General features: G+C 36.7%; 1 protein-coding gene across 4 annotated transcripts; it reads right to left on the bottom strand.

The window, feature by feature from the left end:
• Positions 1-12,650: 12,650 nt before the first annotated feature.
• LOC131164181 (enhancer of polycomb-like protein 1) lies at positions 12,651-90,623 on the bottom strand. 4 transcript variants are annotated; one of them, XM_058121179.1, is made up of 15 exons: positions 90,359-90,611; positions 89,705-89,778; positions 88,619-88,805; positions 88,047-88,176; positions 87,850-87,952; positions 75,065-75,188; positions 51,591-51,656; positions 51,197-51,235; positions 42,731-42,811; positions 42,439-42,486; positions 29,142-29,192; positions 28,960-29,028; positions 13,532-13,774; positions 13,131-13,332; positions 12,651-13,050 (listed from the first exon to the last, which is right to left on the bottom strand). In XM_058121179.1, exons 3-15 carry the CDS (start codon positions 88,778-88,780, stop codon positions 13,016-13,018), a joined length of 1,353 nt encoding a protein of 450 aa, XP_057977162.1. In that variant the 5' UTR covers positions 88,781-88,805; positions 89,705-89,778; positions 90,359-90,611; the 3' UTR covers positions 12,651-13,015. The 4 variants fall into 4 exon arrangements, with proteins under 4 accessions (XP_057977162.1, XP_057977160.1, XP_057977163.1 ...); XM_058121177.1 differs by having other exon boundaries at positions 12,651-13,332; positions 90,359-90,623; XM_058121180.1 differs by having other exon boundaries at positions 89,705-90,623.
• Between the last annotated feature and the right edge of the window lie 53,556 nt (positions 90,624-144,179).

Genomic DNA, 144,179 nt, shown 5'->3' on the forward strand with positions numbered 1-144,179 from the left:
GTTTTTGATCGAGATACATAATGGGGGAAGGAGGCAAAAGAGGAGCAATCATGGAGGGACACCTTTTAAGATAGGATGGTGATCTGGTCTTAAGTGGGAATGATGCCAGTTGTTGTGAATGTGGTATGGGTTTGGTAGAATTGAGATCATATGCCTACCTCCAAAGGAGTAGGGTTATTGCCTTGCTTAGTAGGAGTGCCTAATGTGAATAAAACTTGTTGAAAGTATGGAATTGTAGAAAAAATTATAAATTGTAGAAAAGGGGGAAGTAGGAAGGTGATTGGACTCAAATTAGAAAGAGAGATCGATCTAGGCATCACTTATTACCTAGTTATTATATCCATACTAAGTCAACTTTCAAACTAACTCCAGAGATTATAGTATTGTCTTGATTGATCGCCCTTGTCTAATCGACATAGATCCTAATATAACTTTCCTAAATGATTGGATTGGATCCATGACTTCTACCATTTATTTCGCTTGACCTTTCTAACTTGTTTTCTATTTGAGTCATTCTTCCATTTCAGGAATATTTGCACAGTCAAGTGTCTAATTGATCCTTTATGTTGAATTCGACATTACTAAATCATTTGACCGATCTCATGCTTTACTAGAAATTTTATGTGATTTCTTTAGCTAACCTCTTTGGAAGCCTTCATATTATGCACCCAATATATGGGCAATCTAGTGTAGGAGTGTAGGTCGACAATTGAGCCTCGCTCGGTACTTGGCTGGGCAACTTCAACATAGGAGTGAGTGACTTTTCCTCTCAACTTTGTTGTTGACCCATCAAGGACCAAGCTTCCTCATCCTCATCAACTCACTTTGCAATGTACTATAAGTCTAAAAACACTCCCAATCAACCAATCAAAGTGATCCTTTTTTGAGTATCTTTATCATTAAATACGCATTTCCTTACAAATTCTTAATTCCCAATTTATGAAAATTTAATTAAAAATATGTTTATGAGACATTCTATCGTGAATTGTTGGAAGATTTAAATCAGAATATTTAAATTTAAGCTTCCAAATGTAGGGACAATAGACCTTATTGTATATAGCATACTATTAAATTATGGGTTGCATCATATTTATGTTTATTGTGATTTATTTCTACCCATGTATTAGAATTCACACGCATGCAAAGGCATGTATTCTTGCTCTGGTGCTGGAATCTGGACTCATTAAGTTGTGCAATGGACATCTTTATGTTTTATTAAGGTAAAAGAGGGAAAAATTTGACGGTTGAGTGATTTTGAAATTAGGGTCAATGGAAGTCAACATTAAAATCTCTTAATTTAAATCAGGGATTGAATGGATTACATAAAATCACTGATTGAGTTAGAGATTAATGGAGGTTGTGATTAGAATTTAATGATTGAAATCAAAAATAAAATGATGCTTGGGTGGAAATTTTTTTTGATTGAAATCAAGAATTTAATGGGAAAAGAGATTTAAATTCAAGATTAGAATCGAAAATTTTGTGATAGTTGGGTTGAAAAATCTTACCACTAGAATCAATAATTTAATGGAGATGAAAATTTAAATCTAAGATTAAAATCAAGAATTTAATGATGATTGGGTTGAAAGAAAACTTTTGATTTATATTAGGAATTAAATGGGGATTGAGATTTAAATCCATGATTAAAATTGAGAATTTAATGTTGATTGAATTGAAAAGTCACTTGAATGAAATCTTGAATTTATTGGGAATGGAGATTTAAATCCAAGATTAGGATTGAGAATTTAATGATGATGGAGTTGAGAACCTCCTAATTGCAATCAAGAATTTAAGGGGGATGGACATATAAATTTGAGATTAAAATTGAGAATTTAATGTTGATTGAGTTCAAAAATCACCTAATTGAAATCAAGAATTTAATGGGGATGGAAATTTAAATCTAAGATTAGAATCGAGAATTAAATAATGATGGAATTGAAAATCTCTTGAATGCAATCAGGAATTTAATGGGGATGGAAATTTAAATCCAATATTAGAATCAATAATTGAATGATGATTGGGTTGAAAAATATCCTAATTGAGTTGAGGAATTTAATGGAGATATGGACATTTAAATCTAATATTGAAATCAAGAGTTTAATGTTGATTGATTTGAAAAATCGCCTTATTAAAATAAAAAAATTTAATGGAGATGAGGAAGCTTTCATTTTTCATATAATTATTGTGATAGATTTTAAAAGTACAAGATACTCAAGATTCAAAATGGAAAGTTCTCTTTTGAAAAGAGTTTTTTACAAAATTGAAGAGGTTTTAAAAAAGCATTACTGCGTTTCATCATTGGCCTAAAAGGAAATGATCAAAAGATCTTATTTTGAAACGAAGGGCATTTACAAAAAAAAAAAGGAATTTCAAGTTCCATACTTTGATCTCGTGGTCTAAGTACTTGCTTCTAATCACCCATACGAGCTTAAGGGAGAGTGCTCACACCTACCTTAGGATGAAGAAGAAAAAGGCATCATATGGTCGAATTCCTTTTTTCATCCCATCACAAGCCGAGTTAAAAGTCAATATGAGCAACTTGGTAGCAACTATTTCTAAGAATAAACCTCGGAAAAACCCCGTAGCCTACCAAGCTCCAATAAACAAAACTAATTGATAAAAAACTGGTCAGTCCAATAGATCGCCTAAGTAGTTCAAATTACTTAACAAGTCACATGGGGAGCACGCCCCCTTATTGTTTCATTGTACTCTCCACTTAGGTTTCAAGGGTTTCACTTAAAACCCTAGTTGCTACTCCTATGACTTTGTCTCTCGTCATCACCCTTCGTTCCAATGGGCCATCGATCCCTTGGCTGGTGTGTGCCAGCTCCTGGCAACTCTCTAGTGATCGCCGCCGGCCGAAAACAAAGGCGGACCTCCCTTTTTCTCAACTTACCAGCCGTAACGATAGCACTGCAGCCACCACAGTTGCTCTGCCCAGTTACAACCAAAGCTGCAACCAAAAAGTGCTCTGGGCACACCAGTGTACGTAGAGATTCTAATTAGCCCCATTATAGTTTGCCTGTCAATCACATATTCCAGCACTCACCCCTTATATCCCATTAATCTTATGTTGATATTATCATACATTTACAACTCCATGCTGCTAAACAGGGCTCCTCTTGGACCCTCATCGATATCTGACAGCAAAGGGTCTGCCGAGGGTAGATTAGTGCAATGGTTAGTCTTAAAACAAAATGTTATTCTAACCAAGGTTACAGGATCCATACATGCTCATAAAACTAAAAAATTATGCCATAAAAAGACAATGAATCGAGCAAAGGGAAAAAGTATGTTGTTGGCCCTAGAGTCGAGTTTAGAGGGGGAGTGAATGGACTCTTGCGTTTTTTCACTTTTCTCTACAAGATGTAAAATCTTTACAAGATACAAATGATTATATCACAATATATAAAATATAAATCATGCACAAGACATAAATTAAAGATAATGGAAGAAAAGCTCAACATTGATATTAGCGTGGTTCGGCCCTTTGCCTACGTCCATGCCTTGAGTCACATTCAAGGTTTCCACAATCCACTAAACAACCTCCTTGTTAGAATTGATGTATTCCCAAGAGAGGGGGGTGAATTGGAATTTTAAAAACTTTTTCTAGGTTATGTTCAAATCTACAAGCAGTATACCGCAACCTAGGGTCTTTCTAAACATATGTCAATTACCGAACAATATAAAATTGAGCAGATAAATAAAATAGTTATAGTAGACTCAGTATCTCACAACCATTCAAAGCATGTATGTAAAATAATCAATATAATAAATAAAACCATACATGTACGGAAATTAATGTGCAAAGATAAGGGAACACACGATATGATATTGGGGTTTTGCCAATACTGCCTACGTCCCTGTTTCAAGCTAGCAAGTAAAAGAATTCCACTAATCTTGCTCACTTGCGGGTGGAGTGGCACTGATTACAACATCTCTCTCCTTACTGGGCAAGGGAAACCCCATGTCAGATTAACAAGACTGACCCTAACTTTTACAGCCACACCTTACGGTGAAACAGGTCCTCCTAACCGAGTATGAACCATCCAGTGCTCTCCTCATCCAATCTGAGCAATTTGGGACATTTCACAGGGTTAGTCTCCCTCTTTCGACCACACGTCGGAAATACAATAGATAATCAATATAATTTTTGTGTACAATATCAATGTTTCTCCAATGTGCAAGTATGTACCGACATGCACAATGCAATCAATTGCACTTCAGTATGATAAGGATTTATAAGCTCAATGAAGTTTATACGACTACTCTCAATATAATGCAAATATAGCAATCAGTATGTGAGAGTGTTTGTGTAGGGATCTTTGAGTCAAGATAAATATGTCAATCACAAAGCGTAATTTCAAAGTTCTTAAACACACAAGCAAATATCTCAAAAATATTTTTCAAATATCAAGAATAAGAGATATTAAAATTTCTAACTTGTCAAAATTATTTTGCTAAAATCACAAGATAGCTCTTGAATCTTGCAACAAGTATGCAAAGACTCACTAGTTCAATAAAGTTTTCCCAAAAGAAATTAATGAATTAAATTATAAGGGAAAACTCTAACTTACTCTCAATAAAATCAATATCAACCAAGTATGTGCAATGAGAGTGTAAGCTTCAAGAAGGATGTATAGATATTTGCACAACAATATGAAATCAAACTCCTTTTTCAAGTTGCAATTAATTTGCAAACTAGGAGTATAAACAATGATTCTCCTCAAAGAAAAATTTTCAAATGTGAGAGTAAGGGGAATGAGCAATATGCTGGAAAGATTTGAAAGAATATAAACAATAGGAGTATAAAAAATTTCAGAGGATTTTTGCTAATCAAATATACTAATTTTTTTTTTTAAATCTTAGCAAATGAAGAGGTATATATAGATTTTGCTCAAAATATAGTCATTGGGGGATATAAGAGGTATTTTTAGAAAAGATTTAATTAGGTTTAATTAAAATTAACCTCGGTTTACCGCAGTAAAAACTTGGCAACCCGAGAGGTTCGGTCGACCAAAGGCAAGGGTCGGTCAACCAACCTGTGTAAATTTTGAATTTCCAAGCAAAACTTGGTTGACCACGGAAGCATGATGGTCCACCATTGTTTTGGCGATTCTGAACCCTTCGTGGGTTTGATCGACCAAGGTAAAAGGCCGGTTGACCATCTATGAGGTTCGGTCGACTAAGGTGATTTTGAACTATGAGTTCAGTCTGCTAAGGACGGTGGAAGATGTCACTATCACGGTTCGGTCGACTGTGGATGGTTAGTTCAAAATAGGTCGATTGATAGACAAGTCAAACATTTGACTTTCTCCCTATTCAGTCGACCGAGGCATTTTTAAAGCCAAAGGGTTGGTTGATCGATGCTCTTTAAAAAATGGAATTTCATCTTTAAACCTTTGAAAAATTTATCCCTATTTGTATAAGTTTGCAAATTTGGCTTAAGGGACTCTTTCATAATGTGTCCTAAGGTCGATCTATGGCCTTGAGCTTATTCACCCTATCATGCATGCAATGCAATTATTACAGACCAAAACAAAAAACGCATTTACAATAGAAATATGTGTCTTCTTCTTCTTCTTCTTTAGCTCTTAACTGTTCTTGGAATTTGCCATATGATGTGAGCTTTAAGTCCTGTATGGCCTCCATTTCCCTTTGTCTTATGTGTATACCAGATATAAACCTATTCACATACTAAATACACACATAAGTAACTTGTGCTTTTTCAGCATCAAAATAGGGATCGGACTCAAAAAGTTAACAATCTCCTTTTTTTTGATGATGACAAATGCACAAGAGCAAAATGGGATAAGTTTGAAAAAGGCTCCCCCCAAGAGTATACATAACTTAAAAAAAAAAAAAAACATCAATATAGCTCAAACATATTTCAAAAGAAGACATTTCAATTAAATCATGCATTTAGTTTTGAAATTAATGCGCATACATGTAGCATGCAATATAACTCAAACTTTTATCATTTTGCTCACTCTCCCCCCTTTTTGGCATGAGCAAAAGGGTTAAGTTAAGAAAAATATTTGATTATTTTAAAAACGTCTTAGCTTAAGAAAGCACTCCCCCTTTCTAAAATAATTTTTGTTTTACTTAGAAAATTTTTTCTTTTTCTTTAAAAAATACTCCCCCCCTTTTTTTTAATATAAAATTTGGGCATAACAATTTTGCAACTATTTAAAAAATATAGCAATTGAGCACACAACATTGTAACTGGTCTTTAAAAAAAAAAAGGCATGTTAAACATAGTCAGACCAACATTATCCACAAACCTTCGCAATTAAAATATTTCATATGACCCGTGAAAGATTTGAGTTCAACGCACACGAAGTATGACAACAAATGTAGGTTTAAGCATAAAATCAGTCTAACTAGTTTGTATGCATTTTCATGTTTAATCACCGAACCAGTTATGTAATGAAAATATAGATATAAATAATAAGGCAAGAGATAAAAAATTTTAAGTTAAAAAAAAAAAAATCTTGCCAACAAAAAATATCCCCTTTGAGATTTTCAAAGAGTACCGGGGATGATCCTTGCTGAAAAAGAAATTTTAATTTAAAAACTCAAGTAAGCAACAATATTTTAGTTTGAGAATTTGATCCCAATTCATAAAATAACCAGAAACACAACCATATAGATCCAAAGAAAATATTAACAGTCAAATGCAGGATCATATGGTAGAGAATAACCATTGTGGCTAAGTAATAAATTTCAAATCATGATTTTGAATAACAACAATACATTCAAGCACACGCCACAATGAATTCAAGGCAAATCTAAGCTAAACATGTTGGTGAGCAGGTGAGCAGAATATGATAGAAATTTAATTTTAGTATGCTCCCTGAAAGTTAAGGTGTAGTCCTAAGAGGGGGGAGGGGTGAATTGTGTTATTAAAATTTTCTTTTAACTCTTTTTAAGAATTCTCAACCTTTTGTTAATTTAGCAAATACACATCAAAAGCTTAATCGAATATTCAATCCACAAACCAATACTTAACCACAACACAAGTAAACAATACTCAACCAAACAACAAAAGTAATCAACCACAAAATACCCAATCAAGATATGATATGCAACTCTTCAACAACTTTCAGCTTTTTCTAGAACTCAAGGTAGAGTTCATTTGTAGCCCTGTGAATATATGTTTGTTTCAAGACCTATAGTGAATGAAATTTGTTTGCACTCTCTCAACTAAGATTTTCGCAAACGATTAAAGAACGTACTTCCTTTTGAGTTTTCGCAAAAAGTTTAATCAAACGTACTTTCTTAAGTTAAGAGTCTTCTTGATCTCAGTTTTTGTTTTTCAGCAATCTGCACTTTGCATACATACCACACAATATATATTTGCTAAAAGTAAAGAGAAGGGTAAGAGAGAGACCAAGATTTTTACGAGATTCAGCTTATTCCCAGCCTATGTCCTCGCCTTAGGCCAATGCCACCTAAGGATTCCACTATAGCACTCATTTCTGGGCAGAGCAAACCTTTACAAATCCCTCCTTAAGGGTAGAGCCCCCTCTCCAAGCAATACCCCATGCTTGGTCCAACGATCCAAACAATCCTTGAATCGTCAACACTACAAGAGAAACAAAAAACAATTCCTGTGTACAATAACACTCTCAAAATAGCACATTAGTACAATTGAAAGCACTATATACTTCAATATCAAATATCAAAAGAAATAAGATTGAAGCTCAAGAGTAATTTCACCAAAATTTCTTCTCTAGATGAGGACCAGCAATTCAGGAGTTAAGAAACTCAGGGAAGAATGATCAACACTTCAAATTTTCTCAGCAATTTAGATTTGCAAGAGTGAGCAAGAGGGATTTTTGAGAGAGAAAGAGAGCTTTCGACCTTTTAGAAGATTTTCAATTTATGGGTATGTTTGATTTGCTAAAAGCATGTATTTATAGGCTCATAAAGGTATTTTCGTGTTACCCAAGATTACTTGAAGTATTTCCCAAGTTTTTATAAAATTTGGGGCACAAGAAACTTAAGTTTGAATTTTAAAACATTTAAAAATTATAGTCATTAACAGTGTTCAGTAGACTGAAATATCAGGTTCAGTCTTCTGAAGTTCTTTAAAACACTAAAAATTTAACTGGAAATAGGGTCAGTCGACTGAGGTATCACACTTAAGTCTTCTGACGCTATACCGCCTCTTCAAAATTTCAATAAGAAATTCTTTAGTAGGCTGAACTTAATCTTTAGACGTCTAAGAAAATTCTTTTGTAGGCTAAACTTAATCTTTAGCCTTCTAAGAAAATTCTTTAGTCTTCTGAAGTTACACTTCAGTCATCTGGGCAGCTAAAAAACTGATTTTTCAGTTTGGTTTTCAAAAATTCTTTACTCTCTTGCTTTGATTACTTATAAAAACTTTTTCCTAGGTTTTTAAAATAAAGTCTCTAAGTCACAATAACCCCTAAAGAGCTTCAACATATTTCCATGTTATATTTCAATATGAAGTACTTACCTCATTTGTCTTAAAGCCTAAAACTCTAAGCTTGAATCCCCTTTGACTTGAGCTTGAGTTAGCTTTAGATTTCCACATACTTTAATCACTTTGGTGTTGCTTGAGCTTCCTTTGAGTCACTTCAAATATGAATATGGCTTTTTAGTCCTTAGTGATCTTTGAACTTTCATTGCTATACTTTCATTTGAACTTTGTCTTTAAGTATTCCTAAAACATCATCACTTTAATAACACATGTTAAAGACTCGTCGACAAGTATGCCTCACTCCTCGACGAGTAGATACCAAGAGCCCTAAAATTGCAGAAGTTCTGAGATACCGAAAGGAGGAAAAATAGAAATTCAAAGACTCGTCGACGAGTGCCCTGCTCTAGTTGACGAGTGGCCTTCTCTCTCTCATCAACGAGTGCCCTGCTTGGTCGACTAGTGTTCTGCGCTGCGAGAAAGAATTCAAATTTTGAATAGGAACGTTGAGACGGTTGGGTATTTGGAGGGAAGCCTTTGCGTGCTTGTTAAATATGTTGTTCTAGGCATATTTTTGACAAAAGAGAGATCATTGTGTCAAGTGTATTGTGTACTTTTATTTTCATAGTGAAATTCTTGTGCCGATTGCACCCATGAATTTAGGCTTTACCGAACCACGTATATTCTCGTGTTGTTTTCTTTATTTGCTTTCATATACATTGGTTGTGCATATATTGTGTCTTGGTGCTTTATCGTTTGCTACAATTTACATATTCCGATGTGCATCCTATACTCGATTTCCACGAAACTTTTTTTTTTTTTTCAAATATTTGTGCAAATTAAATGCCAAATTAAGTGTGAAAACAAAAACGAAACTAACCTTAGTCTCCAACTCCTTCGATCTTTAGGCTTAATGTCAGTCTTGCAGCTTTTCTTTGATTTTGTCTACATTCCTTAAACCTCAAGTTCTAACTTTTTAAATCTCAACTAGCTTCTTTCTTTCACAATATCTCAAACTCCCAAGCTCTATAGCTCACCCTCGATCAGAAGTCTCTGATTTTCTCACAACTGTCTGTGGTCTTTTTGTGATTGTGTGTTTTGTGAATATGTGTATGTGTCTCTTAGAAAGCCTCTATTTATAGGCTTGGGCGCATTGATTAGCATTAAATTTGATTGATAAATCAAAATTCAAATTTGATCAATCAAATTAAAAAAATAAAATAAATCAATCAATCTTTATTTCTGATTTCCTAATAGTTTATTCTTCTATGTTTGTCACATCCCTCTCACAAAGCTTCCATCCATAGACTTGGGAGTATTGATTAGCATAAATTAACATTTAAACTTGATCAATAAATTTTAAAAAACGAATCAATCAAATTTAAAAATGGATCAATCAATCTTCATTGTTCATTTCCTAACAGCTTATTCTTTCACGTGTGCGTGCAGGTGTCAGTGTGGAGAATTGAAGAACATGGACCCCCACTTTTATTTGACCTTTTATTTTTCTTTTCTTTTTTTCATTTTTCACGTAAAGTTTTATTTCCATGTATTTTCCATTTTTATGAAATAAAATTTTGTTACATAAACCCCGGACAAATTGGGGTGTCTACACCAGCTATTAAGGTATCAAGTAATGAGTATGAACTTTCAGCGACGGAAATTTTGTTTGCCGAAGGAATTACTCAAGGCAATGGTCCTGCCTTCATGGAATTCTCATTCAAAGTATCATGCGTGACACATACAATCAAAACTTTGATTGCCCACCTCCCTTGACCAAGTAAAATTTTATGTCGTCAGCCTACTCTTTACCACCTGATCATATCATCCAAAATCCTCTGCATCTGTGAAAACATTAATGTTTTTGCTATTCTTCTTCACCTCACGTAAATACCAGTTGATTCGCACAAATTCCAAGGGAATTCATGATGGCTGCAAATGGTTGGAAATGTTTGAAGATGCGAGGGTGGTGATCTTCTGTGTCCCTAGCTAATTGTGTGTCAATGGTACAGATTCTCTCTGTAACAAATGCTTGCGCACGGACATCCCTTCTGTTCTTCTCCTCAACAAATATAATGCTTTTGAAGACGAGATCAATTAGGTACCTTTGACAGTTTGTGAGCAGCTGTAAAGAATGCTTGTATTTGTGCCTCAACTATGGAATCACTTGTAGATGACAACTTCGTTGCCTAGGAATTGGATTAAGAAGACTTATGTTGTTAAAGCACCAAGCTGGTTTGGGAGAGTTGTAATCATTTTTTATGGTGTCACACTTGGGAAGATTAACTATTATCTTATCCTCACATGGAACCCTTGTGTCCTTCCTTTTACGCATCACTTCTTAACTGATGTGGTGCCCTAACGAAACAACAATTTTGCATACAAATTATTGTTGTCTACTATTTTTTTCTACTACTTGACCTTGTTTTCATCACGGTTATAAGCACGAGCTTCGTTCCCAATGCCAAGTGTCTCACTAGAGCACCACCAGGCCTTTTTGCATAATTGCCTTGTGCATGTGCACGATGCTGCTCTCCTTCTCTCAAAATTGCAATAATCAATTTGGTGCCATTAGATGTTAAGAGGATTTGTCTAGAGAAAATTCTAGACTAGCATAATAATAATAATAATAATGACAAAAATCATTAGCCTCTCTTGAAGTTTGGTAAAAAGACAATGATCTTTCTTGAAGTTTCAAAAATTTCACGGACTTCCCTTTAGGTTTAAAAAATACCACGAACCTCTCAAAGCAAAAAGACAAGTTTTTTTAGGGGAGATCTGCAGCATTTTTGAAACCTCAATGGAGATTTGTGGCATTTTTAAAACATTGAGGGAGATGTCTGTCTTTTTGTCAAATCTCATGAGAGGTGAGTGTCTTTTGTCCTAATAATAATAATAATAATAATAATAATAATAATATAAAAATATATAGTATTGTTATGTCTTTTTGTGGTTTGGTACTGCCCAAGAGGTTCAAAAGTTTCAAATTATCAAGGAAAAAAGATAAATCACAAACTATAAACCTTTTTATTTATTTATTAAGATTGTCAAAATCAGGCAGGAGAACAAAAAACTACATATGATCTGGAGCTTCGTTTGCAGAAACATCAGAAAGCATAGCATAGGAGTCACTACTAAAATTTCACATATTGGAAAAGGGAATTAGAATTAAGGTTTTGATTCTAGAGGTCACCTAGAATTGTTCCTTGGATTGTATATATATATATATATGGCCAAATATAGAATTTTTGAGTTTAGAAATATTAGCCAGGATGTGCTTTTCTAACTAAAGAATATTCTTTAATTTCAAGGATTGAGATGTGCTAGTTACCCAATTCGTTATTAGAGTAGCCAGTTTCATGCTTTCACTGGAAAATCCCAAGGTAGTATCTGGAATGGGCCAGTACTGCCTCCCAATTTGTCTACCAGAATCACCCACATTTGGAGGAGGCTAGGACTCAACTCAATTCTACTGGACTTTGATTTGAGCTGAAATTTATCCAGTTTAGTGAGTTTAAGTTCGAATTTTGTATTATCAGTCATCTAATTAAATTTTTGCAATTTATTTTTATATAATATTCAAGTTATATAATATATATTTTTCATACATAAATTTTTAAATATATTTATTTTTTATAATTAAATCAAACTAAATCAAGCTGTTCTTGAGTTTTAAGGACTTGCATTTGAGTTAAACTTCAATTCAACAATTTTCATATAAATTGTCTATTTGAGTATCCTACCATGTTTACTTGACTTACCTCCAAATAAGCCCGGACCTATGTTAGTTATCTCTAACTCAATGGGGGTATATCTTTTTTTTTTTTTATTGCCCAGACGAGGTTAGATTTACAAGTCGTTTGGGTTCCAAGAAAATGATGGTAAATGAGGGTAAATTTGGGCAATTATGGCAAAAAAATAAAAAAAAAATCAAAAACAACAAGGGGGAAAAAAAAAAAAAAAAAAAGAAGAAAAACGGGGCTTAGGCTACCAACTTGGTCAATAAACATCATACAATGTGGTGCATCCTTACAATCACACTGGAAAAATCCACGAATGCAAGGGAGAATTGGCAAGACTCTAAACATTAAAATGTGAAATTATTTTATTCCAAAAAAAAAAAAAAAACATATAGGAACCCAACAACTTGCTTCAATTCTTCAAAAGTTGGGAAAAAAACACCCACACAAATGGAGCACACAAATGGAGCGCATTGGAGCTTCTTCATTAACAAATGTGAAAGCACTTCTATCAACAAATTAGGTTCAATATTTTACAATAGAGCAGTGACTGCAGAAGTAAATAAATCCTAATGGTGGTGGAGCTTCCATACGTGCAGCCAAGGATTTACATTTTAGTAGGCAAGGAACCATCAGCGCATCCATTTCATAGTGTGCTGCAAGGTTCTTGATGTTTTAAGCAAAAGACAACATAAATAATTGTACAATGGGCAGGGATAAGATATACGTATTATACTTGAAGTGAAGCTAGTAAAATACAAGCATTTCCATCCGCCAATTAGCCTTGCGCCTTCTTCCTGCTTACCAATATATTCACAAACTTGTACCCTCACTCCCCTCTTTTGGGGGATTCACTCAACTGAACTGAAGCATGGGAATTATGCAAATAACTTAAAGCAATTGAGTTGATGATGGGGGTTTTGGGGGTACATAAAATGAGTTACCTGTGTCAATTGGAGTATGCATAAGTGGATTCCACCTGTCAAACACAATCCTTCCTCCCCGGCCAATCCTCCCATGAAATTTAAAGGGTGGTGGGGATGTAACATTTTTAATTGAAGAATTTAGTGGGGGTACAATGCCTGCTGCTGCCAACTTCTCTGGATCTAGAGGTCTCGCGAACAACAAGACTGGCTCAGTTGGATCCTGCAGTAAATCCCAATAATCAATTTGCATCCAGGTTGCATTGTTATGCCACAAGGAAAAGCAAACAAAAGCATGTCCATTAAATACAGTTTTCCCTTGGGCAGAAATTACGAAGCAATACAAAGATATTGCAGTTGATTAAATTTGTCTGTCAAGATGCTACCATAACAATATGATTTAGCAGGGAGTTTGACTTTACCATTTTATGAAGCCATCCATGCAGCACATGTTGCCGCCTGAACTCTCGCTTCATGCTTCCTGTAGAAGCCATCATCAGCTGGGAGTATGGGTGCGAAATATTTGGAGCTGCAGCTGGTCGTGTACGTGGACGACTGTTAACATCATCAGAGTCCACAAATTCCTCCTCACTTGAACCAAATTTGCAAGGAAACGTGGTGAACCCAGTCAATGCCAAGCTATCTTCAAGAAGCTCAGTTTCATGCTGAGACAGACAAAAGACAATTAGTAACATAGCAGGCTTTCACATACTACAAAATAACAAATCATTCATTCCAAAAATGCCTAGGATCTATTTTCTTCTATTTTTAATATGCATGCTTGTGAGCATGAACCACATAACGCCCACCCAACTGCCCAACCCCTTCCACATGGACAAAATGATAGTTGAGCAAATGAGCCCTGGCCTCCGTTATATGGGCCAATAGAAGAGCAAATTAGGTAACAACATAATATGGGCGGAACCGAGCAATGCTCGCAAGACAGCTAACTATGATACAATAGGATACTTCCCACTCACCTAGGAGGTTAGGAGCAATAAGATAGCAAGATGTTTTAACGTATGTTCATAAGGCAAAAATAAAGAATCAAAAAAATTATTATAGGCCAATAACAATGACAGAAAAAACTATCAAAAACCTGCTGATAGGACTTTAAAAAATCCCCAACACAATGAGAAAAAATCCCTGACTTAGTGCTCAACTAGATTTACTGCACTAATTTTACATATTTTCAGCAACACAAGAGCGGGAGGGAAAAAAGAAAGAAAAGGAAAATATAATTTTTCAAATTTTTTTTTTAAAAAAAAAGATGTATTAGATAGAGAAAAGAAAAGCTACAATGTAAAGGGGCAGGAAGTCCAATTGAAAAAAACATGCCAAAGAGTGAACCAAAAAAAAAGCACTACAACAACAACAACAACAAAGTAAAAACTAAACAACATTAACCAAGAAAACCCTTTTTCAAACCCTTTCCATCATAATTGGCCGAGCCCTTTAAATTTTCTAATTCCCTTTTGGCCCTTCACATCCTTTTGAGTTTTACCACCATCCATACACAGTTCATTTCCTCCAGAATCACACATCTTCAATTTCACGTTGTCCAATAGATCTCGAACTTCTCCATCCCCTCCTTAGGAATCTCCTCCACGAGTATAGGCAGAACTCATCCTTACATTGCAAATTAGTGACAAACCCATCATTATAAAAAATAGAAACTCCTTTCAACCCTTAGAATGGGGCTGGATGAACATTAGATAAATCCCTTAGGTCATCACAATAATCAGAAATGTGCTCATATAACTCTCGAATCTCATCCAACAACACCCCCCCCCCCCCCCCCGCGGCCCCTTTTTTTACCTCCTTTTCTTTACTAGTCGCATCACTAACTACAACATTAACCAAGGAAACCCCTTTTCAATACCTTTCCATCATAATTGACCGAGCTCTTCAAATTTACTGATTCCCTTTTGACCCTTCATACTATGATTTTTACCACCATCCATACACACTTTATTTCCTCTAGAATCACACATTTTAATTTCACATTGTCCAATAGATCTCGAACTTCTTTAACCCCTCAGGAATCTCCTCCACCTTCTTCTTAGCATGTAGGTCTTCCACAATACTTTAAACTCTTTTTGAATCTCTCCTTGACAAATTTGGCACTAACTCACCAAAATTCTCTCTTATCTTCACATACCTTCCTGATCTCTGCACCCATATGTGCCACCTTTTGATGAGCATAAATTTTATTACCCTTAACTTTATCAGAATAAAAACCTAAAAAATCATATTCCTCCCCCCCCCCCCCCTCCCCTCCCACAAAAAAATAAGTAATGAAAATAAAATAAAACCAACATATTCTCTTTTACTCTTTCCCAAACCACCTTATAGTCCCTCCTTAAAACTAGTAACATTTTTAACGGCATGATCCTATGTTGAAACCAGGCTGCTAGCATCCTAAACTTGCTCTGAAGCTCGTCAGTTTGATACTTGTCTTGGACAACTGGAGAAGGGACTTGGACTCCATTAATGGAGGGTTGAAAGTCCACCTTCCCTTTACTCTACTTCTGAGAAAGGAATGGAAATTTGGGGGCTTGCCCATCAACAGGGTCCAGCAAGGAAAAGCCCAGGTCACCATTTCCTGAAGAATGGAGCTGATTACAACCATGGCCCTTCAGCAAAAACCCCAAATGAGAAGCAACTTACCGAAAAACCGATTCAAAGAAAAACCATGGCCCTTCACCACCCTTCAGATTCAAAGAAAAACCTGAATCATTCTTACCGAAAATAGGAACCTATTCAATTAGTGGCCCAACTTAGTAAAAAGCTCCTCTTTTTTCAATTATTTGGGCCAGGTCCAAAATGAGAAGCAAACATCCCGACCCAATTCTCCTCCCCGAATGCAACCCTAGCCGCCTTTGCTAGAATTGCAACTCCTTCTAGATACCTAGCTACCTTCATATTATGATCTCAACTCCGATCAATTTGCAATAGTTTTTGTCATTGAAGTCCCAAATTCCTTCAATTGCAAACACCCCCACATTATAACACAGCTTTTCTTTCCCAACCACCATACCCGAATTATCAAATTGGACTTGACTGCTGCAACCTTCATGTTCACCTTTCTTCCTTTCCAGCACCATCCGTCTCCACTATTTGTGATCTGAAGAGCAATCTTCACGTACACTTCTGGAGTCCTTACAAAAATTTCTTAGCTAATCGTTTGCATATTCATCCATAGGTCAAAAAATCAGACATGTAATTATTGGAGTAATTGTTCACAGAAATCATTTGCAAAACTTTGCCACCCATTGTCTTTTGCACCACCACGATAAACATGAAAAAATTTCTTACCTTTCCACCCCAGACATAACTCCAAATACTTCCCCACCTTCGTCCACCTAATCAACTTCTAATACTGCATAATACCCAGTTGAACACTTTGGTAACCCCCTTCCATCTGACTGAAAAATGATAATCCATCACAAACCAGATTAAAGCCTCTTTAGAAAACCTAACCCGCCTATAACCAGAAATATTATTCTCAATCATGAACATAAAATAAATGTCCTTGACCTTGTCCAATCTTAGATCGAAGGATTTCAATCAGAATAGATCGCTTCAATATAGCCTACAACAGAATATGCCATAGCACTCTTTGCTTGAGATAGAGAATATTTTTTAGAGAGAGACATCATCCCTCTTATAGCTGAAAAAGGGAAACTATAATTTAAGTTAGAATGATAAAGGTTGAGATTCAAGGAGGGATTGATGGAATAGTCACCAAAAGTTTGTTAAGCTGAAATGGAAACGAAGAAAATATGGAAACGGAGAAAATGGAAACACCTAATAAAGGATGAGCTACAGCCGCGTACCAAATTCATTCCATCAAAAACACAATTATCATGTGCTACAATAATCCATTAAATACCATGTGCTCATTATCCCATTAGAATGCAACAACTCCTTTCCTTCTATATCTATCCTATGTATATATAAATAAGAACATTCGTGTTATGCGAAGTGTGTACGTGAAGTGAGCGAGCGAGGAGTGCGAGTGTTGAAGGTGAGAGAGAGAAAAGTGTGAGAAGAGTTGAGTTGAGTGTGTGTTTCCTCCTCTTGTTTTTTTTCCAAGTTATAGTATATTCGGTGTGCTCCGTGGACGTAGGTCAAATTAGACCGAATCACATAAATCTGGTGTTCTTATTTTGAGTGCTTATTTTACTTGTGTGTGTGATTATTGTTCCTAGATCCTTAGCAAGTGGTATCAAAGCCGGGCTGGAGCAAATTCACTAGATTAGAGAAAATTTCCAAATCTGAGCAGAGCAGAGGTCTTAGGAGCTATATTGTGCTAATTACGTGTCTAAGGAAAATTCTGTCTAGGAAAGTGGGACTTAAGCGGTCTATTGTGACCCCCCACTTGCCTGAGAATTTACCTGGTGTAATTTAGCACAATCATCACTGGGCTCCACGGCCACATCAGTAGACACGCCAACACTAGGCCCCACTACCACATTAGCGCCACGTCATCATTGGGCCCCCACTTGCCACGTTAGCACCACATCATCATCGGGTTCCACTTGTCACATTGACAGTTAGTTAATGGCATTAATTAACGTCGTCAGTAACGACGTCAGAATATTCTATTAAGTGGGAGTATATTCCGTTAAGTTTAACGGAAAATTGACCGATTTTGACCAGAATGTTTGACCAGATTTTCGGAGTCATTTCAAGTCCATTTTTGAACGACTTGAACCATTTCTAAGGTTTTCAGCCGTTCCAAACCGTGATGTCCATTTGAGCTGAATCCATCCCTAGATCGATGAATCGAGATGTCGAACGAAAATAGCTCAAAGATCGAGATGTTCAATGGCACCAACTTCGATTTCTGGAAGATGCTGATCAAGGACCATTTGTTTGGTAAGGAGTTGCACTTACCATTGAAGGGAAAGCCAGATTCCATGAAGGAGGACGAGTGGGAGTTGCTTGATTGAAAAGTTCTCTGAGCTATCAGGATGACATTGGTAAAGTCTGTTGCCTTTAATATCAAGCACATGACAACCACCAAGTCCCTTATGGATGCGCTCTCCAACATGTATGAGCAGCCATCAGCTGCCAATAAGGTAAACTTAATGAAGAAGTCATTTACCATGAACATGTCCGCAGGTGAAAGTTTTAGTAGACATCTACATAATTTCAACGAGTTGTCGGATCAACTCGCCTTAGTTGAAATCAAGTTTGATAGTGAGATCCGTGCCTTACTGATTCTTAGTCGGTAAGGTATACCTTGGCAATGATCAACCTTGTAGCATAACTGGCAAGGGAATTGTGAAGATCAAGATGAAATGGTTAGTATGGAAGCTGAAGGATGTCAAATATATTTCAGGCTTGAGAAAGAACTTGATCTCAGTTGGTCAACTGGCAGATGAGGGATACATCACAACATTCATTGGCGATGAATGGAAGATTTCAAATGGTGTACTATCAATTGCAAGAGGTAAGAAAAGTGGAACGCTTTATGTGACTTCTAATGCATGTATGTCTATTTCAGTTGCTACAGGAAATGTCGATAGCAACATTTGGCATCAACGACTTGCATCAGTGAGAAGGGAGTCGGGATGATGCATTCAAAGGGAAAGTTAAGTGATTTACGGTCAGTAGAGATTGATATGTGCGATGATTGTATACTCAGGAAACATAAGAGAGCCAATTTCTAGACATACGCCGGTACCCCAAAGAAGGAGAGACTTGAACTAGTCCACTCAAATATATGGGGACCAACGACCGTCTCATCCTCAGGTGGAAGGAATTATTTCATAACCTTTATTGATGATCATTCTCGGAAGGTATGGGTTTACTTCCAAAAATACAAATCTGATGTCTTTGATGCTTTTAAGATTTGGAAAGCAATGGTTGAAAATGAAACTGGTTTGGAAATCAAGAAGCTACGAACCGATAATGGTGGTGAGTATCATGACACCAAGTTCAAGAAATTCTATTATGAGCATGGTATCAAGATGGAAAGAAATGTTTCAAGTACACCTTAGCACAACGACGTAGCCGAGCGGATGAACCGATGATTGACTAAAAGAGCCAGAAGCATGCGTATGCAGTCAGGCTTACCAAAACAGTTCTGGGCAGAAGCAGACAATATAACAACGTACTTAATTAACAGGAGTCCATCAACACCATTAGACAACAATCTACCAGAAGAGGTATGGAACGGAAAAGAGGTGAGACTTTCACATTTGAAAGTTTTTGGTTGTGTAACATGTGTGCATGTTAATAATCATGTTAGAAACAAGCTTGATCCAAAGTCTCGGAAATGCACCTTCGTCAGTTACAAGGAGGTGATCAAAAGCAGAGATGTGATCTTTAATGAAAAGGTGATATACAAAGACAGACACACGACAGAACAAACAGAACCAGTTCAAAATGAAACAACCTATGTAGACTTGGATGATGTCCTAGAAGGTGTCAGGACACAACAGCGAAACACCAAAATCCTCAAGCAAAGGAGACACAACAGCAAAATTCCAAGATTCCTCAGGTAAAGGAACCTCTGGAGTAGATTGTCGCACCACCGTCTCTTTCTCCAGCTCCAAAGCTTAGGAGATCTTCTCGGCATCATGTACCAAATAAGAGGTATATGAATTATTTACTTCTTACAGATGGAGAAGAACTTGAATGCTATGATGAAGCATGTCAAGCAAAAGATTTAAGCAAATGGAAGCTTGCAATGAAGGATGAGATGCAGTCCCTCAACTTCAACAAATGTGGGAACTAGCTAAGTTAACCAAAGGTAAGAAGACTCTTCACAACAAGTGGGTGTACAAGATCAAAGAGGAGCATGACGGATCCAGGAGATACAAAGCCCGATTGTTAGTCGAAAGCTTAGAGCAGAAGGAAGGAATTGACTACACTGACATTTTTTGCACTGGTTGTGAAGTTAACAACCATCAGATCAGTATTGAGCATTGTTGCCTCAGAGGGTCTACATCTCGAGCAGTTGGATGTGAAGACAACATTTCTTCACGGTGATCTTGATGAGGAAATTTACACGCACCAAGCAGAAGGATTCTCAGTAAAAGGTAAAGAGGATCTTGTGTGCAGATTGAAAAAGAGCTCGTATGGTCTCAAACAAGCTCCCAGATAATGGTACATAAAATTTGATAGCTTTATGCGCAGAAAAAATTTTCAGAAGTGCAATGTCAACCACTATTGCTACTTCAAGAGGTATCATTCTAGCGCTATATCATACTATTACTATATGTCGATGACATGTTAGTTGCAGGACCAGATATAGGAGAAATTAGGAAATTGAAGCAGCAAATGTCAGAGGAGGTTGACATGAAGGACTCGGGTTAAGCCCAAGCAGATACTTGGGATGCGGATCTCTAGAAATAAGCAATAGAGAACGCTACGGTTATCTCAATCGGAGTATACTAGCCGTATTTTACAGAGATTCAACATGAGCAGCGCCAAGGTAGTAAACACGCCATTTACCGGTCCTTTTCGTCTCTCCAAGGATCAAGCTCCCTAGACAGATGATGAGAAGGACTTCATGGCTAAGGTATCTTACGCCTTAGCCATTGGAAGTCTCATGTACGTCATGCTTGGTACCAGATCGGACATTAGTTAAGCAATGGGAGCTGTCAGCAGATTTATGTCAAATCCAGGGAAGACTCACTGAGAAGCAGTGAAGTAGATTTTGAGATATCTACGTGGCACTATTGATAAGTGTCTATGTTTCGACAAAGGAGATTTGAAAATTCGAGGATGTGTTGATGCCAAATTTGCAGGTGAAATTGATATGTGCTCACTGTTGGCACAACAACTGTTAGTCGGATGTCACAGATACAAAAAATTGTTGTTTTATCCACTATAGAAGCTGAGTATGTAGCAGTGACAGAAGCTAGTAAAGAGATGATTTGGCTTCAAGGTTTGTTAACAGAGCTCGGAATAAAGCAGGAAAGAAATGTTTTGCACAACGAAAGTCAGAGTGTGATACATCTAGCAAAGAGCTCTGCATTTCATTCCAGAACCAAACACATTGGATTACATTATTATTTCGTCAGATCTCCGTTAGAGGATGGAGTGTTGACACTGAAAAAAAATCCAAGGCAACAAGAATCTGGTAGATATGTTGACAAAGGTGGGGACTGAAGTTGTGCTCAACTTCAGTTGGTCTTCATGCTTGAAGACGGATTTGAGCACACCATTATCTATATAATGGTTGAGATAGTATCTCTGTCTCCAAGTTGGAGATTGTTAAGCTGAAATGGAAACGGAGAAAAGAGAAACGCCTTAAAGAGGGTGAGCTGCAGCCACATACCAAATTCATTCCATCAAAAACACAATTATCATGTGCTAAAATAATCCATTAAGTAGCACGTGCTCATTATTCCATTAGAATGCAATAACTCTTTTCCTTCTATATCTATCCTATGTATCTATAAATAAGAACATTTGTGTTGTGTGAAGTGTGTAAATGAAGCGAGTGAGTGAGTGTGAGTGCTGAAGGTGAGAGAGAGAAAAGTCTGAGAAGAGTTAAGTTGAGTGTGTGTCTCCTCCTCTTGTTTTTTTTCCCAAGTTATAGTATATTTGGTGTGCTCTATGGGCGAAAGTCAGATTAGACCGAACCACGTAAATTTGGTGTTCTTATTTTGAGCACTTATTTTGCTTGTGTGTGTGATTATTGTTCCTAGATCCCTAACAAAGTTGATGTCGAAGCAACATCCAACAACTTATTAAATTCTCAATTCCAACCTCCATAAAACCTAATACATATGTGCCTTTATAGGTTTACAATACTTGAAAGATAAAGAAAACTAAATTAAAACCTAATTAAGCCAAAATACCATTTTCCTGAATAAAATTAACCAAGAATCTTGAAGATATAATATAACCCTACTAAAGAAACCATAAATAAAAAATAAATAAATAAAATAAAAGCCTCCAACTGCATCAATCTCCCCTAGAGGCAAAAAGAACTTTGACCTCGAGTTCGGATGAACACATGCTCTAGCTAACACTACCCTCATCACCTTCATCACCTAAATACCATGTGCATAAACAATCTGATCATTACTGGACTTATCGCGAGGCACAGGCTCTGTATCTGGATCTTTAGCAGTCTCTACTACAGCAACATGAGTCTTTGTAGGACAATGGCAATTAGAGTCCCTTTTACGACAGCTATTGCAATCATTTAGGAAATGTTCATCCCACTTAGAATCAGGGATTCAGGAGGTTTGATAGGAGCAGGAGGCGACTCATGTGGAAGCTCGGAAAGACTATCACTAGTGGAAGCTTGAACTATTGGTATCTGACACCAGTTGACACACCCCGACACAAGTCGAAAATTAATCAATTTATTTTTTATTTTCAGAGACCCTTAAGACACTTCCAGACATGGCAAGGACACATGAGCGAAACTTTTTGTGGCAAAACGCTGTGTTTTGTTGCCCCTTTTAATAATATTGACAAAATAAATGAGAAGCCAAGAGACCGACCGTCAAGAGGTTCTTTGACATTATAGTAGTTGAACTTTGGAGCCCTAATGTCATTGCTCCAACCCTATTTGGAATCCCCCATACCCCAAAATTCTCCCCTCTAAAGCCATCCCCAGTTAGCTATTCAAATTTATTTTTTTTTTTAATTTCTTGATGAGCCATGCCTATCATCTATCATCATCCATGTCTTCAATATAATTTTTTTTTTTCTTTGTTCAACCAATATTCTTTAAAATGAATGTAGTTGATGATTGTATAACTATAGTTTGTAAAATGTGCAGATGATAATTGTGAATGAATGATGCATACATTTCACGTTAAATAAAATTACCTCAATTTTTGTCATGTAAAAGGAAAAACATGCCAGGACATATATACACACACGCACGCACACACACACACACACACACACACACACATATATATATATATATATATATATTTATATACCTTTTATATTATTAATTAATATATCCCAGACATGTCACTATCCTCATTTTTTCAAAATTATCATATCGTCATGCTGGTATTGTGTCGTATCCACATCCCATGTCAATAGTGATGTTTCCTAGTGCTGAAGAGACATTTTTTTGCAAGTAACCCTCCAAAACTTGCTCTTTTCCTCAGCATTATGAGTGAAGGCAGCAGCTTGATCCACATAATGGAAGTTGTAGGATTGTAGCTCAATGCATAGGCCATAATGAAGTTCCCCCAAGGTACTCAATAATGACTGCTATTCATCTTCACCAAAAGAACATCAAGTCACTAATTTCTGAAACTCAAGTGTGTATGCATCAACCTTTTTATCTTCTTGGGTCAAGGCACACAACTTGAAGTACATCTCTCGCTCATGAATCATGATTGATCAAAATGAATTTTTCCTTCATAATATTCTGCATTAGATTCTACTCGGTAGTTAGTGCTTGCCTCCAAATTCGATGCTAATGAATAAGACTATGCCACCAAGTATTTGCAAAGCCCTTGAGACAAAGAACTACCATATCAATCTTTTTATTCCAACTGGACGCCACAATAAGAGAAGATATTTTCTATTTGGTTGAACAAATCAAAGTGTATCTTCAGGTCGCCCTCTCTGGTGACCTTAGGAAAAGCATCCTTGATTACATAATCCAACTTCCTAAGAGCATGTGTTGGAGGCAAAGTGTTATGGACACAAACAACATTTGGATTGCAACCCGATTCGATGACTTGCTTTTGTTTTTGAGAACAAGAGAATAGAAATTGTGAACTCAAGATGCTTGATTAGAGAGACAAATTGATTTTGGAAAGTAACAACTTGAGAATTGAAAAAAGCTACTTGAGTGATCAATTCCTGGATTTGCTTTTCTCCCTGCTCTTTCCTCTCACATCTTATTTACTTAGTGAATGACCTGATCAAATTGGTCCTTTGTCACCATCTTCCTTCTTCCTCCTCTTCTTTATTGCTGACTCGATATGGTCTGGCTAAACCAGTTTGGTTTTGTTCTGGTCCAGTCTGCCTGAACTGATTTGGTTCTGTCGAATTTGGACCAGTTCTGGATGAACTAATTAGATACTTGTGCTTATCTAAATGACCTGGCTTCTTCAATTGTTCATTGGGGGAGAATTGCAGGTCCATCTCCACTCCTATGGCTGCAAAACAGGCACAACTTCTTCAACCGCTGCAGGGCATCAACGACAATGGAAGCTCAGGAAAAACTGTCAAAGATGAGTGAGCTTGGATCAAGATTCAAAATCATCAGAAGTAGGTGATAGAGATCAAGGAGCCGTCGCTGGACATAACGCAAGGACTTTCAATCCAACTTCGGTGGCAATAGTGTGGATGAATGATAGCAGTGACTAATCAAAGGCAATGAAAATTTCCAATTGCTTCAAGGGCTTTGATCAATTTGCAGCAAGGGATTCAGATTAGTGTAGATAGGGGTTGCTAGTTTAGGTTCTAAAGATGATGAATTCAGGTGGAACTATTGTTGACAGCAGGGATGAAGAATGGCAATTGGTGGGTGTTCAATTCCGACATATGGGCAGGTGTGATTAGGGACGAGGATGGTGGCAGAGATGGGGCTGACCAAGGTGATTTGAGTCAAAATCGTGAACACTACAAGTTAAATCAAAACTGGTAGACAACCCCATCAAACACTGAAAGTCGTGACGCTTTGAGTTAAAATTGCGAACCTAGTCAAATAAAATAACACTGGTAATTTCAGATCAGAGTCTGCTCTGATACCACTTGATGCAAGACCAACATCCAACAACAATAACAACAACAAACCAATCCTTAAGTCCAACTTTCAGCTAATGCATACAATCATGGGCAATTTCCTCTGACCAATTCAGGGCATTAAATCCTTACCATCTCATTCCAAGTTATTTTAAGGCAACCCCTACCCTTCTACTATACCTCACCGTAAATAGCTCACTCCTCATTGATGCACTATTTGACCTACATTGTAGAAAGGGGCAGATCTATGTTCATGCAAGTTCGGGCTATAGCTCCACTCAACTTATAAAAAACCAATAAATAACATACACGTAATAGGCTGAGAGTGGCAGGGTTTTTGAAAATTGCACCCACTCAACATGAGGTGTAAGTCCAAATAAAATAAAATAAAAATTGGGGGCTAATTTAATTGTTTTTAGCCTTTTTTAGGTAAATTCAAATAAACAAGACTAGATTCCTAGAAATCTATTAATATTTTCTAAAAAGGTTTCATAAAATAATTTAGGACATTGGGTTATTTTATTATGACTCCTAATTTGAGGTGCATCCTAAATTATTATTTTTAACCCATATAAAACCTAAAATGTTGGATGAATGATTGTTTAGCCACTTATATTGAGAGAGAGATTTTCAATAACATTACAAATAAGTTAATTATGGAGCGGTTGCAAAACATGAAAACCTGTCGAGGGCAATTATAATAACCATGCATTCACTAGCTGCTATGGCTCTATGCTTTAAGTTTGTTATCCTGTCTCCTTCACTCACCAAGAGCCTCATCTCTTTTAAGTGCAAAGAATTGCTCAGACTCAATGTTATGTGGATCCAACTATGCTTATGCTCCTAGCCCTTCCAAATAAGATCTTTTTCTTCATTCAACATACTAGCGTTGTTTTGAGGAAAGAAAAAATTTTATAATGGTTTTAAAATACTATTGGCAGGGGAAATTATATTATTTTTCACTTTTCATTTTTCTTTATGACCATAGACAAATGCTATTGGCAGGATTTATATTATTTTTCACTTTTCATTTCTTTTTTTAACCATAAGCATAAACAAGCAACTGATTAATCATGTGCAACAAGTCAATAAGCAGGTTACATATTTGGTTTGAAAACTTATCCTAGTGTTCTCCATTAGAGAAGGTGGCTCTCATCAAACTGCAAATCAAGGGGAAATCCTCTGACTTGCATTTAGAAAGAGTAGGGAAGGACGGGTTTGTTTTGTTGCTTGAAAGAAAAAACGCAATTGATGGGTCAGGATTTCTTTGGTGCCAGCGGAATGGTTTGTCACCAATGTTTGAGAAGGTGGGGAATTTTTCTCATAAAATATAATACACAAGGGTGAATTATCGGATGATGATTAGGTTGACAAGAAAAGGTAAGCATTAAGAACTAGGGTTGGATGGAATTGGAAAAGGATCTCTATTTTTATCCTAGGTGGTGCTGGTGATGAAGGTCGGCGGAGTTCTGCAAGAGAACTTCATATGTTGGTGCTGGACTCAGGTAACGGAGATTGTCATATGGAGCAAGTACTTGAGTTGATAAAGGTCATTTTCATGCAAAGTGTAGTGAGAATCTGCAGCTGAAGACGATCAGAGTTGATATGAGGCAATCAGAACAAGAAACTGAAGATATTGGCAACTGGCATATAGCAGGGACAGCCAGGGTTCGGCAAGAGGCAATACAGGGTTTGAAAATGAGATTATCTGGGCCTGGGTCTCTCACTGTTCCATCAAATTTGGGGCAATTGTTGGGTAATCTGATTTCTACCATTATAGGCTTGGATTGAGCTCAAGTGTCAGGCCAATTGGGAGTTAACAAGGCCCTTTGTGGTCAGAATAAGTTTAGAGTTAAATGGGACTCCGACTGAGGCCCAAATTTCTAAGCCACATAATCAACGTACTTCGGACCAATTTTTATTAGAAGGGCTTTCCATCTCAATAACCTTCTCCCAAAGAGGCCCAATTTCCATCTCAAGCTTTGCAAGATGATCCCGGTAGCAATTAGGCAGAAAGCTCATGTAATAATTTGGATTCGAGCAGCCTATGAATTCATTTCCTTCATCGAAGCAGGCCCAATTTCCATCCCAACTTACCAACATGCTGGGGCCAAAGTTAGTTCTGTTTCACAGTTGGCATAAGAGCAGTTGGCTGCTTAATCTTCATTAGGAAGAGATATCAATCTAGCAGGTCTTGAAGGGCAACAGTCAGTAAAAGCCAGAGTTGAATCAAACAACCCTGAGTATCGTTGATGTGTACTTTTAGTGGGATAGAAAACTCACTTAGAGAAGAGAATAACTAGTGACTTTCCAGTCGTGGTTGTTTTTTGTTGGGGGAGTTGTGTGGGGGGGTGCTGAAATGAGAAAAAGATTTGAAGAGAAGCAAGAGTACCCTGGTGGGATAATGGGAAAAATTTTAAGGAGAAATACCGAAGTAAATTCATGTATTGTGGAAGATCCTAATGTTAAGAAGGGTGATACAAGCGAGAGCGTTAGCAACAGTAAGGAGAAGAAATGGGGGTATGTCTCAGGTGTTGTTAGTGAGTTTGATTGTGATGATGGGTTGCCTTTAAATGAGATTCTGCAATAATATGATTATGGTTCTCACTCATCTGATTTACTAGGGGATACTGGATACATCATATGTCTTGCCATCTCTGATGGAAGGATTGGTGGGGATTTCTATCTTTGAGGAGGATGATATGGACACAAAGCAACTGCATAAAGATGGAATTGTGCCCACCCTGTGGAGAAGATATCTGAGAAGTATTTAGAAGCTCAGTAATTGATATGTACGATGATCTTATGGCTGTCTGATCCTGGAGGAAATGAAGTCAGACTTGATGATAAATAAAGCAAAGAAGGGTCAGAGAGAACTAGAAAATTTGAAGTGCTCGGTGGACTACAATGGAAAGAGTTTACACAGTTTCCTGTTAGATTTTACTTTTCTTCCTCTTTTCTATTTTTCATTTTTATTTTTTTGAGGACTTCTTGTCCTTCCCTAGGTTGTAAAATACAACAGAATGACGTGGTGCAAAGAGAGGAGAACAAGATGTCCTCCAAAGAAACAAAAGAAAAGTTATAAACAATTATGAAAGAGCTGCATTCCAATCCCTTTGCAGGTCGGGCAGTGGCATTCCCCAAAAAGATCCTGAAGAATAAGCCCAAAGAGAGACAAGAAACACAACTCTATCCCACAACAAATGAGAACTCAAGATAAATAAATCGGCAAAAGACATTGATCTCCCCCAAGGTTTCAAAAATCCCATTGACCTTCCCTGAGGTTCAAAAATCCCATAAATCTACCCTAATATTTGCCGAAAGGACACAAACCTCCCCTTGTAGTTTGCACGAAGACAAGTCTTCTGAGGGAGAGTTTTTGGCTAAATCAAAAATAAATTACACCTTGAACAAAAGCTAAACTAGAAAATATATATATATGGTTAAACTTCAGCATGAAATATCAAATTACTTGCATTAAAAAATGAATAAAAATGTTTTAAACATAAAATTGTTAATATCAAATATGCAATTAATGTATATTAAAGTATTACAAGAAATAATTAATTGTGTATGTTATATTTTTCCCCCATATGGCCAATCGAGGTAGATGTACAGGAAGACGCTGGGAGGAAATGAGGAAAAGAAAAAATGTAACACCTAGAGCATAAGGCTCTCCCATACTTAAAGAGTGTTTCAGTGATTTGAACTTCTGACCTTCAGGTTTGGATATAACACCCTTACTGTTGAGTGAAGGCTCGCAAAAGTCGAGAGAAGAAAATGTCAGGAAGAAAAAAAATGCTTTCATTACTGCAACACCTGTAATGGCCTTAGTGTCTATAGCAGCCATAGCAGCTCGTAACAGCTGCTACACAGTGGAAGCCGCCAGTAATTGGAGAAGGGGCCATGCATGCTTAGCCAAAGCATAGTGGTGGTGCATAAGTAGACATACCAGCACAGCAACCTCCATGCATAATGATCAAGATTTCAATCATTCAACCACATTCAAATAATAAATTTTACTCTTTTACATTTCCAATCAATATTACTAATTAACTACATGATAAGAATCTTTTGAGAAATATTGGCAGCAGCCTTAACAACTAAGTGTGCAATCAAAATATGATGAAAGAAGAGATAGCATACACACCTTGTACTTCATTTGTATTCTTTGAAGATTAACTTCATTCTCCATGACATCCCTCTTTTTCTCCTCTCTCTGCATAGGTTTTTAGACAGTGTTTCTAGTGATTTAAAACTTTGAAGGTAAAAAACCTTAGACAAGGATATATCAAGAATGTCTAAAAAACTACAATCACAAAGACAGAACACCTTTATCAAAGCTTCCAGTATGGTCTTGGCTTGGTCAAGATTGCGCCTGACCTGGAGATATAAAATTCCAAAAAAATTAAAGGAAAATTATAAAACTATACAGATGTGATACAGAATTCAAAAAAACATAAATATGCTGACAAGTTTAGCTTCTGTTATATTCTTGTCATGGTAATATAACAGAAAAATCTAACAATTTTCAAGCTAGTTTGACTGAATTATATTTTTCTTATAGAAAAAGAAATTCATTGATAGGTTAAGAATATACAAACAAGAGAAAAAGATGTCTCCTTAACAAAATCTGGGTAACCCAAAAATCAAAACAAAAAAGGAAAACCAGAAAGCGAGAACAATACTGAAAAACCAGCACACCTTAACAGGTCAAGAAAAAATGCCAATTGCACTGGATATCCAAAAAGCACATCCAGATAAGTCAAATAATGAATCTTTTCCCAAACCAATAGAAACAACACTTTCTACCCTGAGAAAACATGTGCATTATGTTCCATCCAGAGTCCCTAAGAATTGCAAGGAAGAACATTTCCATAATGCTGCCCCTTCCTTTTTCCTACCAAAACCGACAAAAGAAATTGCCACAAACTCCTCCACTGTCTCTGGATAAACCCAACATTTTCCAAAATAATCAAATAACTTGTTCCATACCCTCCAGGCAAAATTGCATTACATGAAAAGATGAAGAGCAGATTCTGAACAGTTAAAGAAAAGAACACAAACATATGGAGAGAGAGCCTTCAATGGCCTCCTAATCTGCAACAAGCTATTGGTACTGATTTTATTAAGCACAACAAACTGGAGAAAAGCTTTGATTTTAGGGGAGAATTTTGCCGCAAATAGTTTAGTAAAGAGGAAAGGAAGAATCAGTACTAGTCAAAAAATCACAAAATGATTAGCAAAAATAAACCCCTGAGGAATCCAAAGACCAAGCTCAACTATCCACTTCCAAAAGACTCGACAGTTATTCAACAAGAATAAAAAAGGGGATAACTCTCCCATCTCCCTATCATTCAAAGGTCTCCAAAAATGAAAATCCCAAGAAGGTAAAAGACCACCCGGATCTACAATAAAAGAAGAAATAAAGCCATTCTGCCTTGAGCTCAAATGGAAGAAGCAAGGAAAAGAGGTGGACAAAACAACATTCCCAACCACAAATCTTTCCAAAAATGGATATTACAATCCCTACCCAACTAGAATTTAGTATGGGGAAAAAAGAGGGGATAAATCTGAGAAATAGCTTTCCATGGACTTTCTGGATAACACCTACCCCCTGTTTGGCTTGCAGAATGAAATTGAAACAGGAAATGAATCAAGAGAGGAATGGAATTAAGGCAGGAATGGAATAGCTTTTGAAATGTAATTTCTGTGTTTGATTAGTAACATGGAATTACTATAGAAATCTAGTTTTAATTTCTTTCCAACATTTGGTATTCTTCAATGGCTTCTATAATGGAATGAAAATAAGCCATTTTTTTATTAAATCCCTAATACATAATTATATAATTTTGTATTATTATTTTTTTATTTTATAATAGTGATTTTTATTAGCGCTAATATTATTTTTTTACTGTTGTTATTATTGTTTTTTATATTTTTTACTAGTTATTATCCTTACAAATAATTATTTTTATTTTTTATTTTAATAATATGGTTTTTTTTTTCATTTTTATTTTACAGTAATAAATATTATTGCCATTCTATATTATTATTTGTTATTATTTTTTTAAATTACTTTTGTAAAAATTATTTTCCTTGAAATAGTAATAATTGTTTTTTTAATTATTTTTTCTTCTTGTTACTATTATTTTAATAGTAAAAAATATTATTATTAGTTATTATTATTAATATTGCAATCATTATTAGTTGTTATAGTCTTTATAATAGTAATAATAATAATAACAATAACAATAACAATTAGTATTATTATTTGTTGTGGTTTTTGCTTTATTAATATTTTTTATTATTTCCATAATAGTGAATATTATTAGTGTAGTTATTATTTTTCATTGTTTTTATTGCTATTTTTCATTATTTTTATAATAATTATTATCCTCAAAATAATTATTATTATTATTAGTTCCTTTTTAATTAGTATTGCTTTTGTTGTTATTATTACTTTACAATAGTAAATACTGTCTTTATTATAATTATTATTAGTTGTTATCATTTTCTTATTATTTTTATAATAGTTATTATCCCTAAAATAATTATTATTATTTGGTCTTTTTTATTATTAATATTGTTCTTGTTTCTAGTATTATTTTTATAATAATAAACATTATTCCAATTATTATTAGTTGTTATTGTTTCTATCATAATAGTAACAATAATTAGTATTATTAGCATTTGTCGTTGTTTTTAAATTCTTTTACTATAAAATGAGCCATATTCCATTAAATGAAGATCGCTTCCAACCTATCTCAATTGGAATCACGATTCTCTCATTCACAAGTATTGTATTCTGACCAAAATACCATTTTGCCCTTTGATTTCACAAACCAAACGTAGGAATGCAATTCCATTCCTAAAATTTGATTCCATTCCAAGTTTGATTCTACAAACCAAAGGCTAGATCCCAAATTAGTATCCTTCCCATTCTCATCAAGCCCAAACTTTCTTTTTACAACTCTACACCACAAGGAAGAATGCTCTAGTGTGAACTACCAAAATAAAATCCAGAAAATAGATAACAATCACCAACATATCAGCTAATCCTAATACCCTCTTATTCACTTCCCCTTCACTAACCCAAATCCTTTTTTAACACTTTTTTCCAAATAAAAAGATAAATAAGAAAGCCCCAACTGATCGAGATCTTCCTCAAAATCCATCCTAAGAACTTACTCCTACCCGTCCATTTCACATCCTCAACCACCTCATTAGCCACCAACACCGCTTCTAAAATTTTTCAATCCTCAATGAAGACAGACCAAGGCATAAACACCATGTCCTCCAAAACCTCTCTCAACCTCTTAAATAAGACCTTGGATAAAATCTTTAAAAACTCTTTTAACCAAACTAATAGGCCTAAAATCCCTCACCCTCTTACACCTCTACATAGGAATTAGGGCTATAAAAGTAGAACTCACACTATTTCTCACCACCCCATTGCAATGAAATCCCACAAAAGGACATGTCATATCCTTCTGCAAAGCCTCCTATCAGTCATGAAATGACTTCAAAAGGCCTTTCTAGCCACAGCCAAATTCACACCTATGGTACTTCAGTCAAGTGAGAAGTTCCTACGATATCAATTTATTCAAGAACTTCTGTGTATAAATGCTTGTAGAATCTCGTGATTTCATCTCCAATATGCTTATGATCCCTCACAAAACTCCCTGAGCCTAGTTTTTGATATAACCTTTTCTCCACACCCCATTAACCACCCTTTGAAACAATACCAAATTACAACCTCCCTCCTGTACCGACTTAGTCCTCAACTTTTGACACCAACTCACATCCTTTCTCAATAAAAGCACCCCCAACTCATTATAATGATTGACCCTTCCAACCCTATCCTCTCCCAAAAACCTCTTTATTCCACTATTTCAACTTAATAACTCTAAGAAACTTTAGCTTCTCCATCAATCTAAACCCTCTGAGCCCTAGATTCGGAACCCTCCCCAGCAATACCTAACACTATTGCAGGATGAATGATGCATCATCCACATATTCTCAAATCTGAAAGGAGTCTCGTTGAACCGGATTATTATCTAAAAGCAATGGGCAATATGAGACAGGCCTAACGAGAATCTGCTGCTCAACATTCAAGAGAACATATACCCACAAGTTGGCAAACAAAAAGGAGAAGAGGCCTATCTATTAACGCCATTCACGTAAAATTCCCATTATTCAAATGGGACATCCTTGAGCCCAAATCCTGAATTAAGAAATCAAACCTAGTCACTCTTCAATCTCGACCTATCCTTAAAGCTCGAATTTTAACCTTGAATCACCCTACCGTCCATCACAAAGGCCAAAAGCATTGCCTAACTCATCAAGAAAAAGAATTCCATGAGGGCAAAATCGGTCCACAAACAAGCGTATTCCACCACGCATAACCGCTAATCTCTCACAAAACCTATGGAGAGAAAGACTCCACCAGAGTCTCTGATAGAAGCTACCTAGTGTCCTGCACCACTATTTGGCCGCCAAATGGATTAAAAGATGAGAGGAACACCAAATCTCTACTCCTAGAGTCACAAATGCTCCTGTAAGAAAAGTATTAAACTTCTCCTAATTTATTCTCCTACAAAACCAAGATATCAGGACTAACCTTGTAAACCAAATACTTAGCCACTCTCCTCTTTTTACTACTCCCTGACCCCTTTACATACCAATAGAAGCCTCATTTGACACTACTAATAACCCCAAAATCCTGAAAATCTTGCCTTCTTTCCATATTTAACTAAAGAGGCTAGCCTATCTAGCTCCCTACTCAACTTCTTCTCCTTCCTCCTATTCCTAGGTTCCTATACCCTCAATCCAACTTTCTCACCACTCTGGTTCACCAAACTAAGACTAAACTCATTTAGGAGATCCTGAGCAGCCTGGTCATCCCTCCCATCTCCTAAAAGGTCCACTGTTTCGACAATACCCTTATTCGAAGTTTGTGAGAGATACAACAAAGTTGGGATTAAAGTTTGTGAGAGATACAACAAAGTTGGGATTATACCTTCAGAAATTGCATTGTTTACCTATTGAGTCTCTAGTCAATCATTTCCAAGAATTTGTGGTCTCCAAGCTTGGAATGGAATTAGGGACAGTGAAATCATCGGGATAAATTTGAATTGCACAATCAAACCCCAAAGGATTTTGGCTATGTTCTTTACGAGTTAGACCATCTATACTTTTACCCCTCTATTCAACCACAACACATGCTCGGTGTCAGAGCCCTTATAATATCTTCAGCTGCAGTCATGTTGTCCTCCCAGATTTTACAAGCTCCATCCTTAATTTCACATAAATTTGTAACACACCCATGTGCTCTACGGGGGATTGATAAATAGATCTTCCTTATCAACTTTGTATGAGGAGAATAAATCACTTTTCTGATCTTCCTAGCCTAAAAAAATCTCTTCCGTCTCCATCGAACTGTGCCACCTACTTCCCTTTGTTCTTCAAGTCGGGTCTCCATAGCCATCTCGATTTCACCCTATTATAAATTTTGAAAATATTCACAAAGTCTCATCTTGGAGGCTTGAATTTCCTATGCTCTTACCTCCATATTCTTCCTTTTGTGTGTTCCCCATCTTCCCAATTCCTTGCAGTATGCACACTCTCCTCTACTTCTGAATTTGCCATCACTGACTGCTGTTTTTTCAATGTTAGGTCTATATTCCTAATTCTCTTGTGATTAAAGCGCCACTGTGAACTGGGCCCTTAGAAGAAGGCCTAGTCCTTAGCATTAACACTTCTATAACCAGGTCTCAGACTTCATTATGGGCTGTTACCATCAGCTCAAAATGCTTCCACCATCTTTTTAAAGACCCTAGTATTATTGGCCTGGGCCATTCAGGCATTATCTCCCTAGGCCCTGGCCTAAGTAGTCGGGTCTTAAAAGAAGAAACAATATTCCAAATCAAATCTCATCTGACCTCACATCCTACTATTGGCTTCAAATTTGAAAAGTTACCTAGGCCAAAGGAAAATCTTCCCACTCAAACCCCATCAAACTTGTCCCAGTCAGACTTTCCTAGACTAATCTCAATGGAGTTCCTCCATTGCCGACATAGTGGAGCTTCAATAAACATGAAGACTGATTATGAGCAAACCAAAAAAATAAAATAAAATGCAAACTCCTTTTTGTGATCCTTTGCAACCCCCTTAAACACTTCCCAAAACTTCTTCCACCATGGTCCCTCTTCACCATCTTGGCACGCAGATCATTTGAATTACGCCCTTGATAGGAATCTTCTCCAACAAAATAAATGTCCAAAAGCATTTGCTCTCAATCAAAGCATAATGAAATGATAGGATGCCCTAAATGTCATCACCATTGACACACTGTTTTTGTGAAGAGGTAATACTTGCAACCCCCTCAACAATCATCACCCCTCCTCCTCTAATAGTGTGATGAAGAAAAGGCAGTCAGTTTTTTCTAAGATGATGATAGATTTTTTTTTTTTGTTCCCCCTCAAACAAAACTAATCTTTGTTAGTAAAAAAATGGTCTCACCCTTGACTCCATGGAGACCTATCATGTGACTCTTATGGCATTAGTGTTGCATATCTCGCCTCATGTCCAGGTCGTCCAAACATGCATGACACCAATGCTCTGTCTTACAATTGTCTCAAGAAAATCTCTCCTGCTTTCTTAATACAGTTTCTTTTATTATATAAAAAAAGCTGAAAACATTTAAGTTTGATTCTGGAAATCCCACACAATTAGAATTCCTAAAGCTACACACCCAAGAAGGGAGAACCTCCCAATCCGTACAACAAACATGCATGCACACACACCCAAAAAAAAATTCACAATCAAGTTAGTGTTTCTATAAGAAGACAATATTAAGAGAGTGTCTATTCCATCTCTCTAATTAACCCCATTTTCTTAATATATTCAACCTATTAAACGGAAGAAAACAATAATTGAATCCTAAACAAAGCGCTTATTCTCTTGTACCAAAGCTCTTGTTATTTCATTTGGATTTGAATGCACCTCATTTACCACTTGAACTTGTTAAGGGATACTATTGAAATTTATGTATATTATGCTATACATACAATGGAGACCTCATCATTTATATGTTCTCAAGTTCCTTCTATTCATTATATTCTCTCCCTAAGACCATATTTGAGCATCAATCTAACCACCAAGTTTCTGCTAAACAAGGGGCTTATCCATTTGATCCCCATCACTATAACCAAATCCTACACCCAAATATGAACGTGTATCTACCAGAGTCGCCAAATTTCTCACGAAAATCATTGCCACCACCTACCATCCTATCCTCTTTTTTTTTCTTCACCATGAGCCACTTCAAAGCACACCAAATAATTGGGCCTCAGAAGCTTGTGGCCATCTATTGGCCAAGCCACCCCAGCAAAACAATCGCTAGCTAGCAAATTTGTTGCCATGCAACGGCATGAGTTTCTGTGAAACTTCATTCTTGCCCTATTTGCCCCAATATGCTTAGATTCAATCCATAAGCAATGTTATCAAGTTTGTTATCAAATTATCATGTTTGAAGATTAAGTTTCATGAGTTTTTGCTCATCCAAGTTTGGGTTTGATGAAACCAAGTGTTGGTATGGGCAGTAAGTCACCACCTTTATGTTATTAGTCGGTGTTGTGCTACTATTTTCTAGTTGCTGGCATTTAGTCTTTTTTTTTTCTGCAACAGAGCCCACAAATCACAAGAACTTAGTGTCTCCGACATTATCACAAATTACAACTAAAATATTGAATGATAGTAATTATGTGCAGTGGTCTAAGGATGTCAAAATAGATGAAGGAGAGGGGGCAGTAGAAGCCTGCGGCCCTTTGCTTGCCCCTTCCACTTTTGTTCTGATGCTCTTGTGTGTGTCTGTGTCTGTGTCTATGTCTGTAGTGTTTAAGATGAGCCAGAATTTTTTTTTAAAAGGTAGGTTCCCCACCCCCTCAAAAACCAGAAATTTTAATTATTAATATTATAGATAATCAGTTTAAGAAGTAACTATATATTAGTCCAAGTACTTTTAGCATCATTTATAGATTTCCTACTCTGGTGTCAACTTTTATTTTCCTAAATAAAGTATTAGTTAAATAGAAAAAACTAAGGCAATATATAAAAGTATTGTACATCCTACAGTTAAATTAACAACTATAATTTTTTATATAATAGGTAAATATCTATGATAAAATCACAATTAATTTATAATTGAATATAACTCCATTTGGATGATATGTGTTGGTTTTCCAACCCTAGTATTGTACTCCAATTGTTTGAAAAGGTGCCTGGTTTTAGGCTTAATTTCTCTAAAGAGTGGTGTCGTAGGGTCTTGGGGTCAACCCTAGTCCTTTTACTAGATTAGCTGGCACTGGTTTTATGAGTTGTCCAATCACTTAACTCCCTTATGTGGTAACCCTAATGCAGATTCCTTTTTCGTCTTTTGACGAGAGGTTGGAGGGGTGGCATAGAAGTTTTTTTCACTCTTGGGGATGGCATCACTCTTATTCATGCTTATTAGTCTTTTATTACCCCGTATTACAAGCCACCTTTCAAAATTCTAGTAGAAGTAGCTAAAAGAATAGAGAAATAGATGAGGGAGTTCTTGTAGTCAGATTAGGTGAGTGCAATAGAAATCATCTTGTTAGTTGGGAAGTTGTGAGCAAGTCCAAAAGGGAAGGAGATTTGGATTTGGGTTACTTCGTGTCCAAAAGGCGCTTCCTTTTAGGACTTAACTCTCGTTGGCACAAGGCTATCTGTAGTAAATCTGGACTTCTTCAAAATGGGTGGGATGGTAAAGTTGGGACTAATACTACCTATTCAAGTCCTTGGAAATACGTGTCTCAAATTTATAGTTCTATTTTCCCTTATTTCAGTGCAATGTCAATAATGGGACGAGAATCCAATTATGGAAGGATCATTGGATTAGGGAGGCTCCTTTGCCTTTCACATATCCTTGTCTAGTTGTCTTTATCAATTACCTTCTTTTAATTATTCCCCTATCTTTGCTTTCCTCCCTTTTGCAAAAGAAAAAGTGTTCAAGGAATTTTCATTTCGTGAGGAAGCTTAATGAGAGATAAACCAGCGAGGGCAACCTCATTAGGGTTTACATTGTTCTAGGTCTTTTTGGTAATACCTTCCTTTCTCATTCTGCTTATGTTCCTATTACTACTTTTGCCCCTTGCTCCATCACTCGAAAATTTAAGTTACTTCCATGGCAAAGGCCTTTTTGTGGATGGCAATCTAGGAAAAAAATTAGTACCAATAACTTGCCTCAAAAAAGTAGACCTTAAAAGTAACTACCTGATGTGTGTCCCTTTTTTCCAAAAGTGGAGGGGCTTGTTCTTACATGTTCTTATATTGCCATTTCTCTTGGTCCCGTTGGGCCAAATTGTTGGGAGTTTTTGGATAGAATTGGGTGTGCCTTTCCTTCCTTGGAGGCATTTTGCTCTTTGATGCTTAAGGGTTTTGGATAGGGAAAGGAGAGAGAGGCATTGTAGCAGTGTTTGACTATGGCATTGTAGCAGTGTTCGATTATGGCTACCTTTTGGTGCATTTGGTTGGAGAGAAATACAGATTTTTTTGGAATTTGAATACCCCTCTTAACTTGCTTTGGAATAAAGTGATTTTTCTAAAGCTTCTGTTGGTTTCAGCGAATGGTTTTCTTTAAAATCTTCCTCTTACAGTGGGACTGTGCAGCTCTTCTTGAGTACAGCAATTAGTAATCTCTGTATTCTAGAGTTTTTATTTTGCCCCTTTTCTTTTGTTTTGAGAGGATATTTTATCCTCCCTGCTTTTCTTCTTTTTTATTGTTGTACTCTTTTTCCCTCTTCCTAATAAAATTCTTTATCAAAAAAATAGTTCTTTAACATCATAAAATTCTTTGCTCATTACTCCGGTTCCTAAGGTTAAGAATCCTGACATGACGGATTTCAAACCCACTTCTTGCTGTAATCTTATTTACAAATGTACTACCAACCTGATGGCAAATCGATTGCAGACTTGCATTGGCAATTTCGTGGGTTTGAATCAATCTGCTTTCATTAAGGGGAGGAGCATCAATGATAGCTCTCTCTTCACACAAGGGTTTTTGAGTAAATATCATCTGAACTTAGGGATGCCTAAAATAGCCCTTAAGGTTGATCTTATGAAGGCTTATGACTCTGTCAGCTGGAGGTTTGACTTGCAGGTTTTGGAATGCCTCGATACCCCCATGGAGCTTGTTCAATGTATTAGAGAGTGTATTTGCAACCCTTGGTACTAGGTTCTCATCAATGGGACTGCAAGGGGTTTTCTTTAAAGGGGAGAAAGGGTTAAGGCAGGGCAGCCCTTTATCCCCTTACCTGTTTGTTATGGTCATGGAAGTTTTCAGTAGAATGTTGAGGAATACAGGTACTAATCATTTCCTCTCCTTCCATGCTTAGTGTGAGATGATTCAGCTGGTAAATCTGTGTTTTGCAGATGATCTTTTGATCTTTACCAAAGGGGACCCTATTTCTTCCAGATGTGTTAAGAGGCTTTTGGGTATTTTTTACAGGATGTCTGGGCTTCATAGTAATGAAGCTAAATCTGTGGTTTTCTTTTCAGGGGTTGATCATGCAGAGGTGGAACAAATGACCACTTTGTTCGGCGTTTAAATGGGAGTGTTACCATTTCGTTACCGTGGCCTCCCTCTCAGCACAAAAAGGCTGAGTAAGGCTGATTATCAGGTTCTAATTGAAAAGATTGGGGGCAGGATTAACCATTGAACCTACAAACTTCTCACTTATAGGCTTCAACTGTTGAAATCGGTACTACATAGTATCTTTTCTTTCTGGGCTGGGGTCGTTAATATTACTTGTCCTGTCCTCAAGGAGGTTGAAAATAAGTTTAAATGTTTCTTGTGGAAGGGCAATGATTGGAACTCCAAGGCACGTCAAGTAAGCTGGGGCAATGGTTTGTAAGCCTGTTACAGAAGGAGGTCTTGGTTTGAAATCTCTTTCAAATTGGAAAACAGCTGCGGTTATGAAGCTTTGCTGGTTTATTTGTAACTCTTGAACTTTCTTACGGGCGATATGGATACACACATATAAAATCAAGGGAAAAAGTTTTTGGGATTTGCGGATCAGGCCATGTGAATGTTGCTGCTAGAAAGAAATCCTGACTGCAGGAAAGACATTTATAAGAAAATCAAATGGAAGATGAGAAATGGTAGCTCCATTCAGATCCTTTTTTATAACTGGCACCCTTGCAGCCCTTTAATTGATCACTACGGTTGCTAGCTGCAGTAAACCTGGGGATCCAGAGATACACTACCTTACAGCACTTTATCTCTAGGTCCTCATGGAACTAGCCAAGGAGTTCCGGGGGCTGCTCCAAAGACTTGATTCAGAAGGTAAGCTTTCAACCTCTCAGTACAACTTCAGATAAACTAAGATGGGAAAGGAATTTGAATTATGAATTCAGTTTCAAATCAGCTAGAGGGGGCAGATAGTGAGCTGGAGCAAAGTAGTCTGGCTTAAGCAAGCTCAACCGAGACATTCTTTTATCTGCTGGTTGGCAACTATGAACAAGCTTTTGACCAAGGACAAAATCCTTTCTTGGGGCAACATAATAGACGTAAACTGTGTTCTATGTAAGAACCACAAGGAGACTAGAGATCACCTATTCTTCCAATGTTCAGTGGGGAGGACTATTTTGGAAAATTCTTTGGAGGGCATCACCTCGAATACTAGGAGCCATAATTGGGAGGAAGTTCTAAACTGGATTAAAGGGATGCGTAGCGATGTGAGACAAAAGTTCAACAAAATATGGGCAACCACTGTATATTTGTATGGAAACTCAGGACTGAGATAGTCTTTAGAAGTAATGAGGGTTTAGATAGTTTGATTAACAAGACTATTATAGAGATTAGAAGATACAGGATAGAGTAGTTTTGATGTAAATTTTTGGGTCTCTGTCTGTGTAGTTTCCCGTTTGGTTTATATTAAGCTTAACTTTTTCCATATATATATATATATCATTGATAGGCATACAAAAAAATTCAATTAAATTAAAAAAATAGAAAAATAAAAAATAAAGAATTAATAAATATAATGAGCAAATTAGGGTAGAAAACTCCCGCAAAATTTTATACTCCGCGTTAACATTTTATCATGAATTGTCAATTTCTTAAAATTAAGAAATATATTAAAATTGAGACATATAAAATAGCATATCAAGAACAATGGAGCACGGATTTGGAGTACGAATTAGGAGCATGACTATAATTTTCCAATAAAAAAAGTATATTAAATATCCCATAAATAATTCATAACTATTTATAACTTTTTGATTGCAATGAGAGCCCAATGGCGATAACCTATCTCCCATTTCATAACCCTTTCCACATGTTACTAGTTACTCTAGTTGTTTACTGTTACTATTGTGTTATTGCAATGTTATTAAGCATGAGTTAGTCCGCAAGTGTAATTATGCACTTCGCATATATTTTATAAAAAGGGAGAGACTTATCATAATGAGTAGGTCTTCGAATTTACCCAATTCTTCAACATGGTATCAAAGCATGATTACGATAGCTAAACCTAATTGTCACAGCCACCATCGAACCAAAGCCTAAAAGCCTAAATCCACCACATGTCTACCATTGTTGGAAAATAGCTAGCATCATCATATCCCTGAAAACCATACAGCAGCTGCCAGAAGCCATAGCAGTTGCCAGAAACTCCTTGGACCACACACTGCCAGTTCGGAAACACTAAAATCCCTTCAGAGTTTGCAAAACCAACACCATAGACACCCGCATTTCACATCAAAATTCACTAAAATTTTAGTGAGAATCTCCATTAGCATAACAAAAAGATGAGGGGAAATAAGACCCCCTTGTCTAACTCCTCTCTTACCTTGAAAATAACCCTGAAATGAACCATCAACTAGGGAAAAGAAAGGGGAAGAAATACATTCCTTTAGCCAAAAATAAAGGCTGGAAGAGTTCAAATAGCCCCAAGGATTTTAATCAAAAAACTCCAGCTGAGTCAAATGCGTTCTTCAAGTCAACTTTGACAACTTATTTTAAAAAATTTTATCATATGATACATGGATACAATATGTGATGCTGAAGCATAAAAATAGGTACTGAGTACTGATTATACAATATATGATTACTTCTTTTTGACAAAAAAAAAAACTGAGTAGTTGTTATACAATATTTGACTAAGCTAGACATAATGCACAATAAAAATGACACAAAAAGAAGGAAAAAGAAAAAGGGGGTGGATAGGGTGGCTCTTTTGTAATTATTTATAACTTTTCTTTCCATTTCTTTGGAGGACATCTTGTTGTCCTCTCTTTGTACTTTGTTCTTCAGTAAATATATTTTCCCTTACCTAAAAAATATGGAGGGGAATCCCATTACAAGAAAAATCTCCGAAAAAATGATCTCTCGGCTTTTGTGAATATGAAAGTAAAAGAACAATTAGTCAGCAAAAAATGCAGCCCTGGGCCACAAAAGTTTGTTTTTTTTTTTATTTATAATTAAAAATAAAATAAAATAAAAAATTTATTTCATTTTTAACAGTTAGCAGAGAAACAACTAATTACTATAAAGGCAAAAGGAGACAGAAAGATTGAACAGGTACAAAACTCCAAATCGAACCTGTCTAAGCTTTTCAAATGACTGCACATTGTTTTCCCTCCTTTGCATCTACACAAAAGAACAAAAAGAGTATAGATAATAATACAATAACTTAATTATAAATAATAATAAATTAACTTCAGCTTCATGGTGAGATTTAATATCTGATTGATAGACAAATCAGTAAATGGAGTAAAGATAATAATACAGTAGCTAAAGTTTTACAGTTCTATATATAATATCTGATTGAAAGAGGCATCAACCAATAATTTGGTAAAGGAAATGCATAAATCAAATCAAATCAGTCACCCACCCTTCTTGTGTGCAGTCTGTGGGCTTTCTCTCTTGGCCTAAACACATTGTATGGGTTGGTATCATTAACTGGGGGAGGAGGCTGCATAGACAAAGACATATGGGGTTGATATTAGCTGACACAAAGTGCTAAAATACTCTATGTAACTATTAACATTACAAATCAATCTAAACATTTGCCTGAACTGACTGTAAAAGCTGAATTTTACCAATCAAACAAACAAGAAAAAATGAAAGAGTGCATGGCAACCAAAAGAACCAATTGACAATAAAACAGAAAAGAGCTTAGCAAAAAATAGACAATATAACAGAAACTAAGCAAACTTTATAGAGAGTGGGTTCTGAACCTGTATGCACACTATACAACTAAATCCATTACAGGGCTATTGGCAGATTCTTTTTATTTTAAAATAAACTGTAAGATAGAGGATACTTGAGGAGATTTTGTCAATATTAAGGATGTGCAAAAGTTGAGTATTAACTAATTTGCACTCTACAAATGCGTTTAGCAGCCATGATATCATTGAAATACTTGAGATGCAGCACTGAAATAAAGATTTTATATTTATCAAAATTTTGATCATATTTTCATATTTTTTACTTAGGATATTTTTATAGGATCGCATCTTCTAGTTTCATTATTTTTATTCAGGAACATGGTATTTTAGTTCCTATAGACTTCTAAATATATTTTTTCTTGCCCTCCAAGCATTGGGAAGCTATAAAAGACTCCTCTGTTCCAGTTTTATTTAGAGTTAAATTTAAAATTAAAATTCCTGGATGCTTCATCTTCATCAAGTCAAACCATCTCAGTTCTGATTCAACACAGCTATCAGGATAAGATTCGTGATCTCAACTTTAATAGCCAGGATTGTCTTATATTTTTCTTTCTTTTTTTATTTTTTATTTTTACTTTTTTTTTTCTTTTGGTCTGGTTAATAGCCAGAATTGTTGGCATTTTAACTGGATAGGTAGAATTTTTTTTTTCCCCAATAAGAAAAGAACATTTCATTAATGGAAGAGAGAATGTACAAAGCAGAGGACCACTAGTACATACATTGAAGAAGAAACAACATCAACGACAAGAAGTCTTAAGTTCCACTAAGTGGGGTCGGCCATACGAATCATCTTCCGCCAATGCACACATTTAAGGGCATTTCCTCAACTTAAGAGCTGCTAAATCCTTCCTCATAACCTCACTCCAAGTTATTTTAGGTATACCCCAACCTCTTCTAGTACCATTAACAATAACTAGCTCACTCCTGCTCACTGGTGCACTACTTGGCCTTCGCTTTAAATGCCCAAACCATCTAAGCCACCCCTCCCTCATCCTATCTTCTAGAGGTGTTATTCCTAACTTGTTGCAAATATGTTCATTCCTTAATTTATTGTTTCATGTTTTACCACTCATCCATATTAGCATTCGGATTTCGGAAACTTTTACTTTTTGAATATGTTGTTTCTTAGTTGCACAACATTTTGATCCATATAACATGGCTGGTCTTGTAGTCGTCCTATAGAACTTTCTTTTTAATTTTAATGGTATCCTACGATCACACAGCACGCTTGAAGTGCCCTTCCATTTTACTGAACCTGCTTTAACTCTATGTACTAAAACATCCTCTTCAATTTCTCCCTCCACTTACATAACAGATCCTAGATATCAAAATCTACTAGCATTATTATCAAGTTTAATCTTATCTTTAATATTCCTTTGGCTTAAAATACATTTCATATCTAATCCTAAAACCTCTAGACTCTAAGGTTGTTCTCCAAAGTTCTAACTTAAAAAACATATGTAAGTTCCCCTTCTTTTCCCTAAACTTTTCCATTAACCTTCTTAAAGGATAGATACCTTTTGTTCTTAATCTCCAAGCATAAAACCAAATTGATTCTGAGACCCTTGTTTCTATTATTATTCTTTGCTTAGTTGCCCCTTCCCACAGTTTCATCATATGACTCATAAGTTTAATTCTGACATAAAGAATTCCCTTTTTCATCTTTTTTAAAGTCATCTTCACTTTAGTGATTCTAATTTTGCAAATAGATCTCAGATTTTTAGTTTTTTCCTCATTTTTCACTTGAAATTTAAGCTTTCAACTAGGTTTTCATTAAACAACTTATTAAAGCGTCTTTGTCACCTCTCTTTTATGTCTTCTTCTTTAACCAAGACATTACCATTCTCATATTTTAAACATTTTACATTGCCTAAATCCTTGCACTTTCTTCTCTAGAACTATTCAATTTATATATGTTTCTATGCCCTTCTTTTGTATCTAATCTAGTGCGTAAATTATCATAAGCTCTATGTTTAGCTTCAATAATGGTCTTTTTTGCCTCTTTTCTTGCTGCATCAAAGAAGAAACAGAAATTCAAAAAACACAAAATGCTGTAAAATAATCAATGCAGCGACTATAAATATCGCCAGTCACTCTGGAGATGAGACAATGGAACTCGTGGAAATGCACCGCTACTGACACCCATAGATAGGCAAATGAGAACACCCTTTCCCATAACAAACACCCAGGGAGAACTGGTAAATTCTCGAATTCCCCTCTAACCAAGTGCACCACAACTTGGCCAAAAAAACACAACTCCGCAAAATTTTAGCACCCTTCTCTTCCAAGATGCTCAGACAGTTGGACTAACCCAACCACCACAGCCCCTTCCTTCTCCGCACTTGACCCTACTTTATTCACAGCTGCAAGAATATATATATATATATATATATATATTTCAATTGCTGCCACAAGCAACAGAAGCAAGGGAAAAAAATCATGTATAGCCCCAACTCCCTTCAAGCCCTAATCAACCCCTAGCCAACCTGAACCCACATCAGATCTAATCAGAAATCAAATCGAACTCCAGTAGATTTTCAGATCAGTCAAAATATTTTGAAATAGTTTCATCAACTAAGGTACTACACCCTCTTTGTTGTCAGCTCGTTTCATTGTCAGAGCATAACAGCTGTCACTTGTCAACATCAATTTCAGGCTCACACTGAAGTCATCACCATTGCTTCTGCCATTGCTGTCGCCACCCTCATCACTAAGCTATGTTTCATCATTGTCACAGCAGCTCTGAGACTGTCACAGGCTTCATGCTGCCCAGCTAGAAGGAGAAGGGAGTCAAAAAGGAACCAGATCAACCCATGATCCGTCTCAGAACCAACTAAAATCCAGCACCAGGTCCAATCCACAACTAGAAAAACATCCATTCCCTCGGGATCTTAATCCCACTTGCATCAACGAACAGACCTGACCTGACTCAAGATTTAGATCTTCTTGACCTGACCTGGCACACCCAATTACCTTTTAAGTTGTTTGAGTTTCTGATCAGGCAGGGAGGAGGTAAGGGAAGAAAAAAAAAAAAAAAAACAGCAGCAACAACACCCAAAAAAAAGTGATTAACGAAGCTACTAGGCTGGAAAGCTTTGATGCTCAGATGAGAGAATATAAAAGAATGATATAACAAATCAATAAACATATCACAATTATATCATTATATTTTATTCTATAATAGTATCCATTTATTTTTATATGCCATAATATTATTCTATTAATATCATTACAAATAATAGCATTAATATAATTATTATTATAGTAAATATTAATAATAATGATTATGATAATGCGCTCTCTCTGCTACCCAGAAAAGAATCTCCAGTGATTAGTACAAAGCGAAGGGAACTCTTTCAATTTGAGACTAGAGAGGGCGAGGGTAGGAAGTTTTCATGTCTTGATTGAGAAGAAATGAGACAAGAAACCGTTGGGTGAAGGCTTCTGTCTCAGTGATGCAATGGATTTTACAATGTTTGACCTCAGTGTGGTTCGGTTGAGGGGTTTGCTCAGAGAAAGAAATTTGGTCATCTCAATTGTGTTTGTGGCAATTAGGCCAACTCAGATTGGAAGATTTCTTGAGTTGGGAGCCCAGTAGTTTTCAATTTTTGTTCCTAGAGGGATGAAAGGAGGTAGCAGGAGAAGTTTCGTGGAATGGTAACAAGATTATATTGGGAGAAATGTATTGAATGAATCTAATCTTGAGAGGGTTGGTACAAAGAGGCAGAAAAGGGTATGATTCCATGGATGAGGTCGTTAAAGGAGAATCTCCTTCAGAATCATCTGTACAAGGATGGAAGTGTGCAAGTTGCGGGAATAAAAAGAAAGCTTCTGTTGTGAAGACAGTCCAGCAGCCGCGGGCATAGTACGATCGAAGAGAAAATGTAGTGGCTATAGTTCAGCAAGATACAGATCTAGGGTTTCCTGCAAGTGAACCAGTGACAAAGAAGATGGTGATGTCCGGGCAAGAGAGTATTGGGCCTTCTAATCCATGTACTCTAGATTTATTGGGTAAAGGATCTAATCAGGCTGTTGGCCCTATGTATATTGGTGCGCTTTTATGGAAGCATTTCGTGGATCTGCTAGGAGAGGGAAGGGCTTGTTTTAAAAGTTAAAACTTTCAATAGACTTGGCCCAGTTGGTGATCTGTTGTGGCCCTTTTTGCTGAAGGGGCACAGGTAAAACAGATGGGAAAGTACAAAGAGGCAGCATTGTCAAATGGAGTCCCAGGCATGATCTGAGGTCGTTCTCTTATAAGGTGGAGATATAGAATAGGGGTGAGCATAATTCGGGGAAAACCGAATTAACCGAATTAACCGACCGAAATTGGTCGGTTCGGTTCGGTTAAAAAATTATGTTCGGTCGGTTCGGTTATGCTTTCCAACATTTCGGTGAATCGGGTTTCGGTTCGGTTAATGGAGAATGTTAATTCGGTTAACCGATTAACCGAATTAATAATTAATTAAATTTAAATATAAATTAGTAAATTAAAATCTGGTTATTATTTTTCTGGTATTCTCTCAAACTCTCAGGCTCAGTCTCACACTCAGCCAGAACGCAGAAGACCCTCCCTCACTGGCAATGAGTCACTGCCTCTCTCTCGCTCACCTGAGCTCGCTCATTCGCAGTCCACACCAGACACCACCGGTCCACCAGACTCCATCTTCACGCGATGCCGTCGTATGTGTCCATCGCCGTCGCCGACTCGCCATCGCCGCCATCGTCACCAACACGGCAACACAGACTACCCAGTCATTGCTCTCTGAAATCGGAAGGCCATCACCGAGTCACTGCCTCTCTCCCACTCATCCGAGCTCACTGCTCCGCACCGCCATCGCCATCGTCGTCGCCGTCCATCGTCACCAGCACACAAGCTGACAAGCTCCCTCTCATTCTCATTTCTCTTCTCTCGTGCACATACCAGTACACTGAGAAGTGAGAACCACCCCCGAGTCCCCTTCCTTCACTTCTCGGGAAGCTTCCCCCCTGCCCTCACTTCTCGGATACACCTTCCCGGCTTCCCCCCTTCCCTCACTTCTCGGTTTAATTTGGTTAACCGAATTACCCGAAAAATAAATTCGGTCAGTTCGGTTCGGTTCAGCCAAACGGTTCGGTCGGTTCGGTTAACAATTTTCTTTAACCGAAAATTTCGGTTAATTCGGTTAATTAACCGAATATGGCCGAACCGACCGTTTGCTCACCCCTAATATAGATCGCAGGATGAAGAGGCTTCTGCTTTGATAACATGGATGCCGTGCAAATGGAGAGGAGGAAAGATTATGAGTCAAATGTGACAGGCCTTTCCATGGAAATTTCCTTTCAAAATCAAAATGTTGGAATATTAGGAGCAAGGGCCAAGCAACCTGTCAAGGGTCTCAATGCTGATAGATCAAGTATAAATATTGATTTCAATGCTCATTTTTGGAGTTTTCCAACAATTTTGAAATGACGTGATTAAGAATCCTCTGGAGGAGAAGAAGCTACAACCAGATGGAGGCCAGAATGAGGAAAGATTTGGCAATGGTTGCACAAAGGTGTAGGTATTCCATGGGAAAGCAATGGTGGAAAAGAATGTAGGCAGTGGATACGAGGGTGTATAAGCGTTGATCAAAGAGGAAGGAAGGAAAATGTATGAAAAGTTTGCTTCTTAACAATTGTATGAACTCAAATATGCAGGGAGGAGAATTTTCAAATATAGATGATGCTGGAAAATTTTATGTTGAAAAATCTCAGAATTGCTCTACATCTGACTTAGATAAAGTAGAAATAATTTTCATAAGGGGCAAAAAAATGGTAGGGTATTTCAGAAAAGGACAGCGAGTATGAACGATTTTTCATGTGATAGTTGCCTACTGTTGGATGAGATTCATGAAAAATTGGACTATATTTCTGATTCTTCTGGTGCTCTTGGGGATATTTCTTATGTGCCCCCTTTACCACTTACAGGTTTGGAAGATGTTTCTACCTGTAAGGGGTCGGGTGTAGACCTGGCTGTGACTAATCAATGTATGGATTACTGCCTACTACAATGGAAGAGATTAGTGTGCAGGATGTTGGTGCTCAAAAATTCTGGATGATATGGGAATGTAGCTGGCTGGTCCTAGAGGGAATGAAATCCAAATGGATGGCAGCCAAAAGAAAAGCGGCTAAGGTTCAGCACGAACTAGCAAGATTACAAAGATCTATCGATTATAAAGGGAAAGGCCTATCTCGTTTTCTAAATTAGGGTTTGTTAGTTTTTATTTCGTTATTATTTCCATTTTTTGTTTCTCTACTTTTTTTTTTTTTCCTGCAATGAGGATCTCGTCCTCTCCTAGGTTGTAATTCTCTCTTTTCTCTATCTTGTTCTTTTTGTGACAAAATAATAGTAATATTATTTTTTACTTTATATGATATAATTTTTTAATATGAAAAGAAAATGATTTCATTAGAAAAGAAAGAATATACAAAGAAAGAAAGAAAAGAAAAACAACCAACAACCAAGTTAACAATGCTTAATATGTCTCTTTGCTGATTGAAAAAGAAAAAAGGTAACAATGCTTCCCATCCCACTAAATATCTAAAAAACTCACTCCTTTAAATCAACCAGCGGCAAAACCGAAGCAAGGCAAAATAATGTATCCTATCTCAAAACAAAGAAGTATTTAACTTTTTCCCCATAAATATGAGGGCATTTTGCTCCAACCACTTCAACACTGCAGAACATACATCCACAATGCAGATGCATCTTTACCCCTATCAAACCCTGAAAATGATGAGGCCAACAAATCCTCCACCAGCTCCAAACAAATCCAATGTTCTCCCAATAAACCAAAAAGCTTATTCCAAATTTCTAAGAAAAAGCACAATGCAAAAACAGATGAGTTTCTGTTCCCGACTTTCAAAGCATAAACAACACACAGCAGGAGAAAGTGCCTTCAAAGGTCTCCTACCTGCAGCAGATTGTGGGTGTTGAATCTTAAGAACAACCAACCAAATAAAAGCCTTGATTTTGGAGGAAACTAGTCAAACGATCAAAAATTGATTTAAAAGAATAAACTATCGAAGAATCTAAAGCCCAAGAATGACTAGATCTCCTAATGGAATTCAGACTTGTCCACCAACAATTTATTATATAAATTTATACAATAATATATAATATATCAAATTATAATACGTGCATGTGTGTATAAGCATGTACCTGTGTATGTGTATGAATATACATATATATGTATGCATACGTACAAATGTGCATGCATTTCTATGTGTATCTACGCATGCATGCATCATACAGATACATATTTGTACATGCATGTATGATAAGCAGGGCAATATTGTGCTTTCTGCAATCAGAATTTGATTTTGGATTAAGACTCATGAATAAAGAAGCGGGCTCAAGGGGGAACATAATTCCTACATGAAATGGGAATAGGAGTGAGATTACTGCAAATGAAACATTAGGATCCAGTTCCAATTCTGATTCCATTTCCTAGAATCAATTCCCAATTACTAAACGCAACCTCAGTTAACTTAGAATTCTAAATATTTTTTTTTCTCGTTTTCCAAGCATTGTGAGCCTAGAAAGGATTCTTTGTACTAGTTTTATATTTCAAGTTGGATTTACAATTAAAGTTGGACACTTTGTACGGCATCAACTTGCCATCAGGTCTTTTCTTAAATTAATAGAACTATTTGTTTAGTTCCATTTAAAGTTGAATTTAGAATTCAAGTTGTCAGACAATTTGCACAGCATCAACTTGTCATCAGGTATTTTCTCAAATTCATAGGATTATTTGTCTAGTTTATTTAAAGTTGAATTTAGAATTCAAGCTGTTTGATGCTTTGTACTACATCAACTTGCTATCAGGCCTTTGCTTGAAGTTAAAAGCAGAGGAAACACTTAAAGAGACACCAAGCCAGTTTGGCCCTGAAATACTGGATACAGAGGAGGGAGAAAATTAATCGTAAGGAACCTAATTAAATGCTCCATGAGAATGATAGGTGCTAAAACTACAATAAAAAATGGAATTTTTTACGACACCACACATGACAAACATTTTTTTTCAAATTCTCAATAGTTCAATAATGAATTTATGCAGACACCACATGGACAACAGCAGTTTGAAAATAATCAAGTCATGTCAACCAACCTGTAAACGCCGCAAAATTGGCTTTTGCCACCGCTCACGCTGCTCCAAAGAAAATAGAAGGGAAGCATGGATAAGCATTTTTTCATGGAACAAACAACAATATGAAATGATTGGTAGATGACAGGTAAACTAGCCTACTCAGTAAAATAAGAATGTAAAACATATAAAATCCATGTTTTCCTTTTCCCTCTCATGGCCAGACACATATCCATACACTGGACAAAACAGTGACAACCTCCATTGTCACAGGTCATCAAATCAAAACCACTGTAAGGATTTCAGCCACTAAGACACCTTTCAAATTTTTTTATTCAGGTGCACAGAAAAAAAAAGAGGAATGCAAAGACTAAGCAAATCCAATAGAGTTTTTTGTACAATAATGTTTAATGTATACCTTGTTCTTCCAGTAATTATAAATTGACTGGAAAACTGAATATCTTATGGACTGAGCTTGTAGGGCCTGGCATATGCAAACAAATCAAAAATTCAGACTAAATTCAACCAAATGTCTTTAAAAATAAATGGTTCCAAAATGCCACATTACACATGAAAAGCAACAATTTGGAAAGAACTTGAAACTCTGCAAACAAAAATAAATAACTAAAATATTGCAAATTCTGACAGCTTCATTGCTCTGCATTATAAGCAATGAAAACATAATTTAAGCATGTAAAGCAAGACCAATGTGCACTAAGAACTTACAAGAAGCAGATTGCGAATTGGGATGAGAACTCAGCATCTACAAGTGCCCAAAACTCAACATGGCTCAGAATAACATGCATGTTGAGGCAAGCTTATGGACTAGCAATATATTTTATGGTGTGTTTGGGTTGGGGAATAGGCTAGGCTATGCTAGCTAAGGATCCTTGGCCCACGTCTGGTGTAATAAACAAATAGAATGGACTGGCTATGAAAGTGGGCCTTAGCCATTTCATGTGGGATAAGGTTGGTCGATACCCCATCCCCCCAGGGCAGCACAGGCTAACAAAAATTGGGAGAGAACGCCCCCTTGTCTTCCTCCCCCTGCCAGCCAGCGCCTGCTTCTACATCCACACCCAGTTCACTCCGTAAAACTGCAATCTCTAAAATCCATGGCATGAAGAAGCCGGCTCTCACCACATTCATCCCAAAACCTAGCTCCAATATGTTTGCCTTTTGTGAATATAGTTTGAATTGTTGCTCTGTGCAGGCTCTGTGCATCTACTGAGCCCTTGATCTGCAACTTGAGAACCTCCTTTTCCACACACTGATCTCGACAAACAGCTCTCTTTCCAGAAATCCACTCATGTCCTTGACATCATCAAGGCTGACACTGATTACATGCTCTCTAATGTTTGTTCTACCTATGAACTCGCTGATCAGGTAAGCGGCAAAGTCCAGGAGCTCAATCTTGCCAATTCCAGAAGTCGGCTGCTAGGTACCTGCATACGTTCTTGAGAGCTCGCGACCAAACAACTAAGATTAGATTCGAATGATAAAGAAGATGCAAGTTGGCTTTCTGAGGATGACGGACAATTGACTAGAAGAAGAAGAAGAAGTAAGCAGGAATGAAATAGAGAAGAGGCAAAGAAGAGGGTATGCTGTCAAGTGTATTTTTGTCTTTCAAGTTGTTATTATGTCCTTTATAGGTGGCACATCAAACAAAGGACAGGAAAACTTTTATAGCCAGTCCAATACAGTTCAGTTCAGTTTTAGTAAGTCCTGGCAACCTTAGCTATTGAACCATACGCACCCTTAAAGACAATTTCCACCTAAAAATGAACCATCAGTGTTCAACAGATTGGAAAACACAGAAAACTGCGAGTTTAACCAATCAACAAGTAACATGATACCAGATAGATTAGTTGATCAACAAGTATAAAACATTCAGTTTAAAGAAATGCCAAAGAAAAGTTACAATCAAATATAAGTATTTCAATCGAATGGTGAATTCCAATGTTTTATAAATGATACACTATACCAAAATGAGAAAAGCATGACGTTGGCAAAGATATAATATTGAATTCTCCTTTCAAACTACCATTACTCAATAATAATCCATAACCATTGAATCTCATATCATTATGTAAGCTTAAAGCTCAATCTTCATATAGGGTTTAGCCCTCTAAAATATTTTTCTTTTTCTTCTGGAATAGAAAAAGACATTTCACTAATGATGGAAGAATGTGAAAAAAGGAGCACAAGAAAAACCCCTAATATGAGAATGAAGAATAAAACAGACATTCAGTCATGCTGTAAATCCAAAAACACACCTTTTTTTATAACAAAAGAAATTTCATTAATAGGGAAAGAATTTACAAGGAGGGAGAATAAGATATCCCCCGCATAAATTCTGGTTCAAACCAGAAAAAGAAAACAAAACAACAAAAATCAAATAGCCAGTTCCTCTCATCCCTGTTTAAATCCTGAAAACTAGCTTCCCTAAAAATTCCAAACCCGATGCATGGTAAAGATGCCATATACTAAATTTTTGCCCACATCAGCGACCAGTGTAACTTCTTCCCAGAAGAAATCCGTGCATTATGCTTCAGCCATATACCCCATAAGACTGCATATTTGCCACTCTTCTACAGGAGCTGCCCTATCCTTCCTTCTACCAAAAGCCAGCAAATGAGATGACTAACAAGTCTTCCACTGAAGAGAGACAAACCCAACTCACTTCCATAATACCAAATAGTTTGTTCCATATCCTCCATGCAAAATCACAATGCAAAAATAGGTAGGATGCTGTCTCGGAATTCCTAAAACAGAGCACATAAACATCTGGAGAGAGAGCCTTAATCTGCAACAAATTATTGGAATTAGTTTTATTAAGCAGAACCAACCAAGTAAAAGCTTTTATTATTGGGGGAACTTTGACCTTCCAAATAATAGGATAGAGAGGGAAAGGAGAATTGGAATAAATCAAGAATTCATAGAATGCTTTACAGAAAAACAACCTCGATTAATCCAAAGACCAAGAACGGACATGTCTTCCCAAAGCCAAAAACACACCTCTTTAAAGCAACCTACTGCAAAATCCAATAACGAGGCCATATATCGAATTATATCCCAGAGCACAGGCCAAGACATCTTCTTCCCCATAAAAACACAAGCATTCCTTTCCAACCAAATACCATATTAGATCACCACTTTTTCTTTTTTTTCCCACTTTTTTGAGGGAAAAAGAAAAGATTTCATTAATGAATGAAGAATGTACAAAAAGCCCATAATATTAGGGGGAACATTGGCCTTCCAAATACTACAATGAAGCAAAAAGGGCATGTTTTCAAGAATCAAATGCCCAAAAAACCTCTATTGAATCAAAACCGCAGCTAAGTGTCATTCCTATTGGAAGGACAATAACCCCACAACAAAGTTGAGAGTTCCTCCACATCCCTATCCTTAATATATCTACAAAATGGAAATTTTTCATTCCAAGAGATATTATTCCCATTAGTGATCAAAAGAAAGGAAGTAACACCATTGAGCAACGAGAAGATATGATACAAACGAGGAAAATAAATGAAATGCACAAAATCACCCACCCAAATATCTTCCTAAAGCCTACAGAATAAGAATTCAGCTAAGGTGTTCGCAAATACTCTCATGATGGTATTCTCTCTCACGCAAAGAATTCTCCATTGCTCGCTTCACTTTTGCCAGTTACCATGGTGCCATTGATGGTTCATTAAGTCTAAATCGAAAGGAAATCCTTTGATCTAAGATTAGATAAAGTTGGGAACGTTGGAGCTCTACTCATTCTTGAGAAGAATCGGCAATGCAATCGATGGGTACGACTTTCTTCAAGTTCTAACAAGGTTTCTTGTCTCTTATTGGAAGTTAAGCAAGAATATTTGAAGCTTTTAGGTGGGTTATGTCAATTATTGGATGGGGACTCATGCGACTTGGGTAGGGAAGTTCCTAGAATTAGGGGGGATGTAAAAGCAAAAGGTATTCTATTTTTCTCCCTAAAGGATCAAATGGCAATGGGTGGTCTCAATTTAGTGATGAATTCATTGCTCCGGCGAGCTTTTTCGGTCAGGCTCTGATAGGGTAGGTAGTAAAAAGATCAATGAGAATTGATCTTGGGGTCAAATAGTATAGCCTAGATGCTAATGGAGTTCGCTCAACTTATAAGGGAGTGCCAAAGGTGGTGTGTGTTTGTTGTGTTGGGGGAGGGGGGGGGGGTGAAAGAGGAGATCCTTTAGTCTGCTATGCATGAGCAATTAACAGTGCTAAGGGCATGGTTTCAAATACCAATAACAGTTTGCATAATAGTAATCACTATGTCACGGTTGAGACCATTGCAAATGTTACATAGCAAGTAACGAACATTGCGACTCTAATTCATTTTTTGCATTAGAAAACTTTATAGAACATATAGATTCACATGTTTTGATCCCAAAATCCTATACATTAATGCTATAAATGATTTTTATTAAATTTAAATCATTTTAAATACAACATATACTACAAGTATTGGATGTCGTTGCTTTAGTTGTCATTGGTGAGAAGAAGCATGCATTTGCCACTTTTCACTACTTGATTGATTATAAGTGAAATTCAAACTAAGAAATCATAAATATAAAGAAATATAAAATATAGAATGCCATATAATATAGTATTTAATGGAATTTTTTACATTCAAAAAATAAAATATAGAATGTTCATATGTTAAACAAGAACAAAAGTGCATACAATAGAATGTATTCTAATCTCCAAACTAGGAGTAAGAAATAAAATGAAAGAACATAGAATATGAATACATGTAATTTAATAAGGAGAAGTTGTTTGAATGAACTGATTTAAAAATTAAAAATTAAAAAAAAAACACAATTTAAATGTCAAGGAAAATAAACCCAAAAATGATTTTTTAAAATTAAAAAATCACTAACTAGATAAACCAACTCTCTAAGCTTCAATAAAGGGAAAAAGGAGGGGTAAATACAAAAAAAAAAAAGAGACTCAAAAACCTGTTTTAGTCATTCACAGCCAGTCTAGCACCATAACAATCTCGAAGTCCCATTACGTAACATCCATAATGACCATTAAGCACCAGCTAAAACTATGACAAAGCACAAAGGTTTTGGATGAGGAGTTGAGACCAGAAGCAGCTAGGGTTCCCTGCATGGACAACAAGATGGCGAAGGTCAAGTGGGCTTGAACTGAAGCTTTCGATTAATATAGACCTAGGCCGGTTGTTTGAAGACAATAAAGGCCTATCACAATTTATGTTGGACATGTCGGTTAAGGAGGCCCACAAGCAATCTTATGACTCTACTAGGCTTGGTTGGTGAGAAAGCAAATACGCAGGTTATTCACAGATTGACCAATTGAACCGGCAGGTCCAAAAGCCTATTTAGATCCTCAGTTACAATGAAGCCTTTTCATTTGAAACCTGTAAGGTTACAGGAGGGCAGCTTCCTTTAGAGCAGAAGCAAGATGAGTTTAGTTTAGATGTGTGTTTGTCTTTGAACAAGATACATGGCGTTTCATTTGGTTCAACATCTTCAAACAAGATCCAAGGTGGTCAAACGGAGAGAAGTAGATGCTCCAAAAGAGAAGGCAAAATTAGAAAGATGGGTTTCTAGAAATTCTAATAATACTCTAGGGGAGATGATATATCTCCTTTCTAGGAGAAGAACAATTGTAGGCGGGGATCAAGGGATGTAATTGGGGGATTTTCTTCCTAGAATCTTAATTCTTGTGATTTTTTTTTTTTTTTTTTATGAACAAAGAAATTTGTTAGAAGGGATTAGAATGTACAACAAAAGAAAAAAGTCGAGAAGAAAAGAAAAACTAAGAGCATAAGAAATCGTCCCTTTACAATAATAAAAAAAAAATTACACTAAGAGGCCATCATAATCTCAAATCCATCTCAATGAAGCAGAGCCAACTAGTCACATCGTAGGTCTTCTAGAGAAACACCCACAATGATGCACGATAAACCACTCTACTCCAAAACAAATTGTTAGTTATGGCCACCCCTTTGAAAATCCTGGCATTTCTCCCAACCCATGGTATTAAATAATGGTCGTTACGTAACGGAAAATCAGGCCTCCAATACCGTTTCAAGCCGCTAATGAGGTGAGTAGGAAATTTATGGCCGTAATGGCCGTTATGGAACTGTAACGGCTCGTAACGGGCGTTACACTTACGTTACAGCCCGTAACGGCTGTTACACCACATTACGGACTCCAATAGGCCTGACACCTTATCTCCTCGAATCTGCTTCATTTTTTGTGTTCCACTTCGCGTGTTGCTGCTTCTTTCCCCTTCGTCTCCTTCATCCAACTTAGATCTACTGATCTGAAGCTTCCAAACCTCAAAAATCAGCTTTGATTTGTTGTTTGAAGTTGTGCTCTGCATGTCGGCTGAGTTGGCTCTTCAATATGTGGAAATTTTCATAATTTGTCGGCAAAATTGTTGTTATTTAGGAAAGCTTAGGGTAGATTCTACAAGAAAATCTTGAAATCAAGAAGAAATTTGAGGATTTGGAGGCTTGCAGCTCAAACTCCATTCGCAGGTTCGGCCACTGTCGGGAGTCCCAACTTGGGTATGCCTTCTTAGTTCTTCCAAAATCCGGTATTCCTTCTTTTTTTAAAATTATTTATTTTAATTTAAAGTAGCAAAGGCTACTCCAGCCTAATACAGTGCAAGTATAGCCTACTAAATTACTAATAAATTAGTAATTTAGTTTTTTTTATTCTTTTAAGTTTATACTTATTATTTAATTACTTTTATTTTATTTTATATGAATTTGTAAATAATTATGTAAGAAAAATTTATTAATTAATATAAAAAAATTAGTATAAAGTATAGAATCTATAGAGTACAGATTTACAATTAGTATATGAGTAAAAAATTATTAATTAATACAAAGATTTCTGCAAATTATAAATTTACATATCTATTTTTGACAATTAATAATTTAATATTAGATCTACAATTTATAATATATTCTAATTTCTACACAATTAGTCAAGTGACTCTAGTACACTACTTTTTAAATAATTAAATTGTAAGATCTACAATTCTATATTTATTTTGTTAAATGGTAAATTGTACTATAAATAATTGTATTATATATGTATAAACTAACTAAAATTTTTTAATAGTTAGCAACTTAAAGTCTTAAATTTAATCCATCATTTATGTTATACTGTTATGTAATTAGCTAATTATGTATCATTTTATTCTTAATTTCCTGTATAAGGACCATAATTTTTATTTTTACTTATGTGTAGAAGTCATCTAATCAAGCATCAAGATGTCGCGTGATAAAAAAGGAAGTGAAGAGTTACCTAGTGAAGACATTGGTTGGCATTTTGCTACTCTAGTGGAAGGTAGTAGACATGTTGTCTTGTGTAAATTATGCGGAAAAATAATTAAAGGAGGAATTACACGATTAAAACAACACTTGGCACATAAAAAAGGTCAGGTGTCTCTGCGTCCAAATGTAACCACGCAACTTAAAGAAGAAATAATGAAACATCTACAACAATATACAAAGAATAAGAAAAACAAAAAAGGAAAGAGGAACTAGAAGCACAAATTAGAGGAGATTTTGAAAATTTGAGCAATGAAGAAGATTTAAATCAAGAAAGAATAAGATTTGCTCAACAAGAAAGAATACAAGCACAACAAGAATGGGAAGAGAGGTATAGATTTAGGGCAAGAACAGGTGGAAGTGGCAATTATAATGAACAGGGCGGTGGCTCTGGTAGTGGTAGTGCCGATGGTTTTGGTAGAGTTCGGTCACAAAGTGTTCAAGAAGCTGGAGGTAGCAAACGACAATGGATTAACCCTAATGCCTCTGAAGCTAGTTTAAGGGCGATGGATCCTACTCTAGAAAGAAGTAGGAGTGCCAAGCAAACAAAAATAAATACCAAAATTCTGAAGGGTTTAAGGAGTAAATTAGGAAAAGCAGTGGCAAAATTCCTAATTTATAATCTAATTCTAGCGAATATAGCTGACTCTCCATTTATGCAATCAATACTTGATATTGATGCAGAGGTTGGAAAGGAGGTGAAGGGCCCATCACCCAATGAGGTCTCTAAAATATATTTGGAGCAAAAGTATCAGGAAATGAAAAATTATATATCTTCTTTTGCTAGCATTTGGAAGGAGAAAGGAATAACCATTATGTGTGATGGTTGGTCAGGGCACACAAGAAAACACATAATAAACTTTTTAGTTTATTGCAATAGAGGCACTGTTTTCCACAAATCAGTTGATGTCTCTGATGTGCCGAGCCGAACAACTGAATATTATTTCAGGTAATTTTCTAATTTTGATTGACTTGAGTCACTTGATAACTTGTATATTTTTAATTTAAGTAGTAGTAATTGTTAAATCTATAATTTCATTTCAGATTAATGGACAAGGTGGTTGAAATTGGGGAGGAATTGTCCAAGTAGTAATTGATAATGAAGCTGCAATGAAGGCGGGAGGAAAATTATTAATGCAAAAGAGGCTCAATTTCTAATAGATAGCATCTACAGCTCATTGCATAGACCTTATTCATCTTGCCATCACTTGATTTGCCACCAACTTTATTGCCTTGGAGACCATTGTTAGGCATAAACAAGCATGGAGGGAAATGTTCACATCTGATGGTTGGAAAAACTCAAGGTTTGGGATGGCAAAATCAAACCCATCATATGATGTGAAGAAAATTATCTTAAGGAAAGAGTTTTGGCAAAAGGCCTCCGATATAATTAAAGTACAGGAACCCTTAGTGAAAATTATTAAATTGATTGATGGTGATGAAAAACCAACCATGGGTTTCATATACGAGGCAATTGATAGGGCAAAGTTAGTCATTCAGAAAGATTGTTGGTTCTACAAAGATTATTGGAAAATTATTGCTAACCGATAGAGTTTTCAATTGCACCAAGACTTACGCGCAGCTGGTAAGCGTAGATAAAATACAATTTCTTATTATTTCAACTTTTAAATGATGCATAGTTGCATTAAAACACTATTATTGATTAATATATTTGTAAATTTAATTTTAGGATATTTTGTTAACCCCAAATTTCCTTATGGTGCCCCACCCTCTCCTGAAGTTGCTAGAGAAGTCATGGATGGGTTTAAAAAAGTGATAACCAAGCTAGTACCCGATATGGACACTCAAATTCAGGCTATCAATCAAGTAAGTATAGGTTCTATTGAATAATGAATTATTTTAGTATTAAGTCATACTTTCTATAATATATATCGAATTAAATAATTATACTTCACATTCCTCCTTTTTTAGTTGTTGTTGTATCGGGAGAGGCAGAAGACATTTGGAACTCCTTGGCTCAAAAGGCAATAAAGCAAACAAATCCTGGTAAATGTAACTAAATAATGGGTGAATGGATCTATTTTTTCATTTTTATGTTCAAATTTGACTTTTCAAAAATACACTGTATTAACATATATTTTTCGTCAATTATTTATGCAACCGAATGGGTTATTCATTATGGCATGTGTGTTCCTGAGCTACAGAAAACAACAATCAGAGTTCTTAACCAGACCACATCAACTTCGAACTATGAGCGTAATTGGAGCACCTTTAGCCTCATCCATACGAAAACAAGAAATAGACTGAAGTACATAAGACTACAAAAACTTGTTTTCGTGTATCACAACATGAGGTTGAAGTTAAGACATACAATGAGAAGAAGCCAACAGACATTGAAGATCGTTTTAACCCAATCAATTTGGACTATTTTCGAAGAAAATGATCCCTTGAGTCCCTGATTAAAGGAGAGAGAGGCACCATTACTCGATGGTCAGGACAACTCAAATTGAGAAGTTGGTGGTACTGCGGAAGGAGGTGATCAACTACCAATAAACGTGCATGATTCAAGTTTAAGTCCTGAATGTACGCAAAGTGATGATTATCTTGGTTTGAGCCCACCAAGTGATGCTGATGAGGGCAGTGATGCTAGGACTAGGGCTAGGGGTGATGGTGGTGGTGGTGATGGTGCAGAATATGATTATGGGTATGACACAGGGGCATCATTTTCAGAAGATACATATCCTTTTAGTCATTATAGACTACATGACATATTCGAAAATTATGACTTGGGCATTCCTCCAAAGTACCAATCTGCACAACCCATGAGGAAGAGTGCTACTAGTGGTGGCCCTAGAAGGAGTCATGGTGCACAAACTAGAAGAAGTCACTGACACCGAGATCGTGATTCTGCTAAAGATTCATATATAGTGTGATTCGTAGTTTTGGAGACTTTGGTTTAGATGATTCATCATCACAATCATATGGATCTCATCAAGCATATCCACCACCTCAACACTATGATCCATATTATGTGTCTCATCCATATCCTAGTGGGTCAGGATCTAGTGGGTCTTCTTCTACACACTACCCAAAGCCAGTCCTAACCCCAATCCCAACTTATGGATATTATTCAGAATATGGTCAAGGAGGAGATTATGCACCTCCTATATTAGTTGGATTTTCACCACTAGTAGATTATCATAAGAAACAACGAAATAACATGAACATGGGTTTATTCAGCTATGTATTTCCACAAGGGTGGGGAGATAATTCCCAATCCTAATCTCAAGATAGAGATGCAGATTATGACGACCCTCCACGTCATTCTTTTTGGTGGTGACATGTGCTATATTGTAATATTGTACTAATGTACGACTATTGATACCAATCATTTTTCAAATTCATGGATGTGAATATTGAGTATTGACTCATTTTTAGTAATTTTATGTCTCCAACTAATTGATTCTTCATTTTAAATACATTTCTACATTTTTTTACCCATTAAAGTAGTGCAAACTATTAAAAAATTGAGTTTTTTTTTGTAAATAGCATACTAAAATTAATATAAAAATCATAATGCCTATTAAAAAACATTTGTAGGTCAAATAAAAGCAGTCCAAATTCATTAAAAATCATATATTAATGGATTTCATGCTTATTCTTCAATTTTGGCATGGTTGTGCATGCATGAAACAAATTCACGATCATTACGCCGGCTTCCCGTTACGTAACACCTACGTCTCCCACGTCCCGTGACTCACGAACATTACGCAACGTTACCTGCAACCGCAATTTCGAACCTTGCTCCAACCAAACACACCAAATAACAGCCATAATAGTGCATTGCCAAAAGGCTTTCCTATCCTTCCCTTTTCCAAAACCTCTAAAAGTGATAAAGCAAAAGGCCTTCAAAGTGGAGAGGCAAATCCAATCTTCACCACATACACCAAATAATTTATTCTAGACAACCCAAGTAAAAGGGCAATGAAAAAACAATTGTGAGCAAGTCTCCCCACTACTCAAACAGAGGACACAAACATCTGATGATAGGGCCTTATTAGCCCTTCTCTTCTAAAGCACATCATTAGCAGTAATTCTATCAAGTACTGCAATCCAAATAAAAGCTTTTATTTTTTAGGGAGCTTTAGCTTTTCAAATCAAAGAGTACAAACCAAAAGGATCCTCACTCGTGTTGGGAGTCAAAAAAAGAGAAAAAAAATTACAAAACAAATCCCCAAAAGGATCTAAACTCCAAATCCTTTTATCATTTTCCAAATGAACGTGGAAAGAATCAAGCAAACTAGTTAAAAGAGCCAACTCATCAATCTCTCTGACATTGATTCCAAGAGAGACGATCCCTTGACAAAAGGGAAAAAAAAAATTAGAAATAAGGGTATCATGAAGAATAGAGACTCGAAAAAGATAGGGAAAAGCAATAACCAATTGCATCTTGCCAATCCAAAGGTCCTCCCAGAAACAAATTCGCTCCTCTTACCCACCATGTATTGGATTTTAGGAAAGAAATCATCATAAATCTAAGATACAAACTTCCAAGGACTCATATGAGTAGTATTAATCTCAATTTTAGCATCCCACCTATTCTATAGAAGACCAAATTTACTACAAATTACCTTATGCCAAAGAGATTTAGATTCTAAAGGAAAGTGCCATAACCATTTCTCCACCAAATATATGTTTTTGTACACCAAATTACCAAGGCCCAAACCACCCTCCTTTTTAGACCTACACACAATCTCCCAACCTACAAGGTGATCCCTTTGACCCTCTTCCCCACTCGACCATAAGAAATCCTTCATTAATTATACAAGCCTGCATGCCACTCTCACACGAATTCTAAAAAAAAAAGACAAATAATACAATAGAATGGAAGATAGACACACATGGACAAGAGTAATCTAACCCCCTAAGATGATTCTTGTAAAGTTGAAACTCAAAACTTTATTCTTGACTCAAAAAGAAATCCAATTGGTAAGGGAGCCAATTCGAATAATTTGAGGAATTGAAGGGTTTATGTTCGCTGTACGGAAGTGGCAATTTTGGAAGGAGGAAAAATATTGAAGATAAGCCAGATTCATCTAGTAAGAAAGAAAGTTATTAAGAGAGATTCCAACAGTGTTTTAAGTATAGTGGAAGAGCCAATTGGAGAAAGGACTAATACAAGCGCGAATAGTAAGAGATGAGGGGATGTTTGGGATGATGATAGTGTAAAAAGCAGTGATTTTGAGTGTGAAAAGGGTTTACTTTTGGATCATATTCAAGATTAGCATGGATATTTTTCCAATTCTTCTTCTAATCGCCTTGGGGATTTATCTTATGTGCCACCTCCTCCTTTAGAAGGTTTAGATGGAATTAATATTTTTGATGATGATATTTCCAAAGAACACAAGGAAAAAGATAGAATTCTGCCTACTCTGGATCAAGAAATTTTTGGGAAAGACCTTCAAACTCAGAGTTTGTTGGATAACTTGGGCCTCTGGTTGTCTAATCAAGGAGGAAATGAAGTTAAGCTTGATGGTGGTAAATCTAAGGTGAAGAAGGGTGAAAGGGAATGAGCTAATTTGAAGTGTTCAGTGAACTATGATGGGACTGGATTAATGAAGAATTTTCTTGGCTGATTGTAGTATATCATTTTGTTTTGTTTTTTATTTACTTTTTTCCCTTTTTCTTCCTTTTGTTTTTGAGGATTTAACATCCTCATTATGCTTGTGCATTCTCTTTCTTAATATATCTTCTTTTATTATAAAAAAAAAAATATCTTCCTAAAAGTGAATGTGAGACCCATTACACAAAAAATTTGGTATATGGGATAAAGGCAGAATAACACTGCAAGATACCCTATCGAGGACTCTCCAATGAACATCAAATACTCATATTTGCATCCCACCCATTTACCTACATGCCAAATTTATTTTTAGTAACCTTCTGAGAAAGGGAATTCTCCTCTAAGGGAAACTTCTCCATCAGAACAATGCTTTTGGACACCAACTTACCAAGACCCACATCTTATCCCCCGCCGTCTCCTTTCTAGATCCACAAAACACATCCTAACTAACCAAATAATCCCTTTTTTTTTCTCCCAAACCACAAACCAAAGAAAATCTCTAATGACTCTTCAATTCTCCTAGATAACTCCACTGAAATTCTAAAAATAAACAAAAAGTGAATGAGGATGATACATCATACAAGCACCTTGAGATTAAAAAAAAACTTCCACCTATCCAAACACTCGGCCACATTCTCCGCCATAGGAGCCCAAAAACCAATAAGCCTAGGAATCTCGGGCTATCAACCAAAGGAATCATAAATAATTCAGAAAGTCAATCTAGGATACCACGCCCAACTTAAGGACATTAAAAGCTAAGTTATTGGGTTGTGTCCAACAATGAGTATCAAGTCACCACTCCCTTCACGTGCAATCCCTTCTTACAAATGGAACCAAACAGATGAATTTGAATGAGTGCACGAATGCAAACAGAACAAAGTGCACTATAACAAATCTAATGGAATTAAAACAAAAAACAAAAAAAAATTGAAGCCAAGACCTTGTAGAACTTGGGCTTTTTGATATCATGCTAGTGTTAGTTGCATGAATGCCCCAAAAGCCAATCAATTAACTATGCCCTAAAAACGAACAAGTTCTTAAGGAGGTTAAAAACATGAAACTTACACTTCTCTACGCTTAATTCTTAAATCCTCCTAATAATACGATTTCCAATTGAACATTAGCAATCAAAATAGACTAGAAATATGTACCTACTAGAGAACATCTAGTCTAGGCTTGACCATATTAAGAACATTTTTTACCATCCATCAGTTTAGAATTTTTAGATGCTCTCAATTACATTTGTATGAACTATTGCTCAACCTCTACCTTCATTATTGTCTTGTATTTGAACCCTAAATCTTGACCATGCAATATATTATTCACCAAAAAAAGGAAAACACAGGCACACACACACTTACAATTAAAACATGTATGGAGTGCATTTAGTAGTTTGAGCATGGAGACAAATGAGTGCTATACATAGGATCTATCTCTCTCAGGAACGAGAGTGATCATAATTTGAATGCGAATCTCAGAGTTGATGGAAAATTTTCTCTATTTCATTATCACATGAAGTTTTTAAATGGATGGCTAGTCAATTCACAAAATTCAGGGTTACTAATATGTAAAACCATGTCATTGCACTTTGTAAGTCAGATGATCTGAAATTCTGTTTATACTTGAAGATTAGGTTACATGCGAGATACATCTATTTACAAAGGTTATCAAGTGATAGACATCATAATCTTCTATCATAATCCCCAAAGGAATGGAGGCAGAAGGATGTGGTGCTACAAACAAGCTGGGAGCTGGTGAAGAGAGAAAACAGGATCGCTTGCACTAGACACGGTTTCAAGGAAGACATGCTGGTAATCTCATAGAGGTTGGTAATTGTAAAGATCCAAAGAGAAAATCAATTTTACAGCCATTAATTGTTCAAAAGGCAGCATCTTATGAAGATACCATAGAGAACCTTCAGTGCCCAGCACTTCCCAGTGAAAGCATGTCGTTTCGGTAAAGGAAGTTGAGGTAAGGCAGTAGGAAATTCTCTCCTTTAAAATCCTCATCTTGTTCAGTAAAATTTCAAATCAAATGGGATAGTCTATGGTAGACCTCATTCATTTGAGTTTGGGCCATCGAGTTTGCAGGTTAAGCCCACTAAGGTACTCTCACATCAGATAGGCCTAAAGCAGGAGTGAATTTTGAAAAAAAAAATGGCCCAAACCAACAAGCTCACCAAATCCCTGAGGAAATCCTTCAACAATGGTTCATTTGATGCCATTTGGTGGGCCAGAGGAGCGAGTCTCTCAAATATTTATCAAGTATGGCCAATGCTGAGCAGCAATCCAGACTTCTTCTAAGGTCTTCTGTTTTGAAGGCTAAGGGGTCAGTCGAAGCTAAAGAGGGACTCATGTTGAATAAGATTGTGGGGCTAGAGAAGATTCCGAAGGATCTTGTGTGAGATTCAATCAAAGCAAGGGATGGAGAAACAGTGAAAATTTGGAGACTTGCAACACTTAAGATTTCTGACTTGAGTACATGTTCCTAGAAAGGTTACTTTTAAGCTATTCCTGAAAAAGTGGCTAAAAATCCATCTTGGCATCAGAAACAGAAGGGGAAGTTTGGGTTAATCCCTGTTTTCAGTGTCTTCAGTTTTTGCAACTCTCCGGAGGGCACTGGGATGTAATAGGTCACTACAGAAGGAAGGTAACTCAATATTGGAAGTGGCTGAATATAACAACTGAGGATGGCAAGTAACCTCTTCAAGGCAAAGGAGGGCCTGTTAATTGAAAAGTCGAGGCATGTGCAAGACAGCAGTAGTTCATACTGGCTTATCCAATAGAGTGAATGGAGATCCTTAATGAGGAACTGGATTTGTAGTTTGTCTGATTCTGTTAGGGTTGGTGTTCACCATTTGAAGTATGTTCCAAGAGAGATTTGACTAAGGGTAATGACTTGGTTTGGTTCCAGTTTACTCTTATTCTCCCCCTATTTCCTTGCCTTATCTTCAATCTAGTCTATGGAACAGCATCGTACCAAAGCCAAACCACTGCAAGAAGAGGCTGTGAATGATCTTATTTTAAGCCATAGAGAAGGGATTAAGGCAATGTTAGTGTCCATTAAAGCATTCATTGAAGGGAGCGACTCATGGGGCTTCACCATTCCTCCGTTTCTTCACAACACTCTGCTGCAAGCTGCACTAAACTAAACTAGCATCTTGAGGACGGGATTTACATGGGGTTTCACCATTCCTTCAGGGCCGATAGAGAAGTTCTTAACTTTGATAGACTGGACAAGGGCTCAGTGCATCTCTGAATTTACCCGAAAGCATCTATCGTTTCTAGTGTTAAATGAAGTCAAATTATAGTAGGTCCTATGCCAAACAACCTCAATTTGGTCTGTCCATGTGAATTGGACAAAGTTCCTGGGGGTGTGCTCAAGAGGCTGAGTGGAGGTTTCTAGCTTTTAAAACTGCTCACAAACCAATGGGGTCAATTCTTATGCCTGGAAAAATTTCAAGAGAAGGAACAGAGCCAATCCGTATGCTTTCCAGAGAGCATGGATGCCTCTGGCTGGTGGAATCTTTTGCTTGAAGAAAATTTCTAGTCTAAAGGAAGAGAACCAACAGGGCCGAAGGTCTGGTTCAGCTATGTGAGGATTGTGGATCGAGAAATATGCAAGAGTCTGAAGCATGTTGATCAAGTTGATATCGCAATATCCAGTCCAGTTGTACGCCAATGTGCTTTGCACTCTTCTGGCCAAGGTCTCTACAGTCATCATTGAAGCTAGGATTCAGAATCACAGAGATCCACCTGGGTACCAACAGGGAAAATTTCTGGATGTTTCGAATTTCCACATAAAAGAGAGAAGACTCCATACTGCATTTGGAAAGTTTAATTCAAATTTGAGTTTTAAATGCACTGGGGCATCTTTCTTTGGACTTAAGCCTTGGGCAGGTGAGCCAAAGCTTAACGAGCTTCATGATAGAAAGTTTACGAACCAGAATTGGATGGTCAGATGGATAAACATTTTGGGCCTAAGCATACTCAAAATCACCAGTAGGTCATTGACAAATAAACCCAACTGAACCTGATCTAAAGAGAAGAGCCCAAGAAAAAGCACTTTAGGAGATGCAGCTAGATTCAGGCGAAGGTCAATTTTTCAGAATCAGAGACACCCATAACTCAAAGTTTCTATAGAGGCAAGGAGAGGTTTCAAAGGTTTTTCAGAGTACGAGAGAGGCTTCAAGTTCTGTGAAAATGTCTTAAGGATGGGGAGATGGCTGATGGCTATTTCAGTGTCTGCGTGAATGAGGATAATTCTCAACAGGAAGGTGTCTTTTCTGAACCTAATCAGGTACTGGATGTATATGGGAAGAAAATCATCTGCTGTTGGAAGAGAGACACAAACATAAGACAAGTATCTGCAAACACCTACTTGCTGACACACATTTTCACTGGTCAAAAAACCAGCCAATTCATTAATGGGGACAAGACAAGCAAAAGACAGCACATCAGGGATCAGAGACTCTTGATGCTTCTTCTATCAACTGAGCAACATGGTAAGATATTTCAAGGATCCCTATGTCCACAGAACTTAGGCTTTCGATATCCTTCCAGAAAATTCTGATTCTTGTTTTTCTACTCTTTCATTAAGCAACTGTTATGCTCCTACTGGACATGAATCCCTCAGCACCTAGAATGAGTTTCTTAACTTTGACAAAAGGTATTCTGCCTACTCCTGTCAATGTCTTGATTGAAAAGGATTAGTCACTGGGACATTGCGACCCACAGGGCAATTAGTTAACCCTCTAGGTCATACTTTGAAGGTTGCAGTGTCCTCTAGAACCTATGTCTGTGAAAAAGAGAGAGACAGAGGAGAAGGAACTGCATAAATTGGCCTCCTCAGCCAATTATGGAGGTAGAAAGGGTAAAAGAGGTTGGGCTAGTAAGTTGCCTAGATGAAGCTGTTGAGTAGGAATGTTACGAGTTGAGGAGTTTGAAAGAACATTGTAAGATCAAGGAGATTATATGTAAAGCTTCCCCTGATATTGCCATGTTGCAGGGGTCAAAGTTAGAGTGAGTGGATAGGTTTCTTAGAAATTTTCAAAATTTTAGTTCTAGGTTCAAGGATTGGGTGTCATTAGCTTCTTCTCATTCCTCAGGTGGTACTTTGATTATCTAGGATACTATATTTGTTTGCAAGTTGGATGTCTGGCTTGGTACCTTTTTCTGTGTCTGTTTTTTCAGACATTAAGGGTAAGGGACAGTGAGGGCTTACGTCAGTTCATAGTCCCAATTGTCCTCAGTCGATAGGGTTTCTACTTGCTGCAGTCAACGGTTCACATTCTCATACTTAGTGTCTTGAGGGTGACTTTAAAATCTGTTTTTTTTTTTTTTTCATAGCAAAAGAAGATATTTCATTAGAAAGAGAAGAATTTTATGAAGAGGAGAATGAGACAGCTCCCATCAAATTTCTGGAAAAATCCAGAGAAAAGAAACTAAAAGCACAAAAAATACATTGAAGTATCAAAACAAATAATTCCTCTAATCTTGCTGAATTTCTGAAAATCTCGCTCCCTTAAAACATCCAAAACCAACATGCTGTAAAGAGGCCAAGTAATGAATCTTATCCCAAACCAACAGCCTATTTAATTTTTTACCCCTAAAAAATCCATGCATTCTACTCAACCATAACCCCCACAGCACTGCAACTGCAAATATTCCACATTTCCAAACAGCAGCCCTATCCTTCCTCCTCCCTTCAAAAGAAATAGCCAACATTCCTCCCACCAATGCTGGACAAACCCAAGAGAATAGAGGAAAGCTAGAGTTGGATAGGGCTAAAAACTCAAAAGATAGATTTACAAGTATAAACCACCAAATGATCCAAAGCCCAAGACCGAGTATCTCTAGCTGAAGAAAGATGACAATTATTCAATAACGGCAACAAGGCGAAGAGTTCTATTAACTCTCTATTGTTTAGAGATCTTCTGAAGTGAAAGTTCCAAGAAACCAGAGGGCTAACCAAATCGACCACAAAGAATGAAATCATAGTATCTTGCTCTGAGCTCAATCGAACGAAAAGAGAGTAAGATGTAGATAAAACATCATCCCCCACCCACAGATCTTTACAAAAACGAATTTGAGATCCCCTCCCCACCACAAAAATTAATATGAGGAATCAATAAGGGATATTTTGGAGAAATAGATCTCCATGGACTCTCTGAACTCTGAAGAACATCACATACAAACAGTGGCATCCCACCCATTCACCCCCAACCCATGCTTGCTTCTAATCACTTTATGCCAAAGGGAATGATCTTCTAAGGGAAAATGCCATGACCATGTAGCTAGGAGAGCGATGTTTTTAGACACCAAATTTCCAAGACCCAGCCCACCCTCCATTTTAGACTTGCAGACCTCCTCCCACCTAATTAAGTGATCCCAAAAATCCCCAACTCCAGACCATAAGAAGCCTTTCATAATTTTCTTAATTTTTTTAGCAATCCCCACTAAAATTTTAAAGATAGACAAATAATATAAGGGGCTACTAGATACACAAGCCTGAATAAGGGTGAATCTGCCCTCCAAGGAAAAAGAGTGCCTCTTTCCAACAATAAAACCTCTTGGCCACTCTTTCCACCACAGAGTCCCAAAAATCCATGGATCTAGGATTGCCCCCTAAAGGGACCCCTAAGTAAGTCAAAGGCCACTCTAAAAGACCACAACACACCTTTGACGCCTGCTCCCTATCACACTCAAAAGGCACATCAATATTAGCTAGACCACCCTTCCCCAATTTTATTTTAAGCCCCAACAACCTCTCAAAGACGTGGAGGATACCCAAAATACATCTAAAAGGTCTATGGTCTTCTAGAAAGAAAATAGTATCATCTGCAAACTAAAGATGAGATACCACCACACCCTCTCTTCCCACTTCCAAATCTTTCACTAATCCCCAATCCACAGCCCTATCCACCATTCTACTCAACAAAACAGCTACTAGGACAAACAGAAAAGGAAAGTAGGTACCCTTGTCTAATGCCTCTAGAAGCCCTAAACCAAGACTTAGGTTTCCTATTCACAACCATCGAGATACATACATTCAATAAAACAACCCCTTAACCATTGTCGCCAATGCTCACCAAAACCCTTCCTCGCAAAAAATTTTGTCCAAACAACTCCAACTAACTCTATCGTAAACCTTCTCAAAATCCAATTTGAAGATGAATCCCCTCTTCTTTCTCCTTCAATATCCTCCACCACTTCATTAGCCACCAAAATGAAATCCACTATCTATCCCCTCCCCCCACAAAGCGCTCTGAGTTGTACAAATGGTCTTACAAGCACCACACTCAGCCTATTAGCAAGAACTGTGATAATAATCTTATACACACTAGAGACTAGACTGATAAGTATCTTAATGGATCTTGATATCTTAGGTACAAGGGTAAAAAAAATGGACTTAATGCACTCACTCAAAATCCCACCCCCATAAAATTCATCATAAATTTTAAGCAAATCATCCTTAATAGTATCCCAGCAACCTTGGAAGAAAGCTAAATTAAAACAATATGGACTCGAAGCCTTATCCCTATTCATCCCAAACACTACCCCCCCCCCCCCAACCTTCTCCTACTCAAGGTCTCTCTAACCAAATATTTGATCCCTGGAGATGGGTCCCACTCTAAACCCTCAACCATTGGTCTACAAACCTCTTTTTCAAAATAAAGATTATCAAAAAAATTAGAGATCTCTAAGGCTATTCTATTAGGATCATTAATAATTCTCCCTCCTCGCACCTCCAACTCCCTAATCATAGTTTTCCTCATCTTTCCATTAGCTATTATATCGAAGAAGCCAGTATTACAATCTCCTTCTCTGACCCATTTAAATTTGGTCTTCTGTCTCCAACTCCTTATTTCCTTGAAAATCACCTGTTCCAGATCATTCTTTAAAGAGATTCGTTTTGTCTCCTCACTTTCCGAAGGGTTAGTCTCCTCTTCCTTTCTATCCAAAAAAATGCAGCTCACTTAAGAAGCTGGCTTTCCTAATTCTAACATCCCTAAACACCTCTTTATTCAAAATTTTCAATTCTCCTTCAAATGTTTCAACTTCCTCATAAACCTAAACCCTTCCCAACCCTTCCTTGTGTCTTCAACCCACAAGCTCTTCACCTAGGGCTTAAAAGAGGCATGGTCCAGCCACATATTCTCAAACCTTAAAGGAGTGGGACCCCGTGAAACCCTACTAGATTCCAGCATAATGGGGAAGTGATCAAAAGTAGGCCTTGGGAGAACAATTTGACAAAGGTTAGGGAATTCATCCTCCCAATCACTAGAGCCACCACTCTAGCGCCCCCCATAGACCAAGTGAAGGTAGCATTACTCAAAGGGAGATCTCTCAAGCCACACTCCCTAATAAGCATATCAAATTGTTGCATACTAGCATTAATTCTGCACCTCCCCCCCCCCCCCTCTCTCTTCCCACAAACCTAGCTGCATTAAAATGCCCTTCGCTACCCACCTAGGAGAGCAACACACAAATATAATAGAACTCATCCCAGAAAACATTCCTAAGATTGAGTCTAGGAGGACCATGCATAGAGGATACCCACCATTGACCCCTCCCTTTCACTTCAACAAGAACAAAGAGGGGAAAGAACGCCACTAAGTTATCCACTTTCAAGAGACTATGAATCCCACATGACAAAAACACAACCAAAGGCGCCTCAAGAGGATAAAATGTCCCATTCCCTATGTTGACCATCCCAAGTCCTCCTAATAATCCCTTGATTGATCATCTCCATTTTTTATTAAGTCAATACGATGTCCGAGGAGTTTTTAGAAAACATTTCCCTAATTAAGATCCTTTTCCTCTCACCCCTAGACCCAACTGATAATCTTCATAATTTAACCCACTCTCCACCCTTCACAATCCCCACCCCCCCCCCCCCCCCCAAAAACCCCTAATTAATAGAGGAACATTAATGAAAAATTGGGAGGTTCTAACATCACTTCTAGCATGAGAGATTTGATTCTTTCATAAGGGATTGTGATTTAAGGGATACTCCTCTTGCTAATGAGCAGCTCAAGTAGTTGATGCTGAAAATAGATCAATATACTGGGATTGACAGACTCCTATTTCCTACAAATTGGGAGGGCCTTCCCTAATCTTTTACTGAAGAAGTAATTCTTAGAGTGATTTCTAATCACTGCCCCTTTACACCATGTCTGGTTTGCAAAATGGAATAGGGTAGGAAAGGAATGGAATGAAAATTTGAACGAAGAGCATAACGAAATCAAGTGATATATTCAAGTCCATTCCCCTCTATTCCATTCCATTCCTACCGACCGCATACAGTTAGTACTTGAATCAAACCCTATAAAGTGGGGTCCAACCATATTTTGTTTTGAAAATATGCGATTGACAGATGACACATCACGACTTTTGGAGGCTGGCTAGTGAGTGGTGGAAGTGCAATGTCGAGGGGTGGGAAGGGTTTCGTTTTATGATAGGAGTGAAGCTTTTTTGAAAGATAAACTTTTAGAACTTGAAATTCAAAGGTTTAAAAATAAAATAAAATAAACAACTTATAGGAACTTGGTGCTATAGATCAATTAGCTAAGGAGGGGCTTCTCTTAGAAGATTTAGGTGGTGTTTGGTTCACAAAAAGTGGGTACTAGTAATATAACATTCCAATAATGTGATAGTATACCCATGTTTGGTTGACAAATTAAAATTTAAGATTCCAATCATCTTCCATTTCCAGTTATATTATTTAACCATATTTTGGGAAATCTTATTACCATTTAATAGGTGGTATTGTAGTTTTCCCAAATAAGCTAATTTGTGATTCTTGCTTTCATGGTCAAGAACTTGCAGACAGGGTAGACAATGAAATTGCAGATGGGAGCCATGCCATAGAGCCTCTCAGCTTTGTCATCATGGAAGCTGCAAAGGGAGAAGGTGAGGATGGGGTAGATGGCAAGTAGGTGGAGCAACCAGTCCAATGTCACAGCATAATCTGGCTTCCAGTGGCTGGGCAATGATTGACAGCAGAGAGCTAAGCATCGTCATCACATTCACCCTCATTGAAGACCAGATCCTGAATTTTCTGGCAATTTTAGAATTGGCGATTTCAATTTTCAGTATCATGGGAAGTGCCGACAATGAAGGTCAATCATCATCTTCGACAACCATTCCATTCAGCAATCCAGCAAAGAAGATGAGGATCTGAACTTTCCATCAACTGCACCCAGTAGCTCGTCAACACTAGGTCATTTCAGAGAGTAAATCTTCATCAGCTTGCCATTGATTGTTGGTCGGACCATGAAGTAAAGCGTCACCAGTAGCGGGTCAGCCTTGGAGTGGAACAGGCTCTTGCCAAGATTGAGGAAGATCATCTTCTTCTTTGGTGATGGTAGGGAGGAGTATCTAGGTTAAACAAAGGAAGCATAAAAATTTGATGATTAGTGAACCGAACATAGGAACGATATATGGATGGTAATATGATTAGTGAAATCCATGATTCATGTAATCTGAAACTTTCCCAAAACATTAAATTTCATGAAATAAACACTCCTTTAGTGGGTAGAAGGTTTCAGTGTCTTCTGAGTTTGGGCAGGTTCTTTTGAGGGGAGAGGTTAACCTTAGAGAAAAACTTGGGTGTAATTGCAAGCAATTTACCTTAAGAGTCATCCATCTAACATTATAGCTCATATAAGTAATTACAATAGTTAAATCGTCTATTAATAATACAAAAATTAAAGAAAAATGCATTCAGTGGAAGAAAAACAGAAGCTGTGTTAGATAAATAAATTCAACTGGTAACAGATGCAGGATTTGGCACTTAAAAAACTACCTCATTATTCAATATACCTAGTATTAATAACAAATTCTAACTACAGATGCCACTGACTACCCATTCCTGGTATTAATAACAATTCACAAAAATAAGTACCCAATGCCACTGAACAAAAACTAGGAGACAAAACTGAACCAAATGACAGAATAATAAATTTCACCTCCATAGCAGCATCAAGCTGTAGAAGTACAGGAATGGGTGAACCAAGAGTAGGAGTTATAACTCCAGCTCTTTCCCGAGCCTTATGATCTAATACCTCCAATTTGAACAGAAGACTCTCAAACCTGCACTGACAAGAACAGCTAAATAATCACAAACAGCAAAACCAACAAGGATGGCAACCAATCAAAAGCAAATAAAACATTCAAGTTATAGTAAACTTATACTAGATTACAATTTTAACAAATGTCACAAAGAAAGAATAAATTTTGACTCTAAAAGATTGTACACTCCAGGCATAGTTTGGGTATGAGCCACTACAGCAAAAATAGCAAGGAGACTGATACAATAAAGGAAAGCTAATCATTTTTTATAGAAAAAAAAAAATTCATTAGATAAAGAAAGAATTTACAAGGAGGAGAGAAGACATCTCCTTAACATAGTCTGATAAAATCCTCAGGAAAACCAAAAAGGAAGATTGAAAAAATAAAAAATGACAAAAGAAACTCAAGACATCCTAAGAAGAGACTTCCAATCGTGCTGAACATCTAAAACACACATTCCCTTGAAATTTTCATAGTCCATACACCATAAAGAAGCCATAAAAATTATCTTTTCTTACACCAACCAATATGGTAACTTCTTCCTTGCAAATATACATGTTTAAGTTCCTTCCACAAGCCCCAAAACACTGCAAATAAAGCACAATTCCAAAATGCAATTCCTCCCTTCTTCCTCCCAAACCGCACAAAAGAAATTCCTAAGAACTCCTCCTCTGTTCTAGGGCAAACCCAGCTTTCTTCAAAGTAATTGAATAACTTGTTCCAAACCTTCCATGCAAAATTGCAATGCAGGAAAAGGTGTGAAACAGACTCTGAACAATTAAGCAAAGCATACATATATCAGGAAGGAGAGCCATTAAAGGTCTCCTCATTTGCAACAAGTCATTAGTATTTATCCTATTAAGCACAACCAACCAAAGAAACGCTCTGATTTTAGGGGGAATTTTGACCTTCCATTTAACCTTGTAAAGAGGAAAAGAGAAATTTGTCCCAACCAAGAATTCAAAAAAAGATTTACAAGAATAGACTCCTAAAGAATCCAACAACCAATATCGACTATCATTTTCAGAAGATAAAAGAGAGTAAATCATTATTGCCCAATCACTGCAACCTAAGTATTTCATAAACCAAAAAGAAACCTTGGGTAGAATTAGCCATCCTGTTAGATTACCACCTTTTACGTAAAAGCTATAGCAATTAGGTAGTGCAAACAATGTATATCAAGCTTTAACACTCACCTCACGTGCATCCCAATTGCACTTTGAGAGATAAACAACACCCATTACAGGGAATAAGATAATTTTTAACCCAATAAACAATAAAAGCAGGCAACAAAACAAGAACCCATGCTCCTGGCAACCATAGTTCTGATACCATGTTAGATTATCACATCACCTAAAAGCTTATGTTTTTTTTTTTTTTTTTTTTTTGATAAACAAAGAAATTTATTAGAAGAGATAAGAATGTGCATCAAAAGAAAAAAGTGGAAAAGAAAAGAAACAACCAGGAGCACAAGAAATCCTCCCCTTACAACAATAACAAAAAATTAAACTAGGAGATCATCACAATCTGAAAGCCAACTCAATGAAGCAGAGCCAACCAGTCCCACTGCAGGCCTTCCTGAGAAACATGATGAAACCATTAGCTGACACCCACAGTGATGCAAGATAAACCACTCTACTCCAAACCAAATGATTAGCTGTGGCCACCCCTTTGACAATCTTGGTGTTTCTCTCCAAACAAACACACCAATTAACAGCCATAATAGTGCATCGCCACAAGGCTTTCCTATCCTCCTTTTCCAAAACCTCTAAATGTGATAGAACAAAAAGCCTTCAAAGTGAAGAGACAAGTCCAGTCTTCATAGTTCTGATATTTAATTTAAAAAATCATTATATTGCAGCTACTTGATTGGATTTACAGTTCCAAGTGGAGGTGCAAATTCTCCACAAAAAAATTCTAGAACAAATTATACAAATTTATTATAAATGAAACTTGGGCATCTCAAACCTGCACTGACAAACAAGGTAAATAATCATAAACAGCAAAACCAACCAGGATGGCAACCAAACAAAAGCAAACAAAATGTTCAAATTATTGAAATTTTATCCTAGATTACAATTTTAACAAATTTCACACAGAAAAAATAAATTTCTATGACTCTAAAAGATTGTACACTCCAGGCATAGTTTGGATATGTCCCACTACAGCAAAATAACAGAGCAACTCATACAAATTTCACTACCTATATAACTAACTCTGGTATGATCCATTAGTAATATTGTGTCCACACTCCACAACAAAATGGAGTTGCCGAGCATGAAAACAAACATATTCTCAAAGTCACTCAAACTCTATAGTGTCAAATGAATGTCCCAAAAGTGTTTTTGGAGTGATGTAATGCTCACTACCTGCTCTCTCATCAATAAAATGTTATCCTCTATCCTTGGTGGTAAAATCCCATATTCAGTTATCTTCCCTAAGGCTCCTTTGTTCTCCATTCCTCCTCATACAGTCAGTTTGTGTGTCCATTGTCCATCAGTTAAATCCAAGAAAGGATAAGTTGGATCCTTGTATCATCAAATGTTTTTTTCTCGCCTATTTTATACTCAAAAAGGTATATCAATGTTATAGCCCTACTTTACATTGATTCCTTGTCTCTATTGTTCTCACCTTTTTTGAGTCTACATCATATTATGTTTCCTTGAGACCTGTTAACCTTGATGAGTCCCTTCCTCGACATAGCCATCCAAATCCTACCCTGTCATCTCTAACCAGTCCTCCTACATCTTCATCCAGTTTAAGCCTTTCTTGCCACTTGGATGGTCCCAATTTGCAGGTGTACACACAGCAATCAAGGGAAGAGAACCTCCTTTAGCTTCCACTTCTACACCTCTAGTTCCCTCATCAAATTTTCCTATTTCCCAAGTGGTTGATCCTCCTATTGCTGTTTGAAAAGGTAAACGCACTTGTACCTAACATCCAATCTCTAATTTTGTTTTTTATGATTTCTTGTCACCATCATATTACTGTTTTTTACTACCATATCTTATGTTGCTCTTCCAAAGTCTATTTCTGAAGCCATGCCCCATTCTGTGTGAAGGAATGCAATGATTGAAGAGATGCATGTGCCACAAGAAAATGATACTTTGAAGTTGGTACCTCTTCCTCCTAGTAATCTATGGTTGGTGGTTGACACCATGAAGGTCAGTCTAGGTGGTTCTGTGACTTGATTAGAGCCTCTAGAGGCCTACCTTGTTGCTAAGGGATATACTCAAGTGTATAGTTTGGATTATTGAAACACATCCTCCCTAATAGCCAAACTTACCTTAGTGTGTTTGTTCATCTTCTTGGCTACCACTTGTCACTGGCCTCTACATCAATTAGATGTGAAGAATGCCTTCATGCATGGTGATCTTGAGAAGGGGATCTCTATGGCGTGATCACCTAGGTTTATTGCTCAAGGGGAGTTAGGCATAGTGTGTTGTCTCAAGAACTCATTATATGGTTTAAAATAGTTTCCCAGAGCATTGTTTGGCCGATTCAATGTTGTAGCACTTAAGTTTGGCCTTCAACAAGATGCAATAGATCACTTTATATTTTATCAACAAAACTCCATTACGTAAGATTTTTACTTATTGTGTATGTAAAAAATATTATGATTAACGATGATGATAATCTTAGTGCCTTAAACATTTTCTAAAGACTATGTTTCAGACCAAAGATTTGGGACCATTTAGATGCTTCTTGGGTATAGAAGTATCCAACTCTCATATGGTAACCATTTTGTCATAGTGGAAATATGCTCTTGATCATTTGGATAATACTAACTATTGGGATCCAAACCTGTTAATACACCCATGGGTCCTAATAGCAAGTTAGTGCCAAATATGGTGATTTGTTGTCTAACCCAAGGTGGCACCGAGACTTGTTGGAAAGTTGAATTATCTCACAGTTATTCAACCTAATATGTCTTTTAAAACAAGTGTTGTGAATCAATTTTTGGATTCTCCAAGGATGGGTCATTGGGATGCAGTAATTCACATATTGAGATATCTCAAAGGTGCACCTAGGAGCGGTCTCTTGTATCAGGATCGAAATCACAATCATACTCAAGGATATATTGATACAGATTGAGTCGGGTCACCTTCCAATAGAAAATCCACAACCAAGTACTATATCTTTGTTGGTGATAATTTGGCTTATTCAAGGATATATTGATGTAGATTGAGTCAGGTTACCTTCCAACAGAAGACCCAAAATCAAGTACTATATCTTTGTTGGTGATAATTTGGTTTCTTTGAAGAGTAAGAAACAAATAGTGGTGGCCAAGCAAGTCTTGACTCAAAGTATAGGCTCATGGCTCACACTATAAGTGAATTTTCTTAGTTAAAGAACATGTTGAAAGAGCTGAGTTTTCCACTCTCAATCTACGGATTTGATGTGTTTAATTAAGTAGCCATTCATATTGCCTCCAACCCAATATTCCATGAGCAGACAAAACACATTAAAATTGATTGCCACTTTGATTAGGATGAACTAGTGTAGAAGCTCATTACCAAAACTCGTGAAATCTGATTTGCAGTTTGTTAATTCAATCACTAAAGCCTTGAGAGCTGCTTGTGTTAAATTCATTTTAGGAGTATATGATATTTATGCTCTAGCTTGAGGGGGAGTGTTAATGGTTATTTTGGTCATTTAGCATTTTCTCTTTTAATTTGTCTTTCCTTTTAATTGAAACAAAGGATTATTACAAAGGCTGTTTAAATTATATGAAAAACTAAACTTACAACACCAATGTATTTAATCATTCATGTCTAAATTTTTTTTTTTTTTTTTTGTATAATAATTAATAATAAAATTTAATTGATTTATGAATTATTTTATTTATATTAACTAATTAACTGAATATTTTTAATGCATATACTATATTACGAATATCTTTAGTACACATATTATATTACAACTATTACACCTCATACACTACATAGATGTATTTAATTTATAATATATCAGTCCTCAAACGTACATTAATCATATCTATTAACCATTTCTTAAGTTTCAAAAAAGAATTTTGTGTTTCACTACTAACTTCCATCATTTTTTCAAATTGAAATCAAGATTTCCATCAAAATTTCTGCACTTTTGGAGCTTCAAAATTTTAATCCAAATCGAAATTTAATACCTTGATTGGTATGTGTTTGACATATATTATAAATAGAAAGAGAGAACCACGGTTGAGATTAGGTTTTCCATTTTATCCAATTGTTCAATAGTCATAAAGGTATTTTGGTATTTTGCATTATTAAACCAGTGATTTAAAAGGCGTAATTGAGGTGCGCCTTGAAACGATTTTGGCCTAAAACGCACCAAGGCGTAAGTGGAAATGCGTAATTCCACAAATGCGTAAGCCTCAAATGAGAAGGCATATGCATCGGGCAAAAAAGCTCGCCTTTTTACGCCTCAAATGCAAGGCGTACGCCTTCTGGGATTCTTGGTTTAAAACATATATTTAAAAAGCCAAAACCCAGAAAGCACCTAAAACCCTATCCTCCCTCTCTCTCCTGCGAAGATTCTTCTCCTCTGCTCTCTCGATGAAGTCTTTGCTCTCTTTGAAGCCTCCAGTCTTCTCCTCTCTCGACGATTCCTCTCGACAAAGCTTCAGATCTCTTGACAAAGCTTCTGCTCTCTCGCCTATTCCTCTCTCTGCGAAGCTTCTTCTCCCTCTCCAACGACTTGATGACTACCTTCAACGATTCGTCCAAGCTTCTCGTCCATCTCCGACGATTCCTTCAAGCTTCTCATCTCTGTTCGATGGGTCGAGGGTCCCTTCCAAGCTTTGATCTAAGGTTTTTGTTTCAGATTTCAATTTTCATTTTTCAGTTTTAAGTTCTTGCTGCACCTGCTGAAACATGTCTGAAGCTGATTTCAAGGGGACAAACAAAGGTTTTGTTTGGAAATACATAAAAGAAGTTGATGGAGAAAAATATTTTAGATGCTAATTTTTTTATCAACATTGTAGTGGGACTATCACAAGATTTAAACATCATTTGGCTAGTACAAGGAAGGGAATGAAACCTTGCCCAAAAGCCCCTCAAAACGTGAGTTATGAGTGCAAGATTGCTCTTGAAAAATTCCAAGAAGAGAAGGGTAAAAGAAATAAACTTCTTGAAGAAACTGGGTTGGGTCCAGGAGGAGGGACTCAGAGTGCTATGTCTCAATTAGTTGGAGATATTGAGCAGCTAAATAGTAGGAGTGGCCATACTCCTAGGGCTAGAGGTCCAATGGATAAGTTTTCATTTTCAAAGAACAAACAATCCACTCTAAACTCAAAATAAAAGAACGAAGAAAGAAACCAAGTGTGTAGGAAAGTTGGCCGTTGTGTGTTCAACAATGCTTTACCATTTAATTTGATAGATGGCGTATATTGACATGTTATGGTGGATGGTATTGCTAATTATGGGTCAGCTTTCAAGCCTCCATCTATGCATGAGATGAGGACGTGGATCCTTAAAAATGAAGTGAAAGACATCGATAGCATGTTGAAAGACCACAAAAAAGCTTGGAAGGAATATGGACGTTCTATCATGGTTGATGGATGGACTGATGGGTGTTCAAGGGTCTTGATTAATTTCCTTGTGAATATTCCTACTAGTACATGGCTTTTAAAATCCATTGATGCTTCTGATTCTATAAAAATTGGTGATTTGATATTTAAGTATATGGATGAGGTGGTTGAGGAAGTTCGTGAGGAGAATGTTGTGCAGGTAATAACTGATAATGTGAAGAACATGATAAATGGGGGAAAAAAGCTTATGGAAAAGAGGGAGAAGCTCTATTGTACTCCATGTGCTGCACATTGTTTGGATCTCATGTTAGAGGATACTGCAAAATTGAATCCATGCAAGCACAATCCTAAAGGCTAAGCAAGTTATGAAATTATTTATAATCATTCCTAGGTACTTGCAATGATGAGGAAGCATTTCACCAACAACAAAGAACTCATCCACCCTGCAGCGACGCGCTTTGCTACTACATTTCTTACAGTTCAGAGCATTTACAAACAAAAGTGAGGCCTTCAATCTATGTTCTCTTTGGAGATGTGGTGCACTTCTACATATGCAAAAATGAATGAAGGTATAAGGAGTCGCTCAATAGTTTTATTTGACCAACATTTTTGGCCACACATGGCGTATGTTATCAAGAGTGCTGTCCCTCTTGTGTGTGTTCTAAGGGAAGTTGATTCTAACGAAAGACCAGTCATTGGGTTTCTCCATGAGATGATGGATTCGGTGAAGGAATAAATTGCTGCAAATTTTTCTAGAAATGAGAAGAAGTATGAACCCATTTGGAGAAAAATAGATGAAAGATGGACTCCACAACTTCATCACCCTTTACATGCTGCAGGATATTATTTAAATACCCAATTGCGTTATAAGGAGAACTTCTCTGATTGTGAAGAAGTGAAGAAAGGAATATTTGAATACATGGATAGAATGTTGACATATGAGGAGAGGCTAGCTGCAGACATCCAATTGGATTTGTTTGATAATGCACAAGGGGATTTTGGGACTCGAGTGGCTGTTGACTCTAGAATATTGAGAAGCCCGAGTAAAAATAATATTTCAATAAAAATTAGTTAATTAGTAGTACTCTATCCTTGTTTCTTCTTATAACTTGGAACTTAAACATGTTCTTTTTTCTTTTGTAGCTAATTGGTGGAAGTGTTTTGGAACAAAGACCCCAGAATTGATGAACCTTGCTATTCGTGTTCTTAGCCTGACATGTATTGCTAGTGGATGTGAGAGGAATTGAAGCATATTTGAGCAGGTTCTTAGTTCTTACTTCTTACAACAACAACAACAACAACAAAACCAAGCCTTAGTCCCACTAAGTGGGGTCGGCTATATGAATCCTTTTCCGCCAATTTATGCGATCATGGACCATTTCTTTTGATAGATTCAAAGATATTAAATCCTTACTCACTATCTCCTCCCAAGTTATTTTAGGTCTACCCCTACCCCTTCTACTGCCCCCCACAGTAACTAAGTCACTCTTCCTCACAGGTGCACTATAAGGCCTACGTTGCAAGTGTCGATACCATCTGAGTCGTCCCTCCCTTATTTTGTCTTCTATAGGAGCTACACCTAACTTACCACGAATATGTTCATTCCTTAATTTATCTTTCAATGTTATACCACTCATCCATCTAAGCATCCTCATCTCGGCAACTTTTACTTTTTGAATATTATGTTTCTTCGTCGCCCAACATTCTGATCCATATAGCATAGCTGGTCTTATAGCTGTTCTATAAAACATCCCTTTCAATTTTAAGGGTATTTTACGATCACATAGAACACTTGAAGCACTTCTCCATTTTACCCAACCTACTTTAACTCTATGCATTACATCATCTTCAATTTCTCCTTCAGCTTGCATAATAGATCCAAGGTATCGAAATCTACAAGTGTTATTTATTTCTTCATCATTAAGTTTAACTTTGTCTCCTATATTCCTCCTATCATTACTAAATTACATTTCATATATTCTGTTTTATTTCTACTTATCTTAAAGCCTCTAGATTCCAAAGCTTCTCTCCATAATTCTAACTCAGCCTCTACTCCATCCCTAATTTCGTCAATTAATACAATATCATCTGCAAACAACATACACCATGGAACCTCCTTTTGAATACTCTTAGTCAATTGGTCCATCACTAAAGCAAAAAGATAAGGACTCAAAGCAGATCCTTAATGTACACCTATGGTAATTGGAAATTCTCTAGTTTCTCCATCGATAGTCTTTACACTAGTCATTACTCCATCGTACATATCCTTAATGACATCGGTAGACCTACAACATACACCCTTTTTTTCTAAAACCCACCATAGAACTTCCCTAGGTATCCTATCATATGCTTTCTCAAGGTCAATAAATATCATATGCAAGTCCCTCTTCTTTTCCCTAAACTTTTCCATTAATCTTCTTAAAAGATAAATAGCTTCTGTGGTAGATCTCCCAGGCATAAAACCAAATTGATTTTCTGAGATCTTTGTTTCTAACCTTAATCTTTGTTCAACTACTCTTTCCCATAGTTTCATCGTATGACTCATAAATTTAATTCCACGATAGTTATTACAATTTTGAATATCTCCTTTATTTTTGTATATAGGTATTAAAGTGCTTTTTCTCCATTCATCTGGCATTTTCTTAGTTTTTATAATTGTATTAAATAAATTAGTTAACCATATAATTCCGTTATCACCCAAGTATTTCCAAACTTCAATTGGGATGTTATCTGGTCCCATAGCTTTCCCATTTTTCATCTTTTTTAGTGCAAACTTAACTTCGTTAACTCTAATTTTGCGAATAAATCTTATATTTTTAGTCTTTTCCTCATTTGACAATTCTAAATTTAAGCCTTCTATTTGGTTTTCATTAAACAACTTACTAAAGTAACTTCCCCATCTTTCTTTAATATCTTCGTCCTTAACCAAGACAATATCATCCTCACTTTTTATACATTTTACATTTCCTAAGTCCTTGTTCTTCCTTTCTCTAGCTTTAGCAAGTTTAAATATATCTCTTTCCCCTTCTTTTGTACCTAATCTATCATACAAACTATTAAATGATATATGTTTAGCTTCACTAACGGCCTTTTTTGCATCTTTTCTTGCCTCCTTATATTTTTCAAAGTTATCTCTGTTTCTACATTTTTGCCACGTTTTATACCAAATTCTTTTTGTCTTTATGATTTTTTGTACATCTTTATCCCACCACCAACTTTCTTTGCTATTTGAGAATCTTCCTCTTGATTCGCCTAAAATCTCTTTTGCTATCTTTTTAATAGAGCTAGCTAATCTATTCCAAAGAGTATTTGAATCTATCCCATCCTCTAAGGTCCAATCCCCATCTTTGATCATTTTATCTTTAAATTTTATTATATTTTCTCCTTTTAGGTTCCACCATCTAGTTCTCCTACACTGGTTTATTTTATCCTTTTTCTTCCATTTTTTAATGCATATATCTAACACTAAGACTCTAGGTTGTGTGGTTAGACTTTCACCTGGAATAACTTTACAATCCTTGCATGATAAACGATCTACCCTCCTAGTTAAAAAAAAATCTATTTGACTTCTATTTTGTCCACTTTTAAAGGTTATTAAGTGTTCTTCTCTCTTCTTAAAGCAAGTATTCATTATACTAAAATCATATGACATAGCAAAGTCTAAGATCATCTCCCCAGACTCATTTTTGTCTCCATATCCATATTCTCTATGTATCCTTTCATAATTTTTATTATCTCTTCCAACGTGTCCATTCAGATCTCCTCCTATAAATATTTTCTCAGTCCCTGGTATGTCTTGCGTAATACTATCTATATCTTTCCAAAATTGTCTCTTAAGATTTTCTGCTAAGCCAACTTGAGGAGCATAAGCACTAATGATATTTATTATCTCTTGTCCTAATACCATTTTGATTTTTATAATTCTATCCCTTACTCTAGTTACATCCACAACGCTATCTTTTAAGTTTTTGTCTATAATAATACCTACTTCATTCTTATGTTTTTCTTTTCCAGTGTACCAAAGTTTAAATCCTGATTTATCGATTTCTCTAGCTTTCTCCCCCACCCACTTAGTTTCTTGAAGGCAAATTATATTAATTCTTCTTCTAATCATTGTATCCACAATTTCCATGCTTTTACCCGTAAGTGTCCGTATATTCCAAGTTGCTAATCTAATCCTAGTTTCCTGAACTAACGTCTTTACCTGCCCATGTCCAGAATGATGCAGGAACCCTCGCATATTTGACACCGTACCCGGGCGCCAACACGGCGCGTCGCTTCAAGGCGACGACCTAGCCCACCCTCGCCCACTTTTCGCTACACCCGAGTGGTTCAAGTGCAACGCGTCACTCGTAGGGGACGCCCCAGCAAATATTCGGTAAGGATTCATATCATAGTGATCTGACAAATTTTACGCTGGCTATCAGCTACCTAACGCAACCCTCCTCCTTAACCCAGGCTTGGGATCGGCTGTGTGTGAAAAAATTAGGACATTAAGTGCATCACAGGCGGAGTTAGTTCTTACTTCTTACAAATGCCATGTTATTATGGTTTCACTCAAATATGAAAATATCTTCTAATTTCTAAAAATTTAAATGGCTTAAACTCAATTGTAGATTCATACGAAAATGAGGAATAGATTAGAGCACAAGAGATTGAATGCTCTAGTTTACATCAAGTACAACACCAAACTGAGGGAGAGAGCTATAAGAAGAATACAGAATTATGATCCAATATTGGTGCCAGAAGTAGCTTCAGATGATGAATGGATCACAAAGAAGGAAGAACCTATCCTCCCAAAAGATACTTCTTGGGTTGATGAAAATCTCCTAGATGTTGATGCTATTAGAGCTTTGCCCGTGGTACCTCTTGATGGAGATGATGCTCAAGCAACACAAACTTCTAGTAGCTCGCATTCTAATCTTCCTAGCAAAAGGAAGATTAGTGATTATTGTGAGAACTTGAGTACATACATATCAATAGTCATTTTTGAATCTACTAATTTATAATTTTTCATTTCTCCTAACTCCTAACCTATAGCTTTATTGAATATGTAGGCACTCAAGACAAAGGCAAGAGGCTAACATTGGACACAATTGAGGAAGACGATGATGTTGAAGTGGGAAAGGAATTTATTAGTGGAAGAACTCTTATTATAGATGATAATGATGAAGATGAGGACATTGATGAAGATCTTGATAGTTCCCTCCGAACTTTTTTTATTAAGATTTAGATTCTTAGAAATTAGAATCCTGGATGACGAGATATTGTGATGCTGTATTTTGGCTTTTTTTCTTCTTTTTGTAAACTTATGGCTTATTTTCAACATGCATTATTTGAGTTTGTTAGCTAAAATTGGCATATGATACTTAAGAATTATGTTTTTATTTTTTTCCTCCATTATTCTAACATTTTTCTCATTTTTATACTATGTATAATTTTTTTTTTTAATTATTTTAAAAAATACAGTCCCAAAATGCTTACGCCTCAACCCCTTGAGGCTTACACCTCGCCTCGCGGAGGGTAAAATGCCTTGCCTTACGCCTTCGCCTTTTAAAACACTAGATCAAACTATCATTTATAGATGCAATCCAAACATGAGACAAGATAACTATCATAGTCAGTTCAGTCCAATCCCAAAAACCTAAGCCATCAAAACAAATGTACCCTAAATGGACAAATCCTCATTTTCATATAAATAGAAACACTCATTACTAGTTATAAGTAAATGAATTCACAAGAAGCTAATGGTCGTACCAAAGATAAAAATCAATTAAGATGCTTTGGTCACGGCAATGGAAGTCAATGACAACATCAGTAAGCCCTAAACTAATTCAATTTCAAGGTGCAAAAAAGGCAAGCGAGAAACAAGGAAAAATTAGCATCAAGACAATGAGATAATAAAAAAAAAAAAAATGTAATATGATACTTATGAGAAAGAAAAAAATTGTTTAAAGCTACACACAAACAGGAAAAGACAACAATTTAACTCAGTTCCAGTTAAATATCATGTTTTGACAACTCTAGCCCTCATCTAAGTACAAAAATATTGTCCATCTGAATGATATGAACAAAAATCACAATGAGCAAGAAAATAAAGTCAAAAAAAAATGTGCACATGCAAATCAACATAATAATCACATTTAGCATTATTACTTGTCGTTTGTAATTATCTTCCTTTCATTATTGAACTCTTCAAGCCAATCCTCATCCTCATTGTCTAAGTCATACTCAACAAATTCTCCAATCTCGGCACGAGCTAACAGTAGTCAAAAAAGTTTTAGTTAGCCTTCAGAAGGAAAATGCCTCTTTCTTTTTGAAAAACAACTGCAACTTCTCCATCTGTCACAAACCTCCTCTTCCACGCAAATATGATGTTGGTTGAGTGAAAGTGCTGGAATAGTCTCTTTCATATGTATCCACAAAATCAAACTGTGGTGTAGGGATTTCAGAAGCCGATTTCTTGCTAGGAATTTGATGTACCTACAGGAACAACTCCATTAAAAGTATAATCATGCATGAATTTATCCAAAGCACAATGTTCATACAATTGCAATACATGCAAGACACATGCCAACTCCTTATGGATCAAATGTAGGAGTGGTTGATATAAGGAGATCATTATACAATGATATAAGAGTAAACTACAATCATCGCTAGGCTAACCACTCATAAAGAATAAAATTAGTTCAACGAGCAATAAAGTAATAATAGATTAATGCTCTATTAGGAGACCCCCAAACATGCCAACTGCTCTTGAACCAAATAAAGAAAAAATTACCACGTTCCTTATTCCTGAACATTAAGGAAAGGTGATATTGCCATTGCCAGGAAGTGACGCCATTTGTGCACTTGCATGTTAAGTACCCAAAAAAAAACGACAGAGAAAATGCAGTCAAACAACATAATTTAATTAAATATATACCTCATTATCGGCCTCTGCAGCAGCAAGACGGAGTACCTGGGAGTTACGGGTAGAGGCGGAAGTGGGGGTCTCTTCAAAATCCTCAAAATCCTTGATGGATTTTACAATAGGAAGCTTCTTGTGAATGTCCAGAGGACGAGGCCTGAACGACAACCTACTCATGTCTACTCCTTTCAAGCCAAATGGTCTGAAATGAATGAACGAACAAACACATAAGAACAAGTACAACTAGCCACCCCCATTCTTTCTACTTTGTTTCCTCACTTCAATTGAAAAACATATCATCCAACTTTAAACAAACAACGCAAAAAAAGAAGAAAAAAATAGAGGGAAACTACTAGAATTTTCACAGAAATTAAGCATATTGGAAATTTAGGGTTTTGGAAATTCACCACTCGTGGGTGCTTCATTGAATTACAGACAAAAAGAGGATTGTTCAATATTGGATAGATGAGGAGAAAGTGAGTCCTTCAAAGAATCATTCTATAAGGACAAAGTGGCAGAGACACGGCACATCAGTCAATGGGGTGGGGTTTATGGTCTGATCACCTTCTGTAACTATGGGCAAAGAAAAAGAAATTTTTTTAACAAGGAAGTAAATGAATACATAAAAAGTAAGGTTACAAAAGGGTCTCAAACAAGATTTCAAAGAACTATTCCTACTTAAGCGGAGAAAAAGAAGTAGTTGGACACGTGGTCCAGAGGCAGATTATGGGGGGAAAAAATGATTTAGGCATTACTTGGAATGGAAGGATATGTAGATCACATTCCTTCGGAGTTATCATTTTTCTTGGAATGCAAAGAAATGAAGGTATGTAGAATAACAATTCTTTAAAAAGGTGTATTTCATGAAAGGCACAAATCTAACAAAAACTAATCGGATTTAAAGCCAGAATTGATCAAATACCAAACAAAAGACTTCAATAAAATTCACTTTTAATTCTATCTAGCATTGGATTTTTAAATAAATTGAATTCAATCAATTCTTGTTAAACATGATTCCAAGCATTGTGTCCTGGGAGAAGAACAACCTTATTGTATCAGCAAGCAGGCAGATTGAAGTTAATTGTGACCTAAGGAACGTACCAGGAGGCAGAGAAGCGGCAGCAACAGAGAAGAAAATTACAGCAACAGCAAAAAGAGAAAGACAGTAGCAGCAGCTGCAGACATCAATCACACTGGTGAAAACCTGCGAAATGGGGAGATGGAACAGCGAAGTACGAGAAGAAAAAAAGATGAAAATGGAGACGGAGCGAGGGAACAGAAAGAGCAAAATGGGCGTGCGGGCCGGGTCCGAGCGAGTCGACAACGGGCCGGGTCTGAGCGAGTCGAAACGAGCCGGGTCATAAACGGGCCATGTTAGATGGGTCACATATGCCAATCCTTAAACGGCGGATCACGGGTCACATTTAAAAATATAATTTATTTATTTTAATTTTTTTAAAAAAAATTCATAGAAAATGACATTTTTTATAAATGAAAAAAATACTGCATCTATTTTTTCGAAACAAATCACATGTTATTTTTTTTTTTTCGAAACAAATCAAACTTAAAATAAAAACATAATACAAAAATGGATTTAAAAAAACAGCTAGTTGTCTGCCTTGTATACTGGTTTTATCCCAAAGCTGATGAGATTTGCAGGCCAAAGAAGATGAAGTGAGAAGGTTCCCAAGGCTCTCAAAAACCTTTCAGATCCTTCTCACCCACAAAAAAAAATGAAAGAAGGAAAAAAGAAACCTGATCCATGGTGTGAATGTCCTGTGAATGAAGGAACATAACTTAGCAATGTGGAAAACCTAATCCTGAGAGGATTTTTTGTGTGGGTGGCGGCAGCAGCAGCGCCGGGCCGCCGGCGCACCAGCAGGAGGGAGTCGGGACGAGGGAGGCCGCCAGAGCCCAGAGGAGAGGACCGAGATAAGAGTCTGAGAGAGTGAGAGCCTGAGAGCCGAGAGGCTGAGAGGAGAAGCGCCGAAGGCCGTAGCGATTAAGGTTTTTTAGCCAGGGACAGGTGGACGGCCGTGACGTAGCATATAAAGGTCCAATAAACTCGGTTAATCCGTTTATAAACGGATCATCCCGTGACCCACCCATTTATTAAATGGACTGACTTGTCTAAACCCGAATCCATTTTAAATGGACGAATCCAAATAACCCGACGGGTCATGACCCATTTTGCCACCTCTACTCTCCATCACAAATTTGATTTCTTTCTCGTTTTTTCTTTCATGTTATTTTTTTAAGCTATGACTTAGGGCTCCTCGGTAAGCTATCAGGGATTTGAATTTGTATTAAAAAATATTGACTTTTTTAAAATTCACTATTTACATAAATTTAAATTTAATGATTAAAATTTATATTATTGAATATAATTTTATTGTACTTAAATTATTTAATTTTTATTACTACTAGGAACTAAAATCCCTAAAGATGAATAAATATTGTAATGTGATTATGATTTTTTATTGTAAATTATTATTTAAATTTTTTAATTTTAAATGTTAGCTATGTATCGCTCATTTTTCTTATTTTAAGTATTCCATTGAATTGAAATTATTGGTGCACAAATAAAGACGTATGCAGTATATGAAAATTTCACATTATAAATTTCAACTTTGGCTTGAATTCTTACAATATTTTATATTTATTTTCACACATTTGGGTGCAAGAAAAAAATTATGCATATATTGTCTTTATTTTACTAATAACGTGAGACGCATGACATATATGTTGCTCATGAAACGCTACTATTAGAATAAATTGTTCTCTCTTATGATGTAGAAAGTTGTCTGAAACCACATGCAAGATCTCAAGCTATGTAGTTTTATCCTTAAAAGGAGGCTCTTGTGAAATTATAAACTTGAATCGTCCTCAATTCTCAACTAAGGTGAAATTATAAACTCTCTTTCAATTCATCACTAGTACATAATCTCAATGTTCTAATATATTGTTTAGTTTTGACCTCTTCATTGCAAAGTACATAGGTTAATTGTTGAGGTGGTGCGAGGAGTACCTCTTCTCAAAATAGTCAATAAGAAATCTTTCTTAAAATTTTTTTAAAAAAAATCAATATAAAATTTAAATACATTCCAAGAAAATTAGAAATCCAAAAAGTAAAAATAATAATAAATTTCTTCTTTTATAATTATAAAAATCCTTAAAATTGTTTTAAAATGAGAAAAATATTCAAAAAATCCAAAATTTTCATAAAAATTTTAAAAATGGGAGAGTCTTAAATTCAAAAATAAATCTTAAAAAATCATTAAAATGAAATCCAAAAGAATAGAGAAAATTCTTATAAAATCCATAAAAATGTTACAAATCTTGAAAAAAATATTTTGAAGAGCATAAATGTCATGAGAAAATTTTGGCAAGTCCTTGACCTTTGAGGACCCCTCTACTTTCATCCTATTTAGTTAGTTTATCCATGATTCACTTTCACTATATACTTTCATTGTGTATCTTACATGTTATATGCTTTCTTGTCTTGCATGTGCATGTGTGTGTGTGTGTGTGGGAAAACTCTAAAATGAGGTTATGCAGTCCTCTACCACATCTTAAGGGATAAAAGGTCTAGTAGAGACAATTTTAGTGCACGCATTTCATGACTATTTTCTTTGAATGTTTGTTTGCGCATTCATTTGAGTAGACAATAGATTAACATGATCATTTGTGTGTCTTATCTATCTTTGTATGTATTTGCATGCTTTCTTCATTAAACTAAATTGACAGTCATAATAAACCTTCTTCTGGAACTTGGGGTTATGTTTTCGCATGCTTTTCAGAATTTGGAATTGATGGAGGTTTTTTTGTCCTACGCAAAACCTCCTAATATTTAAAGGTAAGGTAAGTAACACCCAAAGAATGAAATGCTAGAAAAGTACTCAATAAAGAATAAATTCTCTTAGGGATCCTTGGGGGTTATGTCTGTGTATACCTTTGGGGATCTAGAGCTAATGGTAGTTTTTATATTTTGCAGAACTATCTAATATCAAAAGACTAGGTGATTGAACAAAGAATAGAAGAATGCAAGTCTTGATTGGATGATTTCAAAGATAATCATAGGCTGCTAAGGTACCGTCCATTGGACGAGCATGTAGAGGGTGCTAAACTGTATTCCTAAACTTATTTGGTTATGCAAAACATTTACTATCAGTTCATTAGTAATGCCCCGAACCCAAAACTAGAGTCCGGAGTGTTATTTGAAATAAATCTCTGATACCCCCTCATGATGCCCCGAACCCACCAAGTGGGACCCAGGTGCCATGTGTTCTATTACCTGTACCTGGCATCTTAATCTTAAACATGCAGCGAAAATAACAACAATTCCTCAAAATATACCAGAGCTTCTACATCAATATACATCTCAAAAACATAACCCAACATCCAGTATTCACTAATATTTATAACTCTGAAAACATAAACATATTATAATCCCAAAAATTATAACCAAAGTTTATACACTCGCTCTTTTTCAAAAATGCTACACCAGCCCCGAGCACACTAAGCTCGATCATGTGAAGGTCCTGAAAAAGATAAAATTCTATATCGAATGAGACACATCTCAGTAAGCCAGAATAGATTAACACCAGTGTGTGGCTTTCATGAGGTTTGTGTACAAATATATATATATATATATATATATATATATATATATAATCATCATTTATACACATATCATAGTTATTAAAAAAACATTCTCTATCCCTACTCACATATATGTAGTGTATTTTAATAAAACAAGAGTTCCTAAGGATTAGGATGATTACCCGCCCATACAAGTAGCACCACTCTGCTCTGATACCTTATGCAACTCATAGTTACAACTGAAGCATATCAAGGCACTCACCTTACTCAGTAAGCCCTCAGGTGGATAATTTACCTCGTACTCACACACACATTCAAACAAAAGTTTACTAGTAGAAGTTACCGAGAATAGGGAAGATAAACCGCTCATACAAGTAGCTTTCCTCTGCCCTAATACGTTATGCAGCCCAATATGGCTACATCTGATACCTATTAGGACACTCGCCTTTCTTAGTAAGCTCTCTGGTGGAAAGTATACTTCGCCCCAAATAAATATGATACTACAATATAAAATTCATTTTTACTTTACTCTGTATCTGTTATCTCTGTAATATACATCTTTTCATGTTCTCAATAGTTCATATTACGTAGTTCACTTTCATAGTTCACATTACGTGAATCTCACATATATAGTCCACATTGCATGGATCTCATGTATAGTCCACCTTACGTGGATCTCATGTATAGTCCACATTACGTGGATCTCGTGTCATATACATCATCTGTAACAGTCCATATTACGTGGATCTCGTGTAAAGTCCACATTACGTGGGTCTCATGTAAAGTCCACCTTACGTGGATCTCATGTATAGTCCACCTTACGTGGATCTCATGTATAGTCCACATTATGTAAACTTGAAACTTTTCCCATACATTGAAATGATTAAACTAATTAGTAATTAGAGCTAAACGAGTATTGATAAAGAAACAAATTAAATTAATTCATATGTGATATACGTGCAGATTGGAGACCCGCTGGCATTACATAAAAGGGGAAGAACACAAAGAACAGTGCCCATGCGCCAAGGTAAGTGCACTCCTGGCAAACCCCACCCCCACATACCTAGATTTTAAGGACACCTCACCCCCACCACAGGTCCACAAAAGCAACAGGGGCAGAGCCTCGATCCTCGAGCCCAAGAGGCAATCACCACCAATTTTGTGGTTGTGAATATATCGTCTCTAGCTCTCGTTTCCTATTCTCCTTTAGGCTTCAACAGGTGTGGGCCGACGTGGGCATTGTGATGGATCAGGATCGATCTATTTAATTAATTGAGACCATGGAAATTATTTAAGAAGCAAACAAATAAAGAGGCAACCAGCTGCCTGGAGTATTATTAGTTTAGTACCCTAGGTTGTGTACTACTGCTGCTGGCTTGGCTAAACATAGGAAGAACTTTTGTGACTTGCAGGTTTGGGTTATGTTCTATTTACAAACGACATACTACCGAAAATTTGTTAAATTCCAATGCTTTCTTAACCTCCTCCCAAATAAATCTTCCAAACACTATAGCCTACAAGTAATATAGGAGCCTCACAACTCCTTAACTGATGATCTAACAACATTAAACTCCCAACTTAAGACCCAATTAGGGAAACAAAGATCAAAGGCATGTATAAAATCTAGTCAAAATAAAGATCTTTATGTATGTATGTATGTATGTATGTATGTGTGTGTGTGTGTGTGTGTGTGTGTATAAATTTAAATAGATTATAGTGTTTCAAAGCTTACTTTTTGTTGTTGTACCACTTATAAGATGCAGTCATTATTGGTTGGATTATTCTGAATTGTTTAATGTAAACACCTAGGTTTGGAACATATTTCTATGGAAAATGTCCTATTTACAGAAGAATTGCTGCCAAAATTTTTCAAAACTTCTATAATTTTGGAAAACATACTCCTATGGACTTTCATGCATATCATTGGCTTTATTTTTGAGTCATAAGGTTGTCTTGAGTACATTGAGCATCTGTATGGTGCAAAAATCTTCTGAATTGCATGCATTTATGACTTGTAAGTTTGGGAAATGTTCTATTTACAGATGACATGCTGCCGAAAATTTGTTAAATTTCTCTCAAAATAATCAAAGTCATATATCATATTTGTGAGAATGATTATAGTGTCCTGAATGTTAAAACATTTTTAAAAGGATGAGTGAAGTTCAAATGATTTTCAAACTTCATCTCTAAATTTACTTTTGCATATGTTAAGTGAAAATTCTATCAATAATGGACTCATTTGCATTATTTGATTATTATAGTTATTTTTGAGTCCTAAAGAAATCATGTAAACCATTATCAACATCACATTTTATTTTTTCATAGAACTATAGTCTGATATAGACTGTTTGTGGGATGCATAAATACATTACATTATTTAATGCTGATTATATGAAGATCTTGTGTACTCATAAAATTCAATAATTACTAGTTGGATTATTACAAACTGTTTAGTGTAAACACTCAGGTTTCGAACATATCTCTATGGAAAATGTCCTATTTATAGGGAAAATGCTGCCAAAATTTTTCAAAACTGATAAAACTTAGTTATTTAAAATAGTATCATTTTTTTTTAACCTTGTCCAAATGTCAGATTATTTTTTTTTCAAATCATTGATACATATAGTACGTATATGGTCAAAAATCGTATACTAATTTTTTTTTATAATCCTTAATTTGTAGGGTTTGCAGCTGTCACAACATCAACACGATGCCATGCACTATAGTCGGATGCAGCTTTTGATTTTTTTTTTTTTGTATTTTTTAGTATTTTTTTTTTGTCATATGAACATATGAGATTCATGTATAAAACATTCGGAATTTGTATAATGTATTTATATTTGATTTTGAATTAGACTTTTTAATAATTTATGAATATTTTTAATAATTATGGTTTAATGTTATCTATGTGAAAATATAATTACATATTTTCACAAGAATAAATGATTTAAAAAAATATTAATTTTAAATTATTAGTGATGGTTTCAATAGATATTAGTGAAGGATCAAAACTGTCACTAATACTATACTATTAATGACGAATATTGATCCTTCACTAATACTACACTATTAGTGACGATTTTGAAATTCATAACTAATACCTTACTATTAGTGACGAATTTGTGTAAAGCCAATATAGAATTTATAGTGACGGTATTGGGGTCTAAGTGACGGTTTAAAGATTTATCACTAATAATTAGTAGTAACGGCGGATATAGCAACTAATTTAAAACCAAGTAGTCCAGGCCTACTTGTCTAAGGTGCATCGAGTTAAGGCCATGTTCTTGCAAGTTAATTCCCCTTATTTAATGGTTGCTTTTCAAAGTTATAGCACACTTGCAAGCTATGCCAAGAGAGTACAAATCTTGTTAAGAGATTTTGGCCCAAAAAACCACCTTGTCTTTGAAGGTTGCCTCACTTTAGAGAGAACTTAAAAGCAACTTAGTGTTTGTTTTACAACCTAGGGAGATATTGAGTAAACAAACCCAGATGGTATTGAGGTTGGAGATTAAGCTTAAGAGTACCTACAATCATATAAATTCCATATCCATGTCCTTGACTCAATTCCTCAATTCAACCTAAACCTTTGCCCATAAGAGAATCCATGTTTTCCCTTCAAAATCTTTTGTACACGTCCTTTATCCAGGACCTCATCTTGATTTTGAAATCCTCTTAAATCAACCCTATAACCATGACAACCCCGTGGGAGGTATGAGAGGCTAGGTATTGCTTTTCATCAACCTACTACCAGGTAGCCACCAAGTTAGTGTTCATTATCTTGGTTGTCATTGGTAACAAAAAAGAATAGGAGTTGGGCTCCTACCCTATTAAGCTTACTCTTTCCTTTTTTCTAACGCAACATTTTCTTGATCTTCATGTTTAGTGGCACCATAAGTAGCACCTCCTAGGTTGACATTGCATATTATCACTTCCTCTAGTAACTAGTGGCATATATAGTAGGTTTCGCCAAGCACTGCAAAAAGATGTTTGACCAAAATCTAGTGTAGATACGTTTTAAGTGATGGGGTGTGATAAAGGTGATGGTTTAGGCACTATTTGATATGGTGTATAGGGTTCTTATGTCTACCCCCATTAGAGGTGAGTGCCCTGTGGAATAAGAGATGGGAGTTAAAGTAGAAATGTAGACATTATAGAAGAAGGGAGGAAAGGAGTTAGGTGAATAAATTTAAATCGAAGGGATTAGGAAAGGGGAAAAAAAGATGCATAGGGTTTAAAGTGTAGAGAGAGAGAGAACGAAGGTGGCACAAAGGCCATTTGTATTAGCACTAAAATCTTGGAAGTGTGTTTGAGATTCCTTACATTATTAAAACTAGGGCTATGTGACATTCCTTACATTATTAAAACTAAGGCTATGTATGTAACGACCTGAAGAATAATGGTATTTAAATAATAAAGAGAGAGTGAAATGGAGATAGAAACAAAAGAAGGCAGCAGGCTTTGTCAATGACATTGCACTTTGAACATAATAACTCAAAAATTTTTACACAGGGCCTTGTCGACGAATACAAGGAGTTCATCAATGAGTGCATAAGTAGGCCTTTTCGATGAAGCCACGCCTCATCGACGAGAAAATACTGAGAGAGGTTTTGGGGGCAGTCTGAAATTTGTCGACGAGGGAGGAAGATTCATCGACGAACTTGTTTAAAGACTCGTCGACGAGATGACGTGTTTCGTCGATGAATCCAAGGCTATAAATTGCCAAAATCCGAATTTTTAAGCACAATTCTGGTGCAAAAGGTTCTTTCTCTCTCTAAAAACACCTCTCCCTCCTTCTCTCTTCGATCCCGACCCTGTTTCACGCCGGATCGACAATCTGAAACCACCACGACACTCCTGGCAAAGTTTTCTGCAAGTCTGTCAGAGCGGATCGTTGGTGGAAAAGGTTTGAAATTCGTCCCAAATTTAGGCTAAGGTGTTTTGTTCCGAATATGCTTCCCCTATAGTTATAAGAAATGTTGTAGGTAAGAAAATACTGATGTTTTGTTGTGAAGAATGTCATTTTCAGGATGTTGAGTGGAGAACCCTGCGGGTGTAGAGTTAGAGTACAGACTGGACTTTCCAGATTTAAGGTAAGGAAAATATGCTATGTTAGGAATTTTTATATTGTTATCAAAGATTTTACGCATATGTATATACCAGCTTATTACCCAGTTTTACAGAATATGTGTTTTAAATGCTTGTATGGCCTGAGTAGATATTTATGTGATGAAGAACTTATATAGTTTTTACAGTATATCATACTATACTAATTACACGGATATAGACAGTATATTACAAATATTTATCCAAAACAGTATATTACAGTTTTACTTAGATCAGTATGTTATAGTTTTATACCGATCAGTATATCACAGATATTTATCCAAAATAGTATATTATAGTTTTACTCAGATCAGTATATTACAACTTTATTCAGAATAGTATGTACAGTATTTATAATATGCCATGTTTCCTATTACCATAACAGACAAAGTATACAGATAGATATACAAAGATAGCTTTAAGATGCTAAAGTAACATACAGAGATTACAGTATTTACTAGTACAAAAAATAGTGTTATGGTAATTTTGGAAATATGATAAAAACAGTAAAAGAGTATATATGTATATATATAGTATCAAATCCCTGAGGAATGATTACAGATAGATACAAATAAAGAATACAGAGCATGGTACGATTGCTAGATACAGATAGAGTGCAACCACATATCTCAGATAGTGTGTGGGTACCGTCAACTGTGCTCGGAGAGTATGTAGCTCCCCAGTTCGCTGAGTTGAGGGGGCTGGTTTGATGAGTTAGCAGTCAGTCCCGTGCCTAGGAGAGTATACAGTTTGGCCGGGCTGAGGTAGTGTAGAGTATGATAACTTATTTGGAGGGCCGACTAGATTAAGTCCCACCTACGGGCTGCACAACCCTATCATGAGGGATCAAATCATTACATACAGAGTTCTAAGAATAAAGCATAGTTATGTATATGTATACAGTTTTACAGTATATGATGAGTATAGTATGATATTAGTAGTATGAAAAGTAGAAAATACAGATGATACATTTATATTTTAAATTGTGAAAATAAAAGACATGCTTTACAAATTTACTATTTTATTACAATTCATTTGTTATTTTAATTGTAAGAACCCGAACCATAGTATATAGATTAAATATTCGAAATAAGGGTAAAGTGGTAATTTGGGAAAGCTTCTTTGACAAAGCCAGAGTTCGTCAACGAAGTCCCTTCTATTCTCGGCGACAAAATTTAGTGTCTCATTAACGAGGAGATCCCAAGTAATTTTAGGAAAAATCTAGAACCTCGGCTCGTCGATGAGGCCACCATCTCGTCGATGAAGGTAATGGCGAACTCGTCGACGAAGATGCCAATTCGTCGACGAATTCACCCGAGTCAAAGGGCTAGAAATATCCAAAAGGGTTGCTTTCAAGCTAAGTTAGCTTGATTTTCTCTTCCTCTCTCTCTAGAACTCGAAGCTCTCTCTTTCTTTCTCTCTCTCTCTCTCTCTCTCTCTCTCTCTCTCTCTCTCTCTTTTAATTTTTCGATGTTCATCGCTTGATTCGTAAATCGTACAGTACTGCGAGGATTAGGTAAGGATTCTCTACGTTTCTAGCGGATCAGAATTTTGTTTCGAGCGATTTTGGGTTTTGGGCTAAAATCGAGGTAAGGCTCGGTTTTTGTTTTTGATTCAGAATATGTATAGTAGTACGAATTGTAAGCATGTATTGTACTGTGGTTTGTAGGTTTTGGAGTCTCGGTTCGTAGTTCTAGGGATCGTAGAGTTCATAGTTGGAATTCGGGTAAAGGTAAGGGGATTTAGTTTATGTTAGTTTATTTTCGAAATTGGGATTGATAAGCTTGTAGGCTATGATCGTATGTATGTTTTGGTAACTTATTTGGGGAAATCTATCAGGTAAAATATGGGATTTTCGAGTTACAGTTTTCGGGAAAATTTGGGGATTTCGGGTATCATCTCTACTTTGTTTGGAAAATCGTTTGTTTTGTTTAAACTATATTATTGAGATGACTGTTATCCATATTTGCATAAACTGTATACTTGAAATGGGAAAAGATATGATTTTCCATAAACCAAATAAGTGTGGTATGTATGATTGTATGTAATTGTTCCAGGTATTTTGTAAAACAGCTATTTGGCGCTAATTACCGTACGCTGATGAGTATGGGAACATGAGTACCAAAATGATTCCATGTTTTGTGAAATTGGCTAGTGGCGGCGAATTATCGTACACCGAAACAGTTATGTGCAGCTAATTACCATACGTTGCTCCATGTACTGGTGTGAAAATTATGGGCGAGAGTGTTTGACTCTATATTCGAGGGTGTGAAATATCACTACGTATCTCGGCTGGTCACTGAGGGGGTGTGAGCTACACTGTATTGGCAAAGTAATCACTGTGAAGTTTCGAGTTTCACGGAGTAGTTGCGTATTGGCAATGTAATCATTGTGAGGCTTCAGATTCAAGGAGTAGTTGCATACTAGTGTGAGCTACATCGTATTGGCAATGTAATCGCTGTGAAGTTTCGAGTTTCATAGTGTAGTTGCATATTAGTATGATGACACTAACCGTATGCTTTGGGTATCGTGTGTACTAGAATGCATTTTTGAAAATACTGGAACTGTATGGAAATGTTTTCAAATTGTATCGTATTGTATAATGTTATGTTTTGCGTAAAATAACACTGGTATGCCACACACTGATATAACCTGATTTCTTCCTTACTGAGAGGTGTGTCACCTCGAATGTACGTACAATGTTTTCAGGTCCATCAAGTAATCGTATTTAGCATGCTAGCAATCGAAAGCAGGGGTGTCATTAGCTGCTGTTAGTACCTGATTCAGTACGAAATTTTGTAACCGAGTTATCATGATGGTTTTTGTAGACATCCGGAGTATGTATGGTATTTATGGGATTATATACCTTAGTATTGTATGGGTTCGTGTATCCTAACCTTGTACAGACTCTGGTATAGTATGTTATATAGATAGATGAAGCATTTTCCGCTGCATAACTGATGAGTATGTATGTATATTTGTATGTGTATAGGGCATCCGTGTACCCCCATGGGGTAGGACCCTCTTATTGTATTGTATCATGTATGTTTGAATTGATACAGAGACAGGTTAGGTTACTATATTCACACCTGGGACCCATCTGCGGGTTCGGGGCGTGACATCTTGGTATCAGAGCTAACCAGGTTGTTAGGTCTTGTAGACTTGGTTAGGTTTAGTTGTGAATACGTACCAGAGTATAGGATGTTAGATGTCAGTAGTGTTGAGTGTTGTTCTGTCACTAGACCGGGATTTTTTGGCGGTATTCCATATTTTTCCTACCATGACAATTCCAGTAAAGGCAAGGCAAACCATTGATGGATTCGTGTCGGTGTGACAGGGTAGGCTTAGACCTATGAGAGCAATAGTTGACATGATTAGGTCTATGATTTTGTTAACTGTGTACGATATAGGAATTCTAACCGATTCCTATTCTATTTTCAGAATGGAGCCCAAGGATAATAACTTGGAGAGTGGCTTCGAGGAGACGACAAGCGATGAGTCTCCTTCTGTGTCTCGTGGTTTAGCAAGACAGGTGATCCAAGAGATTAGGTGGAGTGTTAGGAGACGCGAGAGCTCTCCTACTGGTGCGGGGTGTACCATTGAGAGGTTCACACGCATGCACCCTCCGACATTTATGAGAGGACCTGATTCAATAGTGGCGGAGGACTGGGTCAAGAAGATCGAGAGGATTTTGGAAGTCCTTCACTACACTGAGAAGCAGAAGGTCTTGTACGCTACCTTCCAGCTAATGGGGGAGGCAGGACATTGGTGGACGGTAGTGAGTCTACTTGAGAGGTAGAGAGCTGGTCCATCTGGTATGATGTGGGGCCGCTTTAAAGAGGTATTTTTTGAGAGATATTTTCTGGTCTCCACTTGGGATGTGAAGGTCGATGAATTCTCGGGCCTGATGCAGGGAACTCTAACGGTGCAGAGGTATGCTACTAGGTTTATCGAGTTCTCTCGATTTGCACCGTACTTGGTTCTGAATGAGTACAAGAAGGCTCGAAGGTTTGAGAGGGGTATAAGGAAAGACATCCGCCGTCTTGTGGGGATGTTGCAGATTCATGAGTTCTCTGTCTTGGTGGATAAAACCACCATAGTTGAGACCTACCTTCGGGGAGATGAGGTAGTGCAGGATCAAGGGAAGAGGACAGTATCTTCTAGTACTCAGAGTGGTCCTCGGCAGGGATAGCAGAATAAGAAGAAGAGCTACAGTTTCGGTTACTGGCAGAGCACTGAACAACAGAGTTATCAGAGGGATTCATCCCCCGCACCATGCGCCAAGTGTCATAAAAGGCACGATGGCAAATGTCAGCCATTCTGGGGCAACTGCTACAACTGTGGCAAGCCAGGCCACATGTCACGGAGTTGCCAGGCACCGAGGAGAGATACGCCTGCATAGAGTTACAACTGTGGAAATAATCAGATGCCTTGGGGGAACTACCAGGCAACCACAGCTCCGGCAAAGGTATATTCACTGACTCCAGCAGATGCGAAACATGCTAGGAATGTGGTGACATGTACGATGTTATTGCTTTCGAATAAAGCTATTGTTTTATTTGATTTGGGGGCAACCCATTCGTTCATATATGCTAGTTTTGTGAAGTTGTGTGGGGCTGAAACCTGTGTGATGAATGAGATGTTGTCTGTGACTACGCCGACTGGGAGTGTAACGATCTGTAGTAAGATGTTAGGGAACTACCTAGTGGAAATCAAGGGGAGACTACTTCCAATGAACCTTGTAGTATACGACATGTATGGTTTTGATGTAATACTAGGGATGGATTGGCTATTCTCTAGTTTTGCAGTGATTAATTGTCGTAGGAGGGTAGTAGTGTTCAGACCTTATAGGGAACAGGAGTACGAGTTCGTAGGATCGTGTGTGTGTTCGACGCCACAAATTCTATCAGCATTACAAGTGAGGAGGCTACTTTTGGACGGATGTCAGGGGTACCTAGCTTGCGTGAAGGAACTGTAGCGGGAGGAATTAAGGCTCGAGGATATTCGAGTGGTCAATGAGTTTTCAGATGTTTTTCCTGATGATTTACCCGCTTTACCTCCGGATCGTAAGGTGGAGTTTGCGATAGAGTTGCTGCTTGGTAAAGCACCGACCTCTAAAGCTCCGTACTAGATGACTCCAGCAGAACTTCGAGAGTTGAAGGAGCAGTTGTAGGAATTAATGAACCAGGGTTTTATTCGACCAAGTGTTTAGCCTTGGGGAGCTCCAGTTTTTTTTGTGAAGAAGAAGGACGGGTCGATGCACATGTGCATTGATCACCGTGAGTTCAATAAAGTGACGGTGAAGAGCCATTACCTTTGGCTCCATATAAATGATCTCTTTGATCAGTTCCAAGAAACACAGGTCTTTTCAAAGATCGACCTATGGTCAGGGTATCATCAGGTGAGGGTTAGATTTGAGGATGCAGCGAAGACTGCTTTTTGAACCAGATACAGCCACTATGAGTTCTTGGTTATGCCGTTTGGGTTGACCAATGCAGCAGCAGTGTTCATGGATCTGATGAACAGGGTGTTTCATGAGTACCTGGATCAGTTTGTAGTGGTGTTCATCGATGACATTCTGGTATACTCGAGGAGTTCGGAAGAGCATGAGAATCATCTAAGGATGGTGCTATAGATTCTGCGAGAGAGGAAGCTGTATGCTAAGATGAAGAAGTGTGAGTTCTGGTTGAATCAGGTCGTGTTCTTAGGCCATGTGGTGTCTAAGGGCCGTATCTTAGTTGATCCTAGCAAGGTTGAAGCTGTAATCGACTAGACGAGATCAAAAAGTGTGCAGGAGGTTCAGAGTTTGCTGGGACTGGCGGGTTATTATCGTCGATTTGTAGAGGGTTTCTTTAAATTGTTTGGACCTCTGACACAATTGACTAAGAAGGGGGTGAAGTTTGACTGGACTAATGATTGCGAGCAGTGCTTTCTTGAGTTGAAGCACCAGCTAGTTACTGCTCAAGTATTGACCATTCCTTTAGTGAATGGGGGTTTTGTGATCTATAGTGACACGTCCCTGAAGGGTTTGGGATGTGTGCTTATGCAATAGGGTAAGGTGGTAGCTTATGCTTCTCGACAACTTAAGGAGTGTGAGAAGAATTACCCTACGCATGATCTAGAATTGGCTATTGTAGTTTATGCCCTAAAGATTTGGCGACACTACCTGTACGGTGTTTAGTGTGAAATTTTCACTAACTACAAAAGCCTCAGGTACTTTTTCACGCAAAAGGAGCTAAATATGAGGCAGAGGTAGTGGCTAGAGTTGATTAAGGACTACGAATGCACGATTAGTTATCACCCGGGGAAGGCTAATGTGGTAGCAGATGAATTGAGTCTGAAGTCAAAACATGCAGTAGTATCTGTAGTTGTAGCTCAGCATCATGTCAGACGAGACCTGGAAAGCCTTGGCGTGGAGTTGGTGTCTTATGATCATCAGGCTTTCATTGCTAGCTTGGTGATCCAGTTAACCTTGTTTGAGTGTATTAAAGGCGCACAGGCTAGTGATGTGGAGTTAAATGAGATTGTAGAGAAAATACAGCAGGGTTTGGTTGTGGATTTTAACATCTCTGACAGAGGTGTGTTGAGGTTTGGGACCAGGTTGTGTGTTCCAAATGACGATGAGATCAAAAAGACAATTCTGGAGGAAGCGCATCATTCTTTGTATACGGTGCATCCTGGGTAGTACAAAGATGTATCAGGATTTGCGCGAGTCCTTCTGGTGGAGTGGTATGAAGAGGGATATTTCCCGGTTCATGGAGTAGTGTCTGACATGTCAGCAGGTGAAAGATGAACATTAGAGGCCGGCAGGGCCATTATAGCCTTTGCCTATTCCGGTGTGGAAATGGGAGCACATCTCCATGGACTTTGTTACTGGATTACCGCCAGCGCTTCACGGGTAGAATGCTATTTGGGTAATTATGGATAGGTTAACGAAATCTGCTTACTTGTACCGACGAAGGTTAGCTACCCTTTGGGTAGACTAGTGGACCAGTATGTGCATGAGATAGTGAGAATGCATGGGGTACCGGTGTCTATTATTTCATATCAGGATCCGAGGTTTACTTCTCGATTCTAGAAGAGCTTGTAGGAGGCACTGGGGATGAAGCTTACTTTTAGTACCGCATTCCACCCCTAGAATGATGAACAGTCAGAGAGAACGATACAGATCTTGGAGGATATGTTACAGACTTGTGTATTGGACTTTGGTGATAGTTGGATTCAATTTCTGCCACTAGTGGAGTTTGCCTATAACAACAGCTTTCAGGCTAATATCGGGATGGCCCCGTTCGAGGCTTTGTATGGTCGGAGGTGCCGATTTCCTTTGTATTGGGATGAGGTTGGTGAATGTCAAGTTTTAAGACCTGAACTCGTGCAGCAGGCGTTTGAGAAGGTGGGTTTGATCCGAGAGAGGATTAGATTTGTTCAGAGTCGGCAGAAGAGTTACGTAGATGTTTGCCTCAGTGAGTTGGAGTTCGAGGTGGGGGGTAAGATATTCCTTAGAATTGCTCCGATGAAAGGAGTGATGAGATTCGGAAAGAAGGGCATGCTTAGACTGAGGTTTATCGGACCATTTGAGATTTTAGAACAAGTGGGTCCAGTAGCCTATTAGATTACACTTACCCCTACACTCTCGAGGATCCATGATGTATTTCACATATCCATGTTGAGGAGGTATGTGTCGGATCCGTCGCATGTTATCAATTATGAGTCTTTGGGACTTGGGGATACTTTGGCATATGAGGAAGTACCTGCTTAGATTTTGGACTAGAAGGTTCAGAAGTTGTGTACCAAGGAAATACCGTTAGTAAAGGTATTGTGGTGAAATCACGCGGTTGAGGAAACTTCTTAGGAATTGGAGGCAGAAATACATCGGAAGTATCCACAATTGTTCTGAGTAGTAGTTGGATAGTAGGGTGGTATAAGTATGTATGCATGTATGTAGTACTTTGTTATCTTATTAGTATTTGGTGGTTAGTCTTTGGGAAAGTCTTGTTGTATTGTAAGCTCTCAAAGTCACGTATGTATGTAACCACGGTATTTATCAGCCATAAGTGAGGGAATGTATGTATGTATCATGACGGGGCTGCGTATAAATGGTCGCTGTTTTCTTTAGAGTATGTATGTATGTATCATGACGGGGCTGCATATAAATGGTCGTAATTTTCTCTAGAGTATGTGTGTATGTATCATGGCAGTGCTACGTATAAATGTCCATTGTTTTCTCTAAAGTATGTATGTATGTATCACGACGAGGCTGTGTATAAATGGCTGCCATTTTCTTTAGAGTATGTATGTATGTATCACGACGGGGCTGCGTGTAAATGGCTACCGTTTCTCTAGAGTATGTATGTATGTATCATGATGGGGCTGCGTGTAAATGGCCGCCATTTTCCTTAGAGTATGTATTGTAAAGGGGCTGCATATAAATGGCCGTTTACTTCAGAGTGTGTATGTATGTAATAGTATGAATGTGTTCGTAATGAGAGATTGCAAATTTCGAGGATGAAATTTTTGTAAGGAGGGGAGGTTGTAAGAACCCGAACCGTAGTATATAAATTAAATATTCGAAAGAAGGGTAAAGTGGTAATTTGGGCAAGCTTCGTCGACGAAGCCAGAGTTTGTTGACGAAGTCCCTTCTGTTATTGATGACGAAATTCAGTGTTTCGTCAACGAGGAGATCTCGAGGGATTTTAGGAAAAATCTGGAACCTTGGCTCATCGACAAGGTCACCGTCTCATCGACGAAGGTAATGGCAGACTCGTTGATGAGGACACCAATTCGTCGATGAATTCACCCAAGTCAAAGGGCTATAAATATCCAAAAGGTTGCTTCCAAGCTAAGTTAGCTTGATTTTCTCTCCCTCTCTCTCTAGAACTCGAAGCTCTCTCTCTCTCTCTCTCTCTCTCTTAATTTCTTCGCTATTCCTCGCTTGATTCCTAAATCAAACGTTACTGCGAGGATCAGGGAAGGATTCTCTACATTTTTAGAGGATCGAAATTTCGTTTCGAGTGATATCGAGTTTCGAGATAAAATCGAGGTAAGGCTCGATTTTTGTTTCTGATTTAGAATATGTATAGTAGTACAAATTGTAAGCATGTATTGTACTGTGGTTTGTAGGTTTTGGAGTCTCGGTTTGTAGTTTTGGGAACCGTAGAATTCATAGTTGGAATTTAGGTTAAGGTAAGGGGATTCAGTTTATATTAGTTTATTTTCGAAATCAGGATCGGTAGGCTACGATTGTATATATGTTTTGGTAACTTATTTGGGGAAATCTATCAGGTAAAATATGGGATTTTAGGGTTACAATTTTTGGGAAAATTTTTGGAAAATCATTTGTTTTGTTTAAACTGTATTATTGAGATGACTGTTGTCCATATTTGCATAAACTGTATACTTAAATGGGAAATGATATGATTTGCCGTAAACTAAATAAGTGTGGTATGTATGGTTGTTTGTAATTGTTCCAGGTATTTTGTAAAACAGCTATTTGACGGCTAATTACTGTACGCTAATGAGTATAGGAACATGAGTACCAAAATGATTCCATGTTTTGTGAAATCGGCTACTGGCAGCTAATTACCATACGCTGCGCCATGTATTGGTGTGAAAATTGTGGGCGAGAGTGTCCGACTCTATATCCGAGGGTGTGAAATATTACTACGTATCCCAGCTGGTCACCGAAGCGGTGTGAGCAACACTGTATTGGCAATGTAATTACTTTGAAGTTTCGGGTTTCACGAAGTAGTTGCGTATTGGCAATGTAATCGTTGTGAGGCTTCAGATTCATAGAGTAGTTGCATACTAATGTGAGCTACATCGTATTGGCAATGTAATCACTGTGAAATTTCGGGTTTCATAGCGTAGTTGCATATTAGTATGACGACACTGACCGTATGCTTTGGGTATCGTGTGTACTAGAATGCATTTTTGAAAATACTGGAACTGTATGGAATTGTACGGAAATGTTTTCAAACTGTATCGTATTGTATAATGTTATGTTTTGCGTAAAATAACACTGGTATGCCACATATTGATATAACCTGATTTCTTCCTTACTGAGAGGTGTCTCACCCCGAATGTACGTACAATGTTTTCAGGTCCATTAGGTAGCAGTATTTAGCATCCTAGCAATCGGAAGCGGAGTTGTCATTAGCTGCTGTTAGTACTTGATTTGGTACGAGATTTTGTAACCGGGTTGTCGTGATGGTTTTTGTTGACATCCGGAGTATGTAGGGTATTTATAGGATTATATACCTTAGTATTGTATGAGTTCATGTATCCTAGTTTTGTACAAACTCTGGTATGGTATGTTATATAGATAAATGAAGCATTTTCTACTGCATAACTGATGAGTATGGATGTATATATGTATGTGTATAGGGCATCTGTGTACCCCACGAGGTCGGACGCTCTTATTGTATTGTATCATGTATGTTTGATTTGATACAGAGACAGATTAGGTTACTATATTCACACTTAGGACCCATCTGTGGGTTCGGGGCGTGACATTAACAGTATGCAACTTAGTTGCCACACGCTAGTAATAGCATATTTCCACTTTCTAAGCGTTATCTCACCCTATTACTTTACCATTTTTCAGGTGAGCCAATTAGGCGAGCAGATTAGGCTCGCGGATAGAGAATTGACTTGCTTACTGTGGTTGTAGGGTAAGTTTGTGAAAGAATTTTGTATTTTGATTTTGGGGTAGACGATACTGGAGGGAGTTATTGTATATAGCTATGATCTATATGTACATAATTCTGGTATTGTATAGTATATGTGGTTGTAAGACTTATGTTTTCGCTATTTAGGTATGGTTATATGGATATTAAAAAAAATGTAGAAATTTTGAGGATGTTACAATGTATAACCACCCCATGTCAACTCTATGATTACAAATCATCCTAGGATTTTATCAATAGTTTTGCTAATTGATAGATCTAGCCTAAATCAGTGCAAACTCAAATAACTTTCTAAAATAAAGCATCCCTTAGATACTAATATTATTGTTGCGTTAACAATCAACAACATTCCTTTAGTAGGCCCCTTCCTTTCAAATGTCTCATATGGATCAAACTTCTACACTCTAACTTGTTAATTGAGATCATACGAGTTGTTCCTAAGTCAACCTTTTCTTTTCATGGCAACCCCACATGTGCCTCCCATGGGCAATTTGGGTGAAGCTAGATGCTTACTTTGTCACTCCTTGGTAGTAGACTCTCCTCTACTTTAATGGGCGATAATGGGTCTTTGCTCGTGTTTAACTTACATCATCGTCTCAAAGTATGGTGGTCGACTTAATGTTTTCAAGGTATGTGCACAAGATTTGCTTAAACAAAACCAAACCTTAATTTTTTTAAAAAAAATAGTTAATTATTTGTTTCAATTTATATTTGGATCAAATTTTTAAAATTCATTATCAAATGACTTCGACTTGACAATCTCTATAATCAAGGTTAATCAAATCGTACCTATAGTTCATATATATATATATATATAATTTTAATGTATATTCTATAAATAAGTATTATCCATTTTAAAATATTTCCTTTTTTTAAAAACATTTTGATAGATTATGTTTTTAAAACATATATACATTTTTATTTCATAACATAAAAGTATATTTTTAAATTAATTGGTTTGGTTAGTCTATATTCATCCAAATTATTCATCGATCATGTTGGGTTTGTGGCTCATATTTTGAGTGGAATGCATGCACCGGAAAAGCATCGTGAAGCAAAAAACAAGGGAGACGTTTGCAGGAAGAAAAGCGTTACTGATTTGGGCGACGGTTTCAGCATCGAGGGATAATCGTTGATGGTATCACTATAGCCGTCAATTGTTTTATACAGCCTGCAGAAGGAATGCTCGACTTCAAACTGTAGCAAACCATCAATGGTTTTGATCGGTACAAATCACAAATTTTGAACGGGCGATCAGTAGATTGAGAGATTTTGAAGGATTTTCCTCCGGAGAATTACTAAAGAAGTGTTTTAGATGTAGTAGTGTTTTAAATGTAGTCTAAGTCTTATGTACATATAGGGTTAGTATTTAATCATATTTTGTAAACTTAGTTTGATAAGATTGATGTAAGCTTCACATTGTGGCTATCACACTCCGAACCCGCAGGTGGGTCCTAGGTGTGAATTTAGTAACCTAACTTGTCTCTGTATCAATTAAAACATATATATGATACAACACAAAAAGAGGGTCTGACCTTGTGGGGTGAACGGATGCTTCATATACGTACACATAAACATCCATACTCATCAAAATATGCAGTGAAATATGGTCTTTTTATACATATACAATATCATAATAGAGTCTATATAAGCTAGGATATACATTCCCATAATACAAAACATACCCCAGGTGTCTACAAAACCATCCTGACCACCCGGATACCAAAACTTTACCTAACAGGTACTAGCAGTAGCTAACGACACCCCCGCTTCCGAACGCTAGGATGCTAATTACGTCTACTTGAAGGACTTGAAAAAAATTGTACGTACATTCAGGGTGAGACACCTCTCAGTAAGGAAGAAAACAGGTTATATCAGTGTGTGGCATACCAGTGTTATCTTATATACTTCATAACACGATAAAATACGATACAGTTCGAAACATTTCCATACAATTACATACAGTTCCAATATTTTCACAAAACCATTCCAGCACATATGATACCCAAAACATACGGTCAGTGTTGTCACACTAGTACGCAACTACACAAGGTCACCTAAGTCTCACAGCAATTACATTGCTACATACGCAACTACGCCGCGACGACCATGGCCCAATAGTGATTACATTGCTCCATACGCAACTACACAAGGTCACCTAAGTCTCACAGCGATTACATTGCTACACACACAACTACGCTGCGACGACTGAGGCCCCACAGTGAGTACATTGCTCCATATGGTGTAGAACACACCCATCGGTGACCAGCCGGAACATACTAGTGATATTTCACACCCCGGATATAGAGCCGGCCACTCTCGCCTATAGTAGTTAACTGGTACATGGAACAGCGTATGGTAATTAGCCGCCACATAGCTGTTTCAGCGTACGGTAATTAGCCGCCCCTAGCCGATTTCACAAAACCTGGAATCATTTTGGAACTCACGTTCCTATACATTTCAGCGTACGGTAGTAAGCCGCCACATAGCTGTTTTACAAATACCTGGAACAAATGCATACAACCATACATACCACACTTATTTGGTTTACGACAAATCATATCGTTTACAAATTCAAGTATACAGTTTATGCAAATATGGATTCCGGTCACCTCAATAATACAGTTTCAACGTAACTAATAGTTTTCCAAACCAAGTAGAGATGATACCCGAAATCCCCAATTTTCTCGAAAACTGTAACCCAAAAAGCCCGCATTTTTACCCGATAGATTTCCCCAAAAAAGTTACCAAAACATACATATGATCGTAGCCTATAAGCTTAAAAATCCTGATTTCAAAAATAAACTGATATAAACAGAATCCCTTTACCTTAACTCGAATTCCAATTACGAACTCTACAGTCCCCAAAACTACGAACCAAGACTCCAAGACCTACATACCCCAGTACAATACATACTTAAAATCCGCACTACTACACATATACTGAATCAGAAATGAAAACCGAGCATTATCTCGATTTTTGCCTGAAACCCGAAATCGTTCGAAACGAAATTTCGATCCACTAGAAACGTAGAGAATCCTTCCCTGATCCTCGCAATAACGTCCGATTTACAAATCAGGCGACAAACGGTGAAGAAATCGAAGAAAGAGAGAGTTCCTTCGAGTTCTAGAGAGAGAGAGAGAGAGAGAGAGAGAGAGAGAGAGTTTAGGGAAACTTAGTCCCAAAGCAACCAAAAATATCATTTATAGGACCTTTGACCTGGGTGGATTCGTCGACGAATTGGCGTCCTTGTCGACGAATCCACCATTAGCTTCGTCGACAAGTCGGATATTTCAATTCCTCTGGATCTCTCAGCATTCCCTCGTTAACGAGTCTTTGAATTTCATAGACAAGGAACCTTCAACATTCGTCGACGAACCCTAGTCTCATCGACGAACCCTGCTCAATTTACCATTTTACCCTTCTTTTACACAAGTAACCCATATGTTATGGTTCGGGTTCTTACAATGATAGTGAAAATTCATTCACTACTTTCGTGGACGCAGGCACATAGTCAAACCATGTAAATCTAGTATCTTTGATTATTACTTTTGTTTATTCTCATTGTTGAGCGAGTGCTTGTTCCGTATTGTTCATCATTGAGTGATTGTATTGCTTGTTCCAAATTCAATTGTGTGGTTTCCACTGCACATTTGCACCAACATATCAAATTTCATTTAGAAAAAAAATTTGTAATTAATGACTCTTACATGTAAAATTGGAATCCACCAACTAAAAAATGTTACATTAATGTTTGGACACACTCAAATCTTATGGGACTTATGTCATTGAAACTCCCACCAAAACATGCCTTTTATTTTCATGGGTCCAACTGCAATCATGGTATATGTCATAAAGTATAAGTTCTCACAACACACCTTGACACTTTGATGGCACCAAGTCTCACTCTCACTTGTTTAAGCCAATGAGACACAATGTGACTCATTGGTTAAGTCCTACATGTGTAACAAAAAAAATGACATACACAAGGTAACAATATTACAGTAGTAGCAACACCTTCTAACCTTATTCTTATTCAAAAACAAATATTACATACTCATAATATGTACAAGAACATCATGCACGAATTCCCTCTCATGTCACATGCCACCCACATGTCATACTATATAGTTAACACCCCCCCCCCAACTATTTAGGATTAGCAATTAACTACCCTAATTGCCTTGGTTGTGCTAGACCTAACTAGCATTTAGCAACAAGGCATAATCAACTATGTCTACAATTAAATGGATATAAATAGTTTCATATGTCAACCAACGAGTTATCCCTTCAAACAACTATGCATACCAACCCCTTGAAGTAAAATTATCAAGTAATCACCATGTTTGAACAACATGTTAATACTCTAGCCTTTGTCATCAACACTGCACATAGTTTGCAAGTTAACACTTTGCGTCATGCATGGTTTCTCCTTGGCCATGACTTATCGCACAAACAAGCAAGCACCATATGTCAATAAGGCACTTGACATATACCTGAGTTAACTATCCGATCATGTCAACTGAAATCAGACACTATAGTAAAATTATCAAAGACCATAGCCCCAACTATGTCCACATTTAACCATGTCAAGTAAGCAACTCAGCATTTGTGTGCTTCCTCTTTAACAACATAGATTGCCAATTCATTGAATATCAATATCACCCATGATAGGTCTCATGCTATTGCCTCAGCATATGAGTTGACAATACCTTACCAATATCAAGGTAATCTAGGGTCTAATAGCACCATATACTTAATTAGTGGATTACAAGTCTTACGCATAGGTAGACATGTTAAATGGGTGGGTATGGTCAAGATGGGTAGGGTCATTTATGACTCATTTACCCATTTATAACTCAAATATATATATATATATATATATATATATAATATTTGACCCATTTACGATTTATACACATTTAGTCATGGGTCAACCCATTTATCCATTTAATTTTAAAGCTTATAAATCCAAGGGTGAAACTTATAATTATTTTCAAACATTATCATCGTCACATCTTCTCGTCATCTTTAAAGTTATTTGATTTATTGGTCGAGTGAAAAACAAGTATGTATTATGGACATATTTAACTGAACCAATTACATGCATGCATTCAAACATCAGTATTGATTTCGTAATTATTACATAATTTAATTTCAAAAATTGGTTATAGTCAACACTATAATTACATATGTATCTATGTAATTACAAACATATATTAATCAACTAATTACATAATTTCATACATATTAATTGGTTTGCATAAACAAATACAACCAATTGCTTACACTCATAATATATTGCATAATTATGTACATTCATAAGAAAAAATCAAACCAATTATGTACATATTATTACATAATTAATTGCATATTTGAACAAAACTATCAATATATTACAAAATTAAGTATGTAGATATCTGAATTATAGAATTCATTATGTAATTATGAATTTTAATTCCAAATAATAAGTAATCAATACTATAATTACATATTTACAAACATATATATACCGAACTAATTATGTAATTACACACATACTTGCATATTAATTGGTTAAAAAAAAAAAAGACATATCAAATCAATTATGTACATGCATAATAGTGTCATTACATACATATTCAAACAAAATTGTCTATGATTATAAATTAAATTCATATATTTATAAATTATAGCATTAGCTATGTAATTGTGTTATTTAATTTCAAAAGATAAGTGTAACAAATACTATAATTACATATTTACATAATTAAGGATATATTTAAATTGAACCAATTACGTAATTATGTACATGCATGTATATTAATTAGTTAGGAAAACTAAATCAAATTAATTACATAAATATATAATTTTGTAGTTAATTCATAAATGATCAAACCAAATATTTCATAATTACAAAATTATGTATATAGATTTTCAAATAATAGTACTAACAATGTAATTACGTACATTAGTTTAATTTCAAATGGTATGTGTAATTAACATTACAATTATAATGATTTACATGATTACAAATATATCTAAATAAAACCAATTTTTTAATTACGTACATGTATGCATATTGGGTGGGTCGGATAACCGAACCAAACCAATTATTTACGTGTATAATTGTGTAATTATTATACATATTTGAATTGAATTGTCGCAATTAAAAATTTAGGTATGTAGATTTTCAAATTATAGTGCTAATTATGTAATTTAATTTCAAATGATGAGTATAACTAACACTATAACTACGTAACGACATAATTATGAACATATCTAAATTGAACCAATTAGTAATTACATACATGTATATTGGATGCATATGAACAAAACTAACTACACACATTTATAATTACGTAATTAGGAATATATTCACATTGAATAGTTCATAATTACAAAACAATTTTCGAGTAACAATACTAATTACATCATTATGTAGTTTAATTTCAAATAATAGATGTATCGACAATTAATATAATTAAATACCTATAAAATTACAGACATATTTAAATTGAATCAACTGCGGAAAGTACGTATATGCATGCATATTAATTAATTTGGAAAACTACAGTAAATTAAATTGCGTACATATACATAATTGTGCAATTACGTACATATTTTTAAATTATAGTATTGATTATATAATTATATAATTTAACTACAATTGAAAATAAGAGAAAATACTATAATCACATGCCTACATAATTAAGGACAGACCTAAGCTAAGCCAATTATGCAATCACAGAGATGTATGCATATTAACTAATTTGAAGTAATTATATAAATATTAGAACCGAATAATACATAATTACATTACGCACATAAAGATTCAAATTATAATATTAGTCACTTACTTGTAAATTTGTAATTATAATAAATTAAATAGATTAATTATTGTAATTAATAACATTAAAATAATTTTGAGAGGTTAATAATGTTAAATTTTTAAATGGGTCGGTGTAAATAGTTTATCTATTTATGAGTCGTAAATAATTATATGGGTGTACCTCAACCCTTCTATTAATTATTGTGGGCATGGGTGAATTCATGGGTATGGTTGTAAGGTGGGAACTGTTTCTTGTAAAAAATAAATAAATATATAAATCAAAACTTATAATTATATAATAAACAAATAGAATTAGCACTAATTTTAAACAGATAGTTCAATTAAGCATGGGGGTGTCGGTGCCAATCAGTTCATCTTGGCCATGAGTTATTTTATTTGGATGTCAGCGTATGGAGGAGGATGGAGGCCTTTTACAATCCGATTGAGCCTTTTTGCCCCTTCGAATGCTGTGGGGACGTCAATCGCTCAACGGAAGTAGATTATCTTTGTTGGTTCTCTCTCTCAGTCTCTCTCTCACACAAGCACACACACACACACAGATGGAACACTTGCTTGCAGTCTGCAGTCTGCAGTCTGCAGCAGCTGGAGGAACTACTCTAAAGGAAGATCTGAGTAAATAAAAATTAGGTAGTAAGGAAAATAAAAACTGCTGCTGTGGTTGGTTTTTCTACACTTCTTTTTGGATTATGCACCGAGTTTCCATATGTCCGTTTTTATACCCTTCTTCGTTCAATTAAAAGTTGCTTTAAGACCTAAATTCTCCCAACATGGTTTTAAAAACCAGACCAATATTGATATGGTAAAGTCGGGATCGTTACATATATACACTATAATACTACGGAAGGGTCTAACTCATCACACCCATCACTTTAATAATATGCAACTGTCATGTACTTGACTTCTCATAACACCTTGCCCCACTCCCTTCTTCTCACTTTAAAATTTGTGGGTCAAAACCATCGTGCAGTAATCTTCCACAATCCACAAAGACACTATCCACAAAGACACTGACCTCTCTCTCTCTCTCTCTCTCTCACACACACACACACACACACACAATTATACAACTAGCCTTTCTCTTTCTCTTTAATTTATCTTTTTCCATTTATAATAATGTCCTCTTTCCTTTTCTTGAGGAGAGATAATTATACAAGGAAGAAAATGGGATGGGAAAGGACCCTTCAATTCACCAGCGCTATAATTGTCCTCTCTGGCTATATCTCCATCTCTCCTTTTTCACACGCTCATAACGGCCACAACTTAATTTGCACTCTCCACTGCTGTCGTTATTTCGACACAGAAAGACCCATTTAGGTCGCTACTTGCTCCTCAACAGCCAAACAGCACCCCTCTCCCTCTCCAATCAGCTAAAGGCAGCGTTGGGGTAATCTTTTTTTCTTGCGACTGTTAGTCACTGTTCACTTTAATTTGCGAAAATAATTTCTGAAATGACTCTGACGTAATCTCGCTAAAAAATGATAAATCAGGAAATAAATTCTTCCGTGTAATAAATCGAAAAATAAATTCTTTTAATATATATTTTTTAAAAATGATAAATCGGGAAATAAATTCTTTTATGGTAGCGAGATTTGCCACGTGTCATTCCGCGAATTATTTTCCCAAAAAAAATATTATTTAATATTTTTTTTAAAATGATAAATTAAGAAATAAATTTAATAAATATATACTATGCAATATAATTTTTCTCCACGAGAATCATAGAATTAATTTTAATTAATTTTAAAGTATTTGAAATTGTAATTGCTTGTGTGACTCGAATCAATTGAATCAGTTAGTCTGGTCAACCTAAAAACTGAGTGTTTGATTCATTTATAAATTCAATTTTCCAATTATATTGTACTTAACTGACCAATTTGTTCAACATAATATATTAAATTAATATTATTTTCTAAGTTTATCTTATTACAATTAAATAAAAAAGATAAAATTAGCATTTATCAAGGGCATTTCTTTAAATTTTTTATGTAAATTTAACTATTGACTAATTTTAATTTTGGAATAATAGAAGAGTTCTTTTTGTCCATAAAATTAAATCTCAGATGATTTTTTTAGATAATTTTCAAAAGTTTAACATATGTAGAGTCATATTTAATAAACTTAAAAGGTGTTATGAATTTTATCAAAAAATAATATTATCTACAAATGGCACAGATTACCAAAGCTATTTTAATTTTATATAAATATTAATTTTTTAAAAAAATATCATTCTATATTTTTTAATTAAAATTTTAAAAATAAAACTATTTTTTACATATGCTCATGCTACCGATATGTTTTTGTGAAAATCTTCATAAAATGTTCTACAATTCTTTTATTGGGATTGTAAAAAGAACTCTCTATTTTTTCTTTTTTTTTAATCCCAAAAAGAAAAAAAATAGATCCCCAATTTCTTTTTGAAAGCATAGATTTTAAGGTCTTGAGTTTTAATTTGTAAAAAATTAAATAAAATTTAGTATATTTTTATTGTACTTAGCTTAAATTTGTACATATTGAAATGTATAAAGTCAAGCTATCAAACTCCTAAACATAGTAAGAAATTAAGAATTGTGAAAGTTGCTCAATTAATAAATTTAGCATATATTTGAGTGTCTAATGTTTAAATTTTAGACTTAAATTTAAAAATATATTTAGATAAATAATTTACAAAATTAGACTAAATTTTTTCAATTTAAATAATATCTCAAAAGGGCAATATATATATATATATATATATATATATTAATAGTTGCCAAAAAATAAAAAAAATTTTGATAGTATTCAAAAGTGCAAACTTTGAATTTTAAATTTTTTGTAAATTTAAATAAAAATAGAAATTTAAATTTAAAACTTGAAGTTTATATTCATAAACACATAATTGAAAAAATTATCTTTGCCTCCATGAGAAAAAAAAAATCAAAATAATCTTTTTTACAATCTTTTTAAGACTTAAAAATTTTGAACTCTATTAATTTAGTATTAGTATTCGAACATTTAAATTTTAACATTTTAAGTGAAATAAGATCTTCATCTTTAAAATGGAGAAGGAAAAAATATTGTATTTTTTATTTCGATGAATTAAAAAATGAAAAAAAAATCTATGTTTTACATTTACATTTATAAATTCCAATTGAAAAAAAAAAAATTAAATGACATTCCTAAAATGTCTCACATGCAAACCCCTATGCATTTATTGATTCATAATCATTTTTTGAAAAAGGTAATGCGAAATCATTTAATCATTTATAACCTTTACATTCCAAAGCAAATCTCGCTGGATGAACTAGCGAGATTTGTCACGCGTCCAAAGCTGCCTTATTCATGCACAGAAATCTCGCTGGATCAAGTAGCAAAGATTACATCAGGGTTATTCCGGGAATTATTTTCCCAAAAAAGGTATTATTTAATATATTTTAAAAAAAAGATATATAGGGAAAAAACTCTACGTTATCCTATATCCGAGACTAGAAAACTTGTGTTCCTAGATGGGTTGTCGGGTCTAGTGATTCATCTCTTCATCTTTTTCTGGTTTTGGGGGTCGCCAATTTGAGTTTTACAGCTAGTTGCCTTTAAGGGGCACAATGGGTGAGGGATCGGAATGAAGAAGAGGACTTATTGTTAGAACCAACTCGTTCTCATACAGGGTTTCACCCCTTAGTCTTTGAAAAACGAAAAAAAGAACAAAGAACAAAGAAAGAAAGGACTCTTTTTCACGGGGGCATGTAATTTTTTTTTTCCTTTGGTTTGTTAAACTACTCTTAGTATGATACAATTAGAAGAGCGTTTGGTTTAACATATGCTATGAAGTTCCTATGAATAAAACGTCTTAAATGTTGGATGAATGTGCATGTTCAAGACTTCATGGAAATCTTAGGCAGCAAGTACCTTAGATTCTCTAAAAATTAATGGAAAATAGAACCAAAATATGGTATCCATCTCTTCTTTAGGTTGTTGCGAGATAAAAATGGCGATGACCTGCAAGACTACTCTCCGGCTTCCGATGACCTGAAAAGGGTGAAAGCATAACAGGTTTGGAGGACCAGAGGTGTACTCCGGGGGATCACTCCGATGCCTAAGTAAGGAGAATGCTTCAAAGAGGTTGAATGCAATAGTAAAGGTGAGTTAAGAATGAGATACCTTCGCTTGTTTGTGTCCCCCTCTTTATAGTGGTGAGGGCTAACCCTCGAGGTGATTCGTCATTATAATGCGGGGGCGTGGATCGCTCTAGGGTCATAAAGCGCTAGCATGTATCACGCCGAGCGTTTAAGGCACCAGTATGGATCTCTCTCCTCTTTATTTCTTTATTGAGTTGGAGCTGATTGCTCTCGTTAGAAGGTTTGACTTGGGGAGTGATTGTTAAGTGTTGACTTCCTTTTATTAATTGATATATTTTGGGCATATCAACTATCTCCCCTTAGTTTCAAAATTTTGGAACTTTTTCTTGAAATTCGAACTGGGCTCTCTCTCTCTCTCTCTCTCTCTCTCTCTCTCTCGCTCAGTTGGTTTGAGCCGGTTGGACTACCCTTCAGCTCTGTCGAGCAGATTCATGTACCGAGCTGCCTTCTGTCGAGCTGATGCCCTGGGGGTTTGGCTAGTCCAAGCTGGTTGGCCTCTTATTTGGCTTTGCTGAACTGGTTCATATGTCAAGCTGCTTTTTGCTGGGCTGATGATGCAGAGGTTCGGCTGGTCCGAGACAATGCTTGCTGAGTTGATGTTCGGGAGGGTTTGGCTGAGACATTCTTGCCAAGCTGTTCTTCGTGGTAGCTTGTGCCAAGTTGTTCTTTGTCGAGTTGTGTTCTTGGGCGTTTCTTGCTGAGCCGTTTTTGTCAGGTTGCTCTTCGTGGCATTTCTTGCCTAGCCGTTTTTGCTAAGTTGCTTTTCATAGCATTTCTTGCCGAGCCATTTGTGCCGAGCAGCTCGTCATGGCATTTTTTTTGGCTGAGCTGTTTCTGCTGAGCTACTCTTCGTGGCTTTTCTTGCCGAACTGTTTCTGCCAAGATGCTCATTGCAGCATATCTTGTCGAGCTGTTTCTGACAAGCTGCTCTTCGTGGCATGTCTTGCCGAATTGTTTCTGACGAGCTACTCTTCATGGCATTTCTTGCCAAACTGTTTCTACCGAACTACTCTCTGTGGCATTTTTTACTGAACTGTTTATGTTGAGCTGCTCTTTGTGGCATTTCTTGCCAGGCAGTTTCTGCCGAGCTGCTTTTCGTGACATTTTTTGCCGAGCTCTGTTCGCCGAGCTGCTCTTCGTGGCATTTTTTTGATGTACTTTGTGGCCTCACGAGCTTGCTCATCAGTTGGGCCTTCCCTACCTATCTGATTAGTGCTCATTTGTCTCTGCGTTCTTCTAGTCTCACAAGCGTTGCTTGTCAATTGGGCCATATTTGTCCAATGAGGTTGGCTCATTTATTGGGTTGTTGCACGACCTCACGAGCTGTGCTCGTCCGTTGGGCCTTATTTTGCCTAATGAGATGTGCTCATTTATTGGGCTATTGTGTGGCCTCACTAGCTATGCTCTTTAGTTGGGCCTTGTTTGCATAATAAGGTGTGCTCATTTATTGGGTTGTTATGTGGCCTCACAAGCTGTGTTTGTCAGTTGGCCCTTGTTTGCCTAATGAGTTGTGCTCATTTATTGGGCTATTATGCGGCCTCATGAGTTGTGCTCATCAGTTAAGTCTTGTTTTCCTAATGAGTTGTGCTCATTTATTGGGCTGTTGCGTGGCCTCACGAGCTGTGCTCGTCAATTAGGCCTTGTTGGCCTAATTAGTTGTGCTCATTTATTGGGCTCCCTTATAGGCTCACCATTATTGTCTATCAGTTTGGCCATTGTAATGTGACGTTGGAGTCCTTCCATGACATTCGCAGCCCTTGCAAGATTTAATAATCTCTTGTTAATTATGTCATACCTTGGGAGAATCAAGACTCATTGGAATTGGTGCCACATCAGCGTATATACAGGGATTAGATTTCTTTCCATCGAGACGCACACTCGGATTGATGAGCTCCTGCCTTCTCGGGATGTTAACTTTTTTGGGATCCGTGTAGGCTTTCTCTATTAAGGACGCGAGCTCGCCCTTTTGCTCCTCGTCTCACCCAAAGGGTCCCCTTCTGTCTGCTAGCTATGCTTTTTCGCCTTTGTCTTGGTTGCTTTATTCTGTTTGTATTGGCATTGTATGTTTGTTTTTGTTTTTTTCTTCAATGTTCTTGTAAAAGTTTGCCTGGTTGATCCACTTTTTCATAGTACCTTCCTTGTTCTTGTGGAAGGTTTTCTTGGTTGTTCCAAATTATATAATAGTGTAAGTTGTTTTCCTTGTTTGTCTCGCCCTCTGATTTTGTCATGGAGTTTTTGATGCCTCAAGCCAAAACTCCAATCACTATGAGTAGTGCTCAATGTGATCTTTCTCCCCCGGATATGCAAAATGTTCCTCGCTTCTTTGCTATCCATTCAAACATTAACATTAGGTTACCTACCAGCTCCAAGTCCACTCTTAACCCGGGTCCCAATGAAATCTGATTATATACTGACTATCTTGACCTAGAACTTAGGCTACCTTTTTACCCTTTCATCTTTAATGTGTTACACTTTTATCGCATAGGCCCCTCACAACTTGTTCCCAACTCCTACCTATCGTTGGTGTGATTTGCTACTCTCTTACTCCAACGAGGTCATCAACCCATGGTGCCTCTCTTTCGGAGCTGCTTCTAGATGAGGACGCACTTTGTAAAGAAGGAACTATACTACTTCAACTCCTTGCCTGACTGTAAGCTATTTACTCTGGGTAGCTCTTCCATTCACAATTGGAAGTCCGACTACTTTTTTGCATCTAAGGAGTTAAACTATCCTGGTCCTCGCGTTTGGTCTACTCCTCTCGATGGTGATATTCTCTTCTCCTTCTTTACTTATTGTGTATGCATGAGCTATGTGTAGATACTTGTTGCTTACCTTTTTCCTTTTTTTCTTTTAGCTCGGGTACGTCATATTCCCCCCCACGTTGTCTTTCTCTAAGCAGGCCATCCTTAAATACTTGCGAGCTATTGGTCAGCAGGGGATTGTCCCTCACGAGGAGCTGCTCAAGGAGCGAGTCCTTGTGTAGTGTGGGCTTAGCCTCGTTTCTCCAAGTCTTATCTTAACCTTGATCTCATGATGTGTATAGTTGTATATCCCAGTAGTTCTCTATACCCTTATCTTTCTCTTTCTTTCTCTCTCCTTTTGCAGATATGAACTTCAACAAGTATGAGTCCCTAATGGGTGAGGCAAAGAATCAGAGATCGAGCAGGAGCAAGAAGAAGAGGAGGGAACTCAAAAGGGAGTCTTCCTAGAGGGAGGCAATGCCTGTAGCTGAGAGCGAGCTCCTTATTGCGTCAAATACACCTGGTTCAGAAATTTTTAGCGAGGTCATCTTTCACGAGCCAACCCGTTTTGGTCCTACACTGCGTCGGGCAGTACATGTGGAGGATCTAGTGGTTGCTCAGTGTTCCCTTTCGGATCATTTGTTTGCAAATATATGACATACTACGTACTTGGTACCTCTAGAACCCGTGTGTTTGCTTGCGCCCATTTTCTTTTTATTGCTTTTAACTTCTTCTATCCTTTTGTTGTTCTCAGCCAGTGACCATGGTTCTGGCCCAAGAGGAGAAGGTAACCGAGATGTACCGGTAGACCTTGGAAGCTAGAGATAAGTATGTAGCTGCTTAAAATGAACTCCATGAAGCCAAACTCCATGAGAGGGCCCTCCAGGAGGAAATAAAGAAGATTCAAAGGGAGGAGATTCTCGCTGCTACTGTTGCTGCTACTGCTACTGATGCCGTTAAAGTCGTGGTAAGAAACTACAAAGATTCTAAATAGTTCATTTTTGACACCGCCAAGACCTATCGTGTTGGTTTTAGGAGGTGTCGAGAGCAAGTTAGGACAATGCACCCTGACCTTTCTCTTGTTGGTGTGTGCTCACATGGGTACAACGATGAAAGTCCCCAATCTGATGATGAAATGGATGAGGAGGATGAACTCGAGGAGGAGGAGGTTGCGGAAGGAAGTAAAACTGACTTATTATCGAATAGTCCATCTTGTGGTTTTATTAAGCATTGAGAATGTACTTTTGAATTTCTCTACTGTACAACCTTATGAATGTTGGGATTTCAATTCTATTGTACAACATTTTGGGGAATGAAATTTCAAGAGTAGTATTTTTTCAACATGTCAAAGTTCCATGTGTTTTTTATCTCCCTTCCCTCTACATCCTCCAATGTGTATGTTCCCGGGTTTATTTTTGTTACAACTCGATATGGTCCCTCCCTGTTCGGCCTCAACTTGTTCGGTCCAAGCTCTGTTGGGCTTGTTCGCACCTTCCTAAGGACCAGCTCTCCTGGGTGGAACGTTCACACTTTTACGCGAGTATCGTAGTACCTCGCCACCTTTTTTTGGTATGCAGCGACTCTCATATGTGCATGCTCTTGTCTTTCCTCTTGGAGGTCTATCTCCACCCTTAGCTCTTCACTGTTACACTTTTCATCAAAGTGCTGTCTCCGCCATGAGCGGATTCCAACCTCAACAGGAATAATAGCCTCTACTCCGAACGCAAGCATGAATGGGGTTTCCCCTATTGCTACTCGTCGGGTTGTGTGGTATGCCCAGATTATGGATAGGAGCCCTTCCACCCATCTACCCTATGAAGATTTGAGCCACATCGTCAAACTATGCAGTATCATTCAGTTTATGTTTTCTACTAGACCGTTGCTCTAGGGATGCGCAATTGATGCAAATAGAAGTTTTATGGACAAGTCAGCGCAAAATTTCTTGAAGTGCTCATTGTCGAACTATTTCTCGTGGTCCGTGACTATGGCCCACGGGATTCCAACTCAACAAACCACAGACGCCCACACAAATCGGGTGATGTTTCACTCAATTATGTGAGCTAGGGCTTCAACCTCTACCCACTTGGTGAAGTAATCGATCATGGCCGGGGGGGAGGGGGGATAAAATTGGGTGGCATGTGTGGTATTCCCGCGCACCATTGGTTTCATAAGGATTAGCTCTACTCCCCCTCTGGCTGCGTTGGATGACTCGTAAACATGCAATGTCCACACTTCTGATTTCTCTACCATTTTGTAGGATTGTTCAACTGTTAAGTCAGCTCATACCTGAGCTTTGATGGAAGGCTTTAGCTTGTATTGTATGTATAACTCCCCTAACTCAATTCACCACCTTATCATTCTTCCTAAACTCTCTGGCCTCTGGAGGATCTGTCTCAATGGTAAGTTTGTCAACACAATTATCTTATGCGCTTGAAAGTAGGATCTCAACTTTCGAGCGGCACATATCATAGAGAAGGATTCCTTTTCTATTGTGCCGTAATTCCTATCGATCTCGTTTAGCACTTTTCTGGTGTAATATATGGGTTTGTACTGCTTTTCTTCTTCTCTAATTAAGACTGAGCTAACTGTATGTTGAGTCGAAGCCACGTATAGGTAAAGGTCTTCTCTTGCTTTTGCCTTTGTTAGTAGTGGGGGGAGCCAAGGTACTGCTTAAGCTGATCAAAGACTTTACTTTACTCCTCTCCCTATTCAAATCCCCCTTTCTTTCTCAGCGCCTTGAAGAAGGGTAGACCTTTGTCTCCCAAACAAGAGACGAACCTGCTGAGGCAGGTTATCCTTCCTGTCAGGGTTTGGATCTCCTTCTTCATTTGAGGGGCCTTCATCTCTAGCAACACCCTTATTTTGTCAGGGTTGGCTTCTATTCCTCTATGTGTCACCATGAAGCCTAGAAACTTCCCTACAGAGATACCAAACATGCATTTTGAAGGATTCAATTTCATTTGATTCTTGTGCAGCAGTTCAAATGGTTTCTTCAGATCCTTGCAGTGCTCCCTTGCTTTTAGGCTTTTCACCAGCATGTCATCTACATATGCCTCCATCATTTTTCTGAGCTGATCTTTGAATATCTTGTTCACCAGCCTCTGATATGTTGCCCCCACATTTTTTAACCTAAAGGGTTACTCAATAGCAATAGAGCCCTCTTTTGGTGATGAAAGATGTTTTCTCCTCGTCTATTCGAGGCATTGAGATTTGATTATATCCCAAGTACGCATCCATAAAACTCGGGAGCTCATGCCCAGACGTTGAATCCACCAGCTAATCGATTCGAGGAACAGGAAAGCTATCTTTTAGACATGCCTTATTCAAGTCCGTGAAATCAATACACATTCGCCACTTTCCATTTAGTTATTTTACCAGAACAATGTTGCTCAAAAACTATGGATAGTTGAACTCCTTGACGAATTTGGCTTGTACCAGTTTTGTCACCTTTTCATCTATCACCTTGATTCGCTCCATTGGGAAGCTCCTCTTCTTTTCTTTATGAGCTTATAGTTGGGGTCTACCTACAACATGTCTCCATTGCAGGGTAAATCCTTGGAATATCTTCGGTCGACCAGGCAAACACATCTATGAATTCGTTTAGTAGCTCACTTAGTTTTGTTCTTAAAGTATCGGGCATGCAACTCCTGATCTACACACACTTCTTCTGGTTACCGTTTATGGGTATACGTGTGAGGTTATCATCCAATATGCTAATTTGAGGATACTCATCTCTCACCTCTAGGTCTTCTATGGTCAAGGTCTCCCTTGCTTCCGTCTTACCTTTTAACGTCATCACGTAGCAACTTTGAGCTACTACTTGATCTCCCTTGACCATCCCATTCCTGTGCTAAGTAGGGAATTTCATCTTTAGGTGATACATAGACATCATGGCTCAAGCCGCATTGAGTAAGGGGCAGCCTAATATGATGTTGAATATTGATGACCGATCGACCACCAAGAAATCTGTCAACGAAGTGATTTGCTGTGGGGCTATCCTTATTGTTACTAGGAGTGTAATTGTTTATATGAGATGTACTATGTCTCCTCCAAATTTGACCAAAGGGGTGGAGATCAGTTTGAGGCGTTCCCTATCGACCTTTATTCCCTCGGGCACCGAGTAGATTATAATGTTGGTCGAGCTCCCGTTGTCTATTAGCACGCGCCTCACTTTGTAGTTAGCTACTACAAGGGAGACTACTAAGGCATTGTCGTGGGGTTATTGTACTCCTTCTTCATCTTTGCTATCAAAGGTGATAACATCATTTTGTTTTTGTCTTTTGCCACTTGGTCCCCTTTTCCCTGTTAAGAGTACTTGCTTAACATACCTGTTTCGAGCACCTCTGCTGTCTTTGCCAGTAACGAATCCTCCAAAGATCACAATGATTTCTCCTACGATCCATTCCTCTTTCTTGTCCTTGTTTTACCTTTTCTACTCATGAGCTCCCCTTTGAAGATCCCCGTTCTTTATGAACCTCGATAGGTGGCCTTTTTTATTTTTTATTTTTTATCAAGGCTTCAATTTCATTCTTCAGTTGAATACACTCTTCTATATCGTGCTCGTGAGCCCTATGGAACTGACAGAACTTTGACATGTTTTGTTTATATAAGGGTGTTCACATAAGTTCAGGCCACGAGATGTATTCTTTCTTTCTTATGTGCATCAACACATCGGTTCGCGGTGCGTTTGGGGGAGTATAAGTGGGGAACTAATTAGTTGGCCCTCTCGTCTTAGAGGTGGCCTGCGGCGTGCTGTTCTCCTACCTCTTCACAGGTCTGGAAGGTTCGCTAACTTCCCTATTACCCTTCCTTTTCAACTTAATCCGATTTCCTCTGGTATCCATCATTTCTTCCAAGTTGATATATTTTTGTGCTCTGGCCATTAGTAATCCTATAGTAGTCGGTGGCTTCTTCCCCAATGAGTACAGGAAATTTTTCGGCTAAAGGGCCATGGTTAGAGCTACCAAGGCCACCCTTATGTCTAGGTTGCGGATCTCCAAGGTCGCAATGAGGAAACGGTGCATGAACTTTTTTTAGTGTCTCCCTGAACCATGCTCATTAGATGAGCCAACATTTTGATGATTCTCCGACTACTAAGGAAATGGCCGGTGAGGAGCTACTCCATCTCCAAGAAGGAGCCAATTGATCCAGGTCGTAGGGTTCGGTACCAATCCCTGGCACTACCTTTAAGGGTGGTTGCAAATGCACGACACATGATGGCATTAGGTGCGCCCTGAAATTGCATCAACACCTTGAAAGTATTCAGATGATCGACTAGGTAAGTCAAACCCTCGTACCTTTCAAAGGTCAGCATTTTGAATTTGTTGAGTGGTGGGACCTCCATCACTTCTTTGGTGAATGGAGCTTCTGAGGATCTTAGAGAGGCTTCCCTATAGAAGGGGTTGGTTCAGCCCTTTTTTCATCATCTTCTGAATTTGGTCTATCTACTTAATCATTTCCTCTAACTCAGTCGATCTTTGCTTGTTGACTCCTACGTTGTTCGCGTCTTCCACCTTCTTAGTGAGGTTAGTTTTTTCTTCACTTTTCTTTAGTTTCTTTACTTTCTTAGGTGGGTTGGGGCTAACCTATTATTGGTGGGAGACATGCTCTTCCTGACTCTTTTGCTGCAAGAGTAGGTTGAATATATCCTCTATTTTCTTTTGGAAGGTGAGAAACTCCTCTCTGGTGACCCCCGGATGTTCTATGGGTGTGGAGTGAATGGACTAGGGTGATTCTTTTCCAACGGCAGGGCTAGAGCTTGAGCCACGAGTGGTTGTAATTATTTGAGTGTTGGAGGTTGGGAGCAAAATGAGCACCTCACAGAAGTGGTTCCCACAAACGGCGCCAACTGTTACAGGATAAAAATCGCAATGACCTACAAGACTGCTGACTTCCGATGACCTAAAAAGGGTGAAAGCAAAACAGGCTTGGAGGACCCGGGGTGTACTTCGGGGGATCACTCTGATGCCTTAGTAAGGAGAATACTTTAAAGAGGTTGAATGCAACAATAAAGGTGAGTTAAGAATGAGACACCTTCCTTTGTTTGCGTTCCCCTCTTTATAGGGGCGAGGGTTAACCCTCGAGGTGATTCGTCATTATGATGCAGGGGCGTGGATCGCTCCCGGATCATAAAGCGCCAGCATGTATCACTCCAAGCGTTTAAGGCGCCAGCATGGATCTCTCCCCTCTTTATGGAGTTGGAGCTGATTGTTCTCGTTAGAAGGTTTGACTTGGGGAGTGATTGTTAGGCGTTGACTTCCTTTTATTAACTGATATATTTTGGGCATATCTTAGGTAAATTTGAATTCCTGCATGATAAAACCATCACCCTAATTGGATCCAATCAATCCTTCTTATTTAAAAACATTATCATCATCATCCGTTTTTAATACTCTAAATCATAAAAGGATTAATAAATTATTCTAATAAAATAAAATTTTTAACTTCCAATTATTTTCTCAACTTTCATCATCTTTTAAAAATATATTTGTATGTCCATAATTTATATATATATATATATATATACACATAAAAGAAGAAAAACAATTTAAAAAGTACATATCATAAATTGTCTACTAGTCCAGTCGTGTTGGCTCAAGTGGTAAGGGCGACTTGTGATTTTGGTAAATCCAAGGTCACAGTTCGATTCCCCCTTGAAAGTTTACCTTAATGAATTACCAGGAGTGCGTCAATTGGCAGACAACTTTCACCCCCCGGATTTGGCTTTCACCACTCGGGTTTGGTGCCGCACCATAGTGTCCAAAGTGGCGCGAGAGTGATTGGAGACCCTCGTTATCATTATATATATATATATCTACAATTTTACAAAACTATGCAAAATAATTGCATTACATATCTATATATTTTAATCCAGCACTAACACATGGAGCTGGAAATTTTTTTTTTTCAGCTGTCTTTTACATTAGAAGGGGCCCTATGCGAGCCCCACTAATTTTCAAAAAATTTCTTTTACAAATGCAAGGTCCATACAGGCCTCACAGTTTTAAAAACCCTTCTTATGGCTATTCCCTCCTTTCTCTCTTAGCATGGGCCCATGCGGGCCCCACCACTTTTAAAATATTTTTTAATTTATTTTTTAAACTATTTCCTTTTTCTTTGGTCCCACATGGGCCCCATTAAATTCCTCTCTCTCTCTCTATATTGATTTCATTAATTTTTTTTAAAAATTATTTTTTGGATATATTTTCACTCTTTATAAGACAAAATTTAAGCATTCCAACATTAATGAATTTCACTAAATAATTTTTTTAAAAAATAATCCCAACTCAACAATTTTCCGTCACTTTCTTTTTCAATACTTTTATATAATAAAATTAATTCAAATAATTACCTTTTACTTTCTTCATTATTTATTTATATTTACATATACTAAAAGTATAGAATTATGTTTATATTGTTCGAAAATATAAAGGTATATATATTGTGTTACATTTCTGTTTACATACATTATGTACATTAAAACTAGCATAAATGACTGAAAATATTTTTTAAAATATTCAATATTGATGGAATTGGTATGATCCTAAGAAGGGGGTGAAATGAGTTTTAAAAATATTTCGACTAATTTAAACATTTACATCGATTCACCACAGTTCATATCTCATTCAGTATAATAGTGTGTATGAAAAATAATGAAACTATACATTCAAACATACACGTGCGGCATATCCCATTTAACTCAAATGTATGCATGCAAATAATTGTAACAGTGAATAAATAAGCATGCACAAATAGAAATTTAAGTGTGAAAATTTAAATGAGATAGAGAGTGACACATAGATTTTTTATCGAGGTTCGGCCTAACCAGCTTACATCCCCACCTTAGACGTACCCCCCAAGGATTCTGCTATTCCTGCTCACTTAAATGGGCGGAGTAGAAGCAGTTACAACCTCTCCTTATGGGGCGAGGTAAACCCTAGCTCAATTACCAGGCTGAGCTTAACTAGTCTCCCTTACGGGGTAGAGACTCCCTAATTCAATTTTCGGGCTTAACTGAACCGGTCTCACTTACGGGGCTAAGACTCCCCAGTTCAATTTACGGGATAAACCCAACCGATACATTAAAACATTTTTGTACAAAATAATGCTTCTAAAAATGCAAGTAGATATGTACATCATTAATGCTCAAATACATACACTCTAATATGATATGAAATATATGCTCAGTAGAGTAAGGGTGTTTTTCAAAATAATAATTCAACCTTTGAAAATAATTTGTATGATGAACCCTTAAAGGTTTTGACCCTAACAAAAATATTATCCCTTAAATGTTTTTCAAGAAATCATATAGAGAGAACTAAGATTTAATCTAAAGAATGATTTTAAAACAATGAAAGAAATAATGAGAGTAAAATACTTTTGATGAAGTAAATGCCTTGTTGGAATTGGTGTGATCCCAAGAGGGGGGTGAATTGGGTTTTAAAAACTTTTTGGCTGATTTAAACAATTCGCTGATTCACCACAGTATCATATCCCTTACAACATGTATACGTGTATGTAAAGCGAGTTTAACAATAAAAACAAACATACACGTGTGCAGTATCTTATTTGAATCAAATGTGTGCATGAGAATAATTTCGACATTAAATAAACATTCATACACATGATGAAATTAAAATGCAGGAATTTAAATAAGATAGAAAGAGTGACACCAAATTTGTTATCGAGTTTCGACCAAATCAGCCTACATCCCCGCCTTGGGCTTACCCCCAAGGATTCCACTATACTTGCTCACTTAACCGGGCGGAGCAAAAGCCTTTTACATCCTCTCCTTACAGGACGAGAAAAACCCCAGCTCAATTACTAGGCTGAGCCAAACTAGTCTTACTTGCGGGGCTGAGACTCCCCAGTTCAATTCCGGGCTAAACCGAATCGGTCTTATTTACGGGTCTAAGACTCCCCAGTTCAATCAATGGGCTGAACTGAACCGTTACATGAAAACCATTTTTGTACATGAAAATATGTTTCAAAAATACAAGCAGAGATGTACACACTAAGCTCATACAAATACACACTCCAATGATGTGAAATAATGCTTAGGGGAGTAAGGGTGCTTAACTATATTTAAACCCTAATAAATGTTTTTTCCAAAAATATATTTCAATAACACTATAGGAAAACATAGGGTTTTTCTCTTTCAATGATTTTTGCACAAATATAAAGTATATGAAAAATGGGTATTATGTTCTCAAATCAAAGATTTATGCAAGTTAGAAATTCTTGGAGAATCTAGGAGTTAAGCCCAAGAAAAATATTTATGCAATAAATATAGTTCTCCCCAAGAATATTTATCAAAGAAATAATCTGTGAGAAAACCCTAAGCTATACTCTCAAGAAAGTGATTTTCAAATATGAATAATATGTGAGAGTGTAAGCATGTATATAAAAAAAATAAATGTCCAAAGCTAAAATGCTCTCTTCCAAAATGATTTTGAAATAAGTAAATGGAAAGAGAGTTGGAGAGTTTAGCTTGAAAACTTTTACCCCAAAGAAGAAATTTTTGCAATAAAAATGAGTTGGGGGAACTTTGATTAACAGAGGATTAGAGAGAAATTTAGAGTTAATCAAAGTTTCTAATCTAGATTAATGAGGGGGTATTTATAGAATTTGTGGAAAATATGACCGTTGGGGACACGCTCGGTATTTTGGAAAAGTTTAATTAATTTTAATGACGTTTTAAACACTTAAAAAATATTCCAACCCGAGAGCACTGGTCGACTAGAAGAGTTTCGGTTGACCGAAGTTCATATGGCTCGGTAGTCGACTAGAAGAGTTTCGGTTGACCGAAGTTCATATGGCTCGGTTGACCGAGCCAATTTTGAACTTCAGGATCAGTCGACCAGGAAGACGATTTTTCCAAATTAGCGCGGTTTGGTCGACTAGGGTGAAAATGAACTAAAGGTTCGGTTGACCAGAAGAGGGGATTTTTCAAAACAGCGAGGTTCAGTCGACTAGGACATTTTGAACTGAGAAGTTCGGTCGACCAGGTTGTTGGGGCATCCCCCGGGGACCCTCGATCGACTAGGTAGTTGGTATACAAATTTGGCTCGGTCGACCAGATGGTTAAAATGTTAACCCCAAGAGGTTTCGGTAGACCGGGGGCTATTTGAACTATTTAATTCGATCGACCAGGACATAGTCAACCATTGACCTGGACCTAGGTTCGGTTGATCAGGCTACAAATGAAGTATAAGGGTCGGTTGATCGAAAGTGCTCATTTTGTGCATTCGGTCCTGTTTCAGCCAACAATCACCCTATTCAAATAACTAACACATATAAGTGCAAGAGTGAGTGTCCTAGGGTCATTTTAGGTCATTTTGAAGACATCGAAAAAATATGGTGTTGGTCGACCGAAGTTTTTGTAAACTTCGTTTTAGCCCCGATTTTGACCCTAAAGCTATTCCAAAAACTTTGTATGATTTTGGTCTATTTAGAAAAAATGCTTTTGGTGAGATGTACTGGTTGCTAGGGTCTATCTACGTTCATTCTGAGCATTCAAACACATCATGCAAATGCATGCAATATTATAGACCAAAGATAAAGAATAAATGCATATACAAACTAAAAACAAATGTCTTCGTCATTTTGCTCTTCCGACTTCATGGAATGCGCTTGATCGTATAGTTTTTAAGTCCTACAAGCTTCCATCGTCGTTGCCTTATGTGTATGTTAAATTAATGGACCTGTTGACATGCTAAATACACACATAAGAAACCTATGCTTTGTTAACATCAAAACAGGGATCATACTCAAAAAGTCAACATGCCCTAAATAAAAACTCTCTTTGAAAAATGATTTTTCAAGTGAATGAATGAATGAAAGAGATTTTGAGAGAGCATGAAAAATTTGTCCCAATGAAAGATTTTTGCAATGAAAAATTAGTTTGGGTAACTTTGATAAAAATTAGCTCAAAAGATTAGAAAGAAAAATGTGACTAATCAAAGTTGCTAATCTGAGATTATGAGGGGGTACATATAGACTTTGTAAAAAATATGACCGTTGGGGACACGCTTGGTATTTTTTAGATTGTTTAATCAAAAAATTGAGGTTAATTATTGCTAGAAAAAAACCCAATCCAAGAGGTTCGGTCAACCATAGAAAAGGTTCGTTCGACCATATTAATAAGTTCAGTCGACCGTGACCATTTTGAACTATGGATTTGGTCGATCGTCTCAGGGTGATTCCGAACCCTTCGTAGGTTTGGTCGACCATGGCTTAGGTTTGGTTGACCATCTTTAAGGTTCAGTTGACCAAGGCTATTTTGAACTACAAGGTTTGGTCGACCAAGTAGTTGGGGCGTCAGACACTTTATGGTTCGGTTGACTGAGGACGGTGCATTCAATAAAGGGTCGATCGATCGAGACAAGTCAAATATTTGACTTTCTGGCTAGTTCGGTTGACTGAGCTAATTAAAGCTCGTACTGGTCGGTCGACCGAGGGCATTAATAATTAATTTTTTGCTTAAAAAATCTAAAGTCGGTCGACCTTGTAAGCCCTAATTTTTGACCTTAATTTATATTAAAACCTTTGTGTTGACTTTTTGAGTTTGTCTCCTGTTTTGATTATGATAGACCAAAATATCTCATCTGTGTGCTAAGTTTATGAACAAGTTTACTTCTTTAAGCTCAGATGATAGATAAGATATGGAAGCCGAGGTGCACTTAAATGAGCACATCTTTCTACAAAATCCATGGAATTGATGAGGAGTAGAGCTTGAAGCCTTCGTTTATTTTACGTTATATTTTTACCTATCATTTGGGTTTGTAATAATAATCCTTGGTCTGTAATAATTAATGCATGACATGCATAATAGAACTATAAGCTCAGTAAAGACCATAGGAAAAGTTAAGACCAAAGATGGACCTTAGGGATCAACCATCGGTCGACCGTAGAAGATCTTAGAAAACACCCTAGGTTCTTGCACTAGCACTTAGAAAAGTCCCCATTATCACATATGCTATTAGGGGAAACTTTTGATTTAAATCTGGACCTAAATACACATTTTTAGTGTGTTCGGTCGACCGAAACCTAACATATAGAACAACTTCGTTCAACCGAACCTCCCCAGGTCAATAGTTGAGCATTTTCTTGATCGAACCAAAACATACTAAAACCTTCGATCAACCGAACCTACCCAATTCAAAAGTTTGACCATTTGATCGACCATCCTTAAAATGAACATCAACGCCCTGGTCAACAGAACTTGAAGTTGAAAAATGGCCTGGTCGACTGAACATTCGAATTTGGTCAACTGAACTTAGCCTGGTCGACCGAACCTTGAAGGTTCAAAAATCGCCTCATGTTTGGTCGACCAATACATAAGTTCAAAAACACCCTAGTCGACCGAACAAAGCAATCCAGTTGACCAAACCTTAAAAATGGTCGACCGAACCTCTTAAGTTGCTCGAATTTTACTGAGGTTAAAACGTTGTTTTTTTTATTAAGCATACTTAGTCTTTTCTAAAATTTTATCTATGTTCCCCATCGGTTATTTTTTTTAGTGTATCTGTATATATGGATTCATTTGCAAAGATTAACAAGAGATTAGGGTTTTTGATTAAAAATTTTCCTCTATAAAATTTTTAAAGCTTTACTTCCACATATAAACCCATATACTTTACCCTTTTTCGTTTTCTTTGCTAAAACCAATTTGGTTAGAGTATTGTGAGATATCCCGTAGTGTTTACACAAGCTTATACTCTCATTGCATTTATTGTTTGCTTGATTTTGAGATTGAGAGTTGAGCATAGTTTCCCCCTAGATTTAATTTAACAAATCTGTTGACCTTATAGGTCACACCTGGTTTTGATAATAAGAAATACTGGTAATTGATGGTTATCAAGTTTGTGTGCAAGTCTATATTCGCATATACTTTGATGGCACATGAAGAAGAGCATGAAGACCCTAAAGATCATTTTGTGTTGTAATTCATTATTATTCAATTTGGGTCTGTAATAGTAATTAGGGAAAATGGTTTGTAATAATTACCTGCATATCATGCATATAGGATATATGGTAAGCTTAGTAAGACCTTAGTGAAACCTTAGGTTCAAACACAAATGCACAATCACTCCCCATAATAACTTGCTCAATCAGGGGGACGAAATTGAAATGGATTGAACATAATAGACATGAAATGAGAGAGGTCGGACGACCAAACCCCAGGTGTTCAAAACACCTTAGGCATTCGAACCGTTGGGAAGTCAATGGTTTGACCAGGCTTTGGGCAACCAAACCTAAAATGACCCTATCGCCCTCGGGCGACCAAACCCTTAGAAAGTGACTTTTCAACAACTTGGGCTGCCAAACGTTTTAGTTCAAAACAGGCCTTGGGCGACCGAATCCCTCAGTTCGGTTAACCGAACGTATTTTCGGGCACCTGAATCACACACTAAATCTTTTGGACTTTTGTTTAGCCAATCGAGTTTGAACTCGGGAGTTAGAACTCGGGCACCCAACCCATTTAAAAGGCCTTTTTGAGTTGAGTCTACTCGGACAACCGAACTAAAGTTCAGCCACCTGAATCCTCTCGGATTACTTAATTGTTTACTGAGGTTAAAAGGGTTAAATGGAGTTAATTTCTATAAATTGATTTAAAACAAATCTAATAATGCCCTACATGTCCTCAATGGTCATAATTAGGCCTTGGTCTATATATATGAGCTCATTTGTGAGGATTAGTAATGAATTAGCAAAAATCCTCTCTATTTTCAAAATCCTATTTTGCCCAAATACTCTCATTTCTTCATTTCCTTGATACATCTTAGTATTGTGAGAGTGTTATATTGTGTTATTGATTATTAGAGATTGCTAATACTCCTATTGCCTTGATTGTTTATTGACAATGATTTTGGGGAGTTTAGTTAAGTTTATCTCACAGATTTGAACATTATAAATCTTATGTTGGGATAAACTAGCAGGCTTAAAGACCTTTGCATTGTCATTGCAAGATTCCTATTGCTTTGTTTTTGTTGTGCAAAAATATTTTCTACAAGTTATAATATTTTTCAAACTACTCTTGTGCTTATTGTATTTAAGGAAAATATTTTTGAGATAGTTTGAATATCTGATTAGCATCTTTGAAACCCTGATTTGTTAATGAGATTTGATATAACTTGTTTCAAAGATATAACTTGATTAGAACACTTTTGAACATTTTGGTGATCATATCATGTTGAGTGTTGTTTGCACAAATATTCACTCAGCTTACATATTTTATACTGTTGATGTGCATGTAATTGATTACATTTGGTACATATCTGCTTTACTGAGAAACATAATCATTGTACCTGTCATATTGTGAAAATACTATTGTATTCCTAGCGTGGCTTGAGGGGGCAATAATCCAACCCGATAAGGATTGTTTGTGAAAGTTGAGGTCAATCCTGTGTTAATTGACCTGGTTGTAAAGGTTGAGGTCAGCCCTGTGCTAATTGACCTGGTTATTTAGGTGTTGCTCCACCCGTTAAGTAAGCTTATAGTGGTAATCCTTGTGCTTGTTAGCCAAGGCAGGGACGTGGGCAATTTTTCGAACCTCGATAACATTTTTGGTGTAGTCTCCTTTACTGCTTGATTGTGCGAACTTGGTTAAATTTCTATTGCAGTTTAAATTCTGTTGTATATTTACATTGATTTATTTTATATGCACTAAATTGACCTTAGCCTTGTGTAATACTGATGTTAGTGGATTGACCTAGGGGATAATATTTTTTAAATACCAATTCCCCCTCCCCCCTCTCTTGGGATTGCACCAAAGCTAACAAATTTTTTTGTGCGGGGAAACTTAAAGCTTGTGGGTTTTGGCATTCAATTGCAAGACACCTTAGCTTGTGTTTTTGTTTGAGCGAAAATTGTTTTCAGAAGCTTACTTTTGAATATCTCTTTGTGCATGAATATTGAGAAAATATTTTTGATTACACTAGGTGAAAATAATTGAAACCCTAAACTGTGATTGAGATATACATCTATACGTAGTTTCAAAGATTAGCTTATTGATACACTCATTGCACTTAATAGAATATAGACATTACTCTGAGTGTTGATTGCACACATACAACATTGATCTTATAGTTTTTACATTGTTGGTGTGCATTGATTATAGTGTGCTAAATCGGTACGTAGTCTACTTAGTTAAGAAGCATTTGAATTGTACGCAAAAATGATATTGATTATTGTATTCCATGCGTGGCCTGAGGGGGTATTGATCTAGCTCATAAGGATAAGTTGTTAGTGCCTTCTCCGTCCCGCAAGGAGAGTTTGTAAAAGTTGAGGTCAGACCTGGTAATTTGACCTAATTGTAACCGGTTCTACTCCACCCATTAAGTGAGCAATAGTGGTAATCTTCGGGCTTGTGAGCTGAGGCGGGGATGTAGGCAGTATTGGCCGAACCCCGATGACATTTCTTGTGCCCGCTTTTAATTTCTGCATTTTACATTTCAGCTCTTGAATGTTTGTGTGTTATTATTGTAAATGATCAGGCTTGTGATTATATAGAAAGACCCTAGGTTTCTGTAATATTGTTTGTGGAATTTGAATCAAACTTAGGAGAAATTTTTAAATACCCAATTTCCCCCCGTCCTAGGAATACACCAATTCCAACACTTTGTAAGATTTTATCTTTTTATGAAAAGGTTTTGTATGACGTGTAGGTGCCCTAAGGTCATTCTACATTCATCTGAGCATTCAATCTGTATCAGCATGCATTATTATAGACCAAAGTTAAAAATGCAATTACAATTGAAATAAAAAAATGTCTTCTTTTTCCCTTGCTCTTCTATTCATGGAATACGTCAATATGATGTGGGCTTTCAGTCCTTTTTGGCTTCCATCTTCCTCTTCTGTATGTGCATTCTAAATTGTAAACCTGTTCAAAATACTAGGCACACACATAAGACACTTGTGTTTGTCAACATCAAAACAGAGATCGGACTCAAAAATCTAACAAATATAATATATACAATATGAAATTAGGATGTATTCCCAAGAGGGGGGGTGAATTGGGTTATTTAAAAATTTATTTACGGAATTCTTATTTACTTTATCCCTTAATTATTCTATCTTTCAACACAAGAAATATTTCTATTTAGTTATCAAGCTATACAAGTAAGAAGTCCTAAGTATGAATGTAAAGATCAATGCACAATTTGAACTTACAAAGTGAAAAAAAAATTAATACATTCAGCTAGGCCCTTTGTCTAGAAAATGATTTTCATCTAGAATCAACAATGTATTGAAAAATAAACTCGGTGATTCTTTTTATGCCTAAATGATATAATAGAGATTAAGAACTGATTTTCAACAAAAAATAAATTTTCTTTCAAAAAAGATTTTATAAATTACTTGTTTAATTTCAGCCCTTATGCTTTAATCTGAAAATCAATTTACAACTTGTTCCTCCTTAGATAAATTACTTGCAGATTCAGATTTATATGTTTATCTGAAATTTTAATCCAAAAACTCAACCATATAGCTAATACAAGTTCAATCACAACCAACCAATATTCAGCAAAACCCAATATTTAACAAGTTCAAAATTTTAGCATAATGCGATATTCAACAAGAATGGATATTCACCAAGATTCGATATTCAGCACTATTCAATATTCAGCAAGATGATAATGAAAACATATTTAAGCACGCAGGTTATATCTTGCAGAAATAAAAATACTCGGGAAGAGAAAGTCAAACACCATTGTTTTTACAAGGTTCAACTGCAGCCTACGTCCTTGCCTCACACAACGCACTGTGAGGATTTCCTTTGCCAACTTCGTTACCAAGTGAAGTTACAACCTTTCTCCCTTAAGGGTGGAGTTCACCTCTCTGACAAGAACACCTTCTCGCTAGTCAACGATTCAATACCAGAACTGTCAAACAGTACAACAAACAGCAACAATTGCTTGCACAAGAGAAAGATCCTCAAATGAGCAGATTAGTACACGTTAGTATCAAAATAATACCTTAAATAAATAATATGAAAGTTGAAGTTCGAAAGTATATCACCAGAATTGATTTAAACGTGTGAGATTTGAAAGATCATATCAGTTTTCTGAGAGTATTCGCCGAGAACATGACAGTTATATAACCAGAGAGTTTTTCAAAGTATGAAAATTCCGTTCTCTTTATTTTTGAATTTTTTGTTACCCTAATGTGCAAGAATATGATGTTTAAATAGTGCACTAGGGTTTTAAAAAGCTTCCCTGATGTTTTCTCTTAATTTAGAAACCAATCAAGTAAGATATGGAAACAAGATCAGCATTGTAACTCGTTTAAACATACGCATCAATCGCTTGTCCTCGAAGGGTCAGTTGCTTATGCTTTTTTAAAAATAGAGCATTCTAAAAATAAGAATGGGATCCATCGACTATGCCTGATAGGTGAGTCTCCTATGCCTATTCTGTTTTTATATGTCAAGCTCAGTAGCACCACAGTCGCCAGATGATTTATCATCAGTTGCCCGTCCTTTCAGCAATACTTGTTTTTCAATATTTTTGGTTCCAAACTAAATTCACGTAATGGAAAACTTAATTTGGACTTTGAGAAAACATTTTCCATATATAAAATCAGGTATCTAAGTCCAATGACAAATCCTAGGAGCTTCAATTAATCAATATTGAGTTTTCAAGTACTTGCATGAGACTTTCTTCAGACTATTCTATCTAAGTGCCTAAGTCTTCATGTTGTGAATCTTCCAATATGTCTTATGAGCTTTATGCACTGCTTCAACAAGCTTCATATCTCACAAAGCTTTATATCCTTCATGAGTCATGACTTTAACTGTTCAAATCAATTAAGCTCTTCAAGTACGCTTACAAAAACACTTAAGTCCTAAAACTCAAACTCACATAGACATGTTAAATAACCTTGATTTGTTATCATAAAAATGAGATTAAGCTTTGTTAGGTCAACAATATCCCCCTTTTGATGATGACAAATAAGGAGCAAAAATGAGAAAGCTTTAAAAGGCTCCCCCTTTCAATAAGCATACCTTTAACAAGCCATACATGCATATCAGAGTATTTCATGCATTCAGAGTATCATACTTTCAACATTCTTATCAAAGCAATATCAAGCATTCATAATTATCAATTTAAATCATGCTTTCAATACTCATACTTTCAATACTCATGTCATTTAAGCATTCAAAATTTTCAATATCATGCTTTCAGTACTCATGTCACTCAAGCATTCAGAATTTTCAATATCATGCTTTCAGTACTCATGTCACTCAAGCATTCAGAATTTTCAATATCATGCTTTCAATACTCATGTCACTTAAGCATCTAGAATTTTCAATCTATTATCATGCTTTCAATAAAAAGGGTATATATCGAAAATGATCATGCATGACAACATAGGACTTAAAATCAAAATTCAGGTCACGAGCATAGTCCATAATTCAGCATGCAATGCATTAGATTTAACAGGTATCATACAAAATATATTCAGTAGCATCAAAATCTAGCATGAAATATGTCATATCCAAGATGAGCAAAAATATAAAAAAAAAACAGTGTGAAGAGCTTAAGTAGCTTAAATATTACAACCCAAAGTTGTTTTAAAAAATCAGTAATAAAATAGAACTAATCCTCATTTCCATCATTTGATTCAGTGCCTTCCTCCTCATCATCATCTTCATTTCCAGAGGTTGTTTCCATGTGAGCTTTGCCACGAGATGAAGAAGAACTTTCCATATACTGTTGAATGCGTCTAATACGCTAATCCAAGGAAGTATAACTTGACTGAAGAGAGCTGAAACCAGTGCGCACTTCACCACGAAACTCATTTAGCTGCTACTGAAAAGATATAAACCATGATGGAGCATCATCTGCCAATGAAGCATCGTGCCAGGGATCACGTACTTGTTGAAATTCTTGACATCATCTTCTACCCTTGGGCAACCAACCATGCCCTTCATATTTTTCGTAACCCATTTGCTTCACTGTAGTAGCAAAAAAACATATCATAATGGGTATGAGTTATGAACATGGTAGATGAAGTGGTAACATCTAAATGATCAAAAATATGGTTCAACACCCCTCCAAAAGGTAAAATAACTCATATAGCCTCTTCTCGTGTGATCATCCATTTTAAAATAATACTAGGTAGATCAAGTTTCTTTCCTTTGAGCAAACACCACATCACAAAACAGTCAAGGTAGGAAATGTGATCCTACCCTTGGCAAAATATTGTAAGTTATGAGTTTTTGTAAAATTTCAGCTTGAAGCTTCAGTTGATGAAATAGTGGAGGATGACCAAAATACACAGGAGTTTCAGACATAATCAAAGGTTAAAACTCCTCAGGAGTAAATCCTTGTTCCGTTATCAAAGACGAACCAATCAGTGGACATTCAAAATCTCCGTTCTGGATTCTAAATCTAGCTGATCAAGTCTATGGAGTTAGAGCAATAGTTTTTCCTATGATCTGAGTAGAGGTCACAGTATCACCTTTCACCATATTAGCATAGAAAAGCTTAACTAGATTAGGATACATACCTCTAGCTTGATAGGTTATGAATCTTTCTAACCCAAAGCATTAAAAATTGGTAAAATATCCAAAAAATCATCTCTAAAAAATTCAACATCTAAAACCTTACCGAATATGGGTTTGGTAGATCGAAGATGCTTCCTATAGATTTGCTTTGCATGAGGAGTCATCAACCATTTCTCGATGTTGTTTGCATCGTCTTTTCCAGAAGAAGAACCTTGGTTTGCTGCAATCTTGGTTCTAGGCATGTTTCTAAAGAAACTAACCGATGAAATCCATTAAAATATATTGGTAGAAAATTAATAGATTGAATCTTCATGAAATGTGACTAGAAGAAGAAAGAGAGAGACTTTGGGAGAATGGAGGTATACATTCAGTTGAATAAGGTGTGAAAAGTTAAGGTTTTTATGAACGGTAAATATTTATACTGCCGTGGGTCAGTCGACTTTGCTTGAAGAGTCAGTCGCTTGACCTGTGTATTTCTTTGAATTTCACAAGTCAGTGTAGATGCACTCAACTGAGGATGAATGGTTAGTTGCCTAACCTTCAGCACTTTTGATTAACAAGAATACTTAGCTCAACCACTCGTTCACATTAATGTATCCTTCTCAAATCACCTCTATGCTATGTAATAAACCTAATTCTTGTCGTATTACGATGAACCTATCCTCTAAAAGAGGTTTAGTTAAGATGTCAGCCCATTGTTCATCTGTATTTACGAATTCAATAATTATATCTTCCTTTTGCATATGATCTGTAATGAAATGATGTCGAATGTCAATGTGCTTAGTTCTAGAGTGAGAGATAGGATTCTTTGAAACATTTATGGAACTAGTATTATCACATTTGATCGATACCGCCGAATATTCCAAATTGAAATCCTTGAGTTGTTTTTTTATGTATAGAGTTTGTGCACAACAATTACCAACAGCAACGTATTCAGCTTCAGCAGTAGACAATGCCATAAAATTATGTTTCTTGGAGAACCAAGAAACTAGAGATTGTCTTAAGAAGTGGCAAGTACCACTGGTACTTTTTCTGTCTATCTTACATTCGGCATAATTTGCATCTGAATAGCTAATCATTTCAAATGCTATGTCTTTAGGATACCAAAGACCTAAATCAATAGTACCTATTAAATATCTTAATATTTTTTTTTAGCCATTTGGTGAGATTCTTTAGGAGTTGCTTGAAAACGAGCACACATGCAAACGCTAAACATTATGTGAAGTCTACTGGCAGTCAAATAGAGTAGGCTACCTATCATGCCACAGTAGTATTTCACATCTACTAGCTTTCCTTGCTCATCTCTATCAAGACTAATAGAAGTGCTCATTGGAATTCCCAATGGCTTTCCACCTTCTATATCATATTTCTTAAGAAATTCTTTCATGTACTTCGATTGATTTATAAACGTGTCGTTCATAGCTTTCTTGATCTAAAAACCAAGGAAATATGTCAACTCGCCCATCATGCTCATCTCAAATTATTCTTGCATGCATTTAGTGAAGTCTTTACATAAATCCTCATCAGTAGCACCAATGATAATGTCATCAACATAAACTTTTATAATAAGAAAATCATTATCTTTTGACTTTATGAACACGGTGCTATCCATTTTCCCTCTAGAAAATCCATTGTCTAACAGGAAGCCACTTAATCATTCATACCAAACTCTTGGAGCTTGTTTCAATCCATATAAAGCTTTCTTTAGTCTAAATACATGATCAGAGAAATGAAAGTGTTCAAACCCTGGGGGTTGTGCGACATATACTTCTTCATTTATGAATCCATTTAGAAATGCACTCTTCATATCCATTTGGTAAAGTTTGAAGTTCTCATGGGATGCATAGGCTCGTAAATATCTTATCACTTCCATTCTAGCAACTGGAGCAAAGGTCTCATCATAATCTATTCCTTCTCCTTGACTGTAACCTTAAGCTACCAGTTTAGCCTTGTTACGGACTACAATTCCATTCTTGTCCTTCTTATTCCT

Source organism: Malania oleifera, chromosome 9 (genome assembly GCF_029873635.1).
Source record: "Malania oleifera isolate guangnan ecotype guangnan chromosome 9, ASM2987363v1, whole genome shotgun sequence".
Taxonomy (NCBI): Eukaryota; Viridiplantae; Streptophyta; class Magnoliopsida; order Santalales; family Ximeniaceae; genus Malania; species Malania oleifera.

Bases quoted from the DNA above. Each gene is read 5' to 3' on its own strand.
- LOC131164181 (XM_058121178.1), bottom strand. From the start codon at position 88,780: ATGAGTAGGTTGTCGTTCAGGCCTCGTCCTCTGGACATTCACAAGAAG. The intron at 51,657-75,064 runs GTGAAATTTATT...TGCATATGCCAG, and splicing joins AGCTTGATGCTGCTATGGAG to GCCCTACAAGCTCAGTCCAT. The intron at 29,193-42,438 runs GTTCGATTTGGA...TTATATCTCCAG, and splicing joins CATTTGAAAAGCTTAGACAG to GTCAGGCGCAATCTTGACCA.